This window comes from Microtus oregoni, unplaced genomic scaffold (genome assembly GCF_018167655.1).
Source record: "Microtus oregoni isolate MIOR12 unplaced genomic scaffold, Mior012 000041F_ref0000270, whole genome shotgun sequence".
NCBI classification, from domain to species: Eukaryota; Metazoa; Chordata; class Mammalia; order Rodentia; family Cricetidae; genus Microtus; species Microtus oregoni.
Window position 1 is genome coordinate 8,528,241 of NW_024543208.1, and position 102,730 is coordinate 8,630,970.

General features: G+C 41.0%; 1 protein-coding gene across 1 annotated transcript; it reads left to right on the forward strand.

The window, feature by feature from the left end:
* Window positions 1-1,795: 1,795 nt before the first annotated feature.
* Window positions 1,796-102,377, forward strand: LOC121433820 (multiple epidermal growth factor-like domains protein 9). Its single transcript, XM_041632454.1, has 11 exons — window positions 1,796-1,967; window positions 10,668-10,735; window positions 32,736-32,812; window positions 36,359-36,482; window positions 39,798-39,952; window positions 52,775-52,937; window positions 53,932-53,984; window positions 79,630-79,769; window positions 85,209-85,352; window positions 95,456-95,725; window positions 97,364-102,377. Exons 2-11 carry the CDS (start codon window positions 10,700-10,702, stop codon window positions 97,813-97,815), a joined length of 1,614 nt encoding a protein of 537 aa, XP_041488388.1. The 5' UTR covers window positions 1,796-1,967; window positions 10,668-10,699; the 3' UTR covers window positions 97,816-102,377.
* Window positions 102,378-102,730: the final 353 nt, after the last annotated feature.

A 102,730-nucleotide genomic window follows, 5' to 3' on the forward strand; every position in this document is an offset into this window, starting at 1 on the left:
AGTCCTGCAATCCTAGTCATCACAGCCACCTTGAAACATTTGCTTAAAGAATGAGTCTGGTGATCATAGCATTACAGTTCTGTGCTATCTGCCCTAGACTTGATGTCTTCCTTTGATTTCTGCTTTTGTTTGTACATTTATACACATATACAATTTCTTATGGTCATATTCATCACCTCCCATCACATTCTCTTGTCCTGATGCACTCCTGATGACTCCTTTGTTCTTTCTAACGAGTCTCTCTCCTACTTTCAAGTCCCTTTTCTCACCACCGAGTTTCATTAGAGTTGCTTGTCTGAGCATGGATGGGGGTTATTCATTGGAGTGTGTGTAACTAACCATGGAAGCAAATGACACCTACCCTCCCAGCAATAACAGATCTCACGTCTGAATTATAAGTTCTAAGGTGGAAACAGATCTAAACACTTGGGGAATATTGCCTGTCTGAACCACTTAAGACGTTTGATTTCAGAAGCATCTGGGTTCAAATCACAGCCCTGACACTTGCCAGTTTGTAAAGAAAGAATATTTGGAGTTATGGGGAACGAGAATGAAGATGTGAACATATAGAATTATTATTGACAGATTTCCTAAAGATATCTCATGTCAAAATCCTGTAGGATAGGTACTAGCCCATTCACTCAGATTGAGCACTTATGCTTGTCGGTCAAGGTCACCCATTTCATTCCCCAGAACCACAGAATATAGTAGGTAAAAGTCTCACCCCATAAGTCTGGAGTTAGTGGTGTCCAGTACAAAAAGCCTTGTAACTGCAGAGTCCCCAGCCAAAAAAATAAAACAGAAGGACAATCTATCTGCTCCAGTTAGCAAACACTGTTCCATATCCATGTATCCTCCCCATTCCTTTCTCCCTCCTCTTTTCTTTTCCCTCTGCTTCCTTCTTTCCTGGCTCTCTCTCTCTCTCTCTCTCTCTCTCTCTCTCCCTCTCTCCCTCCCCCTTCTTCCTCTCCCTCTTCATCCTTACTCCCTTCCCTCCCCTTCCCATTCCTCAGGACACAGAGTGATTTTTCTCAGAATATCTTCATTCTGTTAAAGAAGGTTAAAAAAAAAAAAATGCTTCCTGGGAACCCAGATCTAAATTCAAGGAGCTGAGGATCTGATTTTAGTGGATAGTAAACTTATTTATTACTTTGGGCAAGTTATACTTCTCTCTGGGTCTCAGTTTACTGACTGTTGGTACTTGAGCCCTAATGGTAACTAAATGTACTGAGAGCTTTGACATGAAGTGTTGGTGATACAGGTATAAGGCTTCAAACTCAACCTATAAATTACCTTATAATAGCGCTCCACCAGTGTTATTTTTCTAAATCGAGGCAGAACTCAGTTATCTGAGTTTCAACATGAGGCAGAAGTCTTTTGGGGTAAAAGTACCAAGGTGCGGGGTGTGAGGGGGAGTCATGATTATAACAGCAAACAGAATTAGATACCATGAGCTGCCCCACCTCCCGCTTAAATTAACTGAACTAAGCTGACTTTTACCCTCAACAAATATGGTTCCTACCTTGGCTTCAGCTCCAGGGCCCTCACACTCAAAAAAAAAAAAAAAAAAATGTCGGCCGGCCTCTCCCGTCTCAGGTTCAAGCGCGGCGGTTCTGCCCTGAGTGAAGATGGCGCCCACTCACGCTTCCCTGCCCGGTTTCAGGCCTGGCAGGGAGGCTTCAAGGCCCGTGCCTACTGACCCCGCCTGGTTTCCGTAGTAAGACGCGGAGGAAAGATGGCGGCAGCTGCGGTTTGAATTCCATCCGCGCCGCCAGACTGAGAACAAGAGCTGGACTGGAAGGGGCGGGACCTGGGCAGCCCAGCGCGTCGCGACAGCTTGGAGAACCAGTGGCGCCGCCGCACACACCGGTGCCACCGTCTCTGTGTTCATGATGGACTCGGGGATGGAAGAGGACGTCACCCTGCCTGGGACCCTCAGCGGCTGCAGGTGTGGCCCTGGCTTTGCGGTTCGTGGTAACTGGGTTGGGGTTCGTATAGATGGCGGTTCTCTCCCTTGAGGCCCGTGTGTGTTGGAACCTGAGGGTGTCCAGGCAGCTCCACATTCGTCTGTGGTATTCTGGAACACACTCTGAGAAAATGTGTGGAATGTAAGGGACTTTTTGAAAGAATGAGAGGAGATGGGCCTAATTGGGATTTGTATTAGTAGGGGCTGGTTGGGACTGGGCTCCTAGGGCACTTAGTGATTCGTTCTTGTCTGAGAATCTGCATTCACTGTGGGAAGTGTGTTGTTATTTTAGACTTTCTAAGGGCTCACGCAGCAGCCACCCAGGGCAGAGGCATTGCAGGAGTTAAGAGCCTTGGCTGGAGATGGATGGAACTGGATTCAAGTCCAGCCCATAAATTGACTATGTGGGTGACCTTGGAAAGGACTTCTGCTCTGCTCAGTAAAATGGTAATAGGCACGTATGCCCTCACCAGAATTGAATGAGATGAAAAGGAACAATTCCTGCCTAGCAGTTCTCTTGGCAAGGCTAGCAGCTGACACAACAATGTTGAAAGGGATGATCTGTATTGCCATCACTACCACTACTACAAGTTGTGTCTTCTGTCCAAGGCCCTTGGGACCAGAAATTAGATTATTTGAGATATTTGGAATGGGTTGTTGGCATGAGAACTAACCTAGCGCAGTGTCTAACTCAGGGGATCTGCTAATACTCTCTTTCATCCCCCTGCCTTGACAGGGGAGATGCTACATTCATTTCTGGTAATTCGCCTCCTAACCCACTCTAGGCCCTCCAGGCAACTTGCCATGTTCAGGATGAAGTTTTGTAATGTGGCTTTCTAGTTTCTTCATAGCCTGCTGCATCTGCCTCTAGCTTCCCCTCTCTCTGGTTCCCAACTCTGTTTGTTCCCCAAACTCTTGGTCCTATGCCTGACTGTTAAGTTCTGTGTCAGGAATGATCTTGCTGTGTTGTTTCTTGCTGCCATACCTGTTCTTCCTACACCTTTTGCCTTATTAACACCCCTGTTCCACTGCTAGGAAACCCTCACTGCTATTCCCCTCCTTGAGTGGGCTATCTATACTGTTCCAGCTACTCTCACCTGTCTCTGTCTGAACCTTGTTGACAGTCATCAGCACTGTCCAAAAGAAATATGACCTATGGTGTATATTTAATTAAAAATTGTGATGTAAGACCAGGCATGGTGGTCTCACCTTTTCCCCTAGCACTCAGGAGGCAGAAGCAGGTGGATTTCAGAGTTCAAGGCCAGCTTGGTCTACAGAGCAAGTTCCAGTATAGCCAGGGCGACACAGAGAAACCCTGTCTCAAAACAGCAACAACAAATTTCTGGTATTCACAATTAAAAAAAAGAAAAAGAAACAAGTGAAATTCCTTTATTTGTGGTGCTGGAGTTTGAAGGCAGGGTCTCACATGTGCTCAGCAAGTGCTTTACCACCAAGCAGCAGCAGCTTTGAAGACAGGTGAATTAGTAACATACTTGATGTAGCTTAATATTTCCATATATAATTCTAGCAATATCTATAGAAAAACTTGTTGATGGTGTATTTTACATTTTTCAATCTTAATGTTTGACATCTGGCATGAAATTTTACACTTTGTTTCCTTTTCCGTTTGGACAAACTGCATCTCAAGCCATAGTTAATGACTTGTGTGTTGGGCAGTGCAGGTGCTGGCTTTTAACATATGGTCACCACCAGATGAGATGGAGACCTATTTTAGAGCAGGAACTAGTTTTGTCCATTTTAGCAACCCTACACTCTAGCCTAGTGTCTGGTACACAATGGGAACAGAATGACATTTATTAAGTCACTGAGTGAAAACTGACTCTTTGAGGGGCTGCTTTTTTCCATGTTACCTGTGGGACCCCTAAAGCACAGAGAGCTGAAAAGAATGGTCTGGGGTCACATGATAAATCAGGACGTAAATCTAAGCTTCCTGACTCTAAGCCTGCTTTGCCTTCTGGTTAGTCTAAACTAATCAAACTGGGTATTCTGGGATTCTTATAGTCCTTCTGGTTAGTCTAAACTAATCAAACTGGGTATTACGGGGTTCGTGCTGACGTTCTGGTTAGTCTAAACTAATCAAACTGGGTATTCTGGGGCTCCTGCAGACCTGGTTAGTCTAAACTAATCAAACTGAGTATTCAGGGGCTCTTTCAGGGCTTCTGCCACTAACTGGCAGATTCAGATATATTCTGGGAGGAATGGATCTCCATTAGGGGACCACAACAGGAGAAAATAGTTCCTATAGCACTAATTCTAATTGGTATTAGTAATAAAAATCCAGAGTCAGTTACAGGGTTAATGCTGAAGATCAGAGAAGTGGAGAGGCCAGCTACTAGAGAGTCTTTGACCTCTACCCGTGCCCAGAGAGAGGGGTGGTCCTGCCCTCAGACTGCATCTCCAGACTCCATTAGTCTCCACCAAGCCTCAGACTGTACTGAGTTCCTGTCTCCTTCTGCCTTACATTCCTCTCTCCACCCAGCCATATCCCTCCTGTCTCTACCTCCCTACTGTTGGGATTAAAGGTGTGGGTTACCCAGTGATGGGATCACCTTTGTGTGAGCTCTTTTTCTCTCCTGTAGAGAGATTCAGTCTTCGTGCCCAGGGTGGTCTTGATCTAACAGAGATCCCTCTGCCTCTGTCTCTAGAGCCCTGGGATTAAAGGTTGTGTCCCCACTACCTGGTCTCTAGTGGCTTAGTTCTGTATTCTGATCTTCAGGCAAGCTTTATTTGTTAAAACATGAAATATTACTACAAGTTCCCAGGATAAAACCATAGCTTCTCATTTTAATATGTTGCTTTCTGAGCATCTTTCTCTTGGTAATTTGCAAACCCCATGTTTACAGCCTAAACTGAGGCCAGGTTGTCTGTGAACTTTTGTTTCATTAGGTCAGGGTACACTATTTGCTTTGAACCCAATCCTTCTGTGTGTTTCAAACAGCTTTATCCTTTTCTAATTTGGACCCAGGGATCCAGCCCCATTTAAGAAATTTACTCAGGAGGCAGAGGCAGGCAGATCTCTGTGAGTTTGAGGCCAGCCTGGTCTACAAGAGCTCATTACAGGACAGGCTCCAAAAGTACAGAGAAACCCTGTCTTGAAAAACCAAAAAATAAAAATTAACAAAAAGAGAGAAATTTACATCTTTTTATGTAGAAAGATCCTGTGCTTGGCAGTCAGTGTGATAACACAGATACAGATGACAGTATAAACCCTCATTGAACTTCCTAGTTACGCTGCTTTGACTAAGTCACTGTTGATAACGTATTTTACTGATGGCCACACAGATGAAGTAAGAGTGTACATACTAAGCACCTGGCACCTACTGGAGAAAATGTGAACTCAGTGTGTGTTCTTAAATTCCTACTGTTGTCAATACAGGATCCTCAGCACTGCAGCCCTCAGTTCATCTCTTTGTTTCATGCCAACTGTCTGACTGTGTTCAGCTTGAGTGTCCTGAGGCCTGAGCTCAAGCTTATTGCTCCAGCACGTGGCTGTTAAGTACCTGCTGCCATATCACGAGCAGGCTGGATGGAAATGTTTAGTCATAAGCGCAGTTTTATTTGGACCATGATCATGGATGTCAGGAGAAAGGGTCTGAAAAGAGGACAGGGTAAAATCAGATGAGGACTTGGTGGTAGTGGGAGGGCTACCTTGGATCCAGGGCATTCTTGAGCCGCGAGGCTTGAGGAGAACTGTGGTTCCTCAGTTGATAAAGGACCTGAGTTTGATCACCAGAACCTCCCTACAGAATGCTAGGCATGGTGATGTGTGCCAGAGGGCTGAGATCAGAGGATCCCTAGCGTTAGCAGATGAGCTAGTTTAGAATAATCTGCCAACCCCAGGCACAAGGAAAAAGACCCTGTTTTAAAGAAAACAAAACAGCCAAGGAAGATGGCTCCTGAGGAAAGACCCCCCCCCCAGATGACCTTCTCACCACCCCATGTCTCTGAACACTCGTGTGCATACATGCACACTGACATATGCCCCCATATGAACAGGTGCATATACATGAACATGTAGTTTTTTTTAAATATGTATTTATTTATTTATTTATTTATTTTTTATGTATACAATATTCTGTCTGTGTGTGTGCCTGCTGGCCAGAAGAGGGCACCAGACCCCATTACAGGTGGTTGTGAGCCACCATGTGGTTGCTGGGAATTGAACTCAGGACCTTTGGAAGAGCAGGCAATGCTCTTAACCACTGAGCCATCTCTCCAGCCCCAACATGTAGTTTTTATATCATAAAGCCTACCCATTTAAAGAAACTACAGAATATAAATGGTGTGTCAACATAACCATAATTCAAATTTAAAACATTTTCATTATTTGAAAAGAAACATGTGTCCCTTAGCAATCCTTCCTCATTTTCCTATTGTCACCCCGACCCCACTTCAGACCCCCGTGGTCCACAGTCAAGATTTTTGAGTCTATAGATTTGTCTGTTCATATATAAGGCACCTTACAGTGCACATTCTTTTGTGAGATACACATTGCAGCATGCATCACTGCTTTTTTTTTTCTTTTGTGTCAAATAATAGTCTGTTGTACCTATGTGCCATGTCTTGTTCATGTCAATGGATGTTGTTATTTTTTTCTGTCTATTATGAACAATGTTATGAACCTTTAATTAGGTATGAGTTTTGTTTGGACACAGGTTCTCTTTGAAACTATGGAACTCCTGGTTCCACACAGGAGTAGAATTGCCAGGCTGTATGGGAACTCTGTGCTTGTTACTTGAGGGACTGGCAAACACGTTTCAAAGATGGGGCCCATTTTTCTCTCTCACCAGCAGTGTTTTGCAGGTTCTGGGTTTTTGTATTTCACCAGCAATTCTCATTGTCTTTTCTACTCCAGTCATTATGGTAGGTGTGATATTATGTCACTGTAGAACTAATCCTTTAATGCTGAATGGTAGTGTATATCTTCTTATGTGCTTCTTAACCATTTGTGTGTTTTCTTTGGTGACATGTCTTTTTTTGCCCAGATTAAAAAATGTAAATTATTTCAGCCCCACACTTTCAGTTCTTCATATCTGCTCTAGAGGCATCTTCATACATGTACACAACGGGACCAGTTATAGATATTCGTACAGCATGTTTTTAAAAGAGCTGCTTAGAAACAAGTTGAATTCCAGTTAGCAGGGGATCAGGTAAATACAAATCCTTTCAGAAACACCTTTCAGACTGCATGCAACTCCCACTGTTGGCTCTTAAAAGTAAGCTTCCTAGGTTACAGTCAGGCATTTTAAAGTAGGACAGGACAGAGACGGTTTCAGGCAGTAAGGAATTCTTTATGGATCATTGCCAGTAGAATTCAAAAATTAATGCGGCGGAATGCTCTGTAGGGTTATAAATATGGTCACAGACCCATGTATACAGTCACTGAAAATGTAGGATGAATCTGTAGCTAGAGGAAGGGTGGTGTAGAGTATCACACTCACTTTAAATGCATTGGTGTGTGTCCATCCGCTTGTGTCCCTTCATGGATCTTCCTCTGCCTGTTGCTCCCCATCTTGGTTTTCGAGATAGAGTCTCTCATTAACCAGCTGCTTTGCATATACTGGCTGACCAGGAAGCCCCCAGATGCACGCTTTAGCACTGCCCCTACCAGTGCTGGGGTTATAGGCATATACCACCACAGCCGGCTTCCAGATGGTCTCTTTCTATCCAAACTGAGCTGTTTATGCATGTGCAGCAAACAGTTTGCCCACTGAGCTGTCTCCCCAGCCTGCATTTGTCTTATTTTAAGCCAGAACATAAAACTGTGATTCTCTGTATATAAATGCCCAGACCAAGGTTAGGAGGCACCTTGTTTCTGAAGTCATTGCTTACCTCTTAGGAAGTGACTGTGTTGGGACTCTCTAGGGAGAAAGAGCATTAGGTATGTCTGATTTTCATCTTTATGCATTTCTTCTCTAATTAAAATTCATGGCATACAGTGGAAAAGGATGTTCAGAGACAAACAACAGTGCACTTGTTCATGTGATTGTTTTTTTCAGGGTGAGTCCGGTTCTGCTTGAGCTCTGATGGCACTGCCAGTAAAAGCTTAGTTCCCTTTGGGTCTTCTCGTGTGGAAGACAGTTATTTCTAGTGACTAGACGCACAGAAAGAGATAGCTTCCTTCAGAGAGGCAATAAAATAAGGCAGGAGGATGAGGTAGAGAAGTGCACTCGCTCTGGGGCCCAAGTCCTTCCTCCCCTGTCACATGGTAGATGCTCATTGGTTTATGAATGTTCACCCGTTCATCCAGTAAAGAATGGTGGCCATGCTGTGTGCTGAGGCTACAAGACCCTTCCTCTTCTCATTTATTCTTCATCATCCCTCCCCCTGGCGTCAGGAGGCCATAGTAGTGAGGAGGTGCAAAGTGTACAAAGTGAAATCAAGCCAGTGTTGGCTTCCTAACTTTACTTTTAGAAGCTATATATGTGTGTGTGTGTGTGTGTGTGTGTGTGTGTATGTATATATGTGTGTGTATATATATATGCATATATATGTATATCACAACAAAAGAAAAAAAACAAAATTTAAAATAGCAACCATTCAAAAGATGGTGGTTGAATTTGATTTTAGTCTTTAAAATTCAGAGTCGAAAATAGAGTTTGTCCTTTTAGTGATGCTTATTGTAAGAAATAGAAAATTAAGGTGAAGGAAAATATGTCTATTCCCTTTGAGTAATACTTTTGGATCTTTGGAATATTTTCTTGGTGTTAGGTATTTTGTTGATCACACATTTCTCAAGAAATTGTAGAATTACTTTGCATGTGATTTTTCATGATTGAAGCATGTTCTACTTAAGTTTCCCCAGTTATCTTCTTAGTTGATCTACTTTAAGTGCTCATATTCTTGATGTTGGATTTTTGTATTTCCCGGTTTTTGCTTGGTGTGATCCTGAGAGCTTTGTTTCAGTTCAAAGTTTGTTGTTTAGGAACTGTCTGAGGTCGGACGCGTTCATGGAGTTAGAGGCAGGAAAAAAAGTTGTCCTGGATTCATAAAGAGCTCTGTTTTAAAATCTTATTTTCATGTTGTATCATGGAGGCATTAAATATTGTCTTCGTCAGAGTAGCTGTTGCTGTAATGAAACAATATAACCCAAAGCAACTTTGGGGTCGGGAAGGTATATCCCACTTATGCTTTCAGGTAGCAGTTCATCAGTGAGGGAAGTCAGGGCAGGACTTCAAGTAGAACAGGAAACTGAAGGCGGAAGCTGATTTCGAAGCCATGGAAGAGTGCTGCTTCCAGGCTTGTTCCTTGTGGCTTCTTCAGCTTTTTTTGGTTATAGTTCCCAGGGCCACCAGCGCAGGGATGGCACCACCCACATTGGACTGGACCCTCCCCTATAATCAGTAATTAAGAAAATGCCTTACAGCCTGATTTTATGAAAGCACTTTCTCAGTTGAACTTCCCTCCTTTCAGATGACTCTAGCTTCTGTAGGTTGACAGAAGATTATCCAGCATGGACATAAAAGGCCAGGATTCTAGACTTGGTTCTTTACTTCGCTGCCACGTGACTGTGAGAGGCACTGCAACTCTCCAGGCCTCAGGACTTTCCTTTAGAAAATGCATGCACCTTCAGGGAATTGGCAGTTGGAAGAAGGATAAATATTTTATAAATTGTAAAGCACTGTATGTGTGAAGGTGGCAGTGATGTTCTGCTTTTGTTTCTGAAGCACTATAACTATGACAGGCATCTTGCTAGGCACCATGTACCATGTTTATTTTTATTCTTTTTTTACCAAGCCTGTTACTCTGTGAAATAGAAGGCTATGAGACTGGTAGAGGTAAAAGCAGGACTTAGAATGGACTGCAGGGGCATGTCTGTTGTAAGTTACATTTCTGTCTCTGTCCCCAAATCCTCAAAGGGCTGCCTTAGACAGTTTCACAATGAGAGTGTCTCAGATCAGTGACATTTGCATGTTTGTTAGATATTCCTCAAAGTCTGAATTTGTGCCTGTATTAATTACTTTTCTATTGCTGTGATAAGACACCATGACCAAGGCAACTTATGGAGAAAAGAAGTGTATGACTTACAGTTTTAGAAGGTTAGAGTCTGTGACCATCATGGTGGGGAGCTTGGCAGCAGGCAGACAGGATACAGGAGCAGTATTTGAGAGCTTATGTCTTGAGATTGGAGTCACTGGACTGAGAGAGGGAGATGAGGAATGGCATGGGCTTTTGAAGCCCCAAAGCCTTTCCCAAGTGACATACGTCTATTAAAGCCATACCTCCTAATCCTTCCCAAGCAGTTCCACTGATTGGGGACCAAGCATATAAATATATGGGCTTACTGGTGTCATTCTTGTTCAGACCACCATAATTCCTGATTTCTAGAGGTTTAACTTTTGCTTGTGATGACCAGTTGATGATGTCTAACAGATAAAGTCAGACTCAAAAAACCCAAATGGCTTATAGCTGGCCCTGCCTTCCTTTTCTTAGTCCATACTTATAGGTTCAATAGGTAAGTGACCATGAATATCACTCAGGTATGTAAACTGTAACTCAGCGGAGCTCTCAGCTCCAAAGCCTGAATTCTTAAAGTTCAATGCTTCCTGCCTCCCGGGAGCTTAACACCGTGTCCTTCTTGGCCGTGGCCCAATGACTGTTGCATGAGGTCTCTGCTCTCTTACAGGTGTCTTTTGATCAAGTGCTAGATCATCTCTCATCCCACTGTGCTCTCTCCTAGTGACCTTCACCCTATTCTACCAAGTGAGCTGGATGGCATCAATGGCATTGCTGGCTTGGGAAACGGAGGTAAGTGTGCAAACCAAGAAAAAATGGGGAGTAGGCTAAGACCATGAGCATCCGAGGCCCAGAACCAAGCTGAGTGTCCGCAGTGCGCATTTAGCATTTTGTATATGTGTACTGATTTGCCCTTAATCTTCTTCATAAACATGGACCAGAATAGTTCATGTGTGTGCCTTCCCAAGTGTCTGTGTAGGTAGTGCTAATTATTTTCCTTGCTCAATTTTTTTAGAGATATTTTGTCTCATGTTTTTTTTTTTTTTCTCTTCTCATTTTCTCTTTTATTCAGTAGATATACACAAAAAGAAGCTTTTGGAGCAGACAGAATAAGAATAAGAAGATTTATTTCTAGGGAATATAGCTTAATACCCTGTCCCTAGGTTTTCTTTTGTTTTACTTGAAACAAAACATTTGATAAGCAGAAAGTTGTGAAGTTTGCCCTTTATTTAGCCCAGGATGTACTTGTCTTTTTGCCAGAGTCTGGCCAAACATTGAGATTCAGCTTGGAATGTCATTGCCTTTAGACTGAGAACAGATAGATAAGAAGTTCCTCTGATAAATCATTTGATCCAGGTTATCAACAGGACATGTTAGGTGCTGTGAGAAAAGAAAGCTGGGAGAGGAAGGGATTAGATGAGCATTGGCTGAGAGACTGGACAGTGGATCTGAGAGTTGGCATCGGCCTGAGGTAGCAGAAGGATGGCATGAGCTTCTCCAACAGGCATAGCTGAGCACCAACTGAGGACAGAAGAGAAACCCCTGTGCTCCTATTAGGGACACAGGAGTCTGCACTTTCTCTGCCCACAGTTGTCTGTGCCTAGGGTCCTCTGTTCTCTCCTCTGCCTACTCCTGCCTACTGGCAGGTTAAAACTCAGCTTCAAACTCACTACCTTCTTTGGCTTTCCTTGGTTACTGAGCATCCTCCATCCTCTGAGCATTCTATATATTTGTTTTCATTATTTCATTTGGCCTCTTTCCTAGTATCCAAAAACAAATAGGTTCTCACCCATTTGCACTCATCCCATCCTGGCCAACACAAGGACTCTGGCCTGGATTATCCCCATTGTCCCCTAGCTGTTACCGTTGTTTCTCTCCTGGACCCGTTAGAGTCTGTTCTCAGAGAGACAGCTAGAGGGAGCCTGAATCTGTTCATGTTGCTCTGGCTCTGTTCTCTAATCAGCAGTGCAGTGATTAGCTGAGCCTGCAAGCGCAGCCTTCCCATTTAGATTTCTCTATCCTAAATCACCTTTTAGCATAGTATGTTGTCACCTAGTTTTGTCCCTTTTTCCTCTCTTTAGAAGGGCTCTATTTGATTCTTGTTATAGACAGACCCAGAAAGCACAGGCTGGAAGCCACCTTTCAGTGCAGCTTTGTCAGAGTGTGGGTTGTTCCGTCATTCTGACATACTAACCCGTGTCATGATAGTTTGTTTTTCTCTGTTTTGCCCACTTGCCGAGGAACCTCTTGTGTGTAGGATCACTGGCTCCTTCACTGTTCTCCAGATGTCAGGCTGGTGCTCGGTGCAGGGAAGGTGCATGATAAGTGTTTAATCAATGAAGGAAGCTCTGGAGAGCCTGGGCCTGTGCTGACTGCGCTACAGGGTTGGAGTTTCCTGCCATTGCCTGCTTTGGGAAGGACACTGCTTGGAATATAGGCTCTGTGTTTATGAATGCTTTGTGAGGCTGTTCTCCTGCAGCAGCAGAGGTTGAATAGCCATGACAAATTTTAGGTTTGTGTGGCCTACAAATTGCACTCTTCATTGGTGTTTTAAGAAAGCGTTTGCCAGCTGTGCTACCAAATCAGTTTGGTTCTGTCTCAGTTACTGACATGTGAAGAGGAGGAAACACATGTCAGGACTGTCTACTTTGTCACATGAACCATGTTTTTCTGGGGTTCATCCTCTTGGCATATATGGCTATATTGCAATCAATGTAGATATTTTGCCAACTGCTTCCTGCTGTGTTGAGAACTCAGCTCAAAACTCACTACCTTCTTTGGTTTTCCTGGGTTACTTAGCATCCTCCTTACTCTGAACATTATATATATATATATATATATATATATATATATATATATTTGTTTTCATTATTTTTGTTGGCCTCTTTCCTAGTATCCAAAAACAAATAGGTTCTCACCCATTTGCACTCATTTCAGAATCAGTAAATGCCAGCAAGCCAAAAGTGCCTGTGGGTACACTGAGTGCTATTCTGATTTTCTCTCCTGCTCTTGTCCCCTTTAGGGATGCTGGGCAGCCTGAATACACTAACAATTTTGTCTCTTTGCCTTTCAAAAGTGCTCCCAAACGTGTCACAAGAAAAGGTCTGGCCTACCAGAGCCTGGAACATGAAGGACTTTGAAAAATGTAAGTGAAGAGTTCAAATCATCCTCCTCTAAGAAGTCATGTCTGCTGTTACCATGTACCCAGACCAGGAGAGAACTGTTTCTTGAGAACTGTTTGAGTTATGCCAGAGGTGGGGGAGGGGGTGATACACGCCATGTATTGGGGCTTTCATGGCCTGGGCCTTATATGGCGGGGGGGCATTTACGTGTACACACAACCAGTCTTTCATAACGGTTCTGCTAGGTTCTGACAGGTAATTGGTTTGTTTCTGGTGTCTTAAAGATAAGAGTGTTGCCGTATTATTCAGTGAAGTGTAGCTGACAATATCATAGGTACTGATTTATAAGTCCGCCTTGGTTCTTGCTGCAACTCATGAGGTATTTTCTATTAGCAATTTTACGAAGGAGTTCTCAAAATAGGAGAGACTGATTTATGGTCATATAATAAATCTGTTAGAGGCAGAACTGGGATTAAATTCATATTCCTTTAAGGTTTATTTTAATCTACTTTAGTGTGTGGTATGTGTATGCTGTGTGTGTGTGGTGCATGCATGTTGAGTATGCTAAATGTGTAGGTCTGTGTGGTTGTATGTCAAGGCCAGAGCAAGATGGCAGTTATTTTCCTCTGTCACTGTCTGCCTTATTCCCTTGCGACTGAACTTTTGCAGCTGGTCTGGCAGGTTGACTGGCTGGCCAGTAAATTCCGAGGATTTTCAATGTCTGTAATGCAATAATTTAGGTTATCTCTGCTCCTCCCACTGCTGGGCTCATATGCATGCCTGACCCTGCCCAGGTTTGTTTGTTTGCTTGTTTTTCTTTCTTTTTAAGTGAGTGCTGGGGATTTGGATTCAGGTCTTGATGCCTGCATAATAGGAGCTCCACTGCCTGAGTTCACTTAAGCATTGTTGTTCTGCTGCATTGCCCCGCCCCTTTCATGTTTTAGACTTTGTGGCTGGTGAATGAAGCATGGGTATTCTGTACCCAGTGCTGTGTTTTATTTGCCAGAGAACGGATTACTGGTGACAAGTTTGGTTTGATGCTCAGTGACTTCCAACATTGTTACCTTTCATTAGTTAGCAGAGGGGGTTGTTGCCAAGTAACAGGAAACTCAGGTTATTTTCCAAATTCCAATTCTCTTTAACAAGTTACCTGCTCAACACTCTCATTCATCATGGGAAGAATTAGACTCTTCTTCATTTCTAACCAAATGAAATCCATACTATGCAAGACACAGGAAATATTTGTCAGAGAGAAGATGGAGGACGCAGAGGGAAGGACACCTACAATATTGTCTTTCTCTCCCCAGTTGTCTTTGCAGAACAGAGTGGTGCTGTCTCTGGATTTAATTTAGCATACTCATTACTGCTAATAGTTATCTGCAAACCACCAGTGACCAATTGAAGAAATGGCTTGTCAGATCTCTAATGGAAACAAGTCATTTTTGAGCTTAGAGTTGTTATAATTTCAGCTGTACATGCGCTGTTACGCTGTTGGATCTGGGGCCTGAACTGAATGGGTTCTGATTGTTTCACATCGTGTATAATTAAAATATGCTCTCCTGTTAAAGGCTTATTCCTATTTGATCATAAGAGCAATAATAACTGCTGTTTATTAGGCTCTGGCTCTGAGCTTGGCACTTTAAATATGAAGTTCCTTATAATATTAGAGCAACTTTGTGAGATCAGTAGTCATTATTCATTGTTGAAGAACGTGGTTTTAAATTTCATTATCAGATGAGGAAATTTAGCAGCATTGTATAATTTTGGCTTCACATCTGTCTTTTGAACTCTAAAGAATCCTGCCTGCCCTATTTAAGATACTTAGGAGATACCGAGGCTTGGGGATGTGGTGTGGCAAAGGTGTTCTCAAAGGACATTACTAAGGACCACAGCTTCTCCACATAGGCTGTCTCTTGGTCTCTTTTTGCTGGTAACTTTCGGCCAGCGGCTTAGCCTCCCTCTACTTCTTCTCCTTTCAGATGGGCTGTTAGGAGGATGATGCCTCTGTCATTGAGTCCATCCATGTGTCAGGTGGCCCTCCTTCTCCTTACTGTCTTATTGCTGTCATTTTTCTCACTCTGCCTTGTGATTGAAGTTTCTCTTGCTCAGATTGTTCTTGATGGCCAAAATCTCATTTTTCTGGAAGGTGAGGGAGAGCTTTCTATGCCAATATGTTTTAGAATTTATGTTTTTTCTTTATGACTGTGGTCCTTTGGCTGCTGTTAGGTTTTTATGGCATTAATATTTTTTATTGTAGCATTTTCGAGAGCAAATTTTGCAGCTCAAGTTGAAATGACCACCCTGTTCTCACTGTCTCCCTTGCAGGTCTTTATAAGTCACTGAAATTTTTCATTTGGCCTGAGCTACATTTTGTGGTGGCATTCTGGGCTTTCTGGGAGATGCCTCTAAGAAAAGAACTTGGCATCTAAGTGAGATTTAAAGGGACATGCATATGAAAGAGGCAGAATCATTTTGAATTAGAAGGGAGACTCCTGCTTTTCTTGTTCTAGTCTTGGGTGACAACTGCATGAGCATCAGCAGGTGCATTTATCTAGGGTTTAGTGAGACTGATCTGCTTGTGCTTCTCTCAGAGTTTCTGTTCAGTAAACAGTTTCACTTGGGCAAACCAGGTTGTCTGTCAGGTTGGGAATTTGCAGTGGGTTCTGCCCTGGTAAGTTTCCCTGTTCTGATCTTACTGGAAAGATGGATAGGAAGATAGTTCGGTGATGCAGTGAGTGCATAAGCAGAGGGTACTGTGTGATCACCTGTGGATACCAGGGACAGATAGCAGTTGAGTAAGTGACCTGGGCTTGGAGAATACTATGTATATGAAGATTCATATACAGCTTTGAGAGAGCATGTTAATAAAGTCAGGAAACTGTGAGAATGTATTTTCAGAATGAGGCTATCTCAAGGAAATATAGCCTAGAAGTAGGAAGGCAGTGTTTCTTGACTGTTACACTGCTGATGTTTTTGTGAAGGTGAAAGGAGAGTGTGGCCATAGCTGCAGAGCTAGAGGACCTCTGGTCATTTGACAAGCCTCATTTGCAAGCCCAGAGGGCTAGGGACCCACTCAGACTTTGAACCCAGCCCTTCTGGCACAAGGTCTTCCTGGTGGTTTCATGGTGTTGTACAAACACTGATGTGAAAACCAGGTTCCTTCCTTTATGTACTGAAACTGTTACCTGGTCATGTGCTGTCTTTGGTGACAGATGACAAAGTCAGCTTTACACATGGAAGGCCTTAAGCAAGAAGTCAACAAAGAACTTTAGTTCACTGAAAGCCTGACTTTGGCTTCCCAGATGTTGTGTACTAGGGTCTTTGGATCAAACAGGACCTGGTGAAGTCAGCATTTTGTGAAGGTCTGTGATTGTCTCCTGGGACCTGGACTAGACCTATTGTTCCTTAAAAAAATGATTATGGCCAGGGGTGGTGGGGCACACCTTTAATCCCAGTACTTGGGAGGCAGAAGCAGGTGGATTCCTGTGAGTTTGTGGCCAGCATGGTCTACAAGAGCTAGTTCCATGACAGGCCCCAAAGCTACAGAGAAGCCCTGTCTCAGAAAACTGAATGAAAAAAAAAAAAACAACAAACGATTATGTATGAGTGAGGAGGACCCCGTATCTGGTGTGCATAGAATAGTTCACCTCCAGGTTTTGGCAGAGAGTGGCATAAGTAGTTTCCATTTCAGTTGTTTGTCATGGAAGCATCAGAGAGGAACCTGTATTCCGCTGGGTGTGTTGGACCATAATTGTCTCTGATAAGACCTTCCGGTTTCTCATTTACAATAGTTACATATGAGACAGTAAAACTATCCTTCTGCATATTGTCTTTTATATTTGTGTAATTTTTCTTGGTGGGGGGGTGAATGACTGGAAATGGGAGTTCTGGATGGCCCAAGCTTTAAATCAGAATCATATGCAGCCAACAATAGACCCCAGAGTCGACCTGACTTCCACTGGTGTCTTCTCAAGAATTGTGAGAACCTGGGTGGTGAGGTTGACAGCTGCTTTTCCTCGTGTCTCAGCCTGATCTGCTTGAGGTTCCGGAGTCCTTTGGTCAAAACCCTTATTCCTACTTGTTGAAAAGCTTGGCTTCAGCTGACGCAGTTGGTCAGATTTGAGTGGCTAATCTGATTGGCTGGGATCCTATCTTGAAATTTGCTCTGTAATACCTGTGCTGCACTGGTTTGTCACTGGGGAGCATCCCCCTTGTCCTTCACCTCATGTCTGCAGCCTGACAGGTTAAAATCTATGCTGGATTTTAACTTTAGTTTTAGGTCTCATTTGTTGACTACCGACTGGTGGTCCCACATGGCTGACTTCCAGAATGTCCTGTGAAAGTGAAGCCAGTGAGGTATTTCAGGGTTGTGTAGCAGTTTTTGAGCCTTGGTATAGGAAGAACCTAGCATGATGTCTAGACTGCTGAAGTGTGCCATAAGGTGAGGGCTGCTAACCACTGCCTGAAGTTCTGCATACCAGATTCTATTTTCTGTGGTCCTCTTGATTTCCTTGACCTGGGAATAAAGTTTCTAAGTTCTTGCCATGGTCCTCGAGGCCCAGCCCAATGTGATGGTCAGTTCTTTGTTTCTTGGTATTCGGCATGTTCCTGTCTCTGTGTCACACAGTGTTCCATCCCACAAACTGCTTTTTACCACCACACCCAGCTTCTTCCCGTCCCAGGCCTGGGACACTGTGTCTCCCTTTCCTTGGTTGTCTGGACCTTCATGTCTAAGTTTTAATTTGAATTGGTTAGAAAGGTTATCCCTAATGCAAAAACAGTTCTGTGTTTTGTCTCCTAGCAGTCCCTCAGCACCCTTTCTTGGAATATTTGCTAACATGTATCACTTTTAAAATAGTAGACTTTTAGCAGGCATATGTTGATTGAATGAGTAGCTGCATGACATACTCAACCACTAAATTTTGATTGCTTCTTCTGTAAAATGGGAAACTTAATATTTATCTAATAAACTTGTGGTGAACACAGTGCGTGGCATTTAGGTCTTCAACAAATGGTTTCTCTATGGTAGTTGTTAATAAAATGAATGGAGATAGCACAGCTAGAGGGAGACAGATTGTAATGAGGATGGGGCATGTAGAACCAGAGTGACAGGAAAAAGAGCAGAAACGAAACCGAGGTGAGGCTAAGAGTGGGAAGATTTTGAGCAAGGCAGCAGCAGAAGAACCTGCTGGGATCCAGCCAAGCCTAGTGGCATGCAGGATGAGGATTCTCTGTGGACTTACCTGTATGACATGGGTCTTTACAGTATCCAGGAGTCAATTTTGGCTTTTCACTGCTAATTGTTGGGCACAGAGATTTGTGCAGTGGCAAGGCCTAGATTGAGCCTTCTGAGTTCCCAGACTCCTGCATGTTCTGTTCTGGCCATGCCCTCCAAAAACCTGGCCAGATGGTTGGCTGGGCAGTCTAAATTTCTACAATCTTTGTGAAGGCCATTTGGAAAGAGATTTTGATAGTTATAAAAATAAAATTACTCTTGAGCCCAATAATCTATTTTGGGGAAATTTATCCTAAACAACCAACCCACTGGAAGGGAAAGGAAAAAAAAATCCCTGTTCACGAAGCTGTTTCTTGCCACATTGTGTATAATTGTGAAAAATTGGGAACAAGGGAAATTATATTTTATATTTGCCGTCTCTGACTCTTTGGCCCAAGCTTGTTTTGAGGCTATTTCATAAATGAGGAAGTGGCGGTTACAAAGATGAAATGACTTGCTTATGAGCCTGGTTTGAGTTTAGACCTTACCTTTCAGATTGTGAAGCCTTTACCACAGCACACTGAAGCCAAGAATTCTCAGTAGAGTATAGCTGATAACTAACTCTCACTGATGTCAACGAAACTTGATACTGTCTGTGTTGGGGGGGGGGGGGGAGGACACATGTTTATGTGTATCAGTGTGTGTTCATGTGTATATGCATATGTAAAGGTCAGAGATTGTCACTGAATGCCTTTTGCAATTTCATTTAACCTACATTTTGAGACAAAAGTTTCTCTCCAAACTTGGCAGTTAGGGATTTAGCCAGCAAGTGCCAGGAATTCTTCTGTTTTTACCTCCCTAGTGTAGGATTACAGGCTTATATTGCCACCCATGGCTGCTTTAAATGGATACTGGGGGTCAGACTTGGATCTTTATGTTTGCATAACAAGCAAGCTTGGTACTGACTGAGCTGTCTCTCCAGTCCTAGTGTAATCTTTTAAAGTGATCATTAGCACACACATAGTGCATAGACACACATGCAGGCAAAATACTCGTATACAATCTTAAATAAAGTGACGGATATGTTTAGCTCTATAACAACATGAAACATACCTACAGTGTAATATTACATGAAAGCAGTGGAATCTACAGTCTTACCTGTGCTGTGAAGCTGTAAATGGTATTTGTGAGCAGAAACTGAAAAGCATGGGCAGAGAACTGACTGATGAGGTGGTTATGCTCCATATGTTACTCAGTTATTTTTAAACCAGCTCCTTTTTTAGGTTTAATTTTATTAAAATTGTGTATGTGTGTGTTTAATGATGTGCACGTGTGTGCAGGTGCCCAAAGAGACCAGAGGTATGAAGTTACTGGCAGTTGTGTGCCGTCTGATGTGGGTGCTGGGACTCACACACGGGTCTTCTGGAAGAGCAGTACATGCCCTTAACCACTGAGTCATCTCTCCTGTCCTCAGTTTTTTGGTTTTGTTTTGAGACAGGTTTTTTTCTCTGCAGTCACACTGCATTTTCTATGTTGCCCAGGCTAGCCGTTAACTCACCATGATTCCCTAGCTTCAGATGTGTGAGTAGTAGGATTGTTGGCATGAGCTACCATACTTGGCTGGGATCCAGTTTTAAGATCATATTCTGCTGCAGTTTTGTTTGTGAATAAGTAGATATTTTGCCTAGAAAAGTGTTCTTGATGGTTTGAAGACTCTAGGGAGTGTATTGGCATCAGAAACAAATTTTAAAGCATCTCCTCATTTCACTAACTCATATGATGCTGTTGGCAGAACATTCTTATACACAATATTGCTCACCAGAGATGAAGTTTGGGAAACAAGAGGAAATAAGAGGTTCCTTATATCTTGGTGAGATATGACAGCTTTTGTACATGCAAAGAGGATACAAAAATTATGTTAACCCAAAGCTGTGCTTGTGGAGGGCTGCAGTGAGAAATGGTTCCCTTTAAAAGCTCTCCCCTGTGTACCGATTGCTAAGTGCTCTGCTCTGCCAGGTGCTTAGCTCCTTTAGTTGTCAGAGCATTCCTTCAAGGTAATTGATTTTATTCTGATTTTATAGACAAGCCAACCAATGATTCAGAGATGTGAGATAATCTTCCCAAGGTCACACAACTCATGAGCAGCAGCAGAGTGGGTTCCTATGATCCAAAGCCCTTGGTCTGAAGGAATGACATGGTAGAGTGGGCTTTGGTCTTTGGCAAGTCAGGAAACAGTCAGAGGGAGGTACTTTATATTTCTGCTGAGGTAGACATCGTTTTTTTTTGTTGTTGTTGTTGTTGTTTTACATTTGACTTTTGTATTTTTCTCCTTTGGTTGGAGCTTGCAGCCCACCAAGGCTTTTTTGTTTGTTTGTTTTGTTTTTTGAGACAGCATTTCTCTGTAACTTTGGAGACTGTCTGGGAACTAGGTCTTGTAGACCAGACCTGCTTCGAATTCACAGAGATTCACCTGCCTCTGCCTCCCAAGTACTGGGATTCAAGGCATGCTCCACCACTGCCTGGCCAACCAAGGCTTTCATGGAGAGCTGGAGGGAACCAGTGTCTCCCAGAGGCAGATCTTGCAAATAGGATCCTCTCATTTTAGATGACTGCCATTCCCAGCAGTGTGAGCTTCTGAGGGCTGGACTGTGGCAGATGCAGCCCTAGTGTTAGATTACTTTTGAGCACTGTTTCTAAGTCATAGTTGGTGGGTGTTATATTTTGGAGTGTTTATTCCTCTTGCATGATAAGCAGATTTTAGTTCTTCCACATAAAGCCCTCCTACCCCTAAAATTTGTTTCTCATAGAGGGGGAAATTATGCACAAGAAAAGCACTGTTGTTGTTTGAATTTTTTTCTGAAAAACCTGTGTGAGTGTGTATGTGTCTTGCAAGGTCAGTAGAATCCAGATCATACAGCACTTTGGACATATTTAAAGTAAGAGTGATGGGGAAAACAAACAGAAATAAAAAACAAAACAAATGAAGCAATGTGGGAGGGTCTTCTGTTTTGTGTTGATTTCATTGGTTATTAAAGAGACTGCCTTGGCCATTTGATAGGCCAGGCCATAAGTGGGTGGAGTAGACAGAACAGAATGCTGGGAGGAAGAGGGAAGTGAGGCAATCACATACCTCTCCTCTCTGGGACAGACGCAATGGAGCCTGCCACCATGTCAGACATGCTGAATCTTTCCCGGTAAGATACCACCTCAATAGAAATGGGTTAATCAAGATGTGAGAGTTAGCCAAGAAGAGGCTAGATATAATGGGCCAGGCAGTGTTTAAATGAATACAGGTTGTGTGTTGTTATTTCTGGTGTTAAGCTAGCCGTGCTGGAGTCGGGCGGGATGAAAAGCAGGCCTGCTCGCCTCATTTCTACAGAGAGGTTTATGCAGGAGAGTAGCATGAGCAGATCTGTCTGACTGAAGACAGTGAGGTTGTATTTCCTTGACACAAGCATCCAGCCCGTGTTCTAGTTCTGTCCTGTGTTTCAACAAGTACACATGAGATAGACATGTTCCTTCTGAGGTATGGTGGGTTGAAAGGTGAGTGGCCAATGTGGCAGCACAGCGTTGCTAAGATGGGGAGAACAAAGGTTTGTGGAAACACCAGCCAGAGAAAACTTTAGGCAAATGATTCTAGACAGAGAGCTGGCTGGTCACCTGGCCAGAAAGATGATGTTTGTGTCGAATTTTATTCATTTTGGCTGTTTGACCTCAAGAAGTCACATTTGCTCTTCCCTTATGCTTAAAAAAATCTCTATAAATAGGACAAGTATTCTTTCAAGTGTTGTTAGGACCATTCTAGCTATTGCCATAAATATTTTATTGGTAGCTGAGTAATAGAATAAAGTTTCTCTTTATAGGAAGCATTTGGCCTGGTAGAGTTTTGTTTGAATGAATATTTTACATGCTGTTTTCTTAAAACGTTTAAAAGGACCCCAATTCATTGTTCCCTGCGAGCTCTATGGAGACCAATACATGGTGGACCTAGTAGGTGAGACAACAGTGGCCCTGGGACCCCGGACCCCTACCTCCTAAAACCTACACGTGGGAGAAAGGCCAGGGGCTCCCCCTCCCCAGGTGCCGTCGGCATTCCTAGCACCAGCAGGCAGCTGTTCTGCTAGACAGCCATCTACCCCACTCCCAAAGTATCATTCCCTATGAGCTCTATGGAGACCAATTTTTGGTGGACATAAGAGACATAAGGAAGAGATGGGAAAGCACCAATGCAAGAACTCCTCCAGCATCCTAAAAAGCAACATGGTACCACCAGAACCCTGCAGACACACAACAGGAAGACTTGATCATCCTAACCCAGAAGAAGTAGAAGAAAGCGACTTTAAAAGTTACGTAATGAAAATGATGGAGACCCTTAAAGAGGAAGTGAAAAATTCCCTTAAAGAAACAGAGAAGACAAACAAAAAGGTAGAAGAAATTAATAAATCCCTCAAAGAAACCCATTTACACCAAGAAAAAGCAATCAAATAGGTGAAGGAAACAGTTCATGATTTGAAGACGAAATAGAGGTAATAAAAGAAAACACAAATCGAGGGAACTCTGGAAATGGAAAATCTGGGTAAAGGAACAAGAACTACAGACACAAGTATAACCAACAATACAAGAGATAGAAGAAAGAATCTCAGGCGCTGAAGATTCTATTGAGGAAATAAACTCAGTGGTCAAGAAAACACTAAATCCAACTAATTCTTAACACAAAACATTCAGGAAATCTGGGACACAGTGAAAAGACCAAACCTGAGAATAATATGGGTAGAAGAAGGAGAAGAATTACAGCTCAAAGGCACAGAAAATATATTCAACAAAATTATACAAGAAAACTTTGCCAATCTAAAGAAGGCTATACCTATGTAGGTACAAGAATATTACAGAACACCAAATAAACTGGATCAAAAAAAATCCCCTCGGGGGCTGGAGAGATGGCTCAGAGGTTAAGAGCATTGCCTGCTCTTCCAAAGGTTCTGAGTTCAATTCCCAGCAACCACATGGTGGCTCACAACCATCTGTAATGAGGTCTGGTGCCCTCTTCTGGCCTGCAGACATACACACAGACAGAATATTGTATACATAATAAATAAATATTAAAAAAAAGAAGTTTAAAAAAAAATCCCCTCGCCATAAAATAATAAAACAAAAAACATACAGAACAAAGAAAGCATATTAAGAGCCACAAAAGAAAAAGGTCAAGTAACATATAAAGCATCAGAGATGAAGAAGGACATTTTATACTCATAACAGGAACAATTGATCAAGACGAAGTCTCAATCCTGAATATCTATGCCCCTAATTCAAGTGCACCCACATATGTAAAAGAAACATTACTGAAACTTGAATCGCACATCAAACCCCACATAATAATAGTAGGAGATTTCAACACTCCTCTCTCAACATTGGACAAGTCAAATAAACAGAAACTTAACAGAGAAATAAGAGAACTAACAGATGTAATGAATCAAATGAACGTAACAGACATCTATAGAACATTCAATCCAAACAAAAAAGAATATACTTTCTTCTCAGCACCTCATGGAACCTTCTCTAAAATTGATCACATTCTTGGTAACAAAGCAAACACCCACAGATACAAAAAAAAAAAAGTTATACACTGTATCTTATCAGATCACCATAGAGTAAAGTTAGAATTCAAACTCATGGAAACTGAACAGTCAACTACCTAACCACTCCTGGGTCAAGTAAGAAATAAATAAAGAAATTAAAATCTTCCTTGAATTCAATGAAAATGAAGGCACAACATATCCAAACCTATGGGACACTATGAAAACAGTGCTAAGAGGAAAGTTTATAGCACTAAGTGCCCACATAAGGAAAATGGAGAAAGCTCACATCAGTGACCTAACAGCATGCCTGAAAGCTCTAGAAAAAAAAAAAAAAAAGCAGACTCACCCAAAAAGAGAAGACAGGAAATAATCAAGTTGAGGGCTGAAATCAACAAAAGAGAAACACAGAAAACAATCCAAAGAATCAATAAAACAAAGAGATTTTTTTTTAAAGAAAATCAACAAGATTGATAAACTCTTATCCAAACTAATCAAAAGGCAGAGAGAGAACATCCAAATTAACAAAATCAGAGATGAAAAGGGGGACATAACAACAGACACTGAGGCAATTTAGAGAATCATTAGATCCTACTACAAAAATCTGTATTCCACAAAACTGGAAAATGTAAAAGAAATGGACAATTTTTTAGATAGATACCACCTACCAAAATTATATCAAGACTGGGTGAGCAATTCAAATAGACATATAAGCTGCGAGGAGATAGGAGCTGCCATCAAAAACCTCCCAACAAAAAAGAAGCCTTGGGCCTGATGGTTTTATTGCTGAATTCTGCCAGAACTTTCAAGAAGAGCTAATACCTATACTCCTCAAAGTGTTGCACATAATAGAAACAGAAGGCTCACTGCCAAACTCCTTTTATGAAGCTACAGTTACCCTGGACCAAAACTGCACAAAGACTCAAGCAAGAAAGAATTACAGACCAATCTCACTTATGAATGTTAAAAAATGCTGCAAGATCCCAGGCAGCAGTAGGCAAAAGGCCCACAGAGCAGCTAGTCCCAGGCAGAGACGGCTGCTGGTTCCCGAGCAGTGCCTGGTCCCGGGCATGCTGGTGCCAGTGAGCCCAGGGGTGTGAGCAGGCGACGGGTAGAAGGCACATGGACAAATTGTGCAGAATAGAATTGGATATTTATTACTTAGAGGAGAGAGGAGGCATGGGAAGAAGGAGAAGAGAAAGGAGAGAGGGTGTGCGTGCACCAAAAGGGAACAGTGAGAATCAAGATGGCAAGAGGAAGGCAGAGGTCACCAGGAGTGGGTGTGGCTTGTCTCTTAAAGTTACAATTAACCATAACAATGAACATGAATCCAAAAATTCTCAAAAAAATTCTGGCAAACCAAATCCAAGAACACATTAAAAAAAAATCATCCATTATAATCAAGTAGGCTTCATCCCAGAGATGCAGGGCTGGTTCAACATATGAAAATCAATCAATGTAATCCACCATACAAATAAAATGAAAGAAGAAAAAACCCATATGATCATTTCACTGGATGCAGAAAAAGCATTTGACAAAATTTATCATTCCTTCATGATAAAGGTCTTGGAGAGATTAGGGATACAAGGGTCATATCTAAATATAATGAAAGTAATATACAGCAAGCCGACAGCTAACATCAAATTAAATGGAGAAAAACTCAAAAACTAAAATCAGGAATGACACAAGGCTGTCTGTTCTCTCCATATCTCTTCAACATAGTTCTTGAAGTTTTAGCAATAGCAATAAGACAACATAAGGAGATCAAGGGAATTCAAATCACAAAGGAAGAAGTTAAACTTTCGTCATTTGCAGACGATATGATAGTGTATATAAGTGACCCCAAAAACTCTCCCAGAGAACTCCTACAGCTGATAAATACCTTCAGTGAAGTGGCAGGATACAAGATCAACTCAAAAAAATCAGTAGTCTTCCTATACACAAAGGATAAAGAAGCTGAAAGGGAAATCAGAGAAACATCACTTTTCACAGTAGCCACAAACCACATAAAATATCTTGGAGTAACCCTAACAAGGACATGAAAGACCTAGTTGACAAGAACTTTATGTCTTTGAAGAAAGAAATTGAAGAAGATTCTGGAAAATGGAAATATCTCCCATGCTCTTGGACGGGAAGGATCAACATAGTAAAAATGGCAATCTTACCAAAGGCAATCTATACATTCAATGCAGTCCCCATCAAAATTCCAACACAATTCTTCACATACCTTAAAAGAATGATACTCAATTTCATATGGAAAAACAAGAAACCCAGGATAGCCAAAACAATCCTGTATAATAAAGGAACTGCTGGAGGCATTATCATCCCTGACTTCAAGCTCTATAAAAGAGCTACATTAATGAAAATATCTTGGTATTGGCAGAAAATCAAAGACGTTGACCAGTGGAATCGAATTGAAGACCTGGATATTAATTCACATGCCTATGAACACCTGATTTTTGACAAAGAAGCAAAAAAGATACAATGGAAAAGAGAAAGCATCTTCAACAAATGGTGCTGGCATAGCTGGAGGTCAACTTGTAGAAGAATGAAAATAGATCCATATCTGTCGCCATGCACAAAATTCAAGTCCAAATGGATTAAAGACCTCAATATAAATCCTACCACACTGAACCTGATAGAGGAGAAAGTGGGAAGTAACCTTCAGTGCATGGGCACAGGAGACCACTTCCTAAATATAACCCCAGTAGCACAGATAATAAGAGCAACAATAAATAAATGGGACCTCCTAAAACTGAGAAGCTTCTGTAAAGCAAAAGACACAGTCAATAAGACAAAAAGGCAGCCTACTGATTGGGTAAAAATCTTTGCCAACCCCACATCAGACAAAGGACTGATCTCCAAAATATATACAGAACTCAAGAAATTAAGACATTAAAATTATAAATGACCCAATTAAAAAGTGGTGTAATGAACTAAACAGAAAATTCTCATCAGAAGAATTTCAAATGGCCAAAAGATACTTAAGGACATGTTCTTTGTCCTTAGTTATCAGAAAGATTCAAATCAAAACAACCTTGAGATACCATCTTACACCTGTCAGAATGACTAAGACCAAAAACACTAATGACAGCTCATGCTAGAGAGGTTGTGGAGCAAGGGGAACACTCATCCATTGCTGGTGGTAATGCAAACTTGTGCAACCACTATGGAAATCAGTGTGATGGTTTCTCAGAAAACTGGATATCAACCTACCTCAGGATCCAGCAGTTCCACTCTTGGGAATATATCCAAAAGATGCTCAATCATACTACAAAGACATTTGTTCAACTAAGTTCATAGCAGCATTTTTTTTTTGTGATGGACAGAACTTGGAAACAACCTAGATGCCCCTCAACTGAAGAATGGATAAAGTGTGGCACATCTACACATTAGAGTACTACTCAGCAGTAAAAAATAATGACATCTTGAATTTTGCATGCAAATGGATGAAATTAGAAAACATCCTGAATGAGGTGACCCAGTGCCAAAAAAACGAATATGGTATGTACTCACTCATAAGTGGATACTAGTCATAAACAAAGGGCAGCGAGCCTATGGCTTAGGATCCTAGAGAATTTAAGTAATAAGGTGAACCCAAAGAAAAACATATATAGACCCACCTGGAAATTAGAATCAGACAAAAATTTGGGAGGTGGGCGTCGGGGGGGGGTGGAGAAGGGGTGTGGAGGAGAACTTGAGGGAATGGGATGGTCAAGATGGAGGAAGTACAGATATGAGAGCAAGGAAAGAGATATATTGATCGAGGGAGCCATTATGGAGTTAGCAAGAAACCTGGCTCTAGAAAAATGCCCAAGAACCCACAGGGATGAACCCAGCTGAGACCCTAAGCAATAGAGGAGAGGGTGTCTGAACTGACTTTACCCTATAGTCAGACTGATGATTATCTTAAATATCACCATAGAACCTTTGTCCAACAACAGACAGGGACAGAGGCAATGACCCACACTGGACTGATCACTCAAGATCCAGTTGAAGAGTGGAGGGAGTGAGAGTATGAGCAAGGAATACAAGACCATGAAGGGGTAGGTCATCCACTGAGACAGTTTGCTTGAGCTAATGGTAGCATTTTTTGGGCACTGGGTCATCTCACTCAGTCAACTCCAACTGGACTGGGAGTGAACAAGCATGGGAACAACCAAGCCCCTCTGAAGGGGGCTGACAACTGCTGCAGACTGAGGGGCCACTGATCGTGACACTGGGATGTGTCTCTACCGCATGTACCGGCTTTGTGGGATCCTATTCTCTGGATGTAAACCTTGCTCAGACTAGATGTAGTAGGGAGGGCCTTGGAGTTTCCACAGAGCAGGGGGCATGGCATCTCCCTTAGGGTTGGAAGGGTAGGGGGAGAATCTGTGGAGGGAGAGAGAGGGGACTGGGAAGAGGGAAGGGAGTGAGAATTTGGATTGGAATTTTTTTAAGTAATAAAAAGAGGGAAAAAACATTTAAAAGGGGCTTTAATGAACCTTCCAGTTGTTTCTTGTGCTTTTCTATTAATCACAAAATTGAAGCCTTAAGTATTATTAACAAGAGGACAAGGGTAGAAAGCTTGAAAAGTATATTACACCTAGAATATGCTCGTCATTTATCCAGTCCTAAAACTGTGTTTGTTAAGAATAGTGCAGATGGAATATGGAGAGGATGGGTCAGTGGTTAAGAACCTTTGCTTTGGATCCTATCACCTAGGAGTCTTGCACATGCCTGAAACCCAGGCTTCAAGGTCAGCAGAGACAGGACCATCAGTGGGGCTTTCTGGCTTCATTCTATATGAGTCCAGGTTCAGGAAGAGACATAGTTTCAAAGGAATAGGCAGAGAGTGGCAGAAATGGTTATCTGATGTCTTCCTCGGGTCTCCATGTGCATGTATACACATGTTCATACACTCACACAGACACTGCACACATAAATAAATCTTTAAAAACAGAATAGTATGTGACATTAACTATTTTAAAATTGTCAAAAGGGGGGGGATTTGATGAGTATGTATATGTGAAGATGTGCTAGAGTCCAGGTCTGGCTCTTCTATTTTAACCATCTTTCAGTTGCATTATGTCAATTATCTTTATTTGTTGTTGTTGTTGTTGTTGTTAGATAACATTTTTCTGACTGGTCTGGAACTCACTGTGTATACTAGGTCTATCTTATTCAACTTCATTGAAATATAAATTTATATAAAGTAAAATTTACCAGTTTTAAGTATTGGATGTATTTTAACTTGTGTGTTCCTGTAACTGATAGTAACTAAGATATCTATGATTGTATTTTTTTGTTTGTGTGTGTATGTGTGTGTAAGTGTACAGTTCTAGGCTTTTGTAACCGTCACCGTAGTCAGCATTTATAGCAATTCCATAGTAACAAAATTTCCTTGTTTTGCCTCTTTGTGGTCAAACCCTCTCTCTGCCATCAACCTCTGACAACTAGTGTTGTGTTTTCTCCATTCCTATCATTTTCCGTTTCCTGGAATATCATACATGGAAACATGTGTTAATGTAATGTTTGGGACAGGCTTTTTTTTTTCTGGTGGCATGTCGTTGTAATCCATTCATGGTCTGCGTTTTGTAGCTGTGACTGCTGTTTCTAAGTATTGGTGACTGTTTGTCCATTAGGGTTTGGAAGGGCTGGTGACTTCTTCCCAGCTTCCGATGCTTAGAAATCAAGTGCAGTAACTGTATTGAGGTTTCTGTGTGAGCATATATTTCATTCTTTAAAGTGAGTTGGAGTGAAATTGCAGAGTCATTGATAAGTGTAGTAAGTGTAGGTTTTAGTCAGACACTGCCCAACTCTTAATTGGTGTGGCCATTCCCTTTTTCATCCCAGAGAGAGAGAGAGAATTCTGCTTTCTTCTCATTTTCTTCTGCATTTGCTGTTGTCAATTAAAATATAGTTTTATCCCTTACAATAGATGTGCTTCTCATTATAGTTTTATATTTCCCTAAAAGCTAAAGATGTTGAAATGATTTTTTTGTGTGTGCCTATTTACCATCTGCATATCTTCTGCTGTGTACATTCTGCTCAAGTCTTTTGCCTTTTTTTTCTCCAAGAATAATTGGGTTTTTAGTTGTTTTCTTACAGTTATATTTGGAGAGCTATTGTGTATTCTGGATATAATTCCTCTGTAGATATGTGATATGCAAATATTTTCTCCCAGAGTGCAGCAGTCTTTTCATTCTCTTAACACTGTTTTTCAGAGCAACTATTTAATTTTAATGAAGCCCAATGTATTGATTTTTTTCTGTTATAGATCATGCCTTCAGTGTTATATCTAAAGAACTGTCTGCCTTGTTCTAGAGTCCAACAATATAGTTTTATATATCTTTTTCTTAAAAAATTATATTTTATGTGTTACATTTAGATCTGCTAGTTAATTTAAATCAACTTCTATTTAAGATGTAATTTAGGTCAAAGTGAGTTGTTCATAAAAGGATATCCAATTCCAACCATTTGTTGAAAGAAAGACTTTCCTTTTTCCCTTTCATTCATTAATCTGTTTGTTTGTTTGTTTGTTATCGCGTGTGCATGGACAGTATGCGGCTCAGTGCATGTTAGGTGGTCAAGGGCAACTTGACGGCTCTTTCCTACTACTGTGTAGGTTCTAAGATCAAACAGGTTCCCAGCCTTGGAGGCAGACACCCTAAGCTCCTGAAGCAGCTCCCAACTTGCTTTTTCCTTTGATTGCTATCACTCATTATAACAGAACTCACCTGACCACATTTGGAAGCGTTCATTTGTATTTCCAACCTTCACATTACATTCTCCTCTTTCAAGGTGGCTTCAATTCCTCTGGCTTTTCACTATTTCAAGTAAACTTTATAATCAGCGTGCCTGTGTTTACAAAAATCCTGCTAGTATTTTAATAGAATTTGTGTTAAATCTTTAAGTAAATTTCGAGAGAATTGATACTTTGTTAAGTAGAGTCTTCTTATCCGGGAATTTCACTTCCAAGAAAGTCAACTCCATTGGTTGTGGAGGTGTCACCAATGCTTTGTATTTTTAAGTACACAGTTATGTGTCTTATTAATACTGAAGGCTTTCATTTTTGGATCTATTGGAGCTGCTTTTTAAAAGGTTCAATTTATGGTCATTTTGCCACTCTTTTGAAATACAATGGATATTTGCATGCTGACCTTGCCAAAGTTACTTTTATGTGCTAGAAACGTTTTGTGGATTCTTTCAGCTCTCTTTTCTATCTAATGTGAGTACCTTAAATTTCACATATGCATGAGTGTGTGTGCACACTTGTGCACTTTATTGCACTGCTCAGGGCTTTAAATGTAGTGTTGAAGAGCAATTCTGAGAGTGGATAGTCTTTCTTTATTCCTGAAGTTAGGGTAATAGTCCAGGCTGTCCAACCTTACCATACAGTGCATGGGGAGCATAGGCATGCTAGCTAGCCATCGGGTCAGGCACAAGCCATGCTCTTAGAACACACTCTGTCAGCGCCCATACCTGCTCTGCCCTGTGGGAGCTGGTGGAGGAGCCCAAGGCTTGTGGGGTGTTCCTGACAGAGGCACACATGGAGATATTGTGCCCCACCACTCTGGGTCTTGTCTGTCATGCAAAGGGACAGTTGTTCTAGAGAGAAATTCTGCCTCATGGGCAGGCTTGCCTTCCGGTCTGACAGCGAAGGAGAAGTATAGGCTTCTTTCAGTGTGTATTTGGTTCTCCAGTCCTCCCGTCACAGTGGGCACCTTGGCCCTCTCTTGACAGTATGGGATCTGACAGTCACAGCTCTCCTTTCTCATCTTCTGGATGTGTCTCTAAGGACAGGCACAGGGTCACCCTGCTGGCTGCGTTATTCTCAGGGTCTGTCATGTTGACTTCAGCTATACCCATCACTAGCACTCAGGTGTGTGTGAAGTGAATACACGAGTGTCCACAGTGAAGGGGCCTGTGCCCTTCAGTGTGGACTGCACTCTTGACTCTGCGTGCTCCTCTCCCCAGAGCCACTAGGCAGGAAGGAGGGAGACATATCCTCTGGATTATAAATTTTATAAAAGTGTTATTATTTTAAAAATACAAACGTGGTAGAAGAAAATGTAAAATCCACATGCATTATTAAAAAAAAAGTGAGAATTCAGAGAAATCTTGATTTGCTATCACTTCTCTGCATGCCGTATGCTAGTCTCCAGGACATGACTGCTTTGTGCATGCTCTCTCCACTGCATTTGGGGAAAACTGAGAAGCCTACCATGTCCCTGTTGCCTCCCACTGACTGCCACCTGCCATAAATTTTGTCTTTGTGTTCTCCTGTGAGTCAGTTGTGAGCCCAGGGCCATGTGCGACTTCCTTTGTTCTAGTCCCTTAAGGGGAAAAAGGTTCATGACTCTGTGATATCCCTTAGAGATGGCTTCCCACCTAAGCTGGGGCTTTTTGTGAGTGTCCTGAAATCTCACACTGAAATGTGACAGGTTATACTGAGGTCTCCCATTTATCCATTCACAAGTCTTATTTTATTTTCATTAAGGCTGTAGCACGCTCCTACTGCAACAACCACATGAGTGATTGTAAACAGCTAGGAGTAATTGCCTTTAAATGGGCAAAGCAGACTGTAAATTTGCTTGGTGGAGGGCAAACAATTTTTACGTCAGCCTCGCTAATGTGACATTTGTGCCTAGGTGATTGAATGCTCTGGCTGTTAGACACTGGAACATTTACATCATTGTTCCAAGTCCTATGGAATCCAGGGCTTTCTCTTGAGACCCACAGTCCTTAATAATTCCCTTTTTCTGTGCTTCAGGGCTAATGAGGCTTTTGAGTGTAACATCTGCAATTGCAAGTGTGCCAGAGTAGCTTGGCCACCATCAGCGCTTGCTATTCCTGCACCTTACACTGTGTCTTTTCTTACCTTTTCGCTCTGGAAGAACATTGAACTCAAGGTGGAATTGGAAAGTCTGAAGCAGAAGCTCCAGGAGAGAGATCAGTTGCTCATCAGTGCCTCGTGAGTACCCGTCAACCAAGAGCTTGGCCGTCGGGTCCCACGGGTGGGTGTTGGGCTGGGCAGTGAAGCACAACCAGCTGCTTCTCTAAGCCACTTGTTTTCTGACTGGCTTCTGAGGCTCCTTGGAGCTTGTAGTTTTTATTAAATTGTTTGTCAACTGTTTTTAAAGTATTGTAGTTATAGGAAGATGTACAGGACTTAAGGGCAACGTGTGATGGACTTGTATGAAGCAAAACACTATGTGAAACCCCCATCTGAGCCAGAAAGGAAGCATCATCAAGCTTCCAGAAAGCCCCCTTGCCTTCATGTTCTCACAGCCTCTCCCTTTTCCCAGGACACGCAGTACTCTCAACACAATTACTTTGTTCTGCCTATTTTTGAACGTTATATAATTGGAATCATACAGTAGGTCCTTTTTGGGTCTAGCTTCCTTCCCCAGCCGTGTTTGTGAGAGTCAAGCCACCTGTGTTGTGTTTTGGGAGCTCATTCGTTCTCACTGATGAAAATGCCAAGGAGTAGAGGGGGTTCTAGTGGGTAAGGCTGGGAGGCAGAGGGATGGTTTCAGCTAGTAACTTGTTTTAAGCCTGTTTTGTGTCCTAGGGACTCTTGTAGTATGTTGTTTAAAGGAAATTGTTGGGTTTTAATGCTTAGAAGGAAGAAACCTACTTTATCTATTAATAAGTTAATTTATTTAAATCTTTATTGAGTGCTGACCTGTAGACCGAATGGCACCACAGAATTACTAGCACCATACACTGAAGCTCTCCAGGGACACCACTCACACCCCAACCCCATAGCTGTAGGCTCCTCTGAGGCACATTATGAGCAACTGGGGTATTCTGGAGGTGTTCTGGAGGCTTGGGTGACAAGTGGACACCCCAGAATGTGCCCAGAGTTTGCCCCAGAATTGTAGCAAGTTGGCTCTGCTGCAGCTCCTGAGCCCACTCTGGCTTGATGTGAAGTAAACATGTTTGTGTGCTGGTCTTCCATTGTTCTGTGTGTCAGTTACAATAAGGGGGCATTAAAAACAAAAGAAGTCATATTGGTGGGAATAAATTTTATCTCTGTAGCTTTAAAACACAAACAAAAAATAACAATTCCATTATCAGAGGCAAATTACACCATACTGCTGAGTATAAATTTTATTGCTACAGTAACTGTAAAATACAAAGATGATAAATGAAACGTTGGAACATTTATCATTGTGAGTTTATTTTATTGGTATAACTAAAACACAAACAAAGTGAATAATGCTAGTAGTTGTTCAAAATTGTACAGCCTCTTGACAGCATATGTGATTCAGGCCGTGAAATGGCAAGATTAGATCTGGGCTGATGGAAGGGAGTCCAGAGTGCAGCAGAGGGAAGGGGCCATACAGGGCGCTATACAGCCCCATGGCTAAAACATCCTGAGCACTCAGGTAAAAAGAATTCAGAACCAGAACCATCTGAGTAGGAGCTGGAGGGGTGCTAAGTGTTCTAAGTGTTTGTTGTGGAAGTATAGGGACCTGAGTTTGGATTCCCAGTGCCCATATCAAATGTGGGAAAGGTGTTTGTAACCTGGGGTGTGGTGGCAGGGGAGATGGGGATGATGTTTAAGGAGTTTCAGGGTCAGTGATACACCTGTTTAAAAAAAAATAAGGATGAGAGCAATAGAAGACAGTGACACCCTTTGTCCTCCATACACATGTGTGCGAGCCACACATTGAGACATGCAGAAAAGGTAAAAATCTTTGTCTACAGCTTGGGAAAGAGAGGAGGCAGTGCACAGTTGTTCTTGTCTGTAATGCCCCTGGAGGAGTAATGGAAATGACTGTGAGTCACTGTGAACTGGAGACAGCTCTGGTCCCAGAAGTGAGCTGAGTGAGTGGGGGCTGAGGACACTTAGGGCAGTGATCAGGAAGGGAGCATGTTGGCCTAGGTTCTGGCAGGGGCTGATCTGTTCTGAGCTCAGACTCCAGCTGAGGGGTGGCAGGAGGCCTCTCAGCAGCACAGCAGGGTTTGTGCTGCCCTGGCCTCACAGGAGAGGCCTCCCAGCAGGGTGGGAGGGGGAACCTGCAGAGTACTGAGGCAGGCCTGCAGAGGACCCCTTGTGGTAGCCTATTAGTTCCAAGAGGTAATCATCTCATTTCCCACATGAGGAGACTGAGGTATAACAACTTATTTACTGAGGCTAGAAATTTTACCCAGAGCCACACTGGGGTTGGGATAGAGTGAGAATTTAGAAGCAAATCTGTCCAGCCCGAGCCGGTGTTCCTCCTTTCAGTTATTCACACTGGATTCTATTATTGTGATATTGTGGTGGCTTTCTGAAGCCTTGCTGAAAGGAAAACTCTTCAATAAGGGCTCTGTTTGCAGGTGATTTCTGTGGGAGCTTGGACAGCCAGGAGAGCCCTTTAGGTGCCCTGTTCTGGTGAATGGTTCACGTGGTCCAGTGTGTGAGCATCTGGTTACAGGGCTTTGGGTTAGGGAAATTAATATACTCCTGGAGTCAAGTGAGGTACTGAGTGGCAAGGAGTTTTGTTTAATTCTTCTGCTGTTGTTTTTCTGAGAAGCCAGCTTTAGGTGGAGCCATTTCCTCAGTTTTCCTTCTGGAGACTGCAGCCATTGAGGATGCAGGGAGGACAGAAGTCTCACAGCTGCAGCCAGCACCTCTCTTTCTGCATCACTGCTCATGGCCCTGTGTCTGGTTTAGTGTCTCCCACAGAGAGAACATTCTAAGGCCACAGCCCAGTGCCCTGGACATTTAATATCACAATACCAGGTGCAGGGTGCTTGCACCCAAGTCCCTCTTCTCACCCTAAGTCGTAGTGTGTGCTGGATCCATTTTGGTGTACTTAAAACGTTTGCCCTCAGGCTGGTGCAAGGTGGAGCATGCAAATGCTAACCTCACAGATCTGCTTGTTGCATGCTGCTTCTTTGCCCATTGGTTCCTGTACCACCTTCTATACCTCTGGTGTAAGAGTACTAGCAGGAAAATTGGCAGCTGCCATCAAGAATATTAAAGTGTGCTTACCCTTGGGCTCAGGGATTCCCCTTCTAGTAGTGTGTCCCTAGAAACCATTAAGTCACAACACTAATGTGTAGTGAGCAGTTTCTCGGTACCAGGCACCTCTTCTTAGATCTTGGTGTTAGTCACATATGTTCATCAGAAGCAGCTTAGAGACTTGACTTCATAAAGTATGTTCCGTATAGTGATACAGTCGTTAGGATGATGATGCAGATTCATGTTTACTGACTTTCTAAAGCGTGTTCTCAGCATAGTGAGTGATTCACTGTCCAGGTTAGTTCACTAGTATACACTACATGGTTCTGTGTGAGTAGGTAGAGCCCTGACAGGCTGTGTGTTAAAATGTTAATTCTATCCTGTGGGATAAGTACCCCCCACCCCGTTTCTGAATTATAAGTGTTATTATTTTTTTTTTTTAAAGGAAACTTAGCTCAGGCAAATGGGAGGAATGACTGACAAATACCCCTTATCTTTTGGGGCTGGGGAAATTGTCATCAGACAGGCCCCCGACTCAGCCTGCCCTTTGCCTCTCTGCAGCAAAGCAGTGGAGAGTCTCACCAAAGGGGGAGGTTCTGAAGTCCAGCGCGTGAAAGAAGATGCGAGGAGGAAGGTGCAGCAGGTCGAAGACCTCCTGACGGAAAGGATACATCTTCTAGAAGAAGTAAGTCTGGAGATGCTGTGGTCAGGCCTGGGGAGTGTGTGATGGCCTCCTTTCTCCATGAGCATCACCTTTCTGCAGGAGTTACTGGGTGTCCTTTGGGTCTGGCCTCATGTAGGCACTCTGCCCCTGTAAATTACCTCGTTGTCTCCTTCCTGTGATGACCCTGAGGTACAGAGAGAAGTACTAACTGGCCCAGGTGGTTGCCGAGCCCCACTGAAGGAGTGTAGCCCTGAGCAAACCTGCACTCAGATTGCTGCTGCTCGGCTATTGCCTGCCCGCCCGGCTCTTGTCCTCTCGCCAGCCTCTGTCCAGGATCTTGGAGAACTGAGTGGCTGCTCTTTTCTAGTGGACACCACAGCTTCCTGTGCTCTTCCTTCTGTCAGCGGCTGCTGTGACCCGGCTAAACATCTGCCTCTGGTTGGGACAACAGACAGTGTTCCTCTATTTTAAGCTGGCATTAAGAAAAACAGTTTGAGTAGCCCTTTCCTGAAGTGCTTGGATCCAGAAGTAGTTTAGACTTGAGATTATTATTATTATTATTGTTGTTATTATTGAACATTTTTATATAACTAATGAGATATCTTAGGGTTGGGCTCCAAGACTAGACACAGAACTCATTTATATTTCACGTATGCATTATATATGTAATTAGGGAATTTTGCGCAATATTTTAACATGGCTATGTTTGACTACAACCCATCATATGAAGTTAGGTGTTAAATTTTCTACTTTTGACACGTTGATAATCAGAAAGTTTTATATTTCGAGCCTTTCAGAATTTAGATTGGGCTGATCTATATATTAATAATTATTATGATATTTATTTATTTATTTTTGAGGCAGGATCTGGTAGGTAGAGAGTTTGCTCTCAAATTTGAAATCCTCTTGTTTCAGCTTCTCAAATACTATAATTATAAGCACATACTACTGTCTAAGCATTTCTTTTGCTGTAAAAGATACCATGATCACAACTCTTTGTTTTTTGAGACATGGTTTCTTTGTAGCTTTGGAGCCTTTGGAGCCTGTCCTGGAAATAGCTCTTGTAGATCAAGCTGGCCTCAAACTCACAGAGATCCTTCTGCCTCACTCTGCCTCTGCCTCCCCAGTGCTGGGATTAAAGGCATGCACCACTATCACCCAGCTTGACCACAAAATCTCTTATAAAAGAAAACATTTGATTGGGACTGGTTTACAGTTTAGAGGTTCAGTCCATTATCATCATAGTAGGAAGCATGGAAGAATGAAAGCGAACATGGTGCTGGAGAGGTAATTGAGGGCTATACATCTGGAAAGGCAGGTAGAGAGAGATACTGGGCCTGGCTTGAATATTTGAAACTTCAAAGCTCCCCCCAGGATATGGCTTCTTCTAGTGATACCATACCAAATCCTACAACCCCTATTGATGGAGAAAATGATGATCTGTCTATGTGTTACTCTCATTGGTTAATAAAGAAACTGCCGTGGCCCATTTTATAGACCAGCCCTTAGGTGGGTGGAGTAGACAGAACAGAATGCTGGGAGGAAGTGAGGCAATCGCCATGCCTCTCCTCTCTGGGGCAGACATGATGAAACTGACCCAAGATGGATGTAGGCTAGAATCCTACTTCCCGGTAAGTTACCACCTCTTGGTGCTACACACATTAACAGAAATGGGTTAACCAAGATGTGAGAATTAGCCAGAAGAGGCTTGAGATAATGGGCCAGACAGTGTTTAAGTGAATACCATTTGTGTGTTCTTATTTCGGGGCATAAGCTAGCCAGGATACCGGGAGCCGGGTGGCAGGAACGCAGCCTGCAGCTCCTTCTACACCCTATCTCCCAGTTGTGCCTTTCCGGGTTACCAAGCATTTAGATCTGTGAACATATAGTATTGTGGTGTTGGGGGTGGGGCATTCTTATTCAAGTCACCACAACCACCACCCACCACACCCTTAATCAAGACACTTGAGAAAGTTGTCACCTCTTGATGCAGCACTTTGTTTGTCCCATGAGTACTTCCCAGTGCTCCTGCTTTGTAGCTTGCTGCATTTATCCCATTGGGTGAAGCATTTGCCCGTGAGAATTGAACACAGAAGCACCAGCTTGTAGCACTGGCTGCAGTAACAAGAACACATACTAAGCTATGAGACCTCCCCACAGGTAGAGTTCCCCTGCTAAGCCTCACGTGTGTGCTTAGCTATCCTTCTAAGAAACCTATGTGCTATCTACTTCCATTTCTCCCTCTCTCTCTTTTTCTCTCTTTTTTAAACGTATTGAAATATTAGGCACAAGGTGACCGGGTCATTTGCTGAAGGTCACACAGGTGGTAAAGGTCAGGTGATCTGGCCACATTTTAGGCTCTAACATTCTGTTGTCTCGGTCTACAACACTTAGGGTTAGGTCAAGATCAAATGTGATATAAGACTTCTTGCTTCAGAGCCTGGCATTTAGTAGACACTCAGCAAACAACAGACATTGTTGTTTGCTGCCTATGAAATATGGAGTGACAGACAAGCCTCTTAAACAGATAGTTAGTGGAAAGGGTGGGGAAGAGAGGCCAGGCTTTTGCTTCTGGGTGCCAGGTGTTGGCAGTCTCCCAGCAGCTCATTGATGGAATGTTGGGTATTCTGTTCTGGAATAAGAACCGGGTCACACAGCAAGTATCATAGGAGTGCTGCACTTTGAACCCACGTCTATTTGACTTTTATGTTTGCGGTGTGATCTTGAGGCAGTGGTCTGTGTGGGTGGAGAGTCAGGCCTGTTCCAGATCACTTGCGTGCGCACCAAAGCCTTCCCCCAACAGACACATGGTCTAAATGATTTAGAAGATAATTTCCATGGTGGCTTCTCTGAGCACTCAGGAAAAGCATAGAGCCCTTCACCACTTAAATCACCTTGGAGATACAGAAATGCATTTTAGAAATGTGTAGCCATTATCTTAAAAAGAAATAGTGGGGGGCGGTGGGCTGTGGGATGAATTTGCATGGAGATTAGGGTGACTCTGGGACTTATGCATGTTTTAGTATTGAGAAGCGCATTTCTTTTTGTTCTCATTGAAGCTGTAAATATTGATCTGATTTTTCAAAACCAAAAGTACAGTTCTTGTAGAGTTGACTCTTTTCCATTGGAAGTGCCCATTACTCTTCTGATATCAGAGAGAAAAATGGCTGGCAAATATATTTATTACGTATTCTTTCCATGTATAGTAAGTACATTCAGGGAGGGGAAATGTGCTGGAGAAAAAGTCATAAATATTTATATTTTAATCTAATTTCCTTTCAAAATGTTCCCAATTGTATTGAAAAATTGCATCAAATGCATTTAATTTAACTGTAGGATGTGAAAGCCGCCCAAGCAGAACTGGAGAAGGCCTTTGCAGAGACGGAAACAGAGAAGGAGTTTCACCTCAGCTTGGAAAGCAAGCTCTCTGAGATGAAGAAGATGCAGGGGCAGGACCTGGAGTTGACTCTGGCTCTGGAAGACAAGGACAGGTCTGGATCTGCTCCCTGGGAAGCTCAGGTCTCATCATCTGGAGAGGGAGAGAACCTAGCCTTCCTCTCCCTCCTATCTGTCATTGTTCTTCTCTAGAGTGGACTACCTTCCTGGAGTGCAGTTAACACAGCAAGATAGAAGACTGGGCATGAGAGAAACAGGAACAAGATAGTAGTGGGCGAGAGGCGGTCACTAGACAAGTTCATGTTAGAAAGGGGTGCTGAGACCCTAAGTCTAGTGTTTAGCTTGGCTGCAGCTTCCTGGTAGACAAAAGGAAAAGTATCCCTATGGACCTGAGGTTCGTATTACCCATGAGGTAAAACAAGCCTGGATTCAGGAGAAAGCCAGTTTTGCTTGGCCCTAGCAGAGGTAAAGTGCTCTGGTGGTTCTTTCCACAAGGAGCAGTAAGTGGTGATGTCCCCACAATGAGTGCTAGTGAATTTTGTGTTATCCGTTTCCCATCATGGATTTTAATGTTGGCTACAGGCTGAAATTAAGCAGCGTTATAGAACAAAGAGCATTGTAGATCAAATACAGAGTTCTTCAGTGCGTTGAGAATAAAATGTGTGTTGTTGGGTCAGGGAAATGGATGGGCAGTAGGGCTGTTAGGCCCACTCTAATGACCAGTGTATCCTGTAGCCAAACTTTTGACAAAACCTGTGAAGAAGAAATTGAAATTTCCTTCTGACATTTTGATTGTCTAATTTATTTGTTGTGTCTAAGTGGAAGGGAGGTAGCGTTAAGACAGTGGAGACAGGCTGGGCAGTGGTGGTGCACTTAGGAAGCAGAGGCAGGCAGATCTCTGTGAGTTCGAGACCAGCCTGGTCTACAAGAGCTAGTTCCGGGACAGCCTCCAAAACCATAGAGAAACCCTGTCTCGAAAAACCAAAAAAAAAAAAAAAAAAAAAAAAAGACAGTGGAGACACACTGATACCACAGGTGCTGAAGAGCCACACCAATCTGGAATTGGATGAGACTATTCCTGAGTGAATTGTCTCCTCCAGAGGGTTCTGCCTGTGGTTTCTTTTCTCAGCCACTCAGTGCCCTGTGGAATGGTGTGTCCCACCACATTATTTAGCTAGTTAAAGCCCAGGCTGGTACAGACTCACTGTGTGGCAGAGGCTGGCTTTGAACTCCTGATGTCCCTACCACCCCCTCCCCATCTGCAGAGAATTTACAGGGTATGTCAGCCTGCCTAGCTGTTTAGGTTTTTGTGCCAAGTGCTGTTTGCCTTTACTTCTGACTCAGTGCCACCCTGCTATTTACCTAAATATCAAAATACTGCGGTCTGCAACTTTGTTTTCAGTTTGGGCTTAGGAAATCAGCAGAGCACATCTTCTGGAATTCTTTCCTTGAGAGGACCGAGTCAGTACTGAGTGAGCCCCTGGTCATGGTCTCCATATTTCAGTACCCTCTCACATCAGGTATTCAGAGGACTGTATTTATTGTGATTACTGGAACCTTTTTTAGGTTCCTTTTCAGTTTTTTATTTTTGGCTCATTGTTTAAAGTATTTTTTTTTTTTTAATTTTAGTTTTGGGCCTTTAGAACTTGATGCTTCTTCAGAGTAGATTACAGGGTAGGAAGCTAAAACCATTGGCAATTCATATCTGACAGCTACTTGTGATGATGTTGAATCCTGTCCTTGTGCCTTCTTTCCCAGTTCATCAGCTCCAATAATTTCCACAATTATTTCAAATTGTTTTACTATTGTCTTTTGCAAAGGCTGAATCTCCTGGCCTGTATATATTTCTAGTGATTTCATTAAGGCACCAAGCCTCTGGTCCTCATTCTGCATTTGTGATTCCAAGGTCTGAAATTTCTCCTTTAAAGATAACATCTCATACTTGGACATTACTTGAATGGCATGCAGATTGCTCATCGCTTAGAGGTATTTTTTTAATTTTAATTTTGGTGTATGTGTGCATAAATGCATGGAGGTCAGAAGTTGGCCCTCTCTTCCTATTTGGTCTGTGAAATAGAAGTGTTGTATCTGGACCTTGGTGCAGAAAATGAGTTATTATCCCCATCTATCCCTTTGCGATTCAGTTTTTCTTGACCATGTTGTCAGGAATAGAATGTGGTTTTTGTTTGTTTGTTTGTTTTGCTGACTTCCTCGGCTAGGTAGCATTCATGAACAGTGAAGAACTACCACATCTAGAAATTCTATATAAGTCATTGTTGTATTCCATGATCTCTTTCCTTGTTGATTGGCAGGAAGTCCTTAGAAGGCATATGGGCTTGTCTTTCTTGGAGAACTAATAAATTGTATAAGCTAAATTGGGGGTAAGGAGCCTATGGAATGGATTAGTCTAGGGCAGAATGTTGAGTAGCCGTAGGGGGATAAAGGAAAATTCTTAATACTGGAGACTAGGAAGAAAGGAGGAGGAAAAAAAAAACTTTGCAGGAAATTATGGGACAGATTCTTGTGAGGGTCCTGACATGTTTAGCAGTTATTTCATTGGTTCTATTGGATGATGATGCCCTTTATTCAACAGATATTTCCGTGTATCTTCTGTTCCACACAGCAGGGATTAAAGTAGTATGCGGGACTTGCATTGCCAAACCAAAGCTTATCTAGTTGGCTAGGTGGATAGAGTGGAGGCAGGAAGAGAAGGATCAGGACTGGATGGGGCAAACAGTGGTTTCTCGTTACTGTTTACAAATTCATTGTGAAGGGCCCAAGAGAAGCCTCTCATGTTAAATAGGCATTCTTGAACTGAGACAATCCTGACTGTTCAGCCTTCACTTGGTGTGCACCTTCACCAATACTTACATATCTGTGTTAGAGTTTAATTGATAAATTAGACAGAGTAAAATTTAAAAAGCAGCCAGTTGTAGCAATAGTCAGTAGTAAAATATGTGAATGTGGACTCTTTCATAAAAATACTGCACTGTGCTAACTGCTGTAGGAAGTCTTACCGCCACTGGTTACCCACCCGCCTCTTACACTATTTATGCCAAAGTAGAGCATGTGTCTGGTCTATTTTCCGGCTGCGGGATTCAGTTTCTGATCTTCGTTCAAGCAGAGGATTCTTATTTTTGAGTCTACCCCTAAATAAATGACTATTTCTCAATTCTGAGCTAGTGTGGGATTTCTTTTTAGCTTCCTTCTTCATTTGGCGCCCATGTGGATTCAGACTCTATGCATACTGGGTAGACAGCCTAAAGGCCTAGCTGGTCCAGGGCCCAGACAATCTCCCAACCCTGCCCGCTTGGCTTGCTTTTGCCTAAGCCATTTTTTAGAACCCACACCGCAGTGGAGTTTACCGCATGTGGCAACATGGAAGTTTCCCAAGCTCACGTATGACTGCTGTGTTCCCCGGCACGATTCCTCGCCTAGTGGCGAGTTGTACAGCTTCCAGTTTCTGATCCCTTCCCACAAGTCTTTTTGCTTTGTATATGGAATTGATTTAATTGCTTTTAATTTGTCAAGCAAAGCATATTTCTCAGTATTTAACCAGCACCAAGGTGGAAAACTAAAGCAACCATTCCTGTCGCCACCGGTTGCATTGCTTCTAGTCGCAACTCTGCAATCACGACATCTGCTGGACAATAAAGATTACAGTTTACCAGATCACATAACAGATAATTAATAAATCAATATGGCACACTACATTAATATTGAAACTTTTAGTAACTTTTTTGCTAATGCTATGGATTGTATTATATGAGGCTTATATGGTTATTGTGATACTTCAATTTATTGGGTATTGGGACTCGGCTTTCTCCATATTCTATCATTAACAAAGAATATTGCACTTTTAAGAATGGTACAGTCTTTACATAATGGTACAGTCTTTTAATAATGAACAGCTAGTTGACTGGATTAATACCATCAAAAATTACCTGAAAAAAATATTACTGTTTATAAGGATAACATTAATTTGACAGGCAAAATTGAATCCATATCTGTGGGTACTAAGAAGTTATTTGAAAGAATTCCTTCTGTTGAATTTTGACAATCAAAATTTGTTAAAAAGTTATGATTAAGTTAGCCGATAGAGTATCTATCTCTCCAGGATGGCAATCTGCATGCCATTCAAGTAATGTCCAAGTGTGAGATATTATCTTTAAAGGAGAAATTTCAGACCTTGGAATCACAAATGCAGAATGAGGACCAGAGGCTTGGTGCCTTAATGAAATCACTAGAAATATATACAGGCCAGGAGATTCAGCCTTTGCAAAAGACAATAGTAAAACAATTTGAAATAATTGTGGAAATTATTGGAGCTGATGAACTGGGAAAGAAGGCACAAGGACAGGATTCAACATCATCACAAGTAGCTGTCAGATATGAATTGCCAATGGTTTTAGCTTCCTACCCTGTAATCTACTCTGAAGAAGCATCAAGTTCTAAAGGCCCGAAAGGATCCAAAGAAGGTAGATGAATACCTATAGAAATGAATGATCTAAAAGAAATTAAGCAGGTTGGTATAACTTGCAGTTTGCATTCTGTATTTGTTAGGGAGATGATAAAGACATGGTCTTCTAGCATTAAAGCAACACCACATGATTTGTTTCAGCAGTCATGGATGATGGGCCTCAATTAATGTTTAGAATTTATTTCAGAGAAGAGGCAAAAAAAATTGGAACCATAGAGAAAAGCAAAAGGTCTTGAGCATTCCCAAGATCAAATTCCTGGTGAAGGCCCTTATGCTGACCCACAGGTTCAAGCTTTTTAAGATGAACAAATCTTGTCCCTATGCCATTAAAGCAGCCTTAAATGCTTGGGACAGGATTCAATAACTAGAAAAAAAATAATTGAATCATATACCAGGGTTAAATAGGGCCAGAGAGAACCCTTTACTGAATTTTTACAAAGATTACGTAAGGCTGTACAAATAGGAGTAACAGACCCAGATGCTAGATGAGTACTTATTGAATCTCTAGCTTTTAAAAATGCCAACTTAGAATGCAAAACAATACCTGGACCTTTAAAGGTTAGATGAGCACCTATGGATGAATGGATCCTGCATACAATGAACATTGAGACATTTGATTATAATACTGAATCTTGGGTAGGAGAAGCAATATCCAAAGAAATGAGGAGACATCAAAATTCCAAATTATGGTAGAATAAGGCACCTGAGAAGGGACTGTAGACAAGGAATTCCTAGGAATGGCAAGAATAGGAGGACTCAGCCTTCAGATATATGTAGAAGGTGTGGCAAAAGCCAACATTGGACCAATGAATGCAGATCAACAAAAGGCAGACAAGGCAACTCAATACCATGGGGAAACTCCTTGAGGGGCCTCTCGCAGACCCCCAAGTCAAAAGTGGCCCAGACATTCCCAGTTACTACGAAGAACATGTCTCACCAGGAAAATTAAAAAATCCAGAGCCTTCTGTAAAAGACATACTGCTCTAGATAATGGCATACACATGAAGGATAAGTCAAAAATTCCAATAGGAAATAGGAAGCATATATTCTGACAGACTTCTATAAATGATCAAAGACCAAAGCTAAGAGTGTGTATAAATGGCATTGTAATTGTTGGTTTGATAGACACAGGTGCAGATGTGAATATCATTATTCCAGAATCTTGGCATCCAAATTGGCCTCTTCAAAAGGCAGATATTCAATTACAAGGAATTGGAACCATATCTCAAGTTAAACAAAGCACGAGATAAGTTGACTGTATTGGGCCAGAAGATCAAAGAGGGAAGCTGAGGCCATATGTGGCTAATATTGCAGTAAATTTATGGGGTCATGACCTGCTACAGCAATGGAATACCCAGATTAACATTCTTGCAGTCCTAAAAGCTCATAATTCTGGGAAGGATATTATAAGTTCAGGCTGTACAAGAACATAACGCAACTAACAAACCTTTAGAGGTACCAACAGCCCTACCTTTAAAATGGTTAACTAAGAAGCCTATATGGCTTAAGCAGTAGCCTCTAGCTGAAGATAAGTTGCAGGCTTTAGAACAGCTGGTACAATATGGTATGAGATGTTCACCATATTGAAGAAATCAACCAGCCCTTGGAATTCTCCTGTGTTTGTTGTAAAAAAGAAATCTGGTAAATGGAGAATGAAGAAATCGATCAATTTTTCATTGGAAGCATATTGCATGCCTAGAATTTCATAAAAAATATTATGTCAATAGCAAAGGTTTAAAGAGAGTTTTCTATTACATGACAACAAGCTAAGGAGATTATAAAGAGATGCCCTACTTGCTCTTTCTGTAACCAACCACTGGTACTTGCAGGGACTAACCCAAAGGGCATTCAAAGGAATGAAATCTGGCAGGTGGATGTGTTCTACTTTGAAGAATTTGGAAAATTAAAATATGTACACCACACCATTGATACTTATTCAAATTTTCAGTGTGTAACTGCTTTAAGCTCAGAAAAGTCTGCTTCAGTAATCACACATTTATTAGAAGTTATGGCCATCATGGGTATATCTGCACAAATAAACACAATGGAAGCCAGGATATGTGCTATGTTGGGGAAGGGGTTTTGTTCTTGTTTCCACAGGAGAAGAAAAACTATGGATAACATCAAAATTAATAAAGATTCAGTTTGAGAACGAGAAACCTCTTGAGAAGGAGAAATGACAGCTCATCCACAATTGTGACAACTATACAGATGATAAGGAAACCTCATAAGGGTTGGGGCAGGGTTCTGTTCTTGTCTTTGCAGGAAAATCCTAATCTTCAAAAATTCAAAACACCCTGGATATTTGAATGCTGACACATGGAAAAATCCAATAAGGATCATCAAGAAAAACAAATATGACTCATAAATACAGGTGATAAAACATATACATGTATATATGTCTGTGTATATATATATATATACATATACATATACATATATGTGTGTGTGTGTGTGTGTGTGTGAATATATAGAGCTGGCTTTGGAGTTGGACACTGGCTTTGTCCCTCTCTGAATCCAAGCATGTTGTTAAAATAAAAATTCAGAGTTTCTGTCTCATGTCAGGAGCCATGATATGGGACAGAAAGAAAAATGAATTTAGAAAAAAATTTACTTTTCTTCATATCTATTTTTGTCTCTATTGTACTTTTTATTGAATATATATGTCTGCATATGTCTATATAAATGATGTTTAAGTTTTCCACAATGAACAATGAATTTTCCTGCAGTAATCTTTGAAGTTTTCATAAAGAAGATGGGGCCCCAGAACAACAACTCCACCTGGTTGATATGACATCTTGATGCTCATAGTGCTACTACAAGACCTGTTTTGGGGACCAGCTGCTCAGTGATGTGGGAGTGTCATATATCAATCTGTTGCTTTCATTGGTTAATTAATAAAGAAACTGCTTGGCCTGATAGGTTAGAACATAGGTGGGTGGAGTAAACAGAACAGAATGAATATAGCGGACAATGAAGACTACTGAGAACTCAAGAACAATGGCAATGGGTTTTTGATCCTACTGCACTTACTGGCTTTCTGGGAGCCTAGGCAGTTTGGATGCTCACCTTACTAGACCTGGATGGAGGTGGGCGGTCCTTGGACTTCCCACAGGGCAGGGAACCCTGATTGCTCTTTGGACTGACGAGGGAGGGGGACTTGATTGGGAAGGGGGAGGGAAATGGGAGGCGGTGGCGGGGAAGAGACAGAAATCTTTAAAAGTAAATAAATAAACAAACAAACAAACAAATAAGAACATCGGAACTTAAACATCATTTTACTTTCATAGGATCCCATAGAAAGAACATTGCCCCCATGACAGCTAGAAGTAATTCTAGAAGATGATGTCCCTTCTCCCAACAATGTTTATCCTCAGGGTTAGGGACATCATTTAGGGGTTGATTATAATTAATATAGAATTGGGTTTTGGGGGTAAATTTTATTTGAACAAAATAATTTGAACAAAAGGAATTTCTTTGAACAAAAGAAGGGAAAATTGGATGGTATAATAGATTAGTATGAGCTTACTCCCACTAATAATAATAGTGAGTAATAGAGTGCATACTTGTGAGTTATTATTTATAGGCAATTACATTGGTATAGATTATTGTATATTGATACACAGTAAAATTATATTGAATATTGTATGCATGTATGCTTCTACCTCTGCTTAAAATATTCTTATATATTTATATATATTTATCATATTGCATTGTACATTTCTACCTCTGATCAAGATACTTATACATTGTTTACATTTTGAGGTCATTGCCCTTATTTGTTGCACAGTTTATTGTATAATATTCTAATATGAAATCTTAGTCTTTAAGTTATATAGGTATTAAGAATTATAGATCAATAGTCATCTATGTTTGTCATACTTATAGTTAGACTAATCAGGTTCTTCAGATACATAGAGATTATATTCTACCTAGATAATCTTCAACCACTTTAAAGATCTATAGGATATGGCATTTAAATGATTTAAGGTTCTGTTGAAGTGAGACACTATTGCTCCTGGCAGCACCAATCTATTCCTGAGGGAGTGTTGAGCACTGAAGACACTCCACTTGGAGGTTGTTTTCTTCTTGGCAAAACTGGCCTTTGGTCAAAGAAATGTCCATGCCTCAACCACTGACAAGGTATATGGTATCCAGAAATGAATAAGCAGGACTGTCAAATCTTGCCAAGACAGGGTAAGACGGTTTTGAAAAAATTCCTGCCTCTGAAAATGGTCTCTCATTTATTCTAGGCCTTAGCCAAAGTTGGTTGCTTCAATGTTGCAAATGAGATTTTGGGTGATTGCCCAGGTAGCCAGTGGTGTCTGTCATTTGTTGCACATTTTGAAAGTTGCTTGATTGTACTTCCTGCTTACTCAAGTAATATTATTTCCCTTCTCAGATATTTGATGGGGTTTGAAGACTAGATAGTTGCACTTACTTTTCTCTCATGTCTTGGCCAAGTTATTTATTATACAAGATTTATAATATAAATTATATTATATTTAGGATAATATAATAATTGAATGTACTTGTTCTTATTGTATATAATTTTGTATTAGGCTTAGAACTCTCTTATTTAAACAGAAGGGGGAGGTGTTATAGGAAGTCTTACAGCCACTGGTTATCTGCCCACTGGGACATAGCCTCTTATACTATATATGCCTATGTAGACCATGCACCCGACCTCTTTTCTAGGTGTGGGATTTGGTTTCTGATCTCCATTCAAGCAGAGATTCTGATTTGTGAATCTACCCCTAAATAAATAACTGTCTATTTCTCAATTCTGAGCTAGTGTGGGATTTCTTTTAAGTATCCTTCAGGCTAACTTTATTGTGATGATGTGAGATGATATGTGGTGGCGTGAAGTGTGGTAAATGACACAGGCATGATACACTGTTGGGTGACTGTATAAGGTTTTCTTGATTGTGAGCATCACGGAACTGTTCTGTCAGTCTTGACTGCTAATTAGTTAACAGGGAGGTAGCGTATACAGTGTGGATATGCTGGACAGGCCACTGGGCCTTGTGGAAGAATCGATTCATCTGAAGGGCATAGGAAAATCATTGAAGAGTTAAGGGGGGAGCTTGGGGAACCTACATGATTAGATTTTTGTTTATTGCAGTTCTTTGCTTGCCTTGGGGATGGATTGTCACAGGGCTCTCATGCTGATGCAGACATCCAGATAGATGATGACAACTGAGACCGCAAGTCTGGGATGGGAGGGAGGCGAACAGGTGATAGAAGGTGAAATGGACACAGTGGGCTTTAAGGGCTTTGGGAAATAGGAGGATGATGTTTCCAGTTAGGACAGGAGCTCTGGCGTCTGTGAGCATCTATGTGTGGAGGGGGGGCAAGTGGAGGGGAGGGTGCATGGAGGGAAGGGTGAGTAAAGGGGGGGGCGAGTAGAGGGGAGGGTGAGCAGAGAGGGCATGAGTAGAGGAGAGGGTGAATGGAGGGGGTATGTGGAGGGGCAGACAAGTGGTGGTATGGATGAGGTGAGGGCCAGGGGAGGTGCTGGCAAGCAGAAGTGAGGGGTAGGGCAGGTGAGGGCTGGGGAGGTGAGCATGAGGGGATGTGGGCAAGCTGATGTATGGGTTTCTAGATTCCTGGCATGTGCACAGGTCTGGCTAGACAGGTATAGAAACCTGGCTTGCAGGTCTACCATTTTTTCAATCTCAGCAGTGTAGGTGTCCCAGTTAAACTCCCAGAGACCAGCAGCCAGATGTCACCTTGATTTTTCCATTAGGATATAACCATTTGGTAAATCTCTAGGAACAAAATCTCACTTAGCCCATATTTAAGTCAAGGTCACAAGGTTAGCCCAGCACAGCAGCAAGGGTCATTATTTATATCCAGGTGACATGGATCTGATCAGCCACACAGAGGAACCTGCTGTTGGGCATGGCGAGCTGGTGAATCTTGGGGTCTGGCCTCTACTTGCATGGTTACTGCCAGTGTCTTGCTGGATTCCCACCACTGTAGTGTTGAGACAAGCAGTTCTGCTTTTCGTCCTGCTCGGCTCCTGCATGGCTCGATTTGCACCCAAAATAACTTCCCACAGGGCAGGTAACCCTGATTGCTCTTTGGGCTGACGAGGGAGGGGGACTTGATTGGGGGAGGGGGAGGGAAATGGGACGCGGTGGCAGGGAAGAGACAGAAATCTTAAATAAATAAATAAACAAACAAACAAATAAACAAATAAATAAAAGAGATAGGTCCAGGATAGGCACCAAAACTACAGAAATACTCTGTCTCAAAAAAATAAAATAAAATAAAGCATTTGGAAAAGAAAACATACAAACTGTATTCTTTTAAACACTGCTTGGCCCATACAAACTGTATTCTTTTAAACACTGCTTGGCTAACTTTCATATCTTGATTAACCCATATCTAATAATCTATGTAGCACCACGAGGTGATGGCTTACCAGGAAGATTCTAGTGTACGTCCATCTTGGGCTAGAACTTCATCACGTCTGCCCTGGAGAGGAATGGCATGGCGTCTGGCTCACTTCCCTTCTTCCCAGCGTTCTGTTCTGTCTACTCCACCTACCTAATTTTCTGACCTGTCAGACCAAGCAGTTTTCTTTATTGATTAACCAATGAAACAACAGATTGACAAATGACCTTCCCACATCACACCATCTGTTTCAAAGGGTCATTATTTTCCCTACTTTAGTTTCTTCATTTTGGGTTTTGAGCTGTTCTGCATCTGAAGGTGATCATGTTGGGAGCCCTATAGGTTGACTATAGCCAATAGATAGGTTTTCTTCTAACTAAATAGTATTTTTAAAAGCTTGGATTTGTTGCTGGCATTTAAAATATTGTATTTCACAGAAGAGTGAGTTCACACTGTTCTTGATCCCAAAGATGTAATGCCTGTGGGTGTCTTACTAGCTCAAGACTTCTGCCCTACGTGATGGGCTGAGCCGCCAGTGTCCTTTAATTGTCTAAGTTCAGGCGCCCACTTTCTCTTTTAAACTTATATTTGGTGAGGTTTTGCTCTCCATTTGCTTATTAATTATGTCAGAGCTGAACCCCTAGAGGGCAGTATTGCGCCTCACTTTAGGTTTCTGGGCCAGCAAGCTGATCCCATGGTGCTCTGATTCCAGTGCACTACTAGGTGTTTCTGCTCCCTTCTCACCTCACTGTTGTCAGGGAAGCCAGGTGCTTCACGAGGGCAGCTCTGCTAAATCTCCAGGCCTCTACTGTACAAAACTAGGTTGCTTTCTAGGCTTAGGTAACAAAGAACTCTTTGGTGAGTTTTCCAACAAAGTAACAGTTGAATATTTAACAGGCAGGGCTGGTTTTGGAGACATAGTTTCCTGGACAAAATGCTTGTCATTTGAGCACAAGGACCTGAGTTCTGATTTCCAGCACTCATGAAAAGCTGGATGTAACGATATGCATCGCGCGCATTGTAAGGCAGAGAGACAAACGGATCCCTAGAGCTAGCTTGCTAGCCAGCCCACAAAGCCAAAATAAGATGGAAACACAACTGAGGAAAAATTTGGACATTGTACTCTAACCTACACACACACACACACACCCACATGCACAAGTAGCATGCCAGCTGTCATTTGTTGATTTCAGTTGTATGTCAGAAGTGTACTTTTTTCAAGTTGTCCAACACAGGCTCAGAAAAGTAGAATGACTTAGCTTGGTCACAGAGCAGCTAATCAAGCACATTGAGTTTGGTTCCAAAGAGGGAAATGTTCACATCTTCTAGAGGGCGTTATGGTTGTAGGTGGCAGCGTTTCTCTCAGACTCAGAGATGGAAGGTGCAGTTAAGGAACTCTGGTTTTATCAGGAAGGATAGAAAGGGGTTTGGGCAGAAGGTATTAATAACATATGCAAAGGCATTGAGGAACACGAAAAGCTTTGGGGTGAGCTGTCTGTGAGCTGCTGAGTACTGATCAGGGTCCGAATGAAACTCGGTTGTTATGACCTAAGAGCAGGGTGACTGAATGCCTTATCCTGAAGTCTGACTGTTATCTTGAGACGGGTGTTTTTAAGCATTGTCTGCTAGCTGTGGAGAGATATCCCCGCTTTTTAAATCCACACCCACCCAAACAGCTCTTGATTGGTTGTTTGCTTAGACTTCAGGGACAGATTTCTTTCAGAGAGGGGATTTCTTACTCAGTGGTCTGCTTCTGCTGGTGAGGGATGCTGAAGGTCTGAGAAAGTGCATGACTTGACCAGCCCAGGTGCAGCTCAGAGCTAAATTCCTGGATGAGGCTAGAGACACGTGGACTCATTAACATCCCATAAATTCTGGCCAAGCTCTGTGACCTGTGAGAGAATGCAGTTCTGTTTGTGCGTATTTATTGGATACATCTACTTTGAAGATGTCTGGCCCGGCTTCCTACCTCCTCCTGCTCCACTGAGCTAAGAGAGCAGCTCAGAATTAATATTTAAATTTTGTTCTCTTTTAGACTGATTGAGGAGTTGAAGCTGTCTTTGAAGAGCAAAGAAGCTTTAATTCAGTGCCTTCAAGAGGAGAAATCTCAGATGGCATCTCCTGACGAGAATGTGTCATCTGGAGAACTCCTAGGACTTTCTGCTACTCTGAGGGAAGCAAAGGAGAGAGACGCTGAGGTGAGGCGACAGGGCACAGCAGGAGGGGGAGCATATCAGACTGTTCATGGGAAGTGGGGCACTCTTCAGTCTGCACGGTTTGCACAGTAACTTCCACATGCAAGTTCTCTGTCAGCTGAGGAATCTGCAGGATCCCCCTTTGTTCGGGGCTGCCTTTGTTCATGTGTCTTTAACTTGTGCATCTGTGTTTTACCATGTGTTAATTTGCTGTCACCTTGGGGCTTCTTTTTCATCCTTAGGGCTTTCTTAGTGTGAACCTGTGGTGCATTGTTCATGTCCTGTTTTCCTTTGTTGTTAGAGGCTGGCTTGTCGTCCATATTTGGTGTGAAACATCAGAGTCTGTGTGGGAAGGGGACTGGTTCAGGGCCTGGCATCATATGAGATGTTCAGTATCCTGCCCTGCTCCGGCCTCCCAGCCCTTTGGCCAAGTAGAGATTGTGATCTCCTGCCTGAGTTAGGACCAGCCTTAGACCAGTCATCTCTCCAGGTTCTAAGAAGTGGGCTGTCAGACCTGGGCCCAAATCTCCTGGACTCCTCTTGCTCTTGTGGTTTCCAGGGGAAGCTATGTTGACCTTCCATTCCCCTTGGGTGGAGGAAGTCAGCTGCATGGTCTGTCCACATCAGGGTATGTTCTGGAAGCTCCAGAAAGGTCGTGATTTCTCTATGAAGCAGGGTCCTTGTCCTTGTGACAGGAGCAGATTCTTTAGCCTTATCAGTTAGTTTTTATTTGGAATGGGGTTGCCACTTCAGTTCCCAGGCTGTTTTCTAGTGGGCCCTTTACCTTTTCTCCTGAAGCACCTGTTTTACTCTGTGAGACTCACAGTCAAACTGTGGGCAGCTGCTGCACACTTTTCCTCCCTCAAACCACGTCGGACTACGAAGGAGGGCACACCTGTGTTAATGAGGTGTGCAGCATTGGGGGAGTGAGTTGTGAGGTGCTCACTCAGATGGCTGTGGGACAGCCTTCGGCTCACTCATGAGTACCTTTTCCTAGGCTGCACAGAGGGAATGGCAAAAGAGAGAAATCACTGGGAAGAGAAGATCCAGGTATGTTGATTCATTTTAAGACTGTTCTGAAGACTTTTTCTCCTCTTGCTTCTCATTTATTCTGAGTGCAACAGATAATTCTTTGTGACAAGAGCTACCATTGATCAGATGCCACTGAGCGCCTGTGATGCATCCAGCACAGTAGAGGTAGTTCCTCTGTCCTCGCCATGACTCTCATTCCCATGTTGTAGATGTAGTAGCTGAGGCTCAGAAAGGTGAAGTCACTTGCTCATGATCCCATAGCTGGAGGGAGGAATCTGCCTGTTTGATTCAACAGCTGGGCTCCAAGTGCCCTTAGTCACAACAGCTGCAATTTGTACAGTGCCTGCCAGCTTAGAAAGTACTTTCTCATCTATTATCTCATCTGATCCTCACAGCAGCCCAGGAGGGAGGCAGCAGTGATTTTCTTAAGACGTGAACTCAGACTATAAATGCAGGGCTCAGTCCCCATCAAACCAAACTCTCTGCCAGCTTTTGTAGCATTAAGGAATGAAATTAATGATCTGTTATTTCCTCCAAATAACCTGGTGCAGTCTCGAAGACTCTGCTGTGACTATATTCAGATTTTAGAAGGCACTGGAGTCCTTCCCATAGGAATAGCTGTCAGCTTCTCAAATGATCAGATCCCCTTCCCTTCACCTGGCCCTGTTGCCGTGAGCAGTAACACAGTAACTGGGAGCTGATGCCACAGCATTCGGCTCTACTAGAAAACATTATTCACAGGTTCTGATCCCAGAACCCACATAAATGTGGAAGGAAAAAAATGACTCTTACAATTTTCCTCCAACCTCCATACACTTATATCAACACACACACACACACACGCACGCACGCACGCACACACACACACACACACGCACGCACCACATAATAATACATAACAGAACTTTGAAATCCCTGATTTTTATGAGAGAATGATGGATTCACTGGACTCCATCCTTCCGTGATGTCTGCTGTGTCATGGTGGTCACTAAGTATAGAAACAGAGCAGTTTTCGCATGTGTCTTTGAAGTGGATAGCAGCACTGGGTTTGGGTTGGAGCTGAGTTTCCTTCAGGACATTTAACCTCTAAGCCAACTATTTAGCTTTTCTAGACAAATTCGCGCCCTTCTAAAATGGCATCCGTCCTGTGTATTTTAGCAGTAAAGAAATGAGTAATGAAATATCGTATGTGAGAGTGACAAATGGAGTCTGGACTGTCCACTGGAGTCCCTTGGACAGTGCTAAGTGTGGTTCACGCTTTTCCAGTCAGCCAAGCTACACATTTCATTCTTCCTTGATCAACAGCAACCTCTGCTCCGATAAGCGTGCTTGTCTTTTCCTTTCAAGCCGACTGACCCCTTAGAGAAAGGGGCCAGAAGGTCCTTGGGTAGAGGGGCTTGGGCATGCTAGTAGCTCTTGCCCAAGGCTGCTGTAAAGGCTGCTTTAAAATGCTGACCTTTTTGTTTCCTGGTGGCATAGCTGTGGTCTCCATGGGCCACCAACAAGGAGACTTTGTCACCACTATTTATTTCATCACTCTACTGTTCTGGGCCCTGGGCACAGCAGGCAGAGTCAAGTCAGACACTCTCTGATGGCTTCTGTGTAGAGCTGCGATGGAGGTGCATGTAGAACTCAGTAAAGTAAACTCAGTGCTGACAGTGGAGTAGACCAGATTTCCCAAAGGAGCTCAGCCTCTATGGTGCTGGACCTTTGGGGAAGAAAGAAGGTTTCACAGAGGAAGTCAGAGCTCCTGGTGCTGGGGTGGGAGAGGCAGAGATGCATTCCTGGTAGAGGGAAGAGAAGATACCTGCTCCAGGGTGGAGGTGGCAATGAACCTGGCACCTGGGAAGCCTGAGTGGGGCTAAAGAGGGGCAAGTTTGTTCCTGTGTACCCCTAGGTGTGATTAGAGACGTGCAGCATGTCTGTGCTGTCCTAGTCATGCCCTAATATCTTCTCAGTGTAAGCCCTGGCTTCTTTGTCCATTCTCCAGAGAGGTCTTTTTTTTATTTTTATTTTTTTTTAAGACACTGTATTTTGTAGCCGTAGTGGACCTTGACCTCACTGTGTAGACAAAAATGACCCAGAATATCTGACCTCCCTGCCTTCAATTTCCATGTGCTAAATTTCATGTGTGCCATCTGTGCAGGACTGTCTCATTTCAGTGACTTCTATTTTTCTTCAAGATTTTTTCATTCTTGTTATTATTATTTTTTTATGTGTATGGGTGTTTTGCCTACATGTGCACCAAGGGCATGCTGGGTGTCTACAGAGGCCAGAAGAGGGCATTGGATTTTCTTGAACTGGAGTTACAGACAGGTACAAACTGTTCTTTGGGTCCTGGGATTTGAACCTGCGTCCTGTGGAAGAACAGACACTCTTAATTGCTATGCCATCTCTCAGTCCTTGTTATTTTTATATTATGCATATGTGTAAATGCCAAGCATGTGGGTATCCATAGAGATGGAGATCATAAGAGTGTGTTGGATCTCCTGGAATTGGACTTACAGGTGGCTGGCAGCCGCCTGATGTCAGTGTTAGGAACTGAACTCAGGTCCTCTGGAAGACCAGTATGAGTTCTTACCACTGAGCCATCTCTGCATCCTTCCTTCCTTCTGTCTTTTATTGTTCACATTGCATTTGTTGTTCAAATGAACTCTTGCAGAAAGAGGACGTGAAGTGCAACTTTATAAACTGCAGTGGGGTAGGAGGCCCAGCACCACACCGCTCTCCTCCCTTGACTGCTTGCTACAACCACATCTCATGCTGATTCTGGAAATTGTCCTTGTATCACTGAATGCCTATACCTCATTAAGATTTTGAAGAAATTGCCTTTGTATATTTAAAAGTAACCACGGAGCACTTTGACAAGCTTGCTCACAGCAAAACCTGATAAGGTTGAAAATTGATGGATGAGAACCTTCTCATTCTCCATCTGGCTAGAGATAAAACAGACTTGCAGGATGGAGAAGTATGAGGGCCCAGTTTTTCATTTCTAATGTGATGTTAAGATTTATTGGATATTTTAGTTTTCAAATAATTCACTTATAACCAACCCACCTGCTCTGAGAGAGTCCTGATATGCAAAGGCAGCTCTCAGCTCAGTGTTGGTCCAGAGTGCACCTACAAATCTCAAAGGAAAATTCCCCATTAGTATAGAAATTCAGAATGCCAAGAGGCAGCATCCTGCAAGTCTTGGATGCAGTATTCACTGGGGAGCAGGGTGGAACTGGTATAGGATTGAGGTTTCCAAACTTCCGCCCACTCCTGTGCTTGTGGCAAATAAAGCAGCTGCACCCTGGGGCACTGAAGATTCCTTGGAATTTTTGCTTTTTGCATTAAAAGCAAATACAAGTTTCTGTGCTCTTTCTCACACCCGCTGAGTCAGTTTTGGGGATGCCCAGGAACATCTCGTTGCATGATTCCTGTTTTCAGCCAAGGTTTGTGGTTCCTACTCCTATGGCTTCTTGGGCTCAGACTGAAAAACCAGAGCTGTGAGCCAGGTGCAATAGTGGACACCCACAATCCCTGGGCTTGGAGAGGCAGGAAAATCAGTAGCCAGGGTTGTCCTTTGCCTTATAGTGAGTTTGAGGCTAGCCTGGGATCCATGAGACCTTGTTTCAGCAAACCAAAACAAGTCATCAGTGCTGTGAAAAAAAATACAATAGACTATCTTTCATTACTATTGCTTGCTTCACTTATTAGCAAATACTAATTGTACACATTCCTGGGATTCACCAAGACATTTCCATATATGCATAATTATGTATGGATCATGTCTATTCCTTCTTCTTATCATCATGTTCTGTCTAGCTCTCTACTTCCTTTCCTGTTCTGAGGTATTCCTGTTTCCTCTCAGGTTACTTTATGTTTGTTTGTTTCTACATATGGCATGAACATACAATGACTATTCTCTATATGTGGCTTATTTTCCATGATGTGATGTCCTGCAATTCCATGACAGACTTGGGAATAGCCTTCCATCTCCATTGTGTGTGACACACTCATCTGGTGATGGGCACCTAGGCTGCTTCCATATCTTAGCTGGTGTGAGAAGTGACCTAGCAAACCTAGGCTTGCAGATATAGGAAACACAACTTATAAGCATCAGTGAAAACATTATTGTCAATCACGCAGACCTCTTTTCTTCAGTGGAAGGAAGTAATGATGTTTAGTCACCTGGAAAGCCTGAATGATATGTTTTCCATCAGCCTAGTGACCCTTTGCTATTCTAATGTTAGCTAGCCTCGCACCGTGTCCCCCAGTATCACGAGTTTTGACTCTCAGGGAATAGAACAGATTCCTTTGAAAGAGACCCTATGTACTTTGCATTCTCCACAAATAGAATCTATCCTTATGCTCATCACTGATGGTTCCTCTAGCCCACTTGTCCATGTTCCTAATGCTGTGACCCTTTAATACAGTTCTTTATGTAGTGGTGACCCCCAAACTAAATTATTTTTGTTGCTACTTTATAACCATAATTTGATAGTGTTATGAATTATAATGTAAATATCGAATATGCTGGATAGCTAATATCCATCCCGCAAAGGGATTAGGACCCACAGGTTGAGAACTGTCTGCTACTCTAGGCCCTAGCTCTGAACTCTGTTTATCAGCCAATAGAATTCATTCTTATTGTAAAGGTCACAGTGCTTTGCTACTTTGCAAAGGAATTTCTATGTAGCCAGCCCTGAAGCTTTGTGCTCTTGGATCGTTTCCCTGATCACAGTGAAACTTGGGGAGGGAAGTGGCAGGTCACAGACAGACAGACACTGACATGGACCCAGGCAGATATCCCTTGGTCTCTTTTGTGTGCTGACTTCATTTCTCCAGGAATGGGATCACAGCATAGTTTTCAGGAACATTTATTATCTTTTTCTTTGTTTTTTGACAGTAGTCATGCAAACTGGCGTGAGGTGGTATCTCATGAAGTTCTTTTTCCTTAAGATTTTATTTTATTTGTAATTATGAGTGTATGTTTGATGTCTGTATAGGTATGTCCATATGAGTGCAGTGCCGTGGAAGCCAGAAGACTTTCAATCCTGTCCTAATTAGGGTTTCTGTTGCTGTGACAGAAGACCATGACCAAAAACCAAGGTGGAGTGGAAAGGGTTTATTTAGCTTACACTTTAGCATTGCTGTTCAGTTCATCACTGTAGGAAGTCAGGACAAGAACTCAAACAAGTCAGGATCCCGGAGGTGGGAGCTGATATAGAGGTCATGGAGGGGAGCTGCTTACTGACATGCTTCCAATGGCTTGCTCAGCCCACCTTCTTATGGAAGCCAGGACCAGCCACCCAGGGATGGAACCGCCCACCATGGGCTGTGCCCTTCCCCATTGATTTCTAAATGAGAAAATGCCTTACAGCTGGATCTCATAGAGGCATTTGCTGAGGCTCCTTCCTCTGATGACTCTAGCTTGTGCCAAGTTGACACACAAAACCAGCCAGTACAAACCCCTTGAAGCCAGAGTTACAGGCAGCTGTGTACTGCTTGATGTGGGCGCTGGGACCTGAACTTGGGTTTTCCTTCTGCAAGACCTTGAGGTGCATCTCTTTAGGTCTTTAAACCTGTTTTTGGTGCAGGCTTTTGTTGCCATATGCTTCTCTTTGCTTGTAGTGCTTTTCCTGTGTCCCTTAGCTTTTGGTGTATTTTGTTTCCATTTTCACCTGTTTTTAAATTCCACTACCCTTTAATTTTCTTTTTTCTTTTATTGAATTTCTCAGTTACCTGCTGTTTGTTTAACAGTGTATTGTTTATTTTTCACAGAAGTATGTGTGTGCCATGCAAGTGTGTCAGTTTGTGGAGGCCAGAAGAGGGCTCAGATCCCCTGGTGCTGGAGTTACAGGCTGTTGGGTTCTTTTAACTTAGATAATTTCTGAAGTTTGGTTTCTAGGTATCCCATCTCTGTGTATTCCACAATCCCTTACGACCTGAGAAGACACAGGAAATCATTGTTTTTCATTTGTAAAGACTAATTTTCTACCTTAATATATAGTCTCCTCTAGGGAAAGTACCATGTACTGATAGGAAAAAAAATGTTTGTTTTGTAAATGTTGTATAGACTGATCTGTAAATATCTGTTAACCCATTTATCTACTACATAGTTTAACTCTGGTGTTTATTTCTTTATTGTTAGAGAGTCTATCTTAGGAAGAATCTAGTATTAAGCCCTATTGTTTTAGGGCTATCTCTTGTAGTAGGTGTAATGTTTTATAAATTCAAGTGCTCTATACTGGTGCCTATACATTTCTAATTTGTTAAATTTCCTTTTAAAAAACATTTTAATGTTATTATTTGTGTATATGTGCTGGTGTTTGTGTGTGTGAAAATGTGTGTGTGTGTACATGCATGTGTGTGCTTGTGTGTTGTCTACCTGCCGCATATGTGTTGGATACCTACCAGTAGATCTTGTCTAATGATCACAAGCTCCATTAGATTTTTCTGGTTTTCAACAATCTTTGCTTTCCTTTCTGACAGAGCCTTGCTTGGTATGATAGTCTTGGCTGACAGTTACTTTCTTCAGCACTTGGAATACGTCAGTCCACACCCTTTGCTGATTTCTGGGAAGAAACTTGCTGTTAGTTTTAATAGGCTTGCCCTTAAATGTGACTTGATATTTTTCTCTTGCAAACTTCAAAATTTTTTTCCTTTTTTTGTCTCATGTGTGGTAAGGATTTTTTTTGTCATATTTTGTTTTTGTTGGTCATCTTTATGTTTGGGTTCTGTAGGGTTACTGAATCTGGGTGTCCATGTGTTCTCCGCTATCAGGAAGTTAGTTTTGTTTTTGTTTTCTTGTCTCATTGAGTAGTTTTTGTATGCCCATTGCCTTTATTTTCTTCCATGATAGGAAGGCCAGTGACACAGACATTGACCTCCTGACGGTGCTCAGAACTCCCATACTGCTTCACACTTCCTCTTTCCTGCCTGCCTGTGATGTCTTAAGACCTGTCTGCAAGTTCCAGGGCTCTTTCTTTTTAAAAAATCTGATTTATTGATATTTTTGAAAAATTATCATTCATTCTTTTTCAATATTTCCCATTCATTGTATATTGATTTCCTGATTTTAATTGTTGACCTGTATCTTTCTGAAACTCACTGACAGTTTTTTAGGCAAATGTTTGTGTTTGTGTGTGTGTGTGTTATGTTCATATGAATGCAATGTCCTTAGATGCCAGAAGTGATAGATCTCCCTTAAACTGGAGTTACAGTTTGTTGTGAGCCATGTGACTGAAAGACCCTAGTTTTCAAGGGCGATGGGAGAAATCCCCCCAGTCTGAATAATTCAGAACAACAGATGCAATCAGCAAGAGGTGTCTTTATTGATTACACAGGCACCTGCGGGTGCACCAGCATCTTAGGCCAACCGAGCACCCCGGGCAAATTCAAACAGCCATATTTATAGGGAAAAATGATTACATAAGAGGGTATAGCACAAGCATTTTATTGGCTCTTAAATTGGCGGGCTTAGCTCACCCTGGGGATGGACCCATGTCTATTCTCAAATTTCCCCGAAAAACCATAAAGCCAGATAAAACACCCTGTAGCAGGTTGACAGTTTAGATAAGATGTCTTGGAGGGGGTGGAGTAGTCCCGAAAAAACCAGAAAGCTAGATAGAACACTCTGCAGCAAGTTTGACAGTCTAGATAGAATGCCTTGGGGCGTGGAGTATTCCTTCTCCTTAGCCTAGTCAGTGAGTCTGCAACCCATAGATACCCAGTTTTATCATCGGCTGAGCCCGCGGGCCCAGCTAAATTTCAGCAGAGTTTAACACAGTACGTGGGCACGGGGGTCTTTCAAGTATGGGGGGTCTTTCATGACATGGGTGCTGGGAACCAAACTTGGGTACCCTGGAAGAGGGGTGTGCCCTATTAATTGCATAGCCCTTTAACTAATGTTAAAAACATTCTTTTGAATTATTAGGAATTTTATTTATTTTGATAGCTTTAAAGTTTATTGTAAGATTTGTAATTCATTTATAAATTTATAAGAGGTTTAGGATATTGGATTGGGTGTGTTTTTTTGAGAGAGAAATAGAATTTAGTATTTACTTCAATTTAGTAACATGATCTTAAATCCTGATACTTAAAGTTTCTTAGCTCCTTGCACTCCATGTAGGGAGGGTGATTGCATCACGGAGTGCTTTGTGACACAGGTGGCACCATGATTGCACCTTGGAAAGTGGCATGCTGCTTCCATTGAGTTTTGGGGGGCTTATGTATGACATATGCTCATATGGAAGGACCTAGGTGCAGACCGGCCAAGCATCCGGAAAGTGTCTGAATGAAATGGCGGGTGATAGAGCTAGTTTGAGATAAGCTGAGGCTCAACGTTGCTCCCTAGAAGAGCCAGGAATGGGCTGCTTCCTCTTGATTTTTTGTCTGCAGTTTCTGTCCCCATGTGGCTGGGTGAACGCAAAGACATAGGGTTGGCAAATGGCCACAGTTGCCCTTGTGAGAGTGGTGTTCTGAAGGAGGCATGTGAAGGAGATGCCCTGAGAGGAAAGTCTGAGCTCCTCCTAATTGTGCAGTGTAAACCCTTCCTTAGTCTGATCCTTTCCATGGGAGAGTTGTTCAGTAGATTTGTGACCAGAAGATTTATGGGGCCATCCTAACTGCAAGGAGGCATGGTGCCCTTAGCAAGAGCCCAAGTTGCAGATTCCTCAGCTTCCCTATTCAGACCTAGGAGGCCCAGCTCTGTTGGGAGGACTGAAGCCACCATTTCCTCATCAATCTTCTCTGTTGTTCCTGGATTCTTAAGGAAGAGTATTCAATTGGTTCATTCAGTTGGACATGATCCTTCCCTTCCCCAAGTAGTGACAGCAACAACAAAGAACTCCAAATCTTTCTGTCAAGTGTGACTCCAGATAAGTGATGTCACAGCATTGTACTTTGACTCTCACACTCGTGTGCTTTCATCTGTCCAGGGCCTAGATTAGCTCTGGGATGCAGTGGTGGTCAGCAGGGCGGGATTCACGTCCAGGTTCTCTGTCTCTGTCTCTCAAGTACTATACTAAGAGAGAAGAGATTTGTTGCACCTCAGCCTCAGCCTTCATGCTGGGCACTCATCCTGCCCTCTTTTGTTTAACCTCAAAGCCCAAAGAAGCTACCTTATCATCTCTTTTCTGGGAAGGGAGCCCTCATGTCCATGGTCAGCAGTTGAGCCATGAATCAAGGCAAAGTCTGTTTGTTTACACAGCCCTGGAATATTGAAAGGAGGTTTGAGGGAACTACCCAAGGTCACCAATTTTCAGTTCTGATTGTTTTGCTTCAGCAAGGCATGCCATCTCCATGCCTCCCCGAAACATTTATTTTAACTCTGTGGGTTGTGAGTGCATGAGTCAGTTGGCTGTCTTTGTGTTGCCATGGCAGCTGTTCTTCCTCAAGGCCATCTTAATACACATCCTCCCATAGCCTCCAGGCTCTTTGCTTTAAGGCTTTTCCCATTGCTGACCATATGAGTAGGTAGATCCTGTTCCTGCTTTATCCTTTTAGAGGAGGCCCCTTACATTCAGCTGCATAGACATTATAAAATTGAGTTGTGATATTGAAAGTATTGCCTAATGAAAGTCCAAGGTGTAGAGTGCTTTAATACTTCTCATCTTCACAGTTGATGTTGAGACCACAGAATTTGGGCCACACTGGCCTGGTTTTCAATGTCAAGATTAAAAATTACATAAATCTTTGTCCTTCTCTCTGTCTCTATGAGCATTGTTTATCTTTCTGGGAAATAAGACATATGTGTGTGTGTGTGTGTGTGTGTGTGTGTATGTATGTATGTATCATGATGATTATATATATGATGATCCTTACCATGTATATAAAGTCAGCAGTATCTCACACCACAGTGCTCTTGGCCCATGGTTGGCTTGGAGCTGGTACTCAGAAAATGGTGAGTCCCATAACTGATGTAGTCATACTAAGGGAAAGGGCTTGTCTTCTTGGGATTCTTGACTTTGCATTGTTCCTTGATGATACTATGGGTCATATACTCCATGATGCTTATTCTCTCTACCCCCCACCTCAGCTTCTCTTTATTTCTCTCGTTGTACACCAAGGGCTATGTGAGGCCTTAGGTTTCTCCCCCTAGTCTTGAAGGGTGACACTTTGTAGAATTATGGCACAGACCATTTTCACATCTTAACTTGTTTTGGGGTACATGTGTCAGAACGTGACCTACTCTAGTAACCTTTATCATATGTTCTCTTAGATAGCTCAATTAAAACTCTTAAAGCAAATGATAAAGGAGAGTAGAATAAATGATTATGGGACATAAATACTATAACAGTGTTTCTCAACCTGTGGGTCATAACCCCTCTGGGCATCAAGCGACCCTTTCACAGGGCTTGCATAACAGATGTCCTGCATATCATGTATTTACATTATGATTCATAACAGTAGAAAGTTACAGTTATGAAGTAGCAGTGAAATAATTTTATGTTGGAAGGTCACTGTGTTTAAGGGTCACAGAATTATGAAGGTTAGGAACCATTGTATTAGAACTTGAATCGTCCTCAAAATATGGGTCTAAGTGTTTGTTTAAAGAAAAGAGCTGAACATAGCAACTAGTGTAAATAGGCTTATAGTACCACACACATAAAGAATGCACACCTAGCATGAAATATGAACATTTAAATAATTGGAATACCATTTTTATCAAATAGACAGCAAAACAAATATAATCAAAACATGGTCCTGGATTAGAAATGACTAATCTCTTCAATGAATGGCGTTTGGACAATAGTAATTGTGAAATGCAAACTGTAACCACAGCAAGATATCACCTTGAAGCTGTTAGCGTGGTTATTACCAAAAGGTCGAAAGAGAATGAGAGTAAAATTGAAACTTTATCTCATACCTTATTAAAAATGAACTCAAAACTAGATGAAACACGGGAGTTAAAGTTTGTGACAATTGTTCTGGGCAGTGATTTTTTTTTTATGATATAATCCTGAAAATATAGGTGGCAAAACAAAACCTTTCCCAGAGCAAATGAAACAATTTAAGAGAAAAGAGACAGCCTGTAACTGGGGAGAAAGTATATATAAGCTATAGATCTTACAGGCAGTTGATAAGTATCCATAATATTTAAGAAATCTAAACAACATTTCTGCAAGAAAACTAAATAAGCAAAGGACTTGATTAGACTTCTCAGTTGACCATAGAAATATTACTTTATGAAAAAATGTTCCCAGTCATTGTTTAAATAAATGCAAATTCCAACCACAACAGCATATCACGTATCACCTTGAAGCTGTGAGAATGGTTATTACAGAAGACGGAAGCTTCGAATGCTGGGGAGGATGCAGAGGATGGGGACTCCTGTGCACTGTTGGTGGGGATGTAAATTAGTGGAATTGTTTTGAGCCCAGTATGAAGGTTCCTCAGAAAATGAAACTAGAATTATCTTACGATTCAGTAATTGCCCTTTTGTGTATACATGCGAAAGGATTGAAGTCAGTATGTTACAGAAATATCTCCACTTCCATTTCTTGTTCACTGCGGCACTGTTGACAGCAGTCAGGAATGGAAGCAACCTAAGTGTTCAACACCTGCTGTATGGAAAAGAAAAATGCACACCCAGCATATTCATACACACATATACACATGCATGCACACACAGACACCAGGAATTTTATTCAGCTATAAAGTGAAACTGTCATTAATAATAACTTGAGTGGACCTGTCTTCTAAAGAAGCTGATCCTCCGGAAGTCAAGAGTAGAGTGGTGTTTCCTGGTCTGTGGTGGGGTTTGTGGGGGATATGGTGAGATGTTGACCAAAGGGAAAGAGTTTCGAACAAAAAGGACCAATTTTACAGATGTATTGTTGGTATGATGAATATAATATGTTTATAACTTTAACATTGCTAAAAGGACAAATTTTAAATGTCACTAAAAGAGACATTTAAATGACAAACATTTTATTAGCTTGATATACTTGTTCCGCAGTGTTTACATCAAAACATGCCATTTTACCCACTAATGTGGTTACTTACCAACTAAAAGTAAAATATTAAAACAATATTCACATCTAAAACAAAATTCTAAAGAAATACATTCTTCCTAAAGTAGTGTGCAGATTTACTTTCTGTGTGTGTATGTGTATTTAATTATGTGTTCATGTGGTCCTATGCATATGTGTACCAGTGTATGTGCTAAAGGTCATAGGTTGATGTCAGGCATCTTCCTTTGTCGCTCTCTACCTGTGAGATAAGGTTTCTCACTGAACCTGGAACTCACTGCTTCTGCCAGGCTGGTCAGTGAACTCTAAGGATATTCTTGTTTCTGTGCCTCCTTTCCCAACTCTGGGGCTGGAGACTGCCCATGTCTAGAATTTTGCAGTTGCTGATAATCAAACTCAAGGTCTTCATGCCTTTTCTCTTGCTCCATTGTAGTGTTAAAGAGATATGTTTAAGTGACTATTTTAACATAAGATCTTAAACTGCCTTGAATTTGTGTGTGTGTGTGTGTGTGTGTGTGTGTGTGTGTGTGTGAGAGTGGTCCTTCCAAGTGGTGTGGTGGATAGGTTTAATTAAGTGGATTGAGATCAGTGCATTATTTATTTAAAAAAAAAAGTGGGCGAAAAGAAAAAAGCCCCGGATGTGTGCTTTTGTGTAGTTATGAACTAAGAGGGTTTAGAACCAGATACCAGCTCAGTGTTGTTGCATAGTCAAGGTGATTACAAGTCTAGGACCCAGCCATGACTAGCTCAATAGCAGCCTGAGTCTCACTAGTTTGCTCTAAGGTAACACATGGTTCTGAAAAATACCACAAACTGGGAGTTCGAGGCCAGCCTGGTCTACAAGAGCTAGTTCCAGGACAGGCACCAAAGCTACAGAGAAACCTAGTCTCGAAAAACAAAAAAAACAAACAAACAAAAAAAGACCACAAACTGAGACATACCAGGTGCCACCAAAGACACCACACAAAAAAGGATTCCTAATGTTCCAACTTTTGTACATAGGATCACCTGCAAGTACACACCCATCACTTTTCACCAGGACATCCCTAGACAAATGTCAGCCAATCAGGGGGCCTGAATCTTAGAAACCTGTCACCCCACACCCTGCTAATGTAACCGTTCTGGTTTTTCCTTTTAAATAATGCCCTTTAGAAGGACAGGGTTCCTTGTCTTGCAACTGCTGCACCAGTTGCTGTGACGAGGTCCTGCTGGATTGTATTATGCACACAATACACCTTGCTTTTGTTTTGGAGAGTTGGTCTCCCTGGTGTTCTTTTGGGGTCCCTACAGACTGGGCACAACACAAGTAACTTAGCTTCCCTTAGCCCCTTTCATTGCTCATAAAATGGGAGCAGGTCTAGAATGTACCTCATTGGTAGAGCACCATAAGACCCCAGATTCCATCTTCTGTCTTTACTTATTTATTCATTATTTTACTCACTCTTTACTTCATTTATTCACTAAATACTTGGATATTTTATTGTGTGATGATTTGGTTATTGCTGTATAACAGATCACCCCAAAGTTGGTGTCTAAAATGACGATTTTATATTTCATTTTCCTAGCCAAGGATTTTGGCAGTGCTCATCGGAATGTTTTTTGTGCTCCGTGTGCCTGTCACTTGTACTGATTTAGTGGGTGGCCTGCTCTGGAGAGCAAATGACTCTTGGGTTTAGTACCTTGATGGAGATGGGTGGGAAATTAAGCTGAGGTTATCAGCTGGAGTACCTGCCTTTGTCCTCTCCAGTGTAGGAAAATTAGGATGGCCATGCCTCTTAGATGTAGGATTTCCAGGCCTCCCAAAGAGTGCCCAAGGAGACAGGAATTAGAAACTTTCAGACTGAACGTACTGGATAAATCTAGACCTCCCCAGCAGGAAGAAAATTGCTGGAAAATCCAAGCAGGAAGAGAAGAATCAAAAATCTAGGATTAGCCAGTTCAGTGACTGTGTTTCAGGAACTTGCTGAAGATAAAGTTAGATTGTAATCTTGAGAATAATCTTGAGAAACAGGGAGTTTCCCCCTTGTGATTTTAGGAACTAGCTGATTATGACCTTGAGTGATCTTGAAAGGCAGGGAGTTGTCCCCTTGTGACTTTCTGTTCCACCCTCCCTGCCCCTTTTGGATTACTGGGCTGTGGTTTCTTCCAATAAAAACCCCTTCTCCAGGTCACTCGGGGTCAAACTCTTCCCCTGCATGGGTTATGAGTCTCGGCCCCAGTGCACTGGTTCCCATCTCGTCTCATCATTAAAGCCTTGTGTGATTGCAGCAAGGACGGTCTCTTGTGAGTTACTGGGGGAGTCATGTTATCCCGAGACTTGAGTGAGAGTCTCCCCAGCACTGGGTGTCTTTCAAAACCTGGACCAGAAATGGTGCGTGTTCTTTAGGCTGCAATGGTCACTACATTTCTAAGCTTTAAAAAGTGGAGAGAAACAAATTCCCTATCTCTTCATGGGAAAAGTCCACGTGTGTATGGCTCTCTTGAATATAGTAATTTCTATGTGTGTGGTGCCATTACAGGGGATAGAGTAATTTCTATGTGTGTGGTGCCATTACAGGGATAGAGTAATTTCTATGTGTGTGGTGCCATTACAGGGGATAGAGTTGCAGCAGTAATGAAAATATGATTGGCTCTTGGAGGACTGAGAACGTTCACAGAAAATATTAGCAAGTGCTATGGGGAGAGAAAATGGCGGAAAGGAGTGTGCAGGAGGAGGTGGCTGGAGGGAGGTTGTGAAAACTGGAGTGAGGTGACAGACCTGCAGAAGGTGAAGGGCAGCTCTGAACTGCAGGCCTCGGGTACAGCAAGCATGAAGGTCATGATTTGAGTACGTACCTACAATGTAGAAGCCCGGCCAGGACAGTCAGTTGCTAGAACAGAAAGAGTGGGACTAGCGGAGAGCTTTGAGGTAGCCAGGATTCAGCTGGAGTCAGGTTGGGCTCAAAGCTCATCATCATGCTTTTGTTTTTGAGGCAAGGTCTCACTAGGGATCCCTGCCTGACTTGGGACTCAACTGTGTAGACCAGGATGGCTTCAAACTCAGAATTCTGCATGCCTCTACCTCCAGAGTGCTGGGATTAAAGACATGCACCACCATACCTCCATCATAAATTTTGAAGATAAAATAGATTAACTAAGACAATGCCTGGAACATGGTCTGGGTCATGGTAAGTGCTTGCCCCAATACTTTGTGGACCATTGACCCTAAATGTGGGAGCATTCCAGTCCCTCCTTGTTGCATTGCCTACTACTCAGTCACAGCTGCTTCTCTGACACTGGTGTGTGTACACTCTGTTCAGAAACAGCAACAGGATCCCAAGGGGAATATTTAATAAAGTCCTGTTGTTGGACAGGTGAATCGTGCCTCTTCTGTAACAGCTTTCCTAAGGTAGATGGACTTTGCCCTGGTAGATGTTCTGATGTGGAAGAATTGACTTTGTGCTTTGTAAGTTCACACTTTGGGTGATTCTTTTTTTACTGGCTAAATTTTCTTACTACCTTATAAATAAAATCCTTATTTTAATATTTTAATAGTTTAATGGTTTGAGTGAAGTTATAATCAACAGAGCTTTTTTTTTTTTTTTTTTTCGTGACATGGGTGACACCTTTAGAACCTGTCCTAAAACTTAGCTCTTGTTTCCCAGGTTGGCCTCAAACTCACAGAGATCCTCCTACATCTGCCTCCAGAGTGCTGCAATTAAAGGCGTGTCCCACCACTGCCTGGCTTCAACAGTTTTTTTCATATTCTATTTTAATTAGCCATCTCAGTTTCTTGCCAAACTAAATAATTCCTCCTTTTTAAAACAAACAGAAAAAAGAAAATTGATAGACTTAAATAACATAATTTTTCTGTTTCTTGTTCTCTCTGTCAGAGCGTCAACATGTAAACTATCTGAGAAAGAGAAGAGTAAGGATCTTCAGGGACATATATATTCATTTTCTGTGTGTGTATATGTGTGTACAGATGTGTGTATGTGTGTATAAGGGTGCCCATGAAGGCCAGAACATTGCATTGAATCCTCTTCAGCTGGAGTTATAGGCAGTTATTAGCTTCAGGGTATAGGTACTAGAAACCAAACTCTGTTCCCTTATAAGAACATCAAGTGTTTTTAATCACTGAATAATCCCTCCAATCATAGTGACCATTAATACATCATTTTATATATTTTAATTAAAGTTAATGACATTATATTTAAATGTATACATAAACATGTAGTTTATATCCTGCAAATCTTAAAGACAAATCATATAGACAGATGTTTTAATGAAAAAAATGCCAAGATACTTGATATTTAAAAAATAAATGAATCATTCACTGATGGATACAAATGGTCCAGCTGGCTTTGATTCTATATAAGTTAGGACTCTATAGTTTTCTCTTGATGATTTTAACATTTTCTTTCCAGAAACTATTTGTAATCTTGTATCATAATATATGTCTTTCATTAGCTGCCTGTTGCTCCAAACTGATAAAAATTGAGTGTTTATCTTTAATTTAGTGCCACTTTTGAAAAGTTTTAAAAATTGAATCTAAAAAGTAAATAACTCAAAGTCTTTCCTTTATTTAGATACTGTAAATTCCACCTATTCTAATGTCTTGAGGGAAAATCATGATCTAAAGCTATTCTTACCATCTTCACAGTTACTTTCATGTTTGAGTTGAAGTCTGTACTGACATTGTATGTATGGCTTTTATCTTCTCTTTACGAAGGAGAATAGGTAGGCTAAGGGAGAACATGTGCTTTGTGGAAGCTACTCACCAGGAAAGCTGGATGAGAACCAAGCTCTATTTCCTCCGGTGCTTTCCATAGCTCCGATTCCTTCTTTCCTATCTTCCACCCCTCTCACATAGTCAAGGAAATTCTGAATACTCTATGTCCACACATCTTATGCAAAACAGAACCTTTTTTAAAAAACAGATTAGTGAGTACTTTTTTATATGGATGTGTGTCATATCTTGAGATGCCAGACTTTTGAATTTCTTTTTGAAAACTGAGTAACTATTGTTGTTGGAAGACAACCAACTTGTTTAAATACTTTTAAGAAATGCATTTATTGGGATAAAGATTAAACCCAAAGCCTTACACATGTTTGTGTGCTCTGCAAATTGAGCTATGCTGCCAGGTATAAGAAATAACTTTCTAAACTTTTACTGAGTTTTTTTTTTGACAAATCATTCATATATAATATTCATTCTGATTATTGAACTTTCCTGAAATAATAACTTTTTAAAGCCTTAAAATATTTATTGATACTAATGATTGTGCAAATTCTGTAACTAAGCATTGGTACCTCAAGAAAATGTAAAACCATATTTGGATAGTTTAAGATATGTGGGGTATATGCACAATTTTCTTAAATAGAGTAAAATGTTCACAGTTTGCTAGAAATACAAATCCCTAGGAAACGACAGCAGAGGAACAACTTCTACCCTAAATGTCTTGCTAGCATATCTTATAGACTTTTGATTTCTATTCAAGAACAAACCCTCTTTTTTACAGCCACTCCCCCACATTTATATCATTGACCTTTGCTTGTGAATGCATTCAGCAGTCTGTGACAGGGAACCCATGAAAGGGTGCTGTATGGCTTTGCTCCGTAAAAGAAGTCATACAAGCAAAGCTTTATGTTTGCTGACTGATTGGATTCTTTAATGAAATTGATGGTGTGCCATGAGTAAGATGATGGAAAGGCACTTTTAGTGCACAACCCATAAGCAAACTTCCCACTCTATTCCCTCGATTTTTTTAAGTGAAAAGAAAGCACCGTCTTCCCTGTTGTTAAAAAAAAAAAAAAATCTCCCCAAGAAAAGTGAAGTGTGATATCTAGATTCAACAATTGACTTTGTCAGGATTCCTGAATTAAGTCTGGTTGGTCTTAAAATAAGTAACTAAGAGATAGATTCTCTAGGGAAAAACATGACATCAGTGTTTTCCAGCTGACATGGGTGTTGTGAGTGCCCAGAACAGAATGCTAAAGAGAAAACACCTTAGAGACCACTGGTTCTCAACCTTCCTAATGCTTCAAGTCTGTAATATAATTCCTCCTGTTGTGGTTGCCCCACGCATGAATTTTTCTTGCTACTTCATAACTGTAATTTTCCACTCTTATGAATCATAATGTAAATATCTGATATACAGGATATGCGGCCTCCAAAGGGGTCATGAACCCCAGATTGAGAATTGATGTTATAGAGATAGCAACAACCAAGAAAATATGTCTATATTTTACCTGTGGGATATTTGCAATTTATTGTCTCACGGTAGATCCTCAGAAGTAACTCTTGATCCACTTGTATATGAAGTCATTTCTTAGAGGAATGAAGAGCAAGCATGTTTCTATAGATGCCTCAGAATTCTTAAAACTTGGCTAATAAAATGCTGGTAGCCATCTTCATTATGAGTGATATTTCCTTGTGATTTTCTCACATATAGAAGGACTTAAGTGATCCTTCTTACTGAATCACAAAATCTTGCGCTGTTTCAGACATGACAAAAGTGCATTCTCTTTGCTAGTATCTTTGAGTTATATATTTGGGGAAGACTAAATATGTATCGGGGCATCTTTTATGTTTTTCATAGTTACTTAAGAAGATTTACTTAACTAAATTCCTATTGGATTTTATGAAAGAGCAGTGCTCACCATCTATATGGATGGTACAAAGTTTATAACTGTCATCTAGCTTGAATATCTGAATACCTACTATTGTATTCTCTGAGAACCTTGGGCTTTGTTACCCTACCACAGCTTTTCAAACTTCCGATTGTTCATCTTCTATTGGGGAAAATTTGACGTTTACTGGAAGTGAGAAAGAAACAAAATTTATTCTAGAAAAGTATAAAAGAATTACTGCTCAGAACTGTAGGGACAGTGAGCTATGATGACTGGGATTCACAGAATGATGGTGACAAATAAACCCAACCCACTGACTATAGACAATAACTCTGCCTTCCACCAATCAAATTAAAGGTTATGACTTCCACTTACAACAGTTACTTGGAGAGGAAGGAGATTATTTATTAACTTAGGTCTTCAACAGAGGGGCTCACTGTTTTTATATTATTGTTGCATTGTTAGTTCTTTTAGAATGCCTCCATTTTAAGTTTTTTTTATGTAGATTCACTTATTTGCCAGAAGTTTACATGGCTGAATAGACTAGGTAGCTCTGAATAGAAATGCCATTCAATGTATTTTTTTTTTTAATTTAAGATACAATAGTTGAAAGTTGGTGTAGCACAAATCCTAAATGTCCTTCCTTAATAACAAAAACCTGGAGTCTACCATCAGGGCAAAAGCTGAAAGATCAGAAAAGTAAAAGAGCTAGGGAGTACTTTTACCTCTACAACTAGGGAGTTCGTAACCTCTATCATTGCTCAGACCAAAGAGGCGATCATGTCCCTAGGAATCATTAGACTGCATACTCTCTCTACAAAACCTCAGACTGCATCTGAGCTCCTGTCTCTTCCCTCCTTGTTTTCCTCTTTCTGCCCAGCTATGTCCCTCCGGTCTCCACCTTCCTAGTGCTGGGATTAAAGGCATGTGATCCTAACTGCTGGATCCCCTTTGTGTGAGCTGTGTTTTTCTTTTAGAGGGATTCATTCTCATGTAGCCCAGAGTATCTTTAACTCACAGAGATCTGTCTGTCTCTGTCTCCCAAGTGCTAGGATTAAAGTTGTGGCCACCCATGTCTGACTTCTATTACTAACTTAGTGAGTTAGCTCTGCACTCTGATCTTCAGGCAAGCTTTATTTGTTAGATTACAAACAAAATATCACTACAAAGTGGTAAGTTTATAATATTAACACAAGACCGGTCTTCTTTCCTTCTTTCTTTCTCTTCTAGGTTAAATTTATTTGAGTAAAGCTGCACTAACTTTCCGTGCAAAAGTGAGAGGTTTTGTTCCTACTTTTCTGCTCCTTTTGACAATTCTCCAGATAGCCATGACAAGAAGAGGAAAGTGTCTTAGTTATTCTTCCTGTTGTGATAAAAATACTTGGGCAAGGGGCTGGTGAGATGGCTCAGCGGTTAAGAGCACTGACTGCTCTTCCAGAGGACCCGGGTTCGATTCCCAGCACCCACATGGCAGCTCACAACTGTCTGAAAATGTAGTTCCACGAGATCTGACACCTTCACACCAACGAACATAATAAAGTTAAATAAATAAATAAAAAATAAAATGTTTAAAAAAAAATACTTGGGCAAAAGCAACTTCTGGCAGAAAGGACTTATTTCAGCCTTCAGCTCCAGGATACGTACAATCAGTAATGGTGGCAAAGTTCTGATACCAGAAGCTTGGGACTGCCGGTCATAATGCATCCCCAGTCAGGAAGCAGAGAATAATGAATAATAATGAATGCTCATGCTGAGCAGCCTTTCTCCTTTTTATGCATTCCAGAACCCAAGCCACTTTTAGGATGGGTCTGCCCACCTCAAATAGCCTAGTCAACATAATCCCTCATAGGTGTTCCTCAGGTCTTGCCTTCTGGATCATTCCAGATCCTATGAAGCTGGCCATCAACACTAACCATCACAGAAGCAAGGTTCAACTCTGTTTAAGATATTTTCTTAGGGGTAGAAGGTAAGCTGACTGGTTGGACTAGGAGCATAGTAAACTGAGAAGCATATCTTAGTTAAATAAATAAAACCTTTACATTTGTAAACTATAGTCCAGTATCATGGTTAAAAGTTATACTCTACAAAATTCAGTCCAGAGTCCCAATAATCTTTCAGTTTAGAACTTCTATTTTTATTGCACTAATAGAAGTAGGGGGATGATAGGGAATTGCACTAACTGACATGCATAAGAGCTGTGTAAGTATTAATAGTTTTAGCTTGGCCTGCTAAACTGAATCAGCAACTCCTTAGGGACTCATTATTAGAAGCTAAATCTCTAAGAAATCTATTTTTAACTGTAGCCTTCAGTTAAATTGTCTCCTATGCAGTGGGACTGTTGCCAAGATCTGCTCAGACAAAGTCTAAATTTCTGAGGTCTAGATGAGCATCTAACGAAAGGCATGCATGCCTGTGGTCACAGCATTCAGCAGATTGAAAGAGAGGACCTGCGTGGACTGAATGACCCAATGAATGCCTATCTTCAAAAATATAAAACAACCAAACAAAAACATTATCCCTAGTGAAGAAAAGAGGGACAAAGAGAGAATACTTTAGTTCTTTTTTTTCCCCCAAGAACTCTGGTAATTAGTGTTTTTCATCTTTTTTCTTCCCAGTGCCTAATTCCAAATTTTTGTCTGTCTATTCATTGAACATTCACCAGTTATTCATTAAATATGTACAACAAACCAGGCATTTACTTTTCTGCATTTCTGAGGTTACCAGGTTGCTTACCTTTGGATTGAAATACCCATTTAACAAGGTATACATTAAAACATTCTGTTACAAGTCCCTGTACTTTTGATAGATCCTGACAAAAGGAAACTACTTTATCAACCTTTGTTTTGGGAATTTTATAATCTAGTGTGAATAAAGATTAACATATTAAAAGAATATAAAACAGATTATACTTGGGATTAAAATGTAAATAGGAGACCCACAAGATCTCTGTGGACCAGCTAGGGAAAGTTTCATTGGAAAAAGAACCTTGAAAGCAGCAAAAATTATAGAGGTAAAAATGAAAAAAAAACTATTCCAGAAAAGTTTACAGAAGAAATAACTGTTCCAAGAGTTACTTGAGGAGAATTTTGCAGAAATGGCTGATAAAGCACAGATAAGTGAATGTTTGTAAGAATGTGGAGTGCGAAGGAGGAGTTGAAAATATCCAGAGGGATCACTGTGAATTTATTAAATGCTGTCAGTTATACCTTATTCAGCCATTCTGAAATGCTGTGCTCTGTGCCATGTGTTCCAGTCACTTTGAAGGCCTCTGTGACTTTGGATAGAATATACCAGGCAGTGATTTTTTTCCAGACAGGTCTGGAATAGGTCATCAGATCCCCCTGGATCTGATTTTCAGATTCCCTGGGGCTTGAACTATGGATGGTTGTGAGCTGTAGTGAGAGTGCTAGGAATTGAACTTGGGTCCTCTGCAAGAGCAGTAAGTGCTCGTAAACAGTGAGCAAACTCTCCAGCAAAATATTTTGTATATTTCTGCCCCAACTAGCTGTGATTTTCCTAAAATCCATGTCATTATTTCTCCAGGAGCCTTTGTTCAACGCCCTTCCTGCTTCTTGCCATTGATGTACCACAGGCCCAACCTGGTTCTCAGCGCTTGTATTAGTCAGATGTCAGAAGCAACCTAAATTCCATCTAGAGTAGTATGTTGCTATGAAAGAATCATTTGAGGACTGGGGTTGAGTGTTTGCCTGGCATATTATATCATGCCTTGGGTTTAAATCCTCAAAACTGAAACACAAACCTGTATACTGATATGGCCCCTCTCTGCTAGATGTTTATGTAGATGACAACCACAAGCATATCCTCCTTTTGTTCCTTCCATTTCCTCTTGACCCTGATCCTCCTGTGTATGGTGGATTGCTGTCTTACATGGATCACAGCAATGGATGTCCTCCTGTGTGTTAGGGAAGACTGTTTTTCATGGGTCACAGGAATGAATGTTCTTGCCCTTTGACTTCTGTTTTGATTCATTCAACAGGAGTTATTAACTGGATGTGGTAACACATGCCTTTAATCCCAGCATTTAGGAGGCAGAGGTAGGAGGACCTCTGTGTATTTGAGGCCTGCTGGTCTACATAGTGAATTCCAGAACAGCCAGGATTACATTAGAAGACCCCATCTCAAAACAAAAACAAAAATAATAGTGTTTAAAAGAAAATAACTAAAAGTTTTATGTTTTAATGATTGGAGAGAATTATTAGTGTTATAAAATAAGTAGAAAGAGATCAGATTGTAAACTAAAATTTTATGTCTTTTATTTTTAATTTGAGAGGTTGATGATCAACCTAGAATTTTTATAGGATTTAGTGCAGGAGCTGAAGAAATGACGTTGTTTAAGAGTGCTTGCTGCTGTTACAAGGGACTAGAGTTCAGTTGCTAGTACCTATGTCTAGCAAGTCCCAATTGTCTGTAATTTTAGTTCGAGGGCATCCAAGGCCACATTCTAGCTTCTGGAGGTACCCACAAACATATTCACAGACACACAAATACATAAATAAAGATAAAATTTTAACAATTTAGTATAAAATGCATCAGATGACCCCATTTTAATCGTAATAGCTTAATTTTGATCTCGATCTTACTTACCAGAACTATGATTTAAATACATTGTAGGCTCAAAATAGAGAATTATATCAAATTCCTAGTCTAGAAATAAGTATGAAATGGTTCAGTAATCAAGATATTTTTGTTTGTTTGTTTGTTTTGGGTTTTTTAATTGATTTTCATTGAGCTCTACATTTTTCTCTGCTCCCCTCCCTGCCTATTCCCTCCACTTTAACGCTCTCACAAAGTCCCCATACTCCCAATTTTATCAGGAGATCTTGTCTTTTTCTTCTTCCCATATAGATTAGATCCTATATATGTCTCTCTTAGGGTCCTCATTGTTGTTTAGGTTCTCTGAGATTGTGATTTGTGAGCTGCTTTTCTTTGCTTTATGTTTAAAAAACACTTAATGAGAGAATACATGTGATAATTATCTTTCTTGATCTGGGTAACCTCACTCAAAATGATGTTGTCTAGCTCCATCTATTTTACTGCAAAATTCAAACTGTTGTTATTTTTTTATGGTGTGTAGTACTACATTGTGTAAATGTATCATATTTTCCTTATCTATTCTTTCAGTTGAGGGGCATTTGGGTTGCTTCCAGGTTCTGGCTATGACAAACAGTTCTGCTATGAACATAATTGAACATGTGTCCTTGTAGCAGGACTGAGCATTGATGAAGGCGTAAATCACAAAGAATCCCACACCAGTTTGGAATTATGATTAATAGGGTGGTATCTATTTAAAGGGGGAAAAACTTAGAGATCACCGTCCCAGATAACAGCCCTCTGTGCAATCAGGAAGGAGTCTAGTCGCCGGAATCGGAGCAGGAAGCAAAGAGAGAGTGAGGAGGGAAGTGGCTGCTTTTTTAAAGAGAGAGACCACGCACCAATGGGCTGGTATCTCAGCAGCTATTGGCTGGAGGAGCGGAAGGACCTCCCGCAACAGAGCATCCGTCGGATATTATAGAGGGAGGGCCCACTTGTTCTTTTGGCCGCCTGGCTAGCTTAGCCCTGAAATAATCACACAGAAATTGTACTAATTAAATCACTGCTTGGTCCATTACCTCTGGCATCTTATTGGCTAACTCTTACATCTTAATTTAACCCATTCCTAGTAATCTGTGTATCGCCACGCAGCAGTGGCTTACTGGCAAAGATTCTGCATGTCTGACTCTGGTGGCTCCATGGTGTCTCTCTGACTCTTTACTTCTCCCAGTATTCATTTCTGTCTTCTCCGCGTACCTAAGTTATGCCCTATCAACAAGCCAAGGCAGTTTCTTTATTCATTAACCAATGAAAGGAAAATATAGACAGAAGGACCTCCCACCCAAATATACCTAAAAGTGGTATTACTGGATCTTGAGGAAGGTTGTTTCCTAATTTTCTGAATGTTTTTGGTTTTTGAGACAGGATTTCTCTGTGTAACAGCTCTGACTGTCCTGAAACTAGCTTTGTATACCAGGTTGGTCATAGAAACTCATCTGCCTCTGCCTCACAAGTACTGGGAATAAAGGCATGTGCCACTGTGCCTGGTTCATTTATCAAGATATTAATCTTCACATTTGTGAGAAAGAAGCTAAGTAAAGACTGGCTTATTTTCTCCAAATTGGAACAGATGCCTGTTGAGCTGTGGGATAATCTTGAAATGGGAAACAGCAGTGGTACAAGTTCTAAGCCCCCACTTGTCATTAAAGAGAAGTTTTACACTGGTAACTCCATGGATCCTTTGTCATGTGTAGTGATAAGAGCAGCGGGGCTGCGTTCCTAGCACCCCGGCCACCTGCTCGGCTAGCTTATGCCTCGAAATAACAACACACAAACTGTATTCATTTAAACACTGCTTGGCCCTTTAGCTCTAGCCCTTACTGGCTAATTCTGATATCCCAATCAACCCATCTCTAATAATCTGTGAGCACCGGTCTTACCGGGAAAGATTCAGCATGTCTAACCTGGAGGCTTGCTTCATCGCGTGCGTCTGCCCGGGAGAGTGGAGCATGGCATCTCTCTGAGGCGTCTTCTCCCGAGAGGAGAGCTGTGGAGTCTGAGCTCACTTCCTCTTCCTCCCAGCGTTCTGTTCTGTTTACTCCTCCCACCTATCTTCTAACCAATAAAATGGGCCAAGGCAGTTCCTTTATTAGCCAATGACCTTCCTCCATCAGTCATGTATTTTAAATAGAGGATGGAATTGTCATAAAGTATTATTATTAATGCTATTCACTGAATTATATCCTTGAAGTTCTCTAGTTTTGAAATCTGGGGCTAGGAGGTTATGACTTGTGGCAAGCCTGAGCTACATAGAGAGGTCCAGGCCAGACTGGTCTACACAGCGACACTCGGGTTCCAGAAAACAAAACCAATCAGACAAACAAAAGCCCTTTAAAAATCCCTATTATGCCTCTGGAAAGTAAAATCTAGTAGAAACTCTTGGCTGTCTTCAAATAATCTGTGGAGCTTTAAATAATGCAGTTTTCAAAATCACTGAACTTTTGTTCATTGTTCATTGTCTTTTATTTTATTCGTAGTTCTGGGAATTGCCAGTGCAGAGCAGGTGTCACTGGCTCCCTGTGTGACCGATGCAAAGATGGACATTATGGCTTTAATAAGACAGGCTGCTTGCCCTGCCAGTGCAACAACCGGTCTGATAGTTGTGATGTTCTCACAGGTACGTAGTTTCCTTAATTCGTATGAAATTACTCTTTATTAGTTCAATCTTGAAGTCTTTATATATTCTTTTCAAATATAATTTATTTTCTCTGTTTTATAATTTTTTGTTCTTTTAAAAAGCTATAATAAATCACATGGCAAGCCAAACTTTTATAACAACAAATATATTTTTGAACATAATATCTATGAACTTCAAAGATAGCATTGATTGAAGAGTTCTAGAAGTATGGAGATCAACACCACGTGAAGTGAAGATTCGGAAGTGAAGAAATGTGTTAGAATTCTTACAAGCGAGCATGATCACTTGGGAAATTTTGTGTGAAAAAAGTTGAGGCTCCATGAGATCTGAGGGAGAGTCAGATAGATCCTGGATTGCAGGGTGCAATTTACTGAGTGCTCATGTACATAAGAATGGTCAAGGGTGGTAGCAAGATTGACCAGTCCTCACAACTTGGATCAGCAACTGAAAATTATGTAGTGTTACAAGGACAAAGGTGACTCTCATCAAACCTAGAATGAAGCTAGTTTATCTCACACTAACATCAAAGATGCCAGGCACATTCCTGGTGATATTGGACAGGTTCTAATAGTGAAGTCCCGTTTACCATGCCACTTTATTTTTTTTATCTGAAGTGTGCAGGGGAGCTATTTTAGATATGGGGATAGGGTTACTTAGGCATAATCATGAAAGTTATGGCTCATGTTTTCTACAGTTAAGTCAAACTAATGTTTCTTTTCAGGGGAGATTTGCTGGTTCTGGGTGTGGGGTGAGGAGTAAGGGTTAGCCACAAGGAAAGGATGTGTACTTGAAGAAGAGCTTTTGACTGTGATTTGGAGCCTGCAGCACAGTTGGAAACTAGAAGAGCCCTAAACAGAAGACTGGTTTCCCCGAGGCCAGAAAATTCTTTATGCTGAGGAGACAAAATCCTTTTAGAGAGAGGAGAACCTGTTAAAACATACAGCCAGCTCTTTGTGAATCTATTATCAAACTCTAAAGCTTCATGGAATGGGTCTTATTGGCCCCAATGGCCATTGCTGAATCTCTCAAAGTCTTTCAGAGCTGAGGAGACAAAAGTCTGGCAGATTCTTAATCCAAAAGATCATGCTAAGAAACAGTGAAGAAGTAGAGACAGATACAAAAATTGAAGTCTACATACAACCCACTTCATGCCTGATTGAATTGGCACTATCATTTTCTCATATTTGCCTAATACAGGAAAAGAGGACCCTTTCTGATTCTTTTATATATCAGGTATGATATACGATAATAAATAACAGAGACTACAAAAATGGAGAAATGTGTCCAGTGATAAGCAACGGAGTCAGTACTATGAGTAATAGTGTTATAAGAATTAACTTTAAACCTTTTAAATACCTAAAATTAGTATATTGTGGAATTAGAGGGAAAATCAGACAAAATGGGTAAAAAGAGATAAAATGTTACTACAGAACAGCACTATACTGAACATGCACACACACACGGGGTGGAGTGGAGATCATGAAGATGAGGGAGGTAGGTAGTTCAGTGAAGTGTTTGCTGTGCAATCATGAGGACCTGAGTTCTAACCCCTAAGCTCATGTCAAAAGAGTACAAAGTCAACCTACAGATCAGCAATCTGAGAAACACCCACTCTATAACAAAGAAAACCACATTTGTGCAAACCCATTCAAATTGTCACAAATTCCTTAAATGTATCATTAGAGAAACTTGTTAGAAAGTTTTTAAACACCAACAGAAAAAAACCCAGGACTTAAAGAATTCGATAAACACAAGAGGTTATGAGAAAAGAGCATCAGAATATTTGAATCTGAATGGATTCCCAGAAGAAAATATGCTCGAAACTTATACTGTATGCTAATCCTCTATTCTCCAGTGAAGTGTGCACTGTTCAGTGTGAAATCTGTTCAGAAGACACTGTGTTATATTTTCTGTGTCATCTGGCCATCCCATACCTGTGCATGATATTGCCTACTGTTCTTCTTTATTGATATATGTGTGATCCCAGCCTGTCTTCTATTCCAGAGTTATGATTCATGATATTTCCTTCTGCCAAGAATCACCTTTCTAAGCTACCTCTATCCACACTGCAGACCCCTTTGTCTTATTAAGTCATATTCTTCCTTTAGGTCTGTCTTCATTAGCATTTCCTGATGCTCCTCACGAAACGCAAAGTGCTTTGCTATACGTTACCACGTGCACTTGTAATTTTTCAGAGCACTTGTCACAGTGATGTTTACATGTTTACTTATGACGGTCACTCTCATGTGCTTGCCCACAGTAAGTTCTATCAGGTCAGGAACAGCATCAGCTTCGTCGCCATCCTTTCCACAATCTCTAGCACAGATATTGGCACATACTGAGCACTCACTGAATCTTTGTTGGATAAGTGAACAAACTAATGGGGAAACATGAACAAAAACAGTGAGGCTCAACGTTAGATAACAAGAAGAATACTTCATTGTCCTGTCCATTAGTTGCTCACGGGGTCTTTTATGGTACCGGAAAGCCATGTATAAGATTCTTTTCTTTTGTAACACTGAGGCAGCTCTCACCCCTGCTTGCACATGTTCTGGAGATAAAGTAAAATAAATCCTTTGAATTATTCTGGTTTCTGAAAGAAACAAATGTTTACCATATAAAAAACTAAGAATCCAATTTAAAGAAGTGACCACCTGACTTAGAACAGCCAGTTCATGTACAACTTTTCTAACAAGTGAGTTTTTAACAGTGCTGGGATACGGTTGCCCTCTGGTGGCCACGTTGTATGTTTGTTCGGCTGTTCTTCCCAATTTTTTTTTTTTTTATTGAGAAAAGGAAAAAAAAGTTTCAACCTCCTCCCAGCCTCCCATTTCCCTCCCCCTCCTCCCACCCTTCTTCCCCTTTCCCCACTCCTTTCCCCCTCCCTCTCCAGTCCAAAGAGCAGTCAGGGTTCCCTGCCCTGTGTAAAGTCCAAGGTCCTGCCCCCTCCGTCCATGTCTAGGAAGGTGAACATCCAAACTGGCTAGGCTCCCACAAAGCCAGAACATGAAGTAGGAACAAAACCCCGTGCCATTGTCCTTAGCTTCTCATCAGCCCTCATTGTTCGCCATGTTCAGAGAGTCTGGTTTTATCCCATGCTTTTTCAGTCACAGTCCAGCTGGCCTTGGTGAGCTCCCAATAGATCAGCCCCACTGTCTCAGTGGGTGGGTGCACCCCTCGTGGTCCTGACTTCCGTGCTCATCTTCTTCCTCCTTCCGCTCCTCATTGGGACCTTGGGAGCTCAGTCCAGTGCTCCAGTGTGGGTCTCTGTCTCTATCTCCATAGATGAAGGTTCTATGGTGATATGCAAGATATTCGTCAGTATTGCTCTAGGATAGGGTCATTTCAGGTTCCCTATCCTCAGCTGCCCAAGGAACTAACTGGGGACATCGCCTTGGGCTCCAGGGAGCCACACTAGGTTCAAGTCTCTTGCCAACCCTAAGGTGGCTCCCTTAACTAAGAATTGTGCATCCGTGCTCCCCTAGCCAACCTTCCTATATCCCAATCATCCTTTTTCCCCAAGTTCCCGCCATCCTCCCCTTCTCACTTTTCTGTCCCCGTCTCCCCTTACATCCATCCCTCCCCACCACCAAGATCCCAATGTTCTTCCCAATTTTTCTGGAATTTCTGTTTTAAATTGGTTTCAAAGTTCTGTTTTTGTAATAAAAATAAATTGGTGAAAATGGCACAGGGACAATTTTGACAATATATATAGAAAGGGTCTTAAAATATTTAACTCAGAAATTCTATTTTAAGAAACCTTCTGAGAAAATAATTCTAAATTCATTAAAAGGTCACGTTGAAAAAGAAAATGCTCATCAGAATGGTATTTATGATCCTAAAAAAGGTAGATACTCAAATTCATAACAATAGGCAATTAATAATGTTGCCTGGATATATATGGTTAGAAACACATTAAGTCAAAGCCACCTAGTAGGTTGTTGTAAAATTAAATACATTTGTACATCTACAGGACCGTGATCATCATAAAAAGCTGAGAAATGGTATCTATTAGAATGTTTTCATTGCAGAGCTTTTATGACATATAACTACACGACAGTGTGAATAATCAGACTATAAAATGATAAGTACCATATAATTGGACTGTTTCAGTGGCAAACCCCTTAATTAAAATAAAACGTTAGAGGGTCAATTATTTTCTAACTATAAACTTTTCCTTCAGAAAGCAGGCTTATTTTTAAGAACTCAAGACCCTATTGTGTGTTGGTAGTGTTCCACACAACAGATTCCAGCAGCCTGACTCGCTGGCTGCCTTGACTGCTCAAGAACCACTTTGCTTCAGGGTGCCACATCCTCCTGGCTTTCTTTGTATGGCTGCTTTTCCTTCTCCGTCAGCTGTGCTCCATCTCCCTTAGTCAGCTCTACACTAGTGCCTGGGGCTTGGAACTTGGCACGTCTGTCAGCTCTGCTTGTCCTTTTCCTCTGAGTGATCTCACCAGGTCTCAGATTTAGCTTAATGACATTAATATATGAGCTCTCGTCAGATTTGCTTCTCCCTTGGTCTCCATGTCCAAACATCTATGTGTCATTCTTCAGTTTGCTTTCCAGCCAGTGCTGTCTTTAACACACCTGTTTGTATACATTGCTAGTTCATTCTTCACTACAAGTTCCAAACTATGAAAGTGCCACAATTTATTTACTCTTCTATTGACATATTATCTTTTTTATAATTTGTGCAGTTAGTCTGTTTTTAGTGTGTAGCCAAAAATGGCATATTGTGACTATAATCACACACCCAGCTTTTTTTCTCATAGGACACATTGAATTCACAGACAAGTCTAGATCAGAAATAAATCAGGAAGGGTTGGAAAGATGACTCCACAGTTAAAAACACTTGTTTCTTGGAGAGGCCGCAGGTTGGGTTCCCAGCACCTTCTCTGGGCAGCTGACAACCACCTGTGACTCCATTTAAAGAGCTACAGTTCCGTCTTCTGCACTCCAAGGGCATCTTCACACAGTGGTGCACAGAACCAGGGGTAGGCACCCACACACATACTCATGAACAACGAATCTTCTTTAAAGTTAGGTGTATTTATTTTATTGTTTTGTGTATATGAATGTTGGGCCTGCATGTATCCATGTGTACCTGGTGCCCACAGAGTTCAGAAGAGGTTGGTCTTCACAACCTAAATCTCTCTCTTTCTTTCTTTCTTCCTTCCTTCCTTCCTTCCTTCCGTCCTTCCTTCCTTCCTTCCATTCTTCTTTCCTTCCTTCCTTCCTTTCTTCCTTTTTCCCTTCCTTCCTTTCTTTTTCTTTCTTTTTTCTTTTTTTTTTATAACAGAATAGAAAACAAACACTATCCTGTTATTGTTTTTGTATGTAATTTTATGGTCTTCTTGTTGCAAGCAGGATTTCTGAAAATTCCTTAACTCTGAAACAATTATTTGATTCTTTTAGGTGCTTGTTTGAACTGCCAGGAAAATAGCAAAGGGGATCACTGTGAAGAATGCAAAGAGGGATTTTTTCAAAGTCCTGATGCTACTAAAGAATGCCGCCAGTGCCCTTGTTCAGAAGTGACTTCTACAGGCAATTGCACCATAGGTAAGGACTTTTTTTCTAGGGCTTCACTTCCTTTGGTGAAGTACAGTGCATTGATGAAATAGGTTCTGGAGGATGTAAGTGAAAGTGAGATATAAAAATCACAGTAGTTTCCCATTCTACAAATTTACAACCAAAGCCTAATACATATATGAAAAGATACCTCAGATGTCCTATAGCCAACACTGTGCATGTGTCTGGCTTCTTTCTTGTAACATATCTTCAGAGTACACCTATATTGTAATATATATTAGTAATGCCTACTTCTTGTTGAATTATACAGATGCCACACTTTACTTATTCTTCCCTATATTGGTGGACATTTGAAAGTTACCTAGTACAGCAATACTGCTATGAACATTTCTGTTCATGTTTTTGTGTATATAAATGTTGTATATAAAATATAATGTTGTCAGTACACCCTCCTGTCAGTTGATATTGGATGTTTTCCCCATTGCTGGAGATTGAGCTCAGGAATTCATTCACATTTGCTGGCCAAGCACTGTGCCTCTGAACTGAATCCCCCAGTGTTTGTCTCTGCAAGTGTTTTCATTTCTTTGGGGTATATAACTAGGAGTGAATTTTTTTATGTCATTTATCAGTTCTGTTTAACTCTGTGAGGGAGTACCAGATGTTTTTCCAAAATTAAACACCATTTTCTGTTATCATTTTGTTGGGGATGGTCCATGCATAATGTGTATAAGTTTGTGTGTGCACAGCATGTTGTGTGGAAGGCAAAGATATAAATGAAATAGCTCCTGTCTCCATCCATCCTATATTTTTAAGATTTTCTATATTTTTAGTTACTTGTGTGTGTATTATGTGCATGTGCATGTGAGTGCATTGCCTATAGAGGCCAAAAGAGGGCATCCAATTTCCAATTTCCTAGGTCTCCAAAGGTGAAGTTATAGGCCATTGCCACCCTACATGGGTGCTGGGACCTGAATTCTGTAAGAACAGTGCTTGCTCTTAACCACTGAGCTTTTTTTCTAGCCTCCCCCTCTTTGTGGGGGGGGGGGCAAGATTTCTCAGTAAACCTAAAACACACTGATTTAGATTGGCTAACTAGCAAGGTCCAGGGATCTACTTGTCTCTACCTTTTCAACAGAGACATGTGTAGCACCATGCAGTGTAATCCCCATGGCTCTTGGGGCTTGAAATCAGGTCCTCATGCTTCCACAACAAGTGCTTTACTGATTCAGCTGTCTCTCTATTCCCTACATCATCATTGGTAACAAGAATATCCGAGGATTCTAAATTGTTCACAGCCTCAACAACACTTAACATCTATCTTTTTTTTTTACACCTGTAGCTTTCCTAATGGATGTTAAATGGTATTGCATTGTGGCTTTCATTTGGACGTCTCTGATGGCTAATTGTATGCGTATTGACCACTTTTGTATTTCTTTTGGGCAAATAACTCTTGAACTTTTTTGTTCATCTTAAAATTATAGTATTTTTATCAATTTGTTGATAGAGTTATAGGTACAAATCACTTACCAGATGCATGATTTGTAAGAAATAAGGATATAATTCTATGGGGGAGCTATTGCCCAGAAAGTAGGAGGTCCTAAGTTTGTTCTTTAGCATTGTAAAATACTTGAATAAAAAAGGTTTAAAACATAATTATTTGCAAATATTTTCACATATCCCATGGATTAATTTTTTACTTGCTTGATGTCCTTTTAGCACAAAGGATTTGTTTCTTTGATTTCACGGGCATTCAGTTTAATTTTCTTTCATTGTTTATGTTGGCTTGGAATTTCTTATGAGACTGCAGTCAAGATATTAGTCAGGGCTGCAGTCAGTAGTCTGACGGCTTAATTGGAACTGTAGAATCTGCTTTCAGTATGACTTACTCATATGGCTTGCTAGAGGCAAAAATATTCTAGTAGTTACCATGTGAACTTCTTCATTAAGCTACTTAATAATATTGCAAAATGACTGCTGGTTCCCCTACAAGGGAATGATCAAAAGAGGGCAGTATGGGAGCCACAGTGTATTCTTATCATTTAGTTTCTAAAGCCATCGAGATGTTCCCAGGGCCACATTACTTACTCATGCTTATCCTATCCAATATGAACATGTCATTATCAGGGGTAGGGAACATTTGACAGAATCTGAAGTCAGTTGCTATACCTAGTCATAAGCACTGCTATATTCCTCTTTTCATAGGAAGCTCTGAAAAATTCTTTCATTTAGTTCACAAATAGTAATGGAGTACCTAATACATGCTTGTCATTGTGATACATAAGAAATACAAAAGTCTAAAATATGCTCTTTTTTCCTAAAAGACTATTCACTGTCATAGAGAGTAAAATACACAAAGCAAATAAACTTATGGGTATGAACTTACAGGACACGAAGAAGGCTGAGCCATTGTCCCTGGGACTGGATTTATTAACCCCTAATTTTTCCTAAAAGTGATGATGCTTTGACATAGCATAATTTGATATTTATCACTATATATGTATGCATACTAAACATTTCAATGTTATGACTATCATCTTGAGTCAGGAGTATGAAAATTGTGTGTTAATACTGAAGTTTGCATCAGCAGTGTCAGAATACCAGAGCATACATAGTAACATACTGTTAGTGACAATTTAAGATTTAAGACTTTTATAGGATTTGCAAATAAGACCTTTGGCTACATAAGTTTGCCTTATTTTAAAGAACATTTTAACAAATTGCTTTACTTAGGATGTTGCTTTTTAATTATTTAATTGAGTAACTTATTGAATTCTCTTTCATATGATGAATTTAAAATGTAGAATTTCGGGGCTGGAGAGATGGTTCGGTGGTTAAGAACACTGTCTGCTCTTGCAGAGGACTCAAATTCAATTCTCAGCACCCACAAGGCAGCTCACATGTATCTCTAGTTCTAGGGGATCCAACACCCGTACACAGACACACATGCAGCCAGAACACCAATGTATATAAAATAGAAATAAATCAATCATTTTTTTAAAAAAATATAGAATTTCTCTGTGGAAAAAAACATCCCTGTGAAAGTAATGTACTTGACATTCTTTGTTCATTTTTTATTTTTCGTTAAAAAAAAGAACAAACTATCATTTTTTATTTTACATACCCATCCCAGTTGCCACTCCTTCCCCTCCTCCTATTCTGTCAACCTCCTCACAACCCACGCCCCACCCACTCCCTAGAAAGAGAAAGGCCCATTTCTCCAAGAAAGGACCAAGACCCTCCCCATTATATCCAGACTGAACGCGGTATCCATCCAAAGAGATTGGGTTCCAAAAATCTGGTACAAAACAGCAGGGGCAAATCCTGGTTCCACTACCAGTGGCCCCACAGTCTGCCTCTGCCATACAACTGTCACCCACATTCAGAGGGTCTAGTTCGGTCCTATACTGATTTCTTCCCTGTCCAGCTGGAGTTGGTGAGCTCCCATTAGCTCTGGTAAACTGTTTCAGTGGGTGACCTCATCAAAGTCTTGACCTCTTTGCTCATATTCTTACCTGTCCCACTCTTAACTGGACATGGGAGCTCAGCCCAGTGCTCCACTGCTGGTCTCTGCCCCATTTCCATCAGTTGCTGGATGAAGGTTCTATGGGACATTTAAGATAGTCATCAGTCTGGCTACAGGGCAAGGCCAGTTTGGGCACCCTCTCTGCTATTGCTTAGGATCTTAGCTTGGGTCATCCTTTTGGATTCCTGGAAATTTCTCTGATGCCAGGTTTCTTGCTAGCTCTGTAATGACTCCCTCAATCAAAATATCTCTTTCCTTGCTCTCCATCTCTTTCCTTCCCCCATCTCAACTATCCCGTTCCCTTAAGTTCTCCTCACCTCTTCCCCTTTTCCCCTCCTCCTCCCACCCCCATGCTCCCAATTTTGTCAGAACATCTTGTCTAGTTTCTCTTCCAAGAGGAATCTATATATGTTCCTCTTAGGGTTCACCTTGTTACTTACCTTCTTTAGAGTTGTGAACTATAGGCTCTTTATCCTTTGCTTCACAGCTAGTATCCACTTATGAGTGAGTACATACCATGCTCATCTTTCTGGGTCCGGGTTAATTCAGGATGTTTGTTTTTTCTAGTTCAATCCATTTGCCTGCAAATTTCAAGATGTCGTTGTTTTTTACCATTGAGTATACTCCATTATGTAGGTGTACCACATTTTCTTTATCCATTTTTCATTTGAGGGGCATCTAGGGTGTTTCCAGGTTCTGGCTATTTACAAATATGCTGCTATGAATATAGTTGAACAAAGGTCTCCTTGTAGTATGATTGAGCAACCTTTGGGTATATACCCAAGAGTGGTGTTGCTGGATCCTGCGGTAGGCTGATTCCCAATTTTCTGAGATGCTGTCATACTAATTTAGAGTGGTTGTACAAATTTGCATTCTCACCAGCAATGGAGGAGCATCCCCTTACTCCACATCATCTCCAACATAAACTTTCATCAGTGTTTTTGATATAGCCATTCTGACTGGTGTAAGATGGTATCTCAGAGTAGTTTTGATTTGTAAGTTTTGATTTGTATTTCCCTGATGGCTAAGAATGTAAAACATTTTTTTAAGTGTCTTTTGTCCATTTGAGATTCTTCTGTTGAGAATTCTCTGTTTAGATCTGTAACCCATTTTTAATTACATTATTTGGAATTTTGATGTCTAATTTCTTGAGGTCTTTGTATATCAGTACTATGTCTGACGGCGGGTTGAGGAAGCTCTTTCCCATTCATTAGGTTGCCTTTTGTCTTACTGACTGTGTTCTTTGCTTAAAGAAGCTTCTCAGTTTCAGGAGGCCCCATTTATTTATTTTTAGGAAATATTTATTTTTAGTGTTATATTTAGGAAATGGTCTTCTGTACCCATGCATTGAAGGATACTTCCCTATTTCTCTTCTATAAGGTTCAGTGTGGTCAGATTTATGTTGAGGTCTTTGTTCTTATAATGTCTTTTCTAAATACCATGTGTTCCACAAGGGTAGAGATAATATCTATATTTTTAATAATTAAATACCCAGTGTATTGTTAATACCATTAGTAGATGCTGAATAAGTAGAAAGGGATATAGCTATAAGTCAGGTAGAGAGTAGTCAGGTATGTAAACTTGGAGTTTGGTCAGCTTTGGAGGGACTTATTTTTCCTACTGGGAAGTACAGAAAAGTCTTTTTGAGAAAAGTTATGAATGAACTGGGCCTTGCAAAGTAAGGACTGACTGGGAGGACACTTAGAAATTTATCCATGTAAAGGCAGTAGATCACAGCCAGAATAAATTGGGTTGGAAGAAATCTAACTAAAGTGTGCAGGTGCCTGTAGGGGTAGAAAGTTCTAAGTCAATTCAGTTTGATACTTTCAGAGATTGTAGTTTGTTTTCTTACTCTTACTCTTTGGGACCTGTTACCCAGCTCTACAATAATTACAGAGAGGCTTGTTCTTTCTTATGAGTGCCCAGACTTACCTTAACTTGGTTCTAACCAGTTTTTCTTAACTTAAATTATCCCATCTTCCTTTTACCTCTAGGCTTTTATTTTTTTCTATTCTGTATACTTTTCTTTACTTCTAGTTCTGTGCCTGCTGTGTGACTAAGTGGCTGGTCCCCGGAGTCCTCCTTTTGTTCTCTTTTCTCCTCACTTCTTGGCCTTTTCTTTTCCTCCTTCTATTTATTCTCTCTGCTTTGTAGCCCCACCTGTTTCTCTCTCCTGCATAGCTATTAGCCATTCAGCTCTTTATTAAACCAATCAGATGTTTTAGACAAGCAAAGTAACACAGCTTCACAGAGTTAAACAAGTACAACATAAAATAATGCAACACATCTTCGCATCATTACACAAATATTCCACAGCATAAATAACTGTAAGACATCTTCAACTAACATTCCACAATAAGCGATCATTGTGTGTAATGCACAAATAAGTTCCGTGTAGTGATTCAATCTATATACAGTGGATGCACTAATAGGGTTTTTAGTTGAGGTTTCTATTACTGTGATAATACACCACTACCAAAAGCAACTTGGAGACGAAGAGTTTGTTTCATCTTAAAATTTCAGGTAACAGTCCATCTTTGAGCAAAGTCAGGAGAAGAACTCAAGCAGGGCAGGAACCTGGAGGGAAGAACTGAGACAGAAGCCATAGGAGAGTGCTGCTTACTGGCTTGCTCCTCCTGTCTTGCTCAACTTGCTTTTTCATAGCACCTAAGACCTACATTCAGGGATGGCACCAACCGCAGTGAACTGGGTCGTCCCACATCAATCACCAGTCAATTTAATGTCCCAGGTTTGCCCATTGTCCAATCTATTGGGGGCAGTTTCTCAATTGAAATGCCATTTTCTCAAATGACTGTCTTGTGGCAAGCTGATGTAAAACTAGCCAGCACAAAGGGAAGCATTCTAGGCTAGTGGGGGAATATCAGTAATAGTCTCAGAAAGAGGCGGTCATGTGGTGAGAGTCAATGGAAGGAAGGTTGTTTCAGGTCAGCAGTAGGGACAGAGAGGCAGAAGGCTCACAAGTTTAAGACCAGCTTGGTCTACATAGTGAGATACTCTCTTTAAAACAAATAAACAAGACAGAGTCACAAGAGGGATGTTAAAATCACTGATCAAATACTTTAGGTGAGGCCGAAGCAATGTGCAAGCAAGGAGGAGTAAAAGAAGAGGCAGATCGTGAATATCATGTCATGGGGTCACAGGGTTTGAACGTTAGAGAGAGGAAACACTCTTACAAGCCTTGATTTCAGCCCTTCAATCTGTTCTAACTGTAATTTTTGAAAAGAGTTTGTGTGCTATGACTGTTAACCATGAAAATGTAAAACATGGTAACATTGTAAGTTATAAACTTCTCCAAAATAGGTAGAAACTTTTTGTTAAGTATTTTTTCCTACATATCATCTGTTGCAAGAGTTATGAATTCATTCGTCACTGTTTGTACAAAGTAATTTAAGAATTTCTGATTTAAAATCCCTTAATTATAATATGGGAAACCGAGGTTCTGAGTTTAATGACTTAACTTCATGCCACGTGACCAACTGGAGCTATAAATGCTAAGTTAAATTTGTTCCTCACTCATACAACTCTGTGGATTATACTGAAAACCCTTGATTTGGAAGTATGGATGACAAATTATGGATTGTTTCTCAAATGAAACTCACTTTTCATACAGAGTCTGATATGAGGTACCTTGCTGCCGCTTTCATTAACCTTGTAAATTATTCTTTCTTTAATGAATTCACTATGTAAGATGAAATTATGCAAGTAGCAAACATTTATTGAACAGACAGGATGTGTCAGACTCTAGGAAAAGATTGAAGATAAAGATAGAACACAAGTAGCTTTTAATGTGATAGACGAGATAGACCACTAATCCAATTATTACCCCTTTGATGTTATGTGTTATGGCTGAGTATCTGACTCAAGTCCCACTTTACTCTGCCATGGTCAGTTTTTTGATACTAGCCTTAACTACAGAGGGGAAACTGGGTGAGGATGGGTAGGGCCAAAGTAGCTCCTGAAACAGCTATAAATTCTACTGGAAAGAAGACCTGGTGTCCTGTTAGTAAACAGTGCGATTATTGGAAGGGACAGGGGACAGTTATACCCTAGGAGAAATGGCCAGTTGGATCCATACTGTGGTATGCCATTGGTTGTGACATCTAGGGGGTTTTCATTTGCATACTCTGGGGCAACAGGAGCCAGGGGAAAGAACCTTATAATGTCGTATAGGAAGTCCAGCCAGGAATATTTCAATGATCAGATATGGAACACATCCGCACATGCACTTTAGGAAGCCTAACTGCTTGCGGCATGGGGTGGTGCCAGATACTACTATTGCTCTCAGGATGAGGAAATCCAAGATTTTAGGCATGCCTCCCACTTCTTAGCTTCAACCCAGACCCACAGCTGAACAGAGTATCTCTAACCCAAAAAAGAATCAGGTACAACTTTTTGTGCTTCTGAAAAGTAAGACCTGAGTTAATTTTTACAGTTTGAATTTGCAAAGTGATTAGGGGTAAGGAGGCAAGATTATGCTGTGTGTTGACAAAACCATAATACAACATTTCAGAGAAGAAAATGGTCAGGCTCTGGGAGTACTCCTAAGCCATCTGATAAACTTGAAACAAAGTAGGTGGTAAAGTGTGGAGAGAAATGAAAAGAGCTAGGGAAAGTGGGCAGGGATTAGATTATTTTCAGTAGAAAATTCTATTTAGTTTTCACTTGTCTGACAGCCCATTAGAATTGAAGCGACTTCTCTAGATTGTTAGTATTTGCAGATGATATGATAGTGTACATAAGTGACCCCAAAAACTCCACCAAAGAACTCCTACAGCTGATAAACACCTTTAGTAATGTGGCAGGATACAAGATCAACTCCAAAAAATCAGTCGTCCTCTTATACACAAAGGATATGGAAGCAGAGAGGGAAATCAGAGAAGCTTCACTTTTCATGATAGCCATAAACAGCATAAAATATCTTGGGGTAACTCTAACCAAGGAAGTGAAAGATCTATTTTACAAGAACTTTAAGGCATTGAAGAAAGAAATTAGAGAGGATACCAGAAAATGGAAGGACCTCCCTTGCTCTTGGATTGGGAGGATCAACATAGTAAAAATGGCAGTACTACCAAAGGCAATTTATAGATTCAATGCAATCTCCATCAAGGTCCCATCAAAATTCTACACAGATCTTGAGAGGACAATAATCAACTTTATATGGAAAAACAAAAACCCCAGGATAGCAAAAACAATCCTATACAATAAAGGATCTGCTGGAGGCATTGCCATCCCTGACTTCAAACCCTATTACAGAGCTACAGTAGTGAAAACAGTGTGGAACTGGCATAAAAAACAGAGAAGTCGACCAATGGAATTGTATAGAAGACCCGGATTTTAACCCACAAACCTATGAACACCTCATTTTTGATAAAGGAGCTAAAAGTATACAATGGAAGAAAGAAAGCATCTTCAACAAATGGTGCTGGCACAACTGGATTTCAACCTGTAGAAGAATGAAAATAGATCCATATCTATCACCATGCACAATACTCAAGTCCAAATGGATTAAAGACCTCAATATCAGTTCGAACACACTGAACCTGATAGAAGAGAAAGTGGGAAGTACCCTACAACAGATGGGCACAGGAGATCGCTTCCTAGGTATAACCCCAGCAGCACAGACATTAAGGGCAACATTGAATAAATGGGACCTCCTGAAACTGAGAAGCTTCTGTAAAAGCAAAGGACACTGTCACTAAGACAAAAAGGCAACCTACTGACTGGGAGAAGATCTTCACCAACCCCGCAACAGACAAAGGTCTGATCTCCAAAATATATAGAGAACTCAAGAAACTAGACTTTAAAATGCTAATTAACTCAATTAAAAAATGGGGCACTGAGCTGAACAGAGAATTCTCAGCAGAGGAAGTTCAAATGGCCAAAAGACACTTAAGGTCATGCTCAACTTCCTTAGCGATCAGGGAAATGCAAATCAAAACAACTTTGAGATATCATCTTACACCTGTCAGAATGGCTAAAATCAAAAACACCAATGATAGCCTTTGCTGGAGAGGCTGTGGAGGAAGGGGTACCTTCATCCCTTGCTGGTGGGAATGCAATCTTGTGCAACCACTGTGGAAATCAGTGTTTCGGTTTCTCAGGATATTTGGGATCAACCTACCCCTGGACCCAGCAATACCACTCTTGGGAATATACCCAAGAGATGCCCTATCATATGACAAAAGCATTTGTTCAACTATGTTCATAGCAGTATTATTTGTAATAGCCAGAACCTGGAAACAACTTAGATGCCCTTCAATGGAAGAATGGATGAAGAAAGTGTGGAATATATACACATTAGAGTACTATGCTGCGGTAAAAAAACAATGACTTCTCGAATTTTGCATGCAAATGAATGGAAATAGAAAACACTATCCTGAGTGAGGTGTCCCAGACCCAAAAAGATGAACATGGGATGTACTCACTCATAATTGGTTTCTAGCCATAAATAAGGGTCTGCTTATCTCTTAACAGTGAGTGAGAGAATTTACCAGGGAGGATTTGTAAACATTTTTGGAAGGCAAATAATTTAATATTTTAATGTAGCTTGAGAATTTACTGAATTATTTTTATGTTCTTTCTATTTTAGAATCTGGTGAATTGGAGCCTACATGTGTCCAGTGTAAAGATGGTTACACAGGACAGAACTGCAATAAATGTGAAAATGGCTATTACAATTATGACAGCATCTGCATACCGTGCAAATGTCATGGCCATGTGGACCCAACTACAACTCCAAAGATTTGCAAACCTGAGAGTGGTGAATGCATCAACTGCATCCATAACACCACTGGGTTCCTGTGTGAAGCCTGCCTAGAAGGGTATGTCCGAGACCTCCAGAACAACTGCATCAAGCAAGGTAAGGCTCTACCTAAGATTACACATTTTGTATCTAATGCCAGTGGTGAGTGCTTCTAGACAACTGCAATTAGCTTTGTAAACCTTCCAGTTCCACCAGAGGACTTTCTAGAAATAAATTTTGGTAGCTCTTTGCCTAAAGAGGCTTCTTTCTCTTCCTGATTGTCTCCTGAAACTATAGCATTAACTCTAGAAATATGAAGACTAAGATAAAATCGGTGCGACAGTGAGACAAAGTGTGCTCATGTTTCTTCCTATCTGTCTGTTATAATTGAAAGGTCCCATCATTTGTTTTCCTCAGTGATAATCAAAAGCCTTTTCAGGTAGGGACCTATAGTCTGCTTAGAAGTTCCTCTGGAAAACTGGAGTTTATTCTGTCCTCTTCACCCTTTGAGCTGACATATCTCTGTCTGTGGTATGTGAAATTTCGTTAATATTCCCTTGGGTTTTTTTAAAAATAAATGCCATTCATAACATAGAATGTTTTCTGTGGAGAAATTTTGTGAGGATTAACAAAAGTTAGTTAGGAATTCAGGAGGAGCTAGGGATATTTAAGAATTATTAGAAGACAGAGATGTTAGCCCCTGCTCTTATACAAACTACTCCTTTTGATATTCTAATGCACACTGATTACTAAGCTGAGGTACAGTTGGTCTGTGACCTGTGACATCTTTCTGCCATGTTATTGATATTTGTGATTAGATTGTACCACATCAGTAGGTAGAAATGTTTTCACTCTGCATCCACCATGTGGGAGGTATACCATATCCAGTCCAACGAGTACCAAGAAGACAAACTGATGGTATTTGTTAGCCATGAAGAAATACAAGCTTTGTCTGTGTTAGGTTAATTGATGTAGTGTACTGTGATGATGAATAATACTAGTTATTTTATAGTAATTTTATTGAGTATCTATAATGTTCATTGAAGTCTTCCCAAAAGCTCTGTGAAGCATGCATTATTACCCATGTTTAACATTGAAAAATCTAAAATTCTGAGAGATTGACTTTCTTATTGTAATAGAGTCCTAACAAGTCCAAGGCTTTCATCCTCCCATTGAGCCATGCTTTCGACTAGAAGTCTAAAATGTAGTTCCTTGGTTATAAAATAGTTCAAATATACACAAAGCAAGAACTCTATACGTGGAATTAAAGGAAAGCTCTTTTCTGTATTGGCTGACATCAACTCTGATGTCAATAGATTTTTAATAGATTTTTAGACTTCCTCTGAAGAAAATTTTACCTTCATGAAATGACATCAGGTGTGTTGGATATATTTTGGGTTACATAATTGTGACCATTAACCATGTGATTTAGAACTTGGTGGTGGCACATTATTGCCTTTACAGAAATGTCTGAGATTATCAGTGATTGAGGAGGGAGGGAAAACTCCTATGTTCGAATTGTCTTAAAGTTTCAGCATGGGTATCATACACATTGAAGATGTAATAAATAGGCTTTCTAGATCCCATATCTTATCATAATATTTATTTAAAAATTATTTTTAGCTTGCCTTACCTTGGGTGGAGTACCATGTCAACATCCCACATCAACTTCCATTCTCATGTGTATTTCTTTTATTGTTTCTCAAAACTGGATAATTTTGTCTTTTACATTTCATTCTCTGTTTTTATTTTCAGAAGTTATTGTTCCAACTCCTGAAGGTTCTACCATTTTGGTTTTCAATGCCTCTTTGACCACATCAGTGCCCACCCCTGTTATAAATAGTACATTTGCCCCCACAACCCTGCAGACTATCTTTTCAGTAAGTTCTTCTGAAAACAGCACCTCAGCTCTCGCTGATGTATCATGGACCCAGTTTAACATCATCATTTTGACAGTCATCATCATTGTGGTAGTGCTGCTAATGGGATTCGTAGGAGCTGTGTATATGTACCGGGAGTACCAAAACCGGAAACTCAATGCTCCCTTTTGGACCATCGAGCTGAAAGAAGACAATATCAGTTTCAGCAGCTACCATGACAGCATTCCCAATGCAGATGTGTCAGGATTGTTGGAGGACGATGGCAGTGAAGTGGCTCCCAATGGGCAGCTGACCCTGACGACACCCATTCATAACTACAAAGCTTGAGGAGCTGGGCTGTCCTGGAGTGTCAGGACACAATACTCACTAAATTGAATCTGCCCTCCAACCCCACATAGCCTGGGTAGAGTTTGCTGAGAATGGCATCGTGCAAATGAACTGTTCAGGTACAAACTGTAGTGAGCTTAGCCTATCTGTTGCTCTTAATTCATCCCCATGAAGATCTGAAGCACTCGTCATCATTGAGGACTTGAAGTAAAGTATATTTTTGTAACAAACCACATGTGTGTATGGAAAGGCTGAATCCCACACAGAAGCTCAAGTCTACCCAGCCTCTCAGAGGACTGCTGGGAAAGTGTTCATCTCACCAGCCGTGACAAAATGCTGATGTGGAGGGGAAGACTGATAGAAGACGTCATCTTCATTTTGGAGATATTTTATATTTTAAGGAGAGGCAGGGATTGCGTATGTTTCACTGCACTAAAAGCTGTAACTGATGAAAAGCTGATGTCTAGGCTGAACCACACTAAACAAGCTTGGCTCTGTGTAGACTGAGGGCAGAAATGTTCCAAGAGGATCTGTAGAAGGGCTTGGCTTTCCTCCCATGAGTCTCCTTCGAGGATGGGATGAAAGCACAGGATAAGCCTCTGTGGTGAGGGCAGGTGCAGCATCCAGAGAGCAGAAAGTTGATGACCTCCTCAGGGGAGGTGCCTGCCTCTAAAGAAACAAGGTGTACATAGTAATGTAGCATACCTGCTCAACATTGTACTTGTGTCTATTTGTAAAAAAATCATGTCCTATTTTATCATCTAGACTTTATTTGTATAGCAGTTACTGGTGTTGTAAAAAGAAGATAGGGAAATTGGTTAAAATACTGTAAAATAGGTGGCAATATTGCTAGAGCTGGGACTCTGTTGAACACCATTCATTTTTCATCCCTGTTTGGACACTGTTGAAATTTACAAGAGGTCAAATGTTTCTAATCTTTCCTCTCTCAACCTAGAGTCATATACTCTTTGACTTACCATAGATTCAAGCAATAGATTTGAAGTCTGTATTATTAGACTCTGGGACACAGGCTGCATTCTCTAGATACCGACCCACTTAATTAGCCACTCTGTGTGTTTTACATTGCTCAGTGTAAACATCCTCAGAAAAAGACTTCTTTCCTGAATGTAAAGGACAGTCTTCCAAAGGACAGAAATTTTAAATTAAAAAAGAAAAGCCATCATGTTACTTGGGGCCCCTTGTTTTTATGCCCATGAAATACTTATGTACCTCCCATAACCTCCAAAATAAAGGCCTCTGACATTTGAGTATAACCTGTTCCCCACGAATCATGAGGGATGTTTGACTTCTTCAGTGTAGAATTCATCCGTCTTCTTTCTGGCCAAGGGTTACTGTGGTTGAGTGTGCATTTAGTCGTTGTTTGTAGGTGCCATTTCCCCTGAGGCTGAATACTGATTTTTTCATCTGTTATGCACTGACAGGTTGTGGACTAAGCAGGTCAAAAAAGGTGACCCAATCCATGTGGTAGGGAAATACAAAACAAAGACTAGACCTAGGAAACTCAGACTTACCTTCCTCGCAGAGAAAAGAGTTTGTTCATCCTCTGTAGGAGACCCCACGTTTGTCTCAGGGTTTGGAAATGACTGGACTAGAGGATCCGGAGGTAACCTGAGGGCGCTCTGATTATGTGACTTCTTTATTAGAGTAAACATGCATCTCCTTGTACAGAAACTATTTTCAACTGGCTGATGAGCTTAGCATATGAGTTTAATAGGTTTAATCCCCACAATTACAGAATAGATCAATATTTTTACTGTCCTTTGTCATTTACAAAACACACTTTCCCATGTGTGTTCTTTTATTCTAACCGTGTCCTCCTAAGGAAGTAGTCTTTTACCCCTTTTATAAATGAAGAGATGCTAAATCATTCAGGACTATATGCACACTATTTTATGCTTGGAATCAATTCTCACCTCTATGGCATAGTCATTTGGCTATGTGATTTATATATTTACTATCCGTTGGCCCTAGCAGGCTGCGATGAATATTCACATATGTGGATGATTCTACTGGAGTCCTTATGTGCTCTCAAGTGTGCTGCCCCTCGTGTGTATCTGTGTCTGTGCGTGATGTATGTGCTTTGCAAGCAAATTTCAGGGCCACATAGCTACAAATGACTTTGTGGAAAGAACACGAGGATTTCTATCTAAAGTCAGAATTAATGATGATAAGGTAAAACTGGCAGTTAGAGTTCATTAAAATGAATGAATTCCTGGAATGGGGGAGAGGGACATGAGGAGGAAGGGCTTCCTCTAGCAATTGCAGCACAGGTGTGTACTGACTGCATCACACAAATTACAGAGCATTATGCAGAGTGATTACCTCACTGATACCAAAAATAAAGGTAAGGAGATAAAAAGCAAACATTTGTTAAACAGATGTTTACCCAATAAATAATAAGTGTTTGTATGAGCCTAAAAACCAGTCATATAGCCAAGATTCCAGCTCAGTAGAGATTCCTTGAAACAACTCTTAAAAGATAACACAGAAATTAAACCACAAAGACTGTTTATCAATTAAGGCTTGTAGGTCATATTTTTCACAATGATGAAAAGGTATAGCCTTAAAATGTATTTTAAATAATATTATTTAGTGACCACTGCACTCTGCTTGTAAAAACATTTTTCTTCTAAAGATCAACCATGAGGAAGTTTCCTCTTGAAATTAGAATAGAAAACCAACATAAAATACAACACAGGGTTCTCATTCTCTGAAGGCTTCACCATCAAACACCAGGTGCCCTCTCAAAAGTCTAATGTTTGAACAAGTATTGTCTAAGCATTGATAATGTGTTCTTCTTAAAATATAATACCCATATATTTCTCAGTGAACCTTGCTGAGAAATAGTCATCACTGCTATAAATGAACTGATGCTTGCTTGCATCTTTATTGACTTTTGTAGTAAGCCCTTTGCATTTCTGATAGCTGGGTGTCCTCATCAGATTCAAACTTGTGTTTGACCTTGCTATCACTAATGCCCTCCACCCTGCTTCCCGGATTCTCTTATTTACAGTCTTTTCAATTATAGAAAAGGAAAGAGGATAGTAAAATCTCTTATTTATTTGAACATCCTGAGTGCATTGTTTTCCCCTAGGATACCTGAATTTTTAGAGAGTGCAAAAAGGCAAACATGGGCTAGGAGGATAGGGTTTTATTTGTTTTCCTTTTGTTATTTTAACATTTATTTATTTATTATGAATACAATATTCTGCCTACATGTATGCCTGCAGGCCAGAGAGGGCAGCAGACTTCATTACAGATGGTTGTGAGCCACCATGTGGTTGCTGGGAATTGAACTCAGGACCTTTGGAAGAGCAGGCAATGCTATTAACTGCTGAGCCATCTCTCCAACCCGTATTTGTTTTTCTTAACAAGATTATCTAAGTCCCAAATGATATCACTATTCTGTAGTTCCAATTGTCCAAGAAACAACCATCAAAGCAGCACTCATTGACCTGCCAGGTAATCTGTGTTATCTTTCATCAAGATGTAATTTGGAAGGCGAGAGACAGCTGGAGCTTGATTATTGATTATTCACCCTGGCCCTATACCTTTTCTCTTTGTGTTGTTGCTTGTAAACATAAGATTGATTCCAAATGACTATCCCTGGCTTCTTACATTTTGAAGTAGTATTGGGTGGGAGTTGAGTTCCTGTATCTCTCAAGGAAAGTTCTCTGGCAAAATATTCAGAATAAGTTAAAAAAAAACAGTGTAATCAATTAGGGTAGCAGAAGTCTTTGTGATCTCATACACACACACACACACCCTAATCTGTTGCTACTTCTGACAGCAGGTGGTTTAGGAACTGAAATGGGTTTGGTGTCTATGCTCAGGGTTGGAGAAGGTGATGGAGGGTTAAATCATCATTTTCTTTCACTCCGAGCCAGTGACTATGCCATGGGAAGAAGCAAGAAAAACAGTTATCAAGCTGAAGAAGTCAAATAAATACTATCTAATGGTTAACGGTTATGTATCATTAAAATGTCAGTGGTTTGAATGATAATTTTTCAAAGGCCTTGGGGATCTTTCTTGTTACTTATGCATATGCAGAAACTGCAGCAGCCCTGGAATGAGCCCAGAGCTTCAGATTCGAGCTAGCCCAAAGCTAAGTGACTTCTAGTCAATTGTAATGCCAGGCACAAGCACTCTGTACTCTTAAATTTCAACCCAATTAATTAGGGAATGTTTCTAAAACATTAAACTTGTATTTAGGTCACTAAAACCCTAACCCAAAATTAAAAAACATGTCTCATGTGTACTGTACTAGGTTTCAGATGCATTTCTAAATTTGTGTATGATTTGAATATATGAAAGAATTTATATGAGAGTGTTATTTAAAATTATTAATAAATGTATATAATTTGTACCATTGTGGATTGGTTTCACTTTTTTATGGGGTGAGAAATTTTAGAAGTCTTCAGGTAAGTCCTGCAGGTCATTTGCCAGCTCACTTCATGGAAGTCATTGAATCCTTCATGTACAGACCAACATTTTATATCAGTTCATTAAAGGAGAGTCTACCCCTTGGGGAGAAGATAGCACATGGAACAATTCCTTCTCATAAAGCAAATCCGTACCAGAGATGAAAATACATATTAAAACATAGTATTGGGTAGGGATTTGGCTTAGTTTTAGGGCACTTGTATGTCGTGCACAGGGCTCCAGGTTCCATCCCCAGCACTTCCAGTAAACAAACGCTAGCATATATTTTTGTTCATGCTGCTTTCTGTCCTCTTTGCCATTCACTGGGATATCTATCAAAATTGTGTTGAGAGTGACTCCCTTTGAATTTCTGACTTTCACGTGTGACACTTTCTGAAGTCTGGAAGTGAACATATTCTATGTTGATTAGGTAACCCCTAACAAGAGTGCATGTTTTTTTTTTAAGAGTGCA

Coding starts and splice junctions, on each gene's coding strand:
- LOC121433820 (XM_041632454.1), top strand. CDS start 10,700: ATGGCATCAATGGCATTGCTGGCTTGGGAAACGGAG. Junction 52,938..53,931: donor CAAAGGAGAGAGACGCTGAG/GTGAGGCGACAG, acceptor ACCTTTTCCTAG/GCTGCACAGAGGGAATGGCA. Junction 95,726..97,363: donor GAACAACTGCATCAAGCAAG/GTAAGGCTCTAC, acceptor TTTTATTTTCAG/AAGTTATTGTTCCAACTCCT.